The 144,179-nt window shown below is 43.3% G+C and overlaps 4 protein-coding genes across 8 annotated transcripts; 3 read left to right on the forward strand and 1 right to left on the reverse strand.

Annotated features, from left to right (window-relative positions):
* The first annotated feature begins 8,667 nt into the window (after positions 1-8,667).
* On the forward strand, positions 8,668-56,432 carry LOC311104090 (bromodomain-containing protein 4-like). Of its 5 annotated transcripts, XM_084145757.1 has the most exons (22): positions 8,668-8,738; positions 13,012-13,192; positions 36,870-37,302; positions 38,579-38,716; positions 39,075-39,210; positions 40,883-41,271; positions 41,577-41,975; positions 42,213-42,341; positions 42,931-43,209; positions 43,659-43,864; positions 44,611-44,990; positions 45,268-45,420; positions 45,684-45,901; positions 46,527-46,746; positions 47,113-47,579; positions 51,571-51,889; positions 52,182-52,288; positions 52,728-52,893; positions 54,090-54,217; positions 55,165-55,370; positions 55,761-56,031; positions 56,245-56,432. In XM_084145757.1, exons 3-22 carry the CDS (start codon positions 37,033-37,035, stop codon positions 56,311-56,313), a joined length of 4,650 nt encoding a protein of 1,549 aa, XP_084001883.1. In that variant the 5' UTR covers positions 8,668-8,738; positions 13,012-13,192; positions 36,870-37,032; the 3' UTR covers positions 56,314-56,432. The 5 variants fall into 5 exon arrangements, with proteins under 5 accessions (XP_084001883.1, XP_084001879.1, XP_084001881.1 ...); XM_084145753.1 differs by lacking the exons at positions 8,668-8,738; positions 13,012-13,192 and adding an exon at positions 23,894-24,592; XM_084145755.1 differs by lacking the exons at positions 8,668-8,738; positions 13,012-13,192 and adding an exon at positions 23,894-24,592 and having other exon boundaries at positions 52,734-52,893.
* Positions 56,433-69,661: 13,229 nt separating this feature from the next.
* Positions 69,662-73,524, forward strand: LOC311104118 (epoxide hydrolase 4). Its single transcript, XM_084145790.1, has 7 exons — positions 69,662-70,003; positions 70,619-70,704; positions 70,873-71,030; positions 71,433-71,561; positions 71,713-71,816; positions 72,160-72,308; positions 72,623-73,524. Exons 1-7 carry the CDS (start codon positions 69,758-69,760, stop codon positions 72,903-72,905), a joined length of 1,155 nt encoding a protein of 384 aa, XP_084001916.1. The 5' UTR covers positions 69,662-69,757; the 3' UTR covers positions 72,906-73,524.
* A 3,485-nt stretch (positions 73,525-77,009) lies between these two features.
* On the forward strand, positions 77,010-92,934 carry LOC311104105 (lysophosphatidic acid receptor 2-like). Its single transcript, XM_084145774.1, has 7 exons — positions 77,010-77,173; positions 84,666-84,972; positions 85,440-85,557; positions 85,761-85,912; positions 86,269-86,447; positions 86,768-87,030; positions 92,055-92,934. The coding sequence occupies exons 2-7, from the start codon at positions 84,671-84,673 to the stop codon at positions 92,145-92,147; spliced, it is 1,107 nt and encodes a 368-aa protein (XP_084001900.1). The 5' UTR covers positions 77,010-77,173; positions 84,666-84,670; the 3' UTR covers positions 92,148-92,934.
* Positions 92,935-100,633: 7,699 nt separating this feature from the next.
* On the reverse strand, positions 100,634-143,564 carry pbx4 (pre-B-cell leukemia transcription factor 4). Its single transcript, XM_084145772.1, has 9 exons — positions 143,211-143,564; positions 136,661-136,774; positions 134,706-134,779; positions 105,887-106,134; positions 105,517-105,707; positions 105,227-105,362; positions 104,498-104,654; positions 101,474-101,560; positions 100,634-101,259 (listed from the first exon to the last, which is right to left on the reverse strand). Exons 1-8 carry the CDS (start codon positions 143,381-143,383, stop codon positions 101,517-101,519), a joined length of 1,137 nt encoding a protein of 378 aa, XP_084001898.1. The 5' UTR covers positions 143,384-143,564; the 3' UTR covers positions 100,634-101,259; positions 101,474-101,516.
* Between the last annotated feature and the right edge of the window lie 615 nt (positions 143,565-144,179).

The following is a 144,179-nucleotide window of genomic DNA, read 5'->3' on the forward strand; positions in this document are numbered from 1 at the left end:
CATCCAGGTCCTGAGGCAGCAAAGCATCCCCAAACCATCACACCACCACCACCATGCTTGACCTTTGGTATGATGTTCTTACTGTGGAATGCAGAGTTTGGTTTTCGCCAGGCATAATGGGACCCATCTTTATCCTGACCCTCTGTGCAAGCCTCTGGCTCCGAGTACTTCACCACACCTACCACCTCCGATACTTCACCCTCATTCTCTTCCATTTCTCCTCATGTCTTCAGCTCACTTTGTTTACATTTCCTACCTGTCTTCTTTAACAAACCTTCTCCCTTTTCCCCTCCATTTTTAAACGACTCAAACTCACAGTCTTCCTCCCTCTCTCTCTTAGACCTCCTCTGCCTCTCCTTTTCCCTCCACTCCTCCTCCGTCATCCAAGCACACGTCTCCTTATTATAATACTGCTTTTCTCCTAACCAATATCTGCTTCTTGCCTTCTCAAAGGACTCGATTTTCCCCCTCGTTTCCCCTCCGGCGTCTATTCTATCCTCTGGACTTGTGTCGACATCTTGGCCTGCGTCTTCCATCGGAAAAAATGTGGTCCGCCACATAGTCCATTGGCCAACACTTCATACAATTTTCATGCTGCCTGCTGCTCAACGCTTCCAATCCCCCTCCAGCGCGAAGGGTGTAATTCAGCTAGCTAGCTTGTTCACAAAATATCCAATCAGTGACTAGAGTCCCATTTCTTTACGGTCTGTGTTATTCGGGATCCTTGGTACGTCCCATTTTATTTTATTTTTATTTTTTTTATTTCACCTTTATTTAACCAGGTAAGCCAGTTGAGAACAGGTTCTCATTTACAACTGTGACCTGGCCAAGATAAAGCAAAGTAGTGCAATAAAAAACAACACAGAGTTACATATGGGGTAAAAAACATAAAGTCAGAAATACAACAGAAAATATATATACAGTGTGTGCAAATGTAGCAAGTTATGGAGGTAAGGCAATAAATAGGCTATAGTGCAGAATAATTACAATAGTATTAACACTGGAATGCTAGATGTGCAAGAGATTATGTGCAAATATGAAAAGTCTGATAGGGAAATATGTACGAAAAATAGGGTATTTACAGGCTATTTACAGACAGACGATAAAAACACAACTGCACTACCACGCCATCTTGGATTATTATCATTTCAACTTCAATGGGGGGGGGATAGACAGCTATTGGTTGCAGACAGTTCCACATTGCCACCAATGCTGCTTTTCGACTGTGTAGTAGTGTATACACCCGTATGTTACACTAGAAATTTGTGTTTCCATAGATAGGGCTGACAGTGAGGATTTCTTCTGGTAGTTTATGACGAATCTATTCAAAAGTGAAACTACCCCCTTCCCTAAAGCAGGGTCTGCTAACCATCATACCTAAGCCTCACAAGGACCCTTTGCTTATTGATAATTGGTGACCGATCAAACTTCTGAATAATGATTATAAGGTACTCGCCTTATTAGTGAATCACAGTGTAGTTTTATGAAAGGGAGGCACATTTCCAACAACATTAAATTCGTGCTGGATATGGTTGAATATAATGAATTACTTCATGGTGACCCTAGGATTTTATAATTTAGATTTCCAAAAGGCCTTTGATACTGTAAGCCATAGTTTTATTTTTGATACCCCCCACTTTTAATTTGGAGATTTCTTTATTAAATCAATAACAACTCAATACAATGGAACAATATCCCTGGTTTATTGATGGCGCTGGCGGCGCCAGGTCGGCGGTTTCCTTCTCGCTCTTTCTACTCTCAGATCTGAATGCATATGGATGTCCGGTAAATTCTGAAATGCCCGGTAAATTCAAATCTTCCCGGTTATGTTGTCCGGTGCCAAATTTTCCTAACGGAAACCCTGGTATTTATGTAGGAGTGTGTGGCTGTGTAAACGCTATCTGTGTGTGTGACACTACATCGTGTGTGGGACTAATGTGTGTGTGTGTGTGTGTGTGTGTGTGTGTGTGTGTGTGTGTGTGTGTGTGTGTGTGTGTGTTGTAACTCCTGTCTCTTGTGTGCAGCGGAGAGGAAGCCTCCTCTGTTTAATATGAATGCCATGAGTGCCTTATACCATATAGCGTAGAATGAGAGCCCTACACTGCAGTCCAGCGACTGGTGTGTTATACAAATGTATGCACTCACTAACTGTAAGTCGCTCTGGATAAGAGCGTCTGCTAAATGACTAAAATGTAAAAATGTAAATGTACGTAATAGCTCTGTAAAACTTGCCAATGGTACATCACCTAGATTTGAAGTCAACAGAGGAGTGAGGCAAGGTTGCCCAATTAGTGAATTCCTCTACCTTTTGACAGCTCAGGTTTTACATCTACTAGTATCCCAGAATACCTTTACAGGTATTAAGATAGATGAAAGAATCAATACCTCTGTATAATCAAAACAGTTGATGTTAAAGTTCACAGTTAACTTTTGTTATGTACAGTTGAAGTCGGAAGTTTACATACACTTAGGTTGGAGTCATTAAAACTCGTTTTTCAACCACTCCACAAATTTGTTGTTAACAAACTATAGTTTTGGCAAGTCGGTTAGGACATCTACTTTGTGCATGACACAAGTAATTTTTCCAACAATTGTTTACTGACAGATTATTTCACTTATAATTCACTGTATCACAATTCCAGTGGGTCAGAAGTTTACATACACTAAGTTGACTGTGCCTTTAAACAGCTTGGAAATTTCCAGAAAATGATGTCATGGCTTCAGAAGCTTCTGATATGCTAATTTACATCATTTGAGTCAATTGGAGGTGTACCTGTGGATGCATTTCAAGGCCTACCTTCAAACTCAGTGCCTCTTTGCTTGACATCATGGGAAAATCAAAAGAAATCAGACAAGACCTCAGAAAATAATTGTAGACCTCCACAAGTCTGGTTCATCCTTGGGAGCGATTTCCAAACGCCTGAAGGTACCACGTTCATCTGTACAAACAATAATACGCAAGTATAAACACCATGGGACCACCCAGCCGTCATACCGCTCAGGAAGGAGACGCGTTCTGTCTCCTAGAGATGAACGTACTTTGGTTCGAAAAGTGCAAATCAATCCCAGAACAACAGCAAAGGACCTTGTGAAGATGCTGGAGGAAACAGGTATAAAATTATCTATATCCACAGTAAAACAAGTCCTATATCGACATACCCTGAAAGGCCGCTCAGCAAGGAATAAGCCACTGCTCCAAAACTGCCATAAAAAAGCCAGACTACGTTTTGCAACTGCACATAGGGACAAAGATCGTACTTTTTGGAGAAATGCCCTCTGGTCTGATGAAAAAAAATAGAACTGTTTGGCCATAATTGTGACGTTCTGGCTCCGGGACTCTTAGTTGTGAGCCAGGGTTGTCATTTTCTTTTGGGTGTATTTCTATGTGGGATCTAGTTGGTTCATTTCTATGTTTGGGTTTTATGTTGATTAGTCATATGACTCCCAATCGGAGGTAACGAGTGTCAGCTGTCGGCTCGTTATCTCTGATTGGGAGCCATATTTATACTGTGTGGTTTCACCTTGGTTTTGTGGGTTTTTGTTTCCTTGTGCTATGTTCAGTCGGTGTCATAGAGAACTTCACGTATCGTCTTTTGTTGTTTTTTCGTGGTCGCTTTGATAAATAAAGTCATCATGTTCACTCACAACGCTGCGCATTGGTCTCCTCCTTCAGACGATCGTGACAGAAAAACCCACCACAAAAGGACCAAGCAGCGCGTCCAGGAGCAAAGGGTCTGGACATGGGAGGAGGCGCCGGGTCAGGAGAGAACGTTGGTGGATGTCCTCCTCGGCTGGGGACATATTACCCAGGAGGAGGCCGTCCGGTACCGGAGGGCGATGAAGGGGGAGAACCTGGCAGGAGAGGAGCAACGGCATCGGCAGGGCCATCGTCGGAAGGACGGGAGGCAACCCCAAAAAGTTTTTGGGGGGGGCACATGGCTTGGGCGGCTGGGCAGCAGGAGGCTGCCACAGGGAGAAAAGGAGAGAAGGCTAACGGAGTACGGGAGCCATTGGCGAGTAGAGGGAGGGAAGTGTTTGTGGCACGGCGTGAAGGACTGATGTGTGTTGCCAGTCCGGTCCGGCCCGTTCCTGATCCTCGGTTGAGGCCAGTGGTGTGTGTTCCCGGTACGGACCGGCCTGTTCCTACTCCAAGCACCAGGTCCACGGTGTGTTACGCCAGCCCGACCCGGCCTGTTCCGGCCACTCGCACCAGGGATGCGGTGCGCGTCGCCAGCCCAGCCCGGCCTGTTCCTGCTCCACGCACCAGGGATAGGGTGCGCGTCGCCAGCCCGGCCCGGCCTGTTCCGGCCACTCGCACCAGGGATACGGTGCGCGTCGCCAGCCCAGCCCGGCCTGTTCCTACTCCACGCACCAGGGATACGGTGCGCTTCGCCAGCCCGGCCCGGCCTGTTCCGGCCTCTCGCACCAGGGATACGGTGCGCGTCGCCAGCCCAGCCCGGCCTGTTCCTGCTCTCCGCACTAGGCCTTATGTGCGTCCCCAGGGTCCAGCATGCCCTGTTGCTGCTCTCCGCACTAGGCCTTATGTGCGTCCCCAGGGCCAAGCATGCCCTGTTGCTGCTTCCCGCACTAGCCCTGAGATGCGTGTCCTCAGCCCGGTACCTCCAGTTCCGGCACCACGCATCAGGCCTACGGTGCGTCCCCAGGGCCAAGCATGCCCTGTTGCTTCTCCCCGCACTAGCCCTGAGATGCGTGTCCTCAGCCCGGTACCTCCAGTTCCGGCACCACGCACCAGGCCTACGGTGCGCCTCAGACGGCCAGAGTCTGCCGTCTGCCCAACGGGGCCTGAACTGTCCGTCTGCCCAACGCCGTCTGAACTGCCCGTCTGCCCAACGGCGCCTGAACTGCCCGTCTGCCCAACGCCGTCTGAACTGCCCGTCTGCCCAACGCCGTCTGAACTGTCCGTCTGCCCAACGCCGTCTGAACTGCCCGTCTGTACTGAGCCTGCAAAGCCGCCCGTCTGCCATGAGCCTTCAGAGCCGTCCGCCAGACCGGAGCCGCTAGAGCTCTCCGCCAGACAGGATCAGCCAGAGCCTTCCGCCAGACAGGATCAGCCAGAGCCTTCCGCCAGACAGGATCAGCCAGAGCCTTCCGCCAGACAGGATCAGCCAGAGCCTTCCGCCAGACAGGAGCAGCCAGAGCCTTCCGTCAGACCGGATCAGCCAGAGCCTTCCGCCAGACAGGAGCAGCCAGAGCCTTCCGCCAGACGGGATCAGCCAGAGCCTTCCGCCAGCCATGAGTGGCCAGATCCGTCAGCCAGCCATGAGCAGCCAGATCCGTCAGCCAGCCATGAGCAGCCAGATCCGTCAGCCAGCCATGAGCCGTCCAGCCAGGATCCGCCAGAGCCGTCCAGCCAGGATCCGCCAGAGCCGTCCAGCCAGGATCCGCCAGAGCCAGCCAGCCAGGATCCGCCATTTAGTCAGGTGCTGCCCCTTAGTCCAGTGCTGCCCCTTAGTCCAGTGCTGCCCCTTAGTCCGGTGCTGTCCCTTAGCCTGGTGCTGCCTCTTAGTCCGGTGCTGCCCATTAATCCAGGTGGGTTTAAGTGGAGGGTGGTCATTGGGAGGAGGTTAAGAAAGCGGGTAGTAACTATAGTGGGGTGGTGGTCAAGCCCGGAGCCGGAACCGCCTCCGGGGAGCAACACCCACCCAGCCCTCCCCTATTGTGGGGTTGTGAGGCGCGGTCGCAGTCCGCGCCTTTAGGGGGGGGTACTGTGACGTTCTGGCTCCGGGACTCTTAGTTGTGAGCCAGGGTTGTCATTTTCTTTTGGGTGTATTTCTATGTGGGATCTAGTTGGTTCATTTCTATGTTTGGGTTTTATGTTGATTAGTCATATGACTCCCAATCGGAGGTAACGAGTGTCAGCTGTCGGCTCGTTATCTCTGATTGGGAGCCATATTTATACTGTGTGGTTTCACCTTGGTTTTGTGGGTTTTTGTTTCCTTGTGCTATGTTCAGTCGGTGTCATAGAGAACTTCACGTATCGTCTTTTGTTGTTTTTTCGTGGTCGCTTTGATAAATAAAGTCATCATGTTCACTCACAACGCTGCGCATTGGTCTCCTCCTTCAGACGATCGTGACAATAATGACCATCGTTATGTTTGCACGGGGGTGGCAGCATCATGCTGTGGGGGTGCTTTGCTGCAGGAGGGACTGGTGCACTTCACAAAATAGATGGCATCATGAGGAAGGAAAATTATGTGGCTATATTGAAGCAACCTCTCAAGACATCAGTCAGGAAGTTAAAGCTTGGTCGCAAATGGGTCTTCCAAATGGACAATGACCCCAAGCATCCTTCCAAAGTTGTGGCAAATTGGCTTAAGGACAACAAAGTCAAGGTATTGGAGTGGCCATCACAAAGCCCTGACCTCAATCCTATAGAAAATGTGTGGGCAGAACTGAAAAACCGTGTGCGAGCAAGGAGGCCTACAAACCTGACTCCGTTACACCAGCTCTGTCAGGAGGAATGGGCCAAAATTCACCCAACTTATTGTGGAAGGCTACTTGAAAAGTTTGACACAAGTTAAATAATTTAAAGGCAATGCTACCAAATACTAATTGAGTGTATGTAAACTTCTGACCCACTGGGAATGTGATGAAAGAAATAAAAGCTGAAATAAATAATTCTCTCTACAATTATTCTGACATTTCACAATTTTAAAATAAAGTGGTGATCCTAACTGACCCAAGACAGGGAATTGTTACAAGGATTAAATGTCAGGAATTGTGAAAAACTGAGTTTAAATGTATTTGGCTAAGGTGTACAGTGCTATGAAAAAGTATTTGCCCCCTTTCTAATTTTCTCTACTTTTGCATATTTGTGATACTGAATGTTATCAGATCTTCAACCAAAACCTAATATTAGATAAAGGGAACATAAGTGAACAAATAACACAACAATTTCATATTTATTTCATAAACAAAGTAATGCAACACCCAATTCCCCTGTGTGAAAAAGTAATTGCCCCCTTACACTCAATAACTGGTTGTGCCACCTATAGCTGCAATAACTTCAACCAAATGCTTCCTGTAGTTGTTGATCAGTCTCTCAAGTCGCTTTGGAGGAATTTTGGCCCACTCTTCCATGCAGAACTGCTTTAACTCAGTGACGTGTGGGTTTTCAAGCATGAACTGCTCGTTTCAAGTCCTGCCACAACATCTCAATTGGGATTAGGTCTGGACTTTGACTAGGCCATTCCAAAACGTCCAATTTGTTGCTTTTTAGCATTTTTCATGTAGACATGACCCAGCTGCGCTTCAGCTTCAGCTCACAGACGGATGGTCTGACATTCTCCTGTAGAATTCTCTGATACAGAGCAGAATTCATGGTTCCTTCTATTATGGCAAGTCATCCAGGTCCTGAGGCAGCAAAGCATCCCCAAACCATCACACCACCACCACCATGCTTGACCTTTAGTATGATGTTCTTACTGTGGAATGCAGTGTTTGGTTTTCGCCAGGCATAATGGGACCCATCTTGTCAAAAAGTTGACTCAAGTTTGCCAAAAAGCACCTGGATGATCATCAAGACTATTGGAAGTACGTTCTATGGACAGATGATTCAAAAGTATAACTTTTTGGACGACATGGTTCCAGTAATGCCTGGCGAAAACCAAACTCTGCATTCCACAGTAAGAACATCATACCAAAGGCCAAGCATGGTGGTGGTGGTGTGATGGATTGGGGATGCTTTGCTGCCTCAGGACCTGGACGACTTGCCTTAATAGAAGGAACCATGAATTTTGCTCTGTATCAGAGAATTCTACAGGAGAATGTCAGACCATCCTTCTGTGAGCTGAAGCTGAAGCGCAGCTGGGTCATGCAGCAAGACAATGATCCAAAACACACAATCAAGTCTACATGAAAATTGCTAAAAAGTAACAAATTGGACATTTTGGAATGGCCTAGTCAAAGTCCAGACCTAATCCCAATTGAGATGTTGTGGCAGGACTTGAAACGAGCAGTTCATGCTTGAAAACCCACACGTCACTGAGTTAAAGCAGTTCTGCATGGAAGAGTGGGCCAAAATTCCTCCACAGTGACGTGAGAGACTGATCAACAACTACAGGAAGCATTTGGTTGGAGTTATTGCAGCTAAAGGTGGCACAACCAGTTATTGAGTGTAAGGGGGCAATTACTTTTTCACACAGGGGAATTGGGTGTTGCATAACTTTGTTTATGAAATAAATTAAATAAATATGTAATTGTTGTGTTATTTGTTCACTTATGTTCCCTTTATCTAATATTAGGTTTTGGTTGAAGATCTGATAACATTCAGTATCACAAATATGCAAAAGTAGAGAAAATTAGAAAGGGGGCAAATACTTTTTCATAGCACTGTATGTAAACTTCCGACTTCAACTGTAAATGCCAGCTCAAAAGAAGCAGTGGCCTGGCTTTGGCCACAGGTGAAAGCAGGTGCCCCTGTAGATGGAAACAGAAAAGTCTGAGCCTTTTGGGTAAACACTTGTATGTTGCTTTGCCATGTGGTATCAGGAACTTAAGTAGATAAACCACTGAAGAAGCTGATAATGTGTAGCGTGATTATTTTTGTTGTGATGCAGCGCATTGGATTGCGAAGACTAAAATTGATGCAACCTGTGTGCACGCGGCGTTACGTACTTCACGTTTTGTCTGCGCATGACGTCACCTACGACAAGAGGTGTTTGTTCTGGATCCTGGTAAAGAAAGATCCCGCGCACCTTGACAACCGAATAAACGAGGTAAAACGAATTTGTTTTTTTTACACCTTGTAAATGCACCCCTTTATAAAGTAGTGTATTTCACACGAAGCTCCTGCTTGAGCACAAATCTAAGGACTCCGTCGTTTTTGAGGTCGTCGTAGCGTGCGCCAACAGGGAGCGAGCCGTCGGGAGGCCTGCTACTGAGACACGGGAATTAAACAAGCTAACGTGAACTAATTCCTTTTCTAATATCTCTGACTAAGTTAACAAAAAACGTACCCTTCAGTGTTAACGTTATGACCTAGTCTTGTCCTGATTACATCACAACCTACTCAATTTGGATTTCCACGGGCCTCTCTTAACACCTTACAATAACGTTAACTAAGCTAACTGTATCAACTAGCTAACTATAATCACAGTATTAGCTAACCTGCTAAGATGCCCAGCTAGCTAGCTAGCTACCTTGCTATAGGTCGTTGACTTGGCTAGGCTAACAACATCAACAGTATTTTGACAACTAACTAATTAGTTAGCTAGCAAGTAAGCCAACTAACGTTACGTTTTAATGAGCTCAGCTTGTTGTGTTGGATGGGATGCGCGAGACTACGGAACCTTTTGGGAATACTGGGACAAATTATTTTACGTAACTAGCTTACATTCTAGAAGAGACGATACGCAAAAAACACATGCTTTTCAGTTTTTCTAACCATAGCTCGCTGGATTTGTAAGAAATCGTCACTTTTAGATGTTAACGAGGATGAACGTGTTTACTTCTCACATAGCTGGCCTGTCAAGTTGACAATGATGACAAGTGACGAGTCATACAACGCCATTTGCGTTCCCTCAACTGGATTTGAAGTAGGTAATATTTCGTAACTACGCCAAGGATCCACCACTGTAATGTTAATTTAGCTTGCTAGCTAACGTTAGCTTCTTCGGATTGGACTCTTTGTATACCTAACGAGACTTCGTTTTAACCGTGTTCTCTTGCTCGATTTGGCGAAACCGTGATATCTGTACTTATGTAGTTGCCACTAAAGTAATATAGTAACAAAACATTTGAAAAGGCGTTTGGGATTTAGAATAAGGACTTGACGCTGCTTGCTTGCAGTCGCCATTTTGTGTGGTCTGAAGAGAAGTGGAGAAACGTTGGCGTTTTATAGAACAGATGTAAGGAAACAAGCCGAATTGTCATATTCTGTTTGTCTGAAATCTCATCCATATAGTGAACCTTGTTGGTGTATTTCAAAGTACAGTATCTTAGCCTTGTTTTCCGTGACAATGAGCTTCGCTGCTGCCGTCGACCCTGTACTTTCGTTTTGACTGATTACTCTCGACTTTGTCAGTATCCTCTGATTAGGGTCAGAACAAGCATTTCACGTATTGATGTTGTCCAGGCCTTATATTTGTATCCTCAAGTACACACACACACAGCCCCACTTGATGGTATTTTGCCTACTCTATTTACCAGGACCCCCTCGGAACTGTCACCTCGTTTTCTCTGTTGCATAGCCTTTGACAGTCAAATTGCATTTACCACTATTGGTTAAGTTGAATTGCTTTTATGAAGCTTTTAGGTTAGTGTGTTTTTATATGTCCATCCATATCGATCTACACTGGTACCAAATGCATCCAGATTTGTGTCAAAAAGCAGTGGACATAGTGAGGGAGAATCCAATAAAATGTGCTTTTAACACAAGGGGGTTTGAAAGACAGGATGGGAGTCGAGTTTAGATGAAGAAAATGAGAATTTGGCTAACCCCTTTGATCAAGTCAAATGTGTGACCACTCCACTGTTCAGCCTATCAACGAAAGTAGGATGTAACAAATTATTTCCAGAAAAATGCATGCTAAATATTCACAATATTAGTAGAGCGAGAAAGTTAGGGCTATATTAATTTGGGATATAACAATTTGACAATTTTCCTTAACGTTTGCCAGCAACGGTTTGGGTCTCAAGGTGCGTGCCTTTCAAATGGTTAAGCATTGCACCTGTACCTCTATTACTGTACCTCGCAAAGTTTGCATTTCTTTCTCAGTTAACTTCTCAAATTACAGCACTTTGCTGCTGTCGCTTGCCTTTCGCTGCCATTTTCCGACTGTTAACGATGATGACTTAGTAATGGATCGTCGACTCCAAAATAATTGATGAATCGACTCCTACGATTCAGTATTTTTGGAACGGGGGAGACTGATTAGTTGCCGTACTTCCGAGAACACAAACACTTGCATCTTTCATAGCTAGCTAGCGAGGGACGTAGAAAGAGGAGAGGGGCACAGTATAGGCAGGTTGACCACCAGGCAGACAGTCAGAGCCGTGCACTAGTCCTGTCTATCGGCAATCAAAAACGGTATCTCGCATTGGAATGCTGTACCTTACAATTTTGTGGCTTGCAATGTCTCGAACCTTCAATAAAGAAGGGCCTAGCATCAATGAATTGGCTAGGCTATTGAGGTGAGCGAGATGCAACACTTCGCTCTCTTCTTGCCCTCCTCAAAAAAAATCTGTGGGTACTCTCTGTGGTTGAGTAACCATGGTAACTCCATCCTTGGCCTAGTTGTGGATATGACCTCTGAATGGAGGGGAGTGGTGGAGGATGGACATGGAGCGAACAATCAAATCCATACATTTTATTAGATCAACGAAAGCACTTAATTTTAACCTCTACCCGTTAATCATGATTCATTCATCAATAATGATTTACAGTCTTAAATATTACCGTCATGTTATGGTGAAACTTTACTAGATAAACTAGTTTAATATGAAACGGCTAATGACATTTCCTGAAATCGGCTCCTGGAACATTGACTGCATCTAGACTGTTGACTCGTTATGCCTCCCTTGCCATTCCGTAAAAGCCTTTCAGTGGCACCGTGCCCGGCATACACTACATGACCAGAAGTATGTGGACACCTGCACGTCGAATATCTCATTCAAAAATCATGGGCGTGAATATGGAGTTCCTCCCCCCTTTGCTGCTATAACAGCTTCCAGTCTTCCGGGAAGGCTTTCCACTAGATGTTGGAACATTGCTGCAGGGACTTGCTTCCATTCAGCCACAAGCATTAGTGAGGTCGGGCACTGATGTTGGGCGATTAGGCCTGGCTTGCAACCGGCGTTCCAATTTATGCCAAAGATGTTCGATGGGGTTAAGGTCAGGGCTCTGTGCAGGCCAGTCAAGTTCTTCCAAACCATTTCTGTATGGACCTCGCTTTGTGCATGGGGGCATTGGCATGCTGAAACAGGAAAGGGCCTTCCCCAAACTGTTGCCACAAAGTTGGAACCAAAGAATCGTCTTGAATGTAAATGTATGCTATAGCGTAAAGATGTTCCTTCACTGGAACTAAGGGGCCTAGCCCGAACCATGAAAAACAGCCCCAGACCACTATTCATCCTTCACCAAATTTTACAGTTGGCACTGCATTGAGGCAGGGAGCGTTCTCCTCAGGTAGCATTCTCATCACTCCAGAGAACGCGTTTCCACTGCTCCAGTGTCCAATGGCGGCGAGCTTTACACCACTCCAGCCAATGCTTGGCATTGCGCATGGTGATCTAAGGCTTGTGTGCGGCTGCTCGGCCATGGAAACCCATTTCATGACGCTCCTGACGAACAGTTATTGTGCTGACGTTGCTTCCGGAGGCAGTTTGGAACTTGGTAGTGAGTGTTGCAACCGAGGACAGGCGATTTTTATGTGCTACGCGCTTCACCACTCATGTGTCCTGTTCTGTGAGCTGTGAGCCTACCATTTCGTGGCTGAGCCGTTGTTGCTCCTAGACGTTTCCAATTCACAATAACAGCACTTACAGTTGACCGGGGCGGCTCTTGCAGGGCAGAAATTTGACGAACTGACTTGTGCCACGTTGAAAGTCACTGAGCTCTTCAGTAAGGCCATTTTACTGACAATGTTTGTTTATGGAGATTGCATGACTCCCCCTTGCACACCTTTCCTTGGTTTCTTCGGTGGCATTTCCTAAAAACAGCAGTCTGATTGCATCATGCGTGCCAAGCCAGGACCAGAGTGTGTAGCACTGGGCTGCATTCAGCATGAAACAACGTTTAGGGCCGTTGAGATTGGATGTAGGCGTAAATATTATTTACTAGAATAACACAGATGCCTCTTACATGTCAGGTGTGGATCATGTCAGCGCTACTGGTGACATTTCTATCTGCCGTGTACGTTGCACGACCCAGATTTGTCTAGACCCTAGGGTGTTTGTGAGTGCGTGTGTACTTGCTTTGTGTGTGTGTGAGAGAGTTTGCTTGCCTCTCGCTTGTGTTCTCATGGACTGTCCTCTCTGTCCTCTTCCCAGGTGTACTCTTCCTCGACAGCAGTGTGCTCTGTGATCTATTAGCTGGGCCTGGGCCAGCGTCTCTAAGGGGACTCTTCTCTGGATCGGGTGACGGGCCGGGCCACGCGGCAGCTCCCTTTGCTGAATGAGACCGGAGAGCATATGCACTCTCGTATAAGGACCTCCACACAGAGATACACATGTAAGTTTATCATCTAGCGTACTAGTATCTTTTCCTCTGCAACCCTGACTGATGGAAGAGTATAGCTTGCCTGGCCATGTCTGTAATGTGTGCTGGATCGTGTTCAGTAGGGAGAAAACGTTTTGAATTGAAGTGAAACAGGGACGCACTAGGCTAATACCTGAATTTGTCCAATAAAACCACTGATTGTAGTTTGTGCCCCGCTGAACAAGACCCAGCTCTGCAGCGGAGAGTTGCAGTGAGATACATCCATCTCATAACATGGCAGCCTGTGTATGTTTGGTTCTGTTTTGAGTTTCATAATGTTCTTGTTTAATGAGATGAGTGCCTGGCGCAAGGATATGAAAGGGCTTTGTTTTCCTGGTTTTGTCCTTCAGTTTACTACTTTATTTCTGCATCCCCTCTCCATCGCCTGGATTATACCCCATGCCCTTACACACACACTCATACTACGGTTTGGGCACGTAAACACACACCCAGAGCCAGCAGATTGGCTGGCTGTCCCCTCTCGCTCCTCGACCGGGTATCCCTGTTGGTTTTGGCTGCTCTGTTGCCCACATGATTAATGGCCTCTGAAGTCTGAAGGCGCTTCCTCCTCCTGGCCCACTCGTCTCCCGTGTGTGTGAGAGACGGTGTTTAATTCTTGTGTATTTGATTCCTCTTGCGTGAAATTTCTTCTGATTTCAAAAAGTTTTTTTTTTTTTTTTTTTTTTTTTACTCTGCGTTGTTGGAAAGTGCTCGTAGCAAGCATTTCACTGTAAAGTCTACTCCCGTTGTATTCGGTACATCAGACCATTTAACATTTGAATTGTGTGTGCCTCCGCTGCTCTCTTTGCCTCTCCTCCCTTCTGAGCCAACATCCACCCCCCCCCCTAATATTGCAGGCAGCCATATCCAGGCAGCCCCCTCCTCCCCTCTCTCACCCATGACTGAATGTTGCAGTCCTCAGTAGGGTTGGGCGATGTCAACCTTTGTCCTATCGTGATTATGTACCCATAAAACATTGTGATATACGATACTATTGCCCCTATTGGCCAACCCCCCCAAAAATGTATCGATTTTATGCAGCTGGACAAATCATGATGAAAGATAATGTTTTAGAAAGTCTGGCAAGTGCATGTAATGGCATATCTTTTCTAATATTCCTTGCTGTTAGAGGAGCAGAAATGTTTAAGTGTCTGTCTGTGTGGCACACACATGATGGAGCAGTGACCGTCTGAGGAACGGTCTGTCTTACCGTGGTAAACTAGGTTATAGGCCTACATCATGGGATGAATAGAAGCAGTCTTCAGGACTGGATAATTGTTTTATTTGCCTCATAAAACAATAGAAAAATAAATCATCTCTGGTCTGTCTCATAAAGCTCTGAATGAAAATAAGTAGCCTATGCTTAGGCTATGGAATTTCATTCTTGTTATTTTTGAAAGCCACAAGGACTTTAGGACAACACTTTCGTAGGCTAGAATATTTTGGAAATAAGCTACTGTTCATAACTTGAACTTGTCTTTAAGCTTTTATGATAGGCCAAGTAGGAGGATAGGTACTGGCCATTTGGTTTTCAACCTCTCATGCGAGGATTTTCTCGGCTCGCATAAATCATTTATATCTTAATCAAATAAAATCCCCATCAAAATCAGTCTGTTTAAGCAAGAGATATCCGGTTTTTTTTGTCTCAGTCCGTCGACTTTCTGCGGCTGTGGTGGACGGTAGCAGAGCTACAGCAGTGTTTGTTAGACCAGGAGACATCCCGGAAATCGCTCTTCTCCCGAAAAATGGCTGTAGTGTCCGAACGGTTTGGCCTAGAAAATATGTCCCCTCTATGGAAAGATGAGACTCTCAGGAACACGGTGTTCTCCGTTTTGCTCTACGACTCCCACAAGCGTCACTGGACTCGTCTGAAGTCTATACCGCCGATCTGCCAACTTCTGTCTGTCGTGTCCGAACAGTTTGGGCTACACGCTAATATGACCCCTCTATGGAAAGGTGAGACGCCCACGAACGTGTACATGCTCTAGGATGTCCACAAGACTCGTCTGAAGGTTGCCCAGTTCCATAAAAAAAGAATGGAAGTATATATGGAAGTAGTTAAGTAAATATGGGTAATAAAAATAATATTCTAAACTTATCACAGATATAGGACAGACACTTAAAAACAAACTTCCTTTTGATGTATTATGTTTTGTTATGCAATGCGTTTCTATGGACTTATAGCAGTATGGCCAAATTCAATGTTTAATCAAATAAGGGTGAATAAGCTTAAACATGTCATAAAATGTTTCTGTAGGCTATTGATATTGTTTGTTCTGTCATTATTAGTCCTCTGGCTACCTTACGTTTTTAGCATCTTCTGATGTGGTTTAAGCGCTGTTGTGGACTTGGAACATCCAATTAAGTTGTTTTTCTATTTATAAAAGTGTGATTTTGAGAGTGGAAACCTGTAAAAACAAAATGGAAAAAAACAGAATCAGGTGTATTTTATAGGGCCCTAATTGCCCATGCATCCAACGGAGAGAGACTATATTTTCTGTCTGGCATACATTTCTCTCTTGCGGAATTTGGGGGGAAAACGATAAGGCTTTATAACATATTTATTGAAATAGGCTATATAGCAAATAAGAATGGCAGGCCAGGTAGGGCCCATCGTCTTAGCTCTGCCCAGATTCGTCCCAAATGTCACCCTATTCCCTATATAGTGCGCTACTTGTCCCCAGGGCCCAAAGGAATAGGGTGCCATTTGGGACGTAGCCCCAGCCTCTCTGAATCGGTGAAGTTGGAGCTTTGTCACTCTGGCAGCTGCTGTATTGTCCCTGGGTAGGGGTGCATATGGCACGTGGACAGTCTGCGAGGAGGGGGGGGGGGGTGCTGCTAGGAGGACAGTGTCTGCAGTACAGAAGGGGTCCTAGGGGGCGTCTGAAATGGCACCCTAATCCCTAAAGTGCACTACTTTTGACTAGAACTCTATGGGCCCTGGTCAAAGTACTGCACTATATAGGAAATATAGGGTGCCATTTGAGACACACCTCTAGAATGGCTCCATGTGTGAAACCAGATCTGACACGTCTCTCACTGGTCGCTGCTAGACAACAGTATAGAAATCAGTGCTGTCTTCGCAGTGCTCTCATGGGGGTGGGGGCGGGGAATGGTATCTCACAGATATGGGGAAATAGTAATTGACTAGGCTAGTCCTTGGTTTGTGAACTCATTCTGTAGTGTGTGTGTGTGTGTGTGTATTAGACTTGAATGTGAGGGTTATGTGGGGTCAGTGGAGGAATCACAGAATCCAGACATTAAAACGGAATTCAGCAATATTGTATGAACTTAGTAGGAAATCCATTAATTTGCCGAAGATTATCATAAAACATGAACAAAATGCATCAGTGATTCATATTTTCCTTCAACTTTCTGAAGAGGCAAATGCACAGGAATGCCCATCTGTGTGTGCGCGCGTTTGTCTACCACTTTATGTAGCCTTTAGCAATGATGGTAAATGGAAAGGTTCCCAAAAACCTTCTAAATTAAATGTTAACTACAAAGTAGCCTATGCTTACCTGGCAGAAGGTTATCATGATTATTTGCATAAATCCAGTGGCCATTTGTTTTGCAAACTCTGCAATCACATGAGCGCTACAGAAACTGCTAACCAAACAACGGTCTCTAGTAGGGCTGGTAATTGCCAGGGACCTCACGATATGATATTATGCAATTCTCATGATTCTGTATTGAGGTTCGATACTGTGATTTTTGTGATTCGATGTTCCAAACATATTGCTCACCATATGTCTGCTGCAGAGGGACAAGAGAGAGCCATGAGAAAACGAGTTTTGATCAGTCAGGGAAATGAATTGGCTCCCTATTTAAAAAGAATATGGAGAACAAGCTACCCGGACTATTTGCACTGCCCCCCCCCCCCACCCCCACCCCATCTTTTTACGCTGCTGCTGCTACTCTGTTAATTATTTATGCATAGGCACTTTAACTCTACCCACATGTACATATTACTTCAACTACCTCAGCTAGCCGGTGCCCCCGCACATTGACTCTGCACCGGTACCCCCCTGTATATATATAAATAGCCTACTGTTATTTTATTTTACTTCTGCTCTTTTTTTCTCAACACTTTTGTTGTTTTATTTTACTTTTTTATAAAAAAATAAATGCATTGTTGGTTAAGGGCTGTAAGTAAGCATTTCACTGTAATGTCTGCACCTGTTGTATTCGGCGCATGTGGCCAATAAAATTTGATTTGATGAACGAAAAATACTGGAGTTTTGGTGCAAGTAATATTGCGATATTGTCAAAACGATACGATATATCGTCAAATAATATCCTGGTAAGTGTGTATGTGTGAACAACAGGGTGTTTTAAAGTCCCCATGCAGTCTTTGTAAAACTTTTTTTTTAATCATCACTATGTCTAATAAATCACTATTTAATTAATGAAAATAACTTAAATATATTTTTTGTCATTTATGTCCCTGAGTCTAGGGCAGGGTCATATGGCCAAAAACAACATACAGTGAGGGAAAAAGTATTTGATCCCCTGCGTGATTTTGTAAGTTTGCCCACTGACAACAAAATGATCAGTCTATAATTTTTATGGTAGGTTTATTTCAACAGTGAGAGACAGAATAACAACAAAAAAATCCAGAAAAACGCATGGCAAAAATGTTATAAATTGATTTGCATTTTAATAAGGGAAATAAGTATTTGACCCCTCTGCAAAACATTACTTAGTACTTGGTGGCAAAACCCTTGTTGGCAATCGCAGAGGTCAGAAGTTTCTTGTAGTTGGCCACCAGGTTTGCACACATCTCAGGAGGGATTTTGTCCCACTCCTCTTTACAGATCTTCTCCAAGTCATTAAGGTTTCAATGCTGACGTTTGGCAACTCGAATCTTCAGCTCCCTCCACAGATTTTCTATGGGATTAAGGTCTGGAGACTGGCTAGGCCACTCCAGGACCATAATGTGCTTCTTCTTGAGCAACTCCTTTGTTGCCTTGGCCATGTGTTTTGGGTCATTGTCATGCTGGAATACCCATCCACAACCCATTTTCAATGCCCTGGCTGAGGGAAGGAGGTTCTCACCCAAGATTTGATGGTACATGGCCCCGTCCATCGTCCCTTTGATGCGGTGAAGTTGTCCTGTCCCCTTAGCAGAAAACCACCCCCAAAACATAATGTTTCCACCTCCATGTTTGACGGTGGGGATGGTGTTCTTGGGGTCATAGGCAGCATTCCTCCTCCTCCAAACACGGCGAGTTGAGTTGATGCCAAAGAGCTCCATTTTGGTCTCATCTGACCACAACACTTTCACCCAGTTCTCCTCTGAATCATTCAGATGTTCATTGGCAGACTTCAGATGGCCCTGTATATGTGCTTTCTTGAGCAGGGGGACCTTGCGGGCGCTGCAGGATTTCAGTCCTTCACGGTGTAGTGTGTTACCAATTGTTTTTTTGGTGACTATGGTCCCAGCGGATCATTGACAAGATCATCCCTTGTAGTTCTTGGCTGATTCTTCACCGTTCTCATGATCATTGCAACTCCATGAGGTGAGATCTTGCATGGAGCCCCAGGCTGAGGGAGGTTGACAGTACTATTGTGTTTCTTCCATTTGCAAATAATCGCACTGTTGTCACCTTCTCACCAAGCTGCTTGGCAATGGTCTTTAGCCCATTCCAGCCTTGTGTAGGTCTAAAATCTTGTCCCTGACATCTTTGGAGAGCTCTTTGGTCTTGGCCATGGTGGAGAGTTTGGAATCTGATTGATTGCTTCTGTGGACAGGTGTCTTTTATACAGGTAACAAACTGATATTAGGAGCACTCCCTTTAAGAGTGTGCTCCTAATCTCAGCTCGTTACCTGTATAAAAGACACCTGGGAGTCAGAAATCTTTCTGATTGAGAGGGGGTCAAATACTTATTTCCCTCATTAAAATGCAAATCAATTTAACATTTTTGCCATGCGTTTTTCTGGATTTTTTTGTTGTTATTCTGTCTCTCACTGTTCAAATAAACATACCATTAAAATTATAGACTGATCATTTCTTTGTCAGTGGGCAAATGTACAAAATCAGCAGGGGATCAAATACTTTTTTCCCCTCACTGTATGTATGCATGTATGTACAGATGAAATCGGAAGTTTACATACACTTAGGTTGGAGTCATTTAAAACTCGTTTTTCAACCACTCCACACATTTCATGTTAACAAACTATAGTTTTGGCAATCTAATTCTGCTCTGCATGCATTATTTGGTGTTTCTCGTTGTACACGGAGGATATCGGCATGCAGTCTCAATTTTGTGTTTGTCATTCTCCCTCTGAGTGCGTCTCTCTGCCTCTTTGTTTCTTTACCTTGGTCTCTCTCTCTCTTGCTCTCTCTCTGAGTAAAATTTACAGTGCATTCGGAAAGTATTCAGACCCCTTGACTTTTTCCACATTTTGTTATGTTACAGCCTTATTCTAAAATTAATTAATCTACACACAATACCCTATAATGACAAAGTGAAAACAGGTTTTTAGAAATGTTAGGACATTTATTAAAACTAAAAAACAGATAGCATAGTGTCTGAATACTTATGTAAATAAGCTATGAGACTCGAAATTGAGCTCAGGTGCATCCTGTTTCCATTGATCATCCTTGAGATGTTCCTACAACTTGATTGGAGTCCACCTGTGGTAAATTCAATTGATTGGACATGATTTGGAAAGGCACACAGCTGACTATATAAGGTCCAATAGTTGACAGTGCATGTCAGAGCAAAAACCAAGCCATGAGGTCAAAGGGATTGTCCGTGGAGCTCCGAGACAGGATTGTGTCGAGGCACAGATCTGGGGAGGGGTATCTGTAGAGAAGAATGGGAGATACTCCCCAAATACAGGTGTGCCGAGCTTGTGGGGTCATACCCAAGAAGACTTGAGGCTGTAATCGCTGCCAAAAGTGCTTAAACAAAGTACTGAGTAATAAAGGGTCTGAATACTTATGTAAATGTGATATTTCTGTGTTTTATTTTGAATTAATTGAAGAAATAACGTTTTTTGCTTTGTCATTATGGGGTATTGTGTGTAGATTGATGAGGGGGGGAAAACAATTACATCCATTTTAGAATAAGGCTGTAATGTAACAAAGTGGAAAAAGTCAAGGTCTGAATACTTTCCGAATGCGCTGTACAGGCACACTAATAATTCAATATTAAACTGATTATGGCAGAAGGCTGAGTATGGCATTAGTCATGTAAACACCTTACTCGGCTTATCTTAATCGGCATAAGGTCAAAATTGAAGTAAGCATACGCCGATTAAAACACCTGGTTTTCTATGGTGGATAGTAGATTGACAGGCTCATAGGAAAGCAAATGACTATTGCTGTAAAGAGAAGACAATGAAAATACACTAATCTGTCCTTTTAGTTATGAAAATTCTCGACTTAATTGAGCGAACAACAGTAGGCCTATAACCTATCTTATTGGCACCAGTGGAGAGCATCGCGAGTGGCGCAGTGGTCTAAGGCACTGCATTGCAGTGCTAGCTGTGCCACTAGAGATCCTGGTTCGAATCCAGGCTCTGTCGTAGCCGGCCGTGACCGGGAGACCCATGGGGCGGCGCACAATTGGCCCAGCGTCGTCCAGGGTAGGGGAGGGAATGGCAGGCAGGGATGTTGCAACGCCAGGGTTGTGGGTTCGATTCCCGCGCGGGGCCAGTATGAAAAAAATATATATAATATGTATGCACTCACTAACTGTAAGTCGCTCTGGATAAGAGCGTCTGCTAAATGACTAAAATGTAAATGTAAATATCCCCGGTGATTGCGCACAGCGCATATTCACTCTCATTGTTGGGTCAGTGCCACTTAAGTTTGTTTTTGGACAATTTCCTCCTCCAGTTTAGATGGACGTCATATTTTATTGGTCTCTGCCATTCTCGTAGGCCTGTTATATGGACAACGTCATTTTTATTGATCTGTTTGTCAGTGTCAGCACAGTACCCTGTAATTTGTCGTATTAAAAAATATTCTGCTAATGTCTCCACTCACAAAGTTTAGTGGAATTGCATGAAATGTGTTTTTCCCACGCAAAGAAAGATGAAATGTTTCTGATATAGCCCAGGCCTCTACCTTATCTGCGCTCAGCCATTCATTGAGCTGTCTTTTTTGCGAACAGTGATTTAGTTAAATTATTAGCCTAAATTATGACTATCTACTCATCACATTACAAATAGTAGGCTATCTTACATAAGTCTGCAAATGCGATGATTCATGGAATGCTTTATTATAAAGGTGCATTTTTATGGTGAAAATGTGCTTCCCCGAACTTGAAACGCATGCTCTGCCCATGCATACACAGGCTAGTGATTTTGCTGTTCTTTACTTGCCTTGTTGGCTGAGGAAAAGTAAACGTGGACAGTTATTCTAACGTCTTCAAAGTGCAAGGAAAGGACACGTCATTGCATCCTCAACTTGAATGTTCTGTTAAGATTAATTCCTGTAATCTAAATGTGATTTCTGTCATTCTGAGCACAGTGGGTGGACGCCTTAGTCAGGTTACGCACCCAATGCATATGGGTCCGGTGTATTTCTCAAATGTCCAGTAAATTAAAAATGCTGCCGGTCAAATGTCTGACGCCACATTTTCATAACTGGAACCCTGGTACTATGTACCCTTGTCACGAGAATTTCTATCTCTAATTAATCAAAGTTAATGTTCTGAATAATTCCCAGAGTGTGTAAATTATCTGGTTTAATCATGAATTAAACAAAGGTCCGTAACCAGCAAGAATGATCTGTATTTTTATTCATGGAGAGCTCTGGCGCCAAAAAATACATACACAGCCTTTATACCCCCTGACACACAAAGGCACTTTGCTCCACCCACCTTTAAACAGCTCCTCAGTCCCCTTCATCCTGGAATGCTTTCTCAGCAGTTTCTAACTCCTCCCCCTCTGTTAGTGGGTTGACACTACATTATAACTCTAACACCGTTCACACATTTATACTGTATTTGGGGTGAAATCCTTTAGTCATTATTCTTAAAATACAAATTAATCTATCAACCCTCAGACACCCCGGTCTTAATTACAGCACAGCAGGCTTCTCTCTCTCTCTCTCTCTCGGGCGCAATCGATCTCTCAGGACATGGGTGATCTCTCTCTTCTTCTGCTCTGTCACTCTTTCTGTCATGCCTTCCCTTTTTTTTTCTCTCTCTCTCTCTCTCTCTCTCTCCAGTTGTATGTGATGTGGTCTCCCTCTCTTGGCTTCATCATGTTATTTGGTAGACAGTATGTGCGAGGGACGCTCCACACACTGATTAATGTCATTGTAATGAGTCATGATGAGGTGAATCACTGTTTCTGGAGACAGATGGCTGGCTGATTTTAGAGGGGGGGGGGGGGGGGAATTAACTGTCTTCTGGGGAACACTGTAGCTGTGTGTGTCACACTCTCCCACACACACACAGCCTTGAGTGAAATGACTACTTGTTTACAAGTGTTTTATTATGCTCGTAAAGCAAGGGATGCCTTTCTGTTAACTTGTGTGGGAATTCCATGATTCCACAGTATATTGTTGGGCAGTATGTTTGAATATCCAGTCTCATGCCAAATTTCTCCCCCGTGTCTAAGTTGATATCAGTTTGTTGTGGGAGATGAATATCCACTGTTTCCCGTATGATTTCTTTCAGCCAACGGCTCCGTCTCTGACCAATTCTTTTTAGAGGCCTTCCTAGTGGCCGCAGAGACAAAATGTTGGTTGTTTTAAAGCTAATTTGATGAAATTCTACACATTTTGCCATGGTTTACGCCTTGTTCTTATGCTATCCGAGTGACTCAAACATAACAAAATCAATGGGGGCCCCATGCCATTTTGAGAATTTCAAATTCTCCCTGACTGTCTAGTTTTTTGTATTTAGGTGATTGTTAGTTCTCAAAGGTTATCTTATTAAAAAAATATATAGCTCCGTTGTCTTTTCTACATACTGTAAATCTTGTTTACACTGAAAATGTTTACCAACCTGGAAATGTTCATTAACAATAAAGCAGCGGCGGCCCGCTGGCCTTGTGAAGAAGGAATGGATAGCTTGGTCCTCCCCCTCTTATTGCACTGTCTTGTATATTATCTCTCTTTCCCTCTCTCTCTCTCTCTCGTGGTTTCTCTCCTTTCTCTCTCTGCGTTGACAAAAGCCTGGCCGGTGTGGATGCTTTTGTATTGGCCTAGTCTAGACGTGCTGTGTGTGTGTGTGTGTGCAGCAGCGTGGTGGGGAGACAGGGAAGGATGTAGGGGGAGAGAGAGAGAGGGAGGGAAGGATAGAGGGAGCGAGAGCAGTAGATAAGGTAGCCTTTGGTTTGGTGGGGGTAGGCAGGCGTTGGTTCACAAGATCAGCCCGAAAGGAGAACAGCAAGTGGGGGAGGGGCAGGGTGAAATGGAAGGAGGAAAGGAGGGGGTGGGGTGCCAAAGGTGTAGAGGGAGAGAGCTTCTGAGTGTAATTTTTACTGTTAATATTTATTTATTTCACTTTTGTTTACTATCTACTTCACTTGCTTTGACAATATTAACATACGTTTCCCATGCCAATAAAGCCCTTAAATTGAAATTGAATTGAGAGAGAGAGGGAGGGACCTCAAGCTATTGATGGGGAAATGCGAAAGGGAGGGGTGGAGTGAGAGTGTAGGAAGAGGGAGGGGTAACAAGCTGTGGGCAGAGACTAGTGCTCAATGAGGAAGCGGAACAGCAGAGCCATTTTCACCGTTGAATAACCACCGCACGCCGCTTGCTGTGTGTTTGAGAGAGAGGGAGAGAGAGAAGAGCTTTGAGTGAGAGGAAAGAAGAAGCTCTCCTCCTGGATTCATTTTTTTACCGGAGCTCCCTCCTTCCTTTCTCTCTCTTGCTGCTTGTGTGTGTGAGTGGGGGAGGCCCGGGGTGGACACACACAATGGGGCGAGGAGCCTGTGGTTACTGGGCTGATTTGCTGCTGCTGAGAGGGGGAGGGGGTAGAGCGAAGGAGACCGGCACACACAGCTAACTCAGCCAGCCGGCTCCAGCCAGGCCTTCACAGGCACAATCTTACCCCGCTCCCTGGCTCTTTTTCATTTTTTCATTTTTTTTTTCAAGGAATACCCCTCACTTAAACCTGGATCTATGGATTAATCATGTGTGTGGATTATTGTGGATGGATTTTGTGAAACGGATCTAGATTGGAACCTTGAACAGAACCGATCTCTCTCTTCCTGTGTTTGTGGGGAAAGGAGAGAAAGGGAGCCAAACTTCTCCTTTTTTCTTTTTTTTTGCTTTGTGTTGAGGGAAGCTTCTAGATGGATTACAAGATGCATGCCAAGTCTAACGATCTGCTGGATTTTCAGACTCTGGATGCCCTCTTGGAAAAAATGGCACATTATTCTTCTGTCTCTGTGAAAAGGTAATGTTTGGCCGATACCGATAAAAATAAAATACAAATAGGCTTCCCTCATGTTTCCCATTCAAGGGAGACTTTCTCATAATACTAGGCTACATCCGTTGTGTTAAATACACACTGAACAAAAATATAAACGCAACATTACTGAGTTACAGTTCATATGAGGAAATCAGTCGATTGAAATCAATTCATTAGGCCCTAAACTATTGATTTGACATGACTGGGAACACATATATGCATCTGTTGGTCACATATCTTTAAATAAAATGAGCCTCAGGATCTCGTCACGGTATTTCTGTGCATTCAAATTGCCATTGATAAAATGCTATTGTGTTTGTTGTCCGTAGCTTATGCCTGCCCATACCATAACCCCACCGCCACCATGGGGCACTTTGTTCACAACTTTGACATCCGCAAACCACTCGCCCACATGACGCCATACACGTGGTCTGCGGTTGTGAGGCCGGTTGGACGAATTCTCTAAAACAACATTATGGTAGAGAAATGAATGTTCAATTCTCTGGCAACAGCTCTGGTGGACATTCCTGCAGTCAGCATGCCAATTGCACACTCCCTCAAAATTGCACAATTTAGAGTGGCCTTTTATTGTCCCCAGCACAAGCTACAGAGAAAGAGGGTGTTGTGGTTGTTGTGGCAGCAGGGCCATAAAAAAAAGTGTCCTGATTCCTGGAGGTGTAGAGGTTGGGCCCCCTCTTCAAGTAAAAAAGAGGGAGAGATCAGACATGACGCATGCCTCTGACTCAGTTGGGCCCCCTCTTCAAGTAAAAAAAAAATAAACAAAGTTTGTTTGTGTTCCATTGAGGTAGATGCAGAAAGTAAACCGCATTGGGGGTCGATTTCCGCAACAACTAAGAGCATTGAAGCGCAAGGCTCAACTAATCCGCTGTTTTGGTGCCCTGGCTACCACGCTGTGCAAATACTGTGTGAGAGCGACGTTTTGAATCTTGCTCATCTCAATAGCCTAGCCTATTCATTGATGATAGGTCCTGCTTTACTAATGTTGTGAGACATTGCAAGGCAAGAAATTGCGACATGCAGCATTCTATTGCGAGATACAGCTTTTGATTGCCGATGGAGTCAGAACCGTGCACTAGACCTATCTATCGGCCTCGTGGCTGACCTGCTTATACTGTGCCCCTCCCCTCTTTCTCCGTCCCTCGCTGTGAAAGATGCGAATGTTTGTGTTCTTGGAAGTACGGCAACTAATCAGTCTCCTTTGTTCCAAAAGTACAGAATCTTAGGATTTTTACACTCAAATGATGGTCGACACTATTCTCCACCACTGTCATCGTTGTTAAGTCGGAAAAAAATGGCAGGGAAAGGCAAGCGACAGCAGTGAAGTCCCGTTTGGCAATACTGTGAGAAGTTAAACGAGAACAAAATGGCAACTTTGCAAGATGGAATTGAGGTACAGTAATGGTAGTACAGGTGCAGTGCTTAACTATCTGAAAGGGACGCACCGTAAGACCCAAACCGTTGCTGGCAGCAGCGCAGCTGCATTGGGCTCCCGGGTGGCGCAGTGGTCTAAGGCACTGCATCTCAGTGCTTTAGGCGTCACTACAGACCCCCTGATTCGATTCCAGACTGTATCACAACTGGCCGTGATTGGGAGTCCCATAGGGCGGCGCACAATTGGCCCAGCGTTGTCCAGGTTTGGCCGGTGTAGGCCGTCATTGTAAATAAGAATTTGTTCTTAACTGACTTGCCTAGTTAAATAAAGGAAAAGTAAAATAAATAAAAGTGTGAATTCACAAGGAATTTTTAAACGTTGAAAATGTTTCTGTTTGGTCACATCCCTAGTCACAAGCATGTCTCTTACTTACTGCACTGGTGTGTAGTGGGATCTTCTGGCCTAGGTTCCTGTTGGCTGCAGCTACCTCCCCTCCCCAGGAAAACATGAATGATTTTTTACTTTCTAGATGGAATAGATTAGCCTGGTAGATGCAGTACATCTATTTTGTAACCTAACATGATGTGTGTGTGTGTGTGTGTGTGTCCCAAATGGCACCCTATTCCCTGTGGCTCTGGTCAAAAGGTAGTGCACTATATAGGGAATAGGGTGCCATTTAGAACACGTTTTTTCCCCCCTGGTTTTCAAGTGACAGTCACTGGCAGAACCTGATTTCCTAGCTATGACTAGGCCCCTCGGTAACCAGAGCCACTTCCTCCCCTCTCTCCCAACATTCCTTGGCAGTCTGTGGTGATCTATGTCCAGGTCAAAGGTCAACTGTTATTTCAGAGCCCAGAGCAGTGGGGGTGTGGTAAGACACACACACACACACACACCGGTAGGCAGGAAGTCAGCCAGCGGTAGCGTTTATATTCACCTCTTGTTGGAATCTGCGTCTGCTGAGTGGTATTTACAAAGTGCATCAGGGTAGGAGACAGTGCTGATCTCGGATCAGGTTCCCCCGTTCATATAATCAAAAACGGATCCTAGATCAGCACAGCAGCACTCCGACTCTTGAGACTCTTTGTAAATACGGGCCCTGGTGTGTTAAGTAGACTGTAAAAATGTGTTGCCCTTTGGACCGCGGCAGGAAATAATGTGTCATAGCGATTTTAAGTTTTAATGCCGTTTACTTTTGAAGTGTGGTTGTGTAATGCACCAAGGCAGAGCCTTTACATGTCTATTGTCTGTTGGACTACCAGTGTGAACAGGTTCGTCTTGACAATTGAAACCAAACCTGTGTTACTGTCACTTATCAGGCCATAGATGTGAAGTAGGAAGTTGAGAATGGGCCCAAACTGATTAGGGAACACGTCTCAAATGGTACCCTATTCCCTATAGTGAGCTACTTTTGAACTGGTCAGAAGTAGTGCACTACATAAGGAATATGGTGCCATTTGGGATGCTGCCTAGCTAAATTAACATCTCTTCAAACATGGGAAACTGCAGGAAAACCTGGTGAAAACCAACAGGACTAGTGTGGCCTCTCTTTGCCTGAGCTAATCGTGTTTGCTCTGTGTCATCTTATCTGGTCAAATAGGTTCAGTCAGCAGTTAGTTGAGGTTTTAAATAATTGCACTAAACTAGACCCAATAGTGGAGCAATAGCACAGAGAAATGTACTTTGAACTGTATGTGTGTGTGTGTGTCTGGACTTACTGATCGTTGCTACCTGGCTGTTGTGAACCATCTGGTGGTGCTGTGTGTGTGTGTGTACGTTGGCAGGCTCCTGGTCCCAGAAAGCACTGCATCCCGGCCCAGCTGGAGCATCAGCCTGGTGTTGTGGCTAGCTAGAACCTACTTAACGAACAGCCTCTGTCCCCATAGAGGGAGCCCTCCCGTCTGTACCTGCCACAGACGCCTCCCCCATCCTCTGTCCTCCTTCTGTGTCTGTCGGAGCTGGGTGGTGTTCTTCCGTTTAAAACGGCGAGGGACCTGTCCCGGATTTGTCCATTATGTCCAATGAGAAAACACACATTTTCATTGCGAACACATGCAACACATATTTTTTAAATGTTTTCCATTGTGTGCCCCAATGAACACGACCCTGTTGTTCTTTGCGGAGGGCCTGTCAGTTCCTTCCTTAGTCGTCGTCCTCCTGTCTGCTGCTACTGCTGCTCGGTCCCATTGTCTGTCCCTTTCGACCTCTTCTGTGCTGCAGCCTCAGTTGACCACACACAAACACACACACACACACACTGTACAACACACACACTGTCTTTACAATCCACATGTATTGTCAGGAGGAGCCCCAGCTTCTCCCTCCTTTTAAAGTTGCATGGCACCAAAGCCACCACTCTGCCCAATCTGCGGTCTCTAGCTGCTCTCTCTTAATGCCAGGTAGTTATTAGGCCTCTATTCTCTTAAATGAATGGCTATCCAAAATAAATCAATACAGTTGAGAATAGCGATACTGGCACAAGAACCCAGTATAGGGCCCTATAGAATCTGCTTTGCTAAATGTATTGAGCATTATTTAGCCCAAGATAATTGTAAGACATGATTTAAAATGCATCAGTGATTAGTATTGTCTTCCAACTTTCTGAAGAGGCAACGTCAAACCCCTGTCTGTGTGCGCGCGTTTGTCTACCACTTTGTGTAGCTGTTAGCAATGATACTAATGTAATGACAACCATCTTCTACTAGATGGAAATGTTTCCCAAAAACGTTCTCAATTAAATGTTAACTACAAAGTAGTCATGGTTGTATACATCAATCCAGTAGTCGTTTTGATTTGCAAACTCAATCACATGAGCACTACAAAAAAATTGCTAACCAAACAACAGTCTCTGGCTGGTGTGCAGGAAGAACAAAACGGAATTTGTGGGAAAACTACGTAATCATGCAAAAGTATAAACCGGTTTTATGGAGCCCTACCAGTAAATTCCGCTAGAGAGTTATGTAGATTTTTATCTCTGAATGCAGCCCTCTATTTGGTCATCAGTAGCAGCTCTGCGCTGTATCATGTCTTGCATTATATTCAGGAAGTCAGTATAAGAAACGTTCAATTAACTGTTTTGGGTTTTGGGCGGTGCTTTGACCCGTGTGGGAAGGAAGGCAGGTAGCAGACAAGTTTCAAATTCCTCTCTCCTGTTGTCATCCCATACAGAGGTCAGTCAGGGTGTGGGTGTGTTTCTCCTCCAGGGTGGCCTAGGCAGCGATCATGTGTTTGGTTAAGTGCTTCCTTCTCAGAAAGGTGACTCATCAGGAATGTGGTTAGTCGAGCGAGATCTGTACACTGTTGTGTGCGTGACTGGACAGAGTTCTAAACTAAAACCCCTCATGATCAATACTTTGTGTTTGGGCACATTGCTACACATTGCTGTGTCTTTGTACTCTGTCTCCAACACACTGTCCTTGTGATGTAGTAGCCTGGGGGAGGGGGAAGGAAGATAAGAGAGGCAAGAGGAGGGATGGGAACACTGGGTTCCACCAGCAGCCAGATGATGCCAAACGTACCCCACACACACACACACACACACACAAAACCTCCCACATCCTGAAACACTCCAGAGAACAGAGACTTCCAAGGAATGGGATAGTCTACGTATTACCAGGGACCCGCATAAACCATTACAGCAACAGTCACACAGGCCCCTGCCAAAACCCCAGTGACGGCTAACCTCTAACCCACCTCTGATCTCTCTCACACACACAGGGTTGGGGTCAATTTCAGTTCCAGTCAATTCAGAAAGTAAACCGAATTCCAATGAAAAAAGGGTATATTTATCAAGGGCCAGGGGGGAGGCCCGGAGGAGGGAAGTACCGCCCTTTGGACTCAGATTTTTGAACACCTGTAACTGCCATTTCCTCCAATCTAGATAAAAGAAAATCATTGTATATATTTTATAGATTTTTTTTTAACATAGTGGCACATTCTTTGGGGAGAACCCTGAATCCAGAGCTCAGAACAGGGCTGATTTATCTTCCTGTAACGCACCCAGCCACAGACCACATCTAGTTGAATGTAATTGAATGTGGGATGATGATGATGACACTGAGGGGGTTTTGTGTGGTTATGTTTTGGGGCATGGTGGTAGAGCTGGGATGATAAACTGAAAATTAGACACCGACATCGCCTTCCTCTTACCAAAGCTTGTAGCATACATCTGTCATTTTAGGTGGTTTTGCTTCCCAACGTTCCTGTAGATTTGTTCTAAAACCATTATTTGGTCAACAGTAATAGCCTATGCATTATGTTGATTCCTGCTATGAAAGTGTCAGCCTGTCCTTATTTTCGCTGTAGGCTGCTGTGCGAGTGAGCCACTCTCACCTCTTTCCCCCACTGTGTGCACGGAGGAGGGAGAGATGCATTGTGGAGATAAATACAGTTTTCAATGCAACTACTGTTCTAGTTATAGCGAAAAGTGTCATAGCTTTCTGTGAGTATATCGTTTATTTCTCCCCTCTTAATATTGAGTTCATGGCACCACGTTACAACCGGAGTAGGCTGTAGTAGCCTATGGTTTTGATGTGCCTGCAGAGCGCGCCATTCACACTGAATAAGCCTACCAAGTAGCCTAGGCCCGGCGTGGGAAGGTTTTCAGTACATTAGCCTACATTTACTGATACGTTAAGCAATTAGCCTGCATGGCCGTCTAGCAACAATATCATAGCTAGCAGTCTAGCAAAGTGTTTTGAGTTCCCACTTCCTCAGGTTGTGAATAATATAGCCTCGGTCAATATGCACAAAGATGTCTGCAAATTCTCTGAAGAGGCAAAAATAGTACTGATAATTCTGGATCCTATTTAGACAGGTTGCACATCAACATATCAATAATGTATTTGTTAGATATGTTAGATGAAATACCTTACTTTTTGAATCATAGGCTACCATCTCAGTTGTCTTACGTTAATTTGCTCTAACTGTTGCGTTCCCATGGAAAACCAGGTTTTGGTTATGTCTGTGTTGTCTTGTTGTGGGTAAAATGTCACATGCTGAGTAGAACGGGGAAGTCCAAAAACATGTAGGAAACCACAGTACTCTATCAGCAAACTGCACATACTGAACTGATGGCCTGTACAGAATTCTATTTTGTGTGGTTGGCTATGACATAGCCAATACAGTGCATTCGGAAAGTATTCAGATTTTTTCCACATTATGTTACGTTTCAGCCTTATTCTAAAATGGTTTAAATTGCTTTTTTCACTCATCAATCTACACAATACTCCATAATGACAAAGCAAAAACATGTTTATTGAAATGTTAGAACATTTATTTTAACTGAAATATCACATTTACATAAGTATTCAGACCCTTTACTCAGTACTTTGTTGAAGCACCTTTGGTAGCGATTACAGCCTTGAGTCTTCTTGGATATGACACTACAAGCTTGGCACACCTGTATTTGGGGAGTTTCTCCATTCTTCTCTGCAGATCCTCTCAAGCTCTGTCAGGTTGGATGGGGAGCGTTGCTGCACAGCTATTTTCAGGTCTCTCCAGAGATGTTCGATCAGGTTCAAGTCCGGGCTCTGGCTGGGCCACTCAAGGACATTCAGAGACTTGTCCTGAAGTCACTCCTGCATTGTCTTGGCTGTGTGCTTAGGGTCGTGGTCCTGTTGGAAGGTGAACCTTCGCCCCAGTCTGAGGTCCTGAGCGCTCTGGAGCAGGTTTTCATCAAGGATCTCTCTGAACTTTGCTCCGTTCATCTTTCCCTCCGACCCTGACTAGTCTCCTAGTCCCTGCCGCTGAAAAACATCCCCACAGCATGATGCTGCCACCACCATGCTTCACCGTAGGGATGGTGCCAGGTTTCTTCCAGACGTGACGCTTGGCATTCAGGCCAAAGTGTTCAGTCTTGGTTTCATCAGACCAGAGAATCTTCTTTCCCATGGTCTTGAGAGTCCTTTAGGTGCCTTTTGGCAAACTCCAACTGGGCTGTCACGTGCATTTTACTGAAGAGTGGCTTCCGTCTGGCCACTCTACCATAAAGGCCTGATTGGTGGAGTGCTGCAGAGATGGTTGTCCTTCTGGAAGGTTCTCCCATCTCCACAGAGGCACTGGAGCTCTGTCAGAGTGACCATTGGGTTCTTGGTCACCTCCCTGACCAAGGCCCTTCTCCCCCGATTGCTCAGTTTGGCCAGGCGGCCAGCTCTAGGAAGAGTCTTGGTGGTTCCAAACTTCTTCCATTTAAGAATGGGTGGAGGCCACTGTGTTCTTGGGGACCTTCAATGCTGCAGAAATGTTTTGGTACCCTTCCCCAGATCTGTGCCTCGACACAATCCTGTCTCGGAGCTCTACGGACAATTCCTTCGACCTCATGGCTTGGTTTTTGCTCTGACATGCACTGTCAACTGTGGGACCTTATATAGACGGATGTGTGCCTTTCCTAAATCATGTCCAATCAATTGAATTTACAACAGGTGGACTCCAATCAAGTTGTAGAAACATCTCAAGGATGATCACTGGAAACCGGATGCACCTGAGCTCAATTTAGAGTCTCATAGCAAATGGTCTGAATACTTATGTAAATAAGGTATTTCTGTTTTTATTTTTTTATACATTTAAAAAATAACTGATTTCGCTTTGTCATTATGGGGTAGTGTGTGTAGATTGAAGATTTTATATTTATTTAATCAATTTTAGAATAAGGCTGTAACGTGACAAAATGTGGAAAAAGACTGAACAACTGGTGTCCCGCCACGCGCGAAGCTGGGCCCAGCAGTGTGCAGTTTGACTAGGCTACTGATATTATTGCCTGGGATTGTTCGACATGCAAAATTACTGTTAGATCAATGACTGTCAACGCACTTATATGCAGTTCGAAGCTGAAGGAGAGGACGCATCAATTGTTACAAAATATTAGATATTTTGGGAATGTAGAAAATGTAATATGAGCAATGAAAAAGTGAACTGGCGATTTGTAATGTTTGAATCGATTTTCAAACCGATGCATGCTACATTTGGATCGGTTTGGGGTCCGCGCACCGATTCATTTGGATCTTAAACATTAGAATTGGTAGCTTACGCATATTGATGATTTGTTACATTCATAGCCTTTAGGAGTTTAGCAGCTGTAGCCATGTCACGCAGTCTAACTCAGTCCAACCTCTGAAACACGTGTCACCCACAGTCACTTCTATATCTCTCTCTCTCTATATATATATATATATATATACATGCAGTTGAAGTCTGAAGTTTACATACACTTAGGTTGGAGTCATTAAAACTTGTTTTTCAACCACTCTAGTTAACAAACTATAGTTTGGCAAGTCGGTTAGGACATCTACTTTGTGCATGACAAAAGTAATTTTTCCAACAATTGTTTACAGACAGATTATTTCACTTATAATTCACTGTATCACAATTCCAGTGGGTCAGAAGTTTACATACACCAAGTTGACTGTGCCTTTAAACAGCTTGGAAAATTCCAGAAAATTATGTCATGGCTTTAGAAGCTTCTGATAGGCTAATTGACATAATTTGAGTCGATTGGAGGTGTACCTGTGGATGTATTTCAAGGCCTACCTTCAAACTCAGTGCCTCTTTGCTTGACATCATGGGAAAATCTAAAGAAATCAGCCAAGACCTCAGAAGGAAAATTGTAGACCTCCACAAGTCTGGTTCTTCCTTGGGAGCTATTTCCAAACGCCTGAAGGTACCACGTTCATCTGTACAAACTATAGTACGCAAGTATAAACACCATGGGACCACGCAGCCGTCATACTGCTCAGGAAGGAGATGCGTTCTGTCTCCTAGAGATGAACGTACCTTGTTTTGCGAAAAGTGCAAATCAATCCCAGATCAAGAGCAAAGGACCTTGTGAAGATGCTGGAGGAAACAGGTACAAAAGTAACTATATCCACAGTAAAACAAGTCCTATATCGACATAACCTGAAAGGCCGCTCAGCCAGGAAGAAGCCAATGCTCCAAAACCGCCATAAAAAAGCCAGACTACGGTTTGCAACTGCACATGGGGACAAAGATCGTACTTTTTGGAGAAATGTCCTCTGGTCTGATGAAACAAAAATAGAACTGTTTGGCCATAATGACCATTGTTATGTTTGGAGGAAAAAGGGGGTTGCTTGCAAGCCGAAGAACACCATCCCAACCGCGAAGCACGGGACTGGCAGCATCATGCTGTCGGGGTGCTTTGCTGCAGGGACGGGTGCACTTCACAAAATAGATGGCATCATAAGGAAGGAAAATTATGTGAATATATTGAAGCAACATCTCAAGACATCAGTCAGGAAGTTAAAGCTTGGTCACAAATGGGTCTTCCAAATGAACAAAGACCCCAAGCATACTTCCAAAGTTGTGGCAAATTGGCTTAAGGACAACAAAGTCAAGGTATTGCAGTGGCCATCACAAAGCCCTGACCTCAATCCTATAGAAAATGTGTGGGCAGAACTAAAAAGGCGTGTGCGAGCAAGATGGCCTACAAACCTGACTCAGTTACACCAGCTCTGTCAGGAGGAATGGGCCAAAATTCACCCAACCTATTGTGGGAAGCTTGTGGAAGGCTACCCGAAACGTTTGACCCAAGTTAAACAATTTAAAGGCAATGCTACCAAATACTAATTGAGTGTATGTAAACTTCTGACCCACTGGGAATGTGATTAAATAAATAAAAGCTGAAATAAATCATTCTCTCCACTATTATTCTGACATTTCACAGTCTTAAATAAAGTGGTGATCCTAACTGACCTAAGACAGGGACTTTTTACTATAATTAAATGTCAGTAATTGTGGAAAACTGAGTTTAAATGTATTTGGCTACGGTGTATATAACCTTCCAACTTCAACTGTTTGTATGTGTGTATATATATTTATACAGTGGGGAGAACAAGTATTTGATACACTGCCGATTTTGCAGGTTTTCCTACTTACAAAGCATGTAGAGGTCTGTAATTGTTATTATAGGTACACTTCAAAAATCCAGAAAATCACATTGTATGATTTTTAAGTAATTAATTTGCATTTTATTGCATGACATAAGTATTTGATCACCTACCAACCAGTAAGAATTCCGGCTCTCACAGACCTGTTAGTTTTTCTTTAAGAAGCCCTCCTGTTCTCCACTCATTAACTGTATTAACTGCACCTGTTTGAACTCGTTACCTGTATAAAAGACACCTGTCCACACACTCAATCAAACAGACTCCGACCTCTCCACAATGGCCAAGACCAGAGAGCTGTGTAAGGACATCGGGGATAAAATTGTAGACCTGCACAAGGCTGGGATGGGCTACAGGACAATGGGCAAGCAGCTTGGTGAGAAGGCAACAACTGTTGGCGCAATTATTAGAAAATGGAAGAAGTTCAAGATGACGGTCAATCACCCTCGGTCTGGGGCTCCATGCAAGATCTCACCTCGTGGGGCATCAATGATCATGAGGAAGGTGAGGGATCAGCCCAGAACTACACGGCAGGGCCTGGTCAATGACCTGAAGAGAGCTGGGACCACAGTCTCAAAGAAAACCATTAGTAACACACTACGCCGTCATGGATTAAAATCCTGCAGCGCACGCAAGGTCTCCCTGCTCAAGCCAGCGCATGTCCAGGCCCGTCTGAAGTTTGCCAACGACCATCTGGAGGAGGAATGGGAGAAGGTCATGTGGTCTGATGAGACAAAAATATAGCTTTTTGGTCTAAACTCCACTCGCTGTGTTTGGAGGAAGAAGAAGGATGAGTACAACCCCAAGAACACCATCCCAACCGTGAAGCAATGAGGTGGAAACATCATTCTTTGGGGATGCTTTTCTGCAAAGGGGACAGGACGACTGCACCGTATTGAGGGGAGGATGGATGGGGCCATGTATCGCGAGATCTTGGCCAACAACCTCCTTCCCTCAGTAAGACCATTGAAGATGGGTCGTGGCTGGGTCTTGCAGCATGACAACGACCCGAAACACACAGCCAGGGCAACTAAGGAGTGGCTCCGTAAGAAGCATCTCAAGGTCCTGGAGTGGCCTAGCCAGTCTCCAGACCTGAACCCAATAGAAAATCTTTGGAGGGAGCTGAAAGTCCGTATTGCCCATCGACAGCCCTGAAGGATCTGGAGAAGGTCTGTATGGAGGAGTGGGCCAAAATCCCTGCTGCAGTGTGTGCAAACCTGGTCAAGACCTACAGGAAAAGTATGATCTCTGTAATTGCAAACAAAGGTTTCTGTACCAAATATTAAGTTCTGCTTTTCTGATGTATCGAATACTTATGTCATGCAATAAAATGCAAATTAATTACTTAAAAATCATACAATGTGATTTTCTGGATTTTTGTTTTAGATTCCGTCTCTCACAGTTGAAGTGTACCTATGATAAAAATTACAGACCTCTACATGCTTTGTAAGTAGGAAAACCTGCAAAATCGGCAGTGTATCAAATACTTGTTCTCCCCACTGTATATAACAATACTAAAATCAAATGATAGCATTATTTATTTTTAATTTTTTTTTACACTTTATTTATTTTACTATGTCTGTCTTTGTTGTACATGTTTTAGGGCCAAACTGATGGCAGTTGTGAAAAAAAGATAGTTGGAAGAGTTACAGAGTTAATTGAAAATGGCGTTGTTGATTTAGATGCTTTTTTTCATTATTAGGCTATTTTCTCTTGAACCATAGTCTATCCACTAGAAGCTCATGGACAATATGGACACAGATAGAACAATTTATAGAATATATGAAAAAGTTATTCAAGTATAAATTACCAAAGTTACCATAGCTTGCCATATTACCTGTTACTTACCAAAATTACTGAAGATTCTGGTAACATCGGTAAATTAGCGGGAGTTTTGCAACCCAATGTCTGACAGAGATGCTAATGACTGTGTTTGTCTGTGTCCCCCCCCCCCCCCCCCCTCTTCTCCTAGAGAGCCTAGTGAGGAGTGCAATGGAATCAGCGGTGCTCTCTCAGTGGAGTCATCCGCGCCGCCATCGAGACTGAACTGGTGTCCCGCGGCCACCGCCGCCCCTGCCCCAACCCTCACCCCTGCTCCGGCCCCTGTGCCCGCGCCCCCAGTCACCTCCACAAGAATGGGGGACGGCCTGGACGCAACTACGGTGCAGATGTCTTCGTCAGGGAGCAGTAGCAGCAGCCACGGGGGGCAGCCCCAGTCCTCCACCTACGTACCCACCGTGCCAGAGTTTAACCCACCGCCCCCGGAGTACATCAACCCGTCGCGGCCCAAGCGGCAGACCAACCAGCTGCAGTACCTGCTGAAGGCGGTGCTGAAGACCCTGTGGAAGCACCACTTCTCCTGGCCCTTCCAGGCACCCGTCGACGCCGTCAAACTCAACCTGCCGGTGAGTGTTGTGTTCATGTCTGGTTGGCTGGCTGGCTTTCTGGTCAGCTGGCTGTGGTGTCACTATATGGACTAGAAAAGGAGAAACATATAACCTGAGAATAGTATTTGTAAGTTGAATTCATTTAAAAGGTATTTAGAAGTTGATTTCATTAAATAGTCTTTAGAGCAGGTTTGGGTTGGAGTGTACCTACAGGACGGTAATTCTCCAGGAACAGGGTTGGAGAACCCTGCTTTAGACCTCTATCCTGACTAGCCCATCCACATCGCTCTGACCAAGTGCCACATTAGTGTTTCTTCTCCACAGTGAGTCTGGATTTGCTTTTCTCCCTGGCATTTTATAAATGCGAACACGTTCTGACCGTTCTGATTGGTCCCAGATACAGATGGGTTGGGCCAGAGCTGTCATTGTCTTTGATACTCGGATTAGTTAGAGACGATCCAATTGTTTATGAATTTGTTTTGTACAACGCCCCTCATTTTGACTTCCGCACAAACAACTTCTAAGATGGCAGTTTCAAGCTGAATGTATGTAGCGATCTACAGAGGAGCGGAATTAAATTCAGCGTGAGTCATCAGGCAAACAGACCTCTGCTTCCGCAAAGGAATTTCATTTCTAAAGACTATTTTATAAAATTAAAATAAAATCTAATTTTATTTATCATATGCTTTGTAAACAAAAGGTGTAGCCTAATGCATGAAAAGCCCAGGAGGCCGGCCGTTTCTGAGATACTGGAATCGGCGCGCCTGGCACTGATGATCATACCACACTCAAAGTCGCTTAGGTCACTCGTTTTTTGCCCAATCTAACATTCGATCAAACAGTAACTGAATGTCTCAATGCCTGTCTGCCTGCTTTATATAGCAAGCCACGGCCACATGACTCACTGTCTGTAGGAGCTAACCATTTTCATGAACGGGGTGGTATACCTAATAAACTGGCCACGGAATGTAGGTAGAGGCAACGTGACTAGGCAACAGGATAGATAATAGACAGTAGCAGCAGTGTGTTCTCGCTGTATAGACAGAACAGTCTATACTATTTCCAGTATAGTGCTGGTTTTCCCTTTTCTAGTTCACACCCTTACAACTCTGCACCCCAAATAGCTTTTTTTACAAGGAGTGTTGAGTTGCAAACACCAATTATTGATTCTACTAGTGTTTCTATGTGGGCCATGCCACCCAAGCATCCAACATGCACACTTGGCATATTCCTCTGTCTGTCTGTGACTGTCTTGTTTTAGTTTAATTATACTTTTTTAAAATATGTTTTCCAGGACTACTACAAGATTATTAAAGTTCCTATGGATATGGGAACAATCAAGAAGCGACTTGAGAACAGCTACTACTGGAACGCGCAAGAATGTATTCAAGACTTCAACACCATGTTCACCAACTGCTACATCTACAACAAGGTATGGATGCAATAATGCATTGTGGCTGTCAACCACCACCTATAAATATAATCTATAGAAAGGGCTTTGGAACAGCTTACCCTGGCAATTTGAATGAGGTGGTCCATGCTATAGATTCTATTTTCTATGACCACCACACCCCATATAGTTACTATCAGAGCCGTATATTTAGAGTTCGGACAACCTTTTAGAATGGACGATGTTTTAGAATGGATGCTTTTTCTTAGGTAGTGCTAGATAAATGTATGTCTAGGTCCTAGGTATTGCTAGGTCTGTGTATGACTAGGTCCTAGGTATGTCTAGGCTTTGGTTTCTGGTACTGTATTAACGTGGGGTGTCTGTCTCTCAATGCCTGCAGCCTGGAGATGACATAGTGTTAATGGCTGAGCAGCTGGAGAAGATGTTTCTCCAGAAGATCACTGAGATGCCCCAGGACGAGACGGAGATCGCTGTCATGACCGGCAAGGGACGAGGCCGGGGCCGACGGGAAGGAGGTAGGGTACAGCACACACACAGGCACACCCCTGGCCTGGGGTTTCCAATACCCTTTTCACACTACTGAACTGTACTGTGCTGGCCAGGTTGCGCGTCCAACATAGTTGCTGGAACTTTGCTCGAAAGGATAATGTGAAAGGGAAGTATCCGAGCCAGCACAGTACGTTTCAGGTTGGCATGAGTGTGAAAATGATACAAGTCTTTTGTTTCATGTGTTTTGAGTGAGTTACCTGTCAATTAATCCCATAAGGGATGGGTCGCCAACTGGCACCAAAATATAGTTAAATTAATTCAGTTTAGATTTGGGCGGTATCCACATTTTTATACCGTCAATATATAAATAATATTTTATTATTTTTACAGACAAAACAATTTAGCCAACAGGGATCTTTAGGGCCGTATAAAAACCCTTAATTTTTTTGCCTGATTCCGTTTTATTTGTTCCCAAATTCCGTTTTCTCAGGTTTCCCTTTCCCACATTTTTTGTTTAGTTTTTCACTCTCAAATTCACACTTTTTCAATAGAAAAACAACTCATTTGTATTTTCTAAGTCCACATTAAAGGGAATTGTCCAAATTGTTCTACTTCATATTCATTATCCCCAGCACCAACCCAACATCAACATACAATATGTGAAAATGGTGCGTTTCTATGTTTTGTAGTAAAAAAGATAGAGGAAGATAAGTGTTTCCAATGACATCATCAACCAATAAGTAGACAATGCCTACTCATACACCGATGTCATTGGAAACACTTATGTTCCTCTATCTTTTTTACTACAAAACATAGAAACTCATTGTTTTCATGTTGATGTTGGGGTGGTGCTGGAGATGATGAATATGAAGTTGAAATAATTTTTGTATTTTCTTTAATCACATCAGGAGACCACTTGAGGTCTGGAAAATATTTGAGGAATTTACATTTTTGGGTGTAGTAACCCTTTGACTCCAGCAAGCAAGAGGCTGTTTTTAGCTGTTTTTTTTAGCGCAGATGTGATGGTAGATTTACCCACTGGATTGATGCAAATAATCATGATGTCATTCTTCCAGGTAAGCATAGGCTACCTTGTAGTTAACATTTAATTTAGAAGGTTTTTGGGAAAGCCTTTCCATCTACCAGAAAGCTTTTTATTAGCATCATGCTAAAGGCTGCACAAAGTGGTATACGCTCGCACCATACATACACAGATGGGGAATTCACCTTGCCTCTTCAGAAAGTTGCAGGAAATACGAATCACTGATGCATTCTGTTAATGTGTTATGGTAAACTTGGGCTAATTACTACATTTAATACATTTTAGTTGATTCCCTACTAAGTTCAATGCATTTTAAAATTTTGTTTTAATGTCTGGATTCCGTGATTCCGTCCGCATTCTCCGTATTGCAGATTTTATAGGGCCCTAGATCTTGATCCAAGAGGGGATTGAATGTTTCTTCTGTAACCAAGAAACTTGATCATGACATCTAGCCACTTAGCTAGCAATTTAGAAAACCAAATGCATAGCTGGAGCCCTGAGCTGGATATAATTTATTTGACACATCTTAGATTTCTTATAGTTATACTTAACTTATAGTTATAAGCAGTGGTGTAGCACGCACCCCTGCAACCTAATTCAATTTCATTCATTCGTGCATTGTTCTGTCTCTCTGTGCGTCTCTCACACCCTCCCAGGTCTGAACTTGAAGCCAGGCCCGACTATGGATTCTCCGTCCACCACCCCCCAGACGCGGGGCTTCTCCAGCCACTCCCCGGGCCCCCAGACCAGAGGACCACCAGTGCAGCAACAGACCCAGGACCAGGGGCCCCCATCTCTACCTCCTCAGCCCCTCATACAGGCCCTGCCCACCCGCGTGCCCCCAACGCTACCTGTCCACACCCATGCCCACGCGCCACAGCTGGGGCCCCCCTACTCACTGGGCCCGTCGGACCTGCCTCTCCCGGCCCCTCCCAAGCTCCCTATTATGACCTCTGTGCCTCCTCCCCCCACCCAGACCACCCTGCCCCCCACGTCCATCCAGAGCACCGCCCCCATAATGCAGAACCCCGTGCCCATGGCCAAAGTGAGTAGGATGGAGGATTTGGCATGCATGGGGAGGGTGCTGGGTATATTGCTTGCAGAACTGGGTCATGTTCATTATAGCGCAAAATGAGAATGGCTTTGCATTTTTAGGGCTACTCCATTGGTTCCATTGCGCCAGGGAAGCTCAATTAATCGCAGTTCAGAATGCTTTTGACAAAAGTACACTGTGTATTACCTTAAGCGTAATCTAAAACGATCACATTCTCCTCTCATACTCTGCCTCTTCTCTGTCCTTCTCCCCGTGCCCCTCATTTCTCTATCCCCATCTTCCCTTCCTCCTTCCAGCAGAGAAAGAGCCAGAAGAGGAAAGCAGACACAACCACCCCCACGGCCAACGACCAGCTGAGCGAGTCCTCTCCGGCCGAGTCCAAGTCGGGGAAGACGCTGCCGCGGCGAGAAAGCGCCAGGCCCAGCAAGCTTCTCAAGGAGGCTCCAGACTCCCAGCACCACCTGGGCCTCGGGATAGGTCTCGGTCTAGGGGGACCCGTAGGACCAGGTTTAGGGTCTCATAGCCCCAAGCAGCAGGAGCAACTACGGTACTGCTCCAGCTTGGTCCGAGACATGTTACATAAGAAGCACGCTGCCTACGCCTGGCCTTTCTACAAGCCAGTGGACGTGGACATGCTGGGGCTGCACGACTACCACGACATCATCAAACACCCCATGGACCTCGCCACCGTCAAGGTGGGTTTGAATGGAACACTATTATGGCTGTGTCCCAAATTGCACCCTTTTTCCTATATAGTACACTACTTTTGACCAGGGCCCATAGGGCTCTGGTCGAAAGTAGTGCACTATGTTGGGTAAGGGTTGGAAAGAAAGCCTGAAGGAGTGTAGCTCTCTAAGAGATGACCTTGTCCTCTCTAAAAGGATTCCGACATTGTGACGTGGTTTTGTTTACATGTTGTGATGTGTTTTTAGGTGAAGCTGGACAACAGGCAGTACAGAGACGCCCAGGAGTTTGCTGCCGACGTGCGGTTAATGTTTTCCAACTGCTACAAGTACAACCCACCCGACCACGAGGTGGTGGCTATGGCACGCAAACTACAGGTAATAACACTTCTAACACTGTAATTAACACCGTCATAATTCAATTACTTTCATTTTCCAGAAGGAACTTAAGTTGTGGCAAGTCGGATAAGATAAAGAGATATATATATATATATATATATATATATATAGTAAATATATATATAGTAAATATATAAACGGCAACATGCACGCATGACAGATACACATGCAAGGTATATACTAGATAAATGTAAGTCACAAAAATCTATTTCATAACAAATGCCCACATGAGCTTAGGCCTTTTCATGTACCTGTTTGCTGAGCTATTTGCTGTGTTTGTTTTACTGGTGCAGCAGATGTGTTTGAAATCTGGGTGGTTCAGTAGGGAGAATACGTTTTGAAACTGAGTGAAATTCATATGTACTAACAGTTCTTGAACTTTTCCAAAATCAGAACACCGATGTTTGCTTTTCCATTGCAACTAGTTTTGCTAAGGTGCGCCCTATTGAACACCACCAAGTTCTGTTCTCTATCCAGACTCTGACACTGACTGTGTTCTCTCTCCCTCCCTCCCTCCCTCCCTCTCTCTCTCTCTCTCTCTCTCTCTCTCGCTCGCTCTCTCCAACAGGACGTGTTTGAGATGCGCTTCGCCAAGATGCCAGACGAGCCCGAGGAGACCTTGGCTTCGACTCCTGCCCCCGCGCTGCTCCAGTCCTCCGCCCCCATCATCAAGTCCCAGCCGCCGCCCATCCTAAATCCAGCCTCTTCCATTCTAGGTCCAGCCTCCTCGGTCAAACGCCCTGCTTCCTCCTCGGACAGCTCCAGTGATTCGTCATCGGAGTCGGAATCCTCCACCAACGACTTGGAGGAGGAGAGAGCCCAGAGACTGGCCGAGCTACAGGAACAGGTGAGGAAAGACCGAAGGAAGTAGAATATTTTGGGAGATATTGTTTTTATTGATCCTTTCTGAGAATTAGATCTCTTTTACAAGTGAGATCTGAGTATTATATTTTTTAAAAACAAGGCTACAGCAAAACAACAACATTGAATGCAAATAGGATGGGATTTTTTCACCTGATTTGAGGGATTCTCTGATGACATCTCTATTTATCATACATTATATGATATACAGAACCCCCTCATAACTATCATCTTCCTGATTTTTCTATGTTGGCACTAATGGCATCAATTTGTGATACATTTGATGGATAAATAAAGTTGTTTCAAATCGAATTGAATCCTTGAGTGTGGATGAGGGATACTGTGTCATTTCTGACCCCATGGGATATTTCGTGACTTCCAGTCAATGCCTATCCATTGTTTTTGACCGTTTAATTTCCTTTCTGTCTGTTTCAGCTCAAAGCTGTCCACGAGCAGCTGGCGGCCCTCTCGCAGCCACAGGCCAGCAAACCAAAGAGGAAAGAGAAGGAGAAGAAGAAAGACAAAAGGAAAGGAGCGGTGGAGGAGATCCCGGAGCCGGCCATCCAGTTCCCCAAGAAGACCAAGAACAACACCAGCAGCAGCAGCAAGGAGCTGCTGCCCAAGAAGACCAAGAAACCCAGGTAGCAACAATAATAGCCCTTTCACACTACTGAGCCAAGCTACAAGGCAGGACCAAGGAATAAGCCAGCTAACTTGCCAAAATATTTTTTTTTGATGTTTTTTTTATGAGCTTGAAATGGGCATGGTCGAATTGATAAAAACCCCGAAAACAAATATTTAAATGTAGCTTTTTTAATTAACCAGAAAATAAAAAGTTATTTCCGGTTGCTTATTAAAGTTAACTGGCTAACTCATTGATCCTGCTTTGTAGTATACCCATCTGTACTGCACTGGACTTGTTCTCCATCAGTCAGCGCACGGTACAATACACAGCTATGGGAATTTCTGTCTTAGGTGGGGCGTTAGTACAGAAGTCAGGACCTGTGACATTTACACAGGATTTGCTGAGCGCATGGATTGTATTGACACATTATAAACATTGCTGACTTCAAAGCACTGATTGTCTTTGTCAAATTACTTAATGAAGCTGTTTTGTTGTTAATCCTCTAAGCCATTTCTAAGCTTCTAATGTCTAATTTCCACAGCCAGTGTGTAAACATGATTTGTGTTCTCCCTCTGCATTTCACAGAGCTGTTGTGTTACTCTGGCTACATTCCAATGTCCCATATACTAGCATACTACTTAGAATTCACTACTTCATTCTAAGTAGTATGCTTGTACGGACATTGGAATAGAGACAAAGGTTGAAATTGTATTCCAGTTGAAATAGTACTGATGGTTTATATGTTCTGCTCTGATCTTGCAGTAAGAAGGAGGGAGGTGCGGTGAAGAACAACCGCTCTGCAGCCGTGGGCCCTCAGGCAGCGCTGCAGCCCCCAACTCTGCAGCCCGTGTCGGGCTTGAGGGAGGGCCAGGAGGAGGGCCCGGCTGCAGCCGGAGCCCCCGGGGAGAAGGGGAAACCCATGTCGTACGAGGAGAAGAGGCAGCTGAGTCTGGACATCAACAAGCTGCCCGGTGACAAGCTGGGTCGTGTGGTCCACATCATCCAGTCCAGAGAGCCCTCGCTGAAGAACTCCAACCCCGACGAGATCGAGATCGACTTTGAGACGCTCAAGCCGTCCACGCTGAGGGAGCTGGAGAGATACGTGTCGTCGTGCCTCCGCAAGAACAAGAAGAAGGTTCCTGGTGAGTCTCATCATGAATGTCTTTGCCTCCCCCTGTGGCCAAACAGAAACTCCCTGAGCACCTACAAATAATTTGTAATTTAATTATGTTACATAATTAATTCAAATCAATCCCAAAATTACAGTTACAAAACATGAATAACAAGAAGAGGTATTGATACGTTTTCCACAGCTTTCCTCTAGCTCCTAGGTCACTCTTTTTAAAAATAGTTTTGCTTTAAAACTTTGTCTGAGCAATGCAGTGTGTTATGTTGACCTAACATGTTCGTGGAAGATAGGTTGTCTTGAGAAGATGTCGAGTCACGTGCTGCCCTCTCCTATAGTGGCAGAGAAGACCATGGAGGCCATGACGGCCGCCAAGACCAAGGCCAGCTCCTCCTCTGACTCGGACAGCAGCGACTCCAGCTCCTCAGACAGTGATGAGGAGAAGGGTAGGGACACGCCCTTCTTATTTCACTCCTCAAATGTTGTTTGAAGCCTTTTTAATATCTTCTTTGGTTTGAAGCATAACATTGAGGTATTTCACATGTGCCTCATGTTATCTACCTCATGCATATATCATGGTCAATACTTGAATATTTGACAATCTTGTGGCTGTGGTCAACAGATTTTTCTCACGTATTCAGAATTGATAGAAGAAAGCTTCATTTAAATTTTAATTCAGGATCTCCTTCTCTCTCCCTTCTCTTGTCAGGAATAGCTCCTAAACAGAAGAAAGGCCACGGGACCAACGAAGGGAAGAAGACCCATCTCCACCATGCCATGTCTGGAGCTGGTCCCCTCCCCCAGGGCCACCCTCACCCCCAGGCCCACCCTCACCCCCAGGCTCCTGTCCTGCAGCCCAGCATCCACCTGAAGCACCAGCAGCACCATAACCCTTCCCCCGCCACCTACATAGCCCCTCCTCCCCCAGTAAGATTGATTGAATTTATTAGATAATTAAAAGTAGTAGGCTGCTCTAGCCGGAGACAACATATTTTACATTTTAGTTTAGATAGCTAGGTGAGACAACCACATATCACAGTCATTTTCCCTCAGCAAAGTCAGTGCTAGTTGGAAAAGATAAGTTTAAGATACTTAATATTACATACATGATAAATTATCCAGGATAAAAACACAAAGCTCGAATGCTTATATCCTATGTGGTCCTAAAGATATGATAGCATTTTATTGTCAGTTTTCATAAAAGCTCATTACAGGACATAAAAACAATAGACTATATATTCCCACGGGGGGCCAGTATGGAAAAAAAATGTATGCACTCACTAACTGTAAGTCGCTCTGGATAAGAGCGTCTGCTAAATGACTAAAAATGTAAAAAAAATAATACAAAACATATATAGCAAGCATTTCGCTACACCTGCTATAATATCTGCTAAATATGTGTATGCGACCAATAACATTTGATTTGATAGGGATGGGGACTGTACAGCGGGACTATACAGCTGATTAAAAAAGCATTTGTTCACATCACAGATCAGGAATCACTGAAAAGTGCAGCAGTGAAGTTCAGTGTATGATTGTGTGTAATGTCTAGGTAACGGTCACGGCGTTGGAGTCCTCCCAGCTGCTGGAGAACACGTTTGATTCGCTGCCCCACTTCGGCCAGCAGCCCCTCATGCACCTGTCCCAGCACCACCACTCCTCGTCGCCTGCCGTGCCCCCCCACCTCAACGCTCACTCCGCAGCAGGGCCTGTGTCCCCAGAGACGCACCCCTTTCTCAACCAGCACCCCATCCTCCCCAACCCTAACCCAGGTAAGTCCCGACCTCTTCAAGCCACACCTGCCTGAGGTCAGATAGTCTTTTGTATTTTTTTCTAATACTTGAGCTGTGGTTGATTGAGCTTGCCTGGCGTAATGGGACCAATGGAATAGTCCATAATGTGCCAACCCCACCCATCTGGTGTACTGGGCAGGCTCAATCGGACGCAAGCAAAGTATTTGAAAGAAAACAAACACTATTTGAACCCAGTCCTGCAATAAATCGGTCTTGCGTTATCCGGCTTCCTAAAAGTTGATTCTATGCATTTATTGATTAGCTAGGCAGTTCAATGTGATGTTTCCATCCTGACTCTGCTAACCACATTTTCTCATTGTTTCCCTTCCTCTTCTTCACCTGTAGCTTTGCACAACGCCTTGCCCCAGCAGCCGTCTCGACCCAGCCACAGGGCAGCAGCTCTACCTCCCAAACCCCCCCAGCAGCAGCAACCAGCGCCCCAGCCCCAGCCAACCCTACAACAACAACAACAACAACAGCTCCAGCCACAAGCCCCTCCACCCCAGCATCACCTCCCGCCCCACATCCTCCACCCCGCCCCCCCCCAGACCCTGCAGCAGCGGCCCCTGTCCCCCCCCACCCTCACCCCTCAGGGCCTGCTGTCCTCCCAGCCCCCTCAGATGCTCCTGGAGGACGACGAGGAGGTGATTCCGCCCTTACCCCTCAGCCAGGTGCATCTCTACCTGCAGCAGCTCCAGCAGGGACAGAGCCAGGGACGACCTGGCCAACAACCACACAATCCCCAGCAGGTCATGCAGTCTCTCCAGGTTCGCCAACAACAGAACCAGGCTCCCCTCCTGCAGTCTGTACAGGTCTGTATTGTGCATATGTTGAGTGTGTAATATATTTATTTTAGGGCTGTCCCCGACAAAAAAAAAGATATTGCTCGACCGAGAGTCGTCCTGTTCTTTAGACCAATCAATTGGTCGGAATATTTAAACGTATTTTTCCATATATAGGCAGACACACCCTAGTGTTTGAATACAATAACTACATATGCACTGAGCTTGTCTGATGCACACTGTTTGATTGAAATAAAACACACAAATAACTAAAGAAAGAGCGCGATGGTCACACTGTGTTTAAAAAAGACAGCGAGTGCCTGTGTGACTGGCGCACGTTGTCTCGCTCTCCTCCCTACTGCAGCGAAAGACAGCACAGCAAGTGATTATTGCGTTGTCCGTGCTGAAGCTGCAACATAATTTCAGCCATTTAGTTTCTTGTTTCTGACTGAAACGTTCTGTTAATGAAATCCCTAATTTGTTTAGGAAAAACATTCCCTATTCCCTCAACCCTTGCTCTCTTTACGTGAAACATGTAAGCATTGCATGCATGTGACCAATGGGGCCTGACCTATAGCCTATCCTAATCGCATCAATGAATTGGTTATAACAAACTCCGAACAGTAATGTCGACAACCAAATGGATGCGGAGGACGTGAAAAAGAAACTTGAAACGGGCAAATGTTTACTGGTTGCTCAGGAGGGAAAGGGGAAGTCAGATCTGTGGAAGACATTTGACTTAGCTGTGGAAACTACTGGAGATCAAGAAAAAGGAGGGTATAGGAGCAAGCATTGTGTGAGTATTATGTGTGCCAAACAGTTGCTGTTAGATTACAATATTATTTTTTCTGACCATTTGGAGCAGTGTAAACAACACTAAATAAGTGTACCAGAGAGTCTGTTCTAATGGAGAAAAAAAAGATGAATAAAGCAGACTTAAAAACAATTGCATGCATTCGTGAATTGCAATTTATTTATTGTTTAGGCTAATTATTCAAAGCTCCCTTTGTTATTTAATTTTAAAACTAAAATGCTTGATTGCATTTCAAAGAATGAATGTCTCGTATGCTGTGTGATGCCATAAACAAATAAACGATTGATTGATACAGTAGACTAAATATTGAAATATAGGCCTAAGTAAGTTACGGTATTAAGACTAAACAGGACACGCTCTTAGGCCTACAGCTCGATGGTGGTTATACAAGGCTCCTATACAAAGCCTACTAATGATAACGACATTACTTATTATTATAATGATGATCATAATACTAATTGTAATAATAACAACAAGTAGATCAAGAAAAAGGAGGGTATAGGAGCGAGAGCTGCGTGCATATTATGTGTGACAAACAGGTGCTGTTAGATTACAATATGATTTTTCTGCCTGTTTGGAACAGTGTAAACAACACTAAATAATAAGTAATACCAGTTTGTTCTAACAAATAAAAATTGTAAAGCCTTTATTACAGGATAGCAAAGATGAAAATCAGCCAAATCTGTGAAGTTGCTTTATCAGGACATTTTGCCATTGCATGAGGCTTGGTGCTCACGGAATCAGTAGGCTATTAAACAAACACTTAAACAGGCAACAGAAGCAAGATCTGTTTTTATTTCTGTAGATATATATATATATATATATATATATATATATATATATATATATATATATATATATATATATATATATATATATATATATATATATATATATATATATATTTCTACCCCCAAGCCATAAGACTCCTGAACATCTAATCAAATGGCTACCTGGACTATATGCATTGTCCCTCCCCCCCCTTTTTACGCTGCTGCTACTCTATTATCTATGCATAGTCACTTTACCTCTACCCACATGTACATATTACCTCAATTACCTCGACTAACCTGTGCCACCGCACATTGACTCTGTACCGGTACCCCCTGTATATAGCCTCGCTACTGTTATTTTACTGCTGCTCTTTAATTATTAGTTGTTTTTATAATTTTGTCTTAAAACTGCATTGTTGGTTAAGGGCTTGGAAGTAAGCATTTCACTGTAAGGTTGTATTCGGCACATGTGACAAATAACATTTGATTTGATTATAGACCTAATTAAGTTGGGGTTTGCTATCTCCTCAATTTTCTTAGACAATTATGCTAAGCCCTATTCGCATGGGACTAGTATTACTAGACAACATTGGTTACGTAATTATTACTCCAGAATGCCCGTTAATCCAGAGGACAATTCGGACGGTATTAGTTTTTTTCCGAACTGCCCCCTGTAATCCTTTTATCTTTTATAAATTGACAGTTATGACGGAAGCCTGGAGGTTTTTTTTCTAGGCGTCAAGTCCAGGCGATAACAGGGCTACACTGATAACTTGAGCTTGGTTCCCAACATTCTAAACCATACCTCACCATCTTTGATATAGTGTCGCCATAATATTTCAATTGAGGAAGTGTGATCATAATCATTAGGATGTTTTAGCGATCCGCAGTAGACTTCCTAAATGCCCCCCAGCCTTCAGATGTGAGCTAAACAGTGCACTTGAGATGCATTTTAAGGCTATGGATGCGAAAGTGAACTTATCATTTCCAAACGTTTAGGTCAGTTGTATGCTGCTTTGCAATCTATTAACAGCAAGGGTTACATTTAAGTGGTCATAATATTTTTTACTGATGCATTTGGTAATATTCAATTCATTCGCACAACATATGAACAAAGGCATTCACTGTGAAAGTTGATACATGTTAGGCCCTTCATATATAGGCTATTTGCAACACTTCGTTCAATTTATCAAATCAGTTATTATTTTCTTGCTCCAACCGTGAGCGACACCGGTCAAACTCAGACATTTTTCTCAAAACACAGGGATGTCGATTCGCAGGGACTAGTATTATCAGAGGACCTTGGCGTTTGCCAAAAAACTAGGTTATTCTGGCAGGAATTGTTTAAAAAAATATTAAAACATAGTCTACCTGCAGTGAAGCAGCTCAACATTTACATGACATTCAGTCATCTAACCGTCTCCATCCAGAGCGACCCACAGGAGCAACCAGGGTCAAGCGCCCCGCCCAAGGGCACGTCAACAGATCGCCCACCAAGTCAAAACGGGGACCCGAACCAGCGACCCATCGGCCACCGTCCCAAGCTCCTAACCGCCAGGCCACCAATCATCCAACATCCTCCCACAGCTCCCAGAGAGCTGCCCATCAACCATCCGAGACCCCTCCCCCCTCCCAAAAAAACAAACACAACAAAAACCTTATTTTACTCTCCTGCCATGTACAAATTACTGACATGGAAGATTCGGACGGGACTAAAATTACAGATGTGGTGTTTTGTGCTTGTGCACATAATTACATTACCTGACCACCCCCAGTAAAACGAGTCCCGTCTGAATAGGGCTTAAGGCAAGGGCTGTTTCCTCGTCTCTGCTGCTGCTGCTTTGTTCTCAATCCCAATATGCTGGTTCATTTTGCTATTATGTACATGGCAATATAGGGAAAGGCGCCAATTCTACGGCGCACTGAAGATTGTTTCAGAACCGCAGACAGTGACCATATCCAACGTGGGAGAAAGCGCATTTGTTATAAAATAATATTAGATTTAGATTGCACCTTTTTATTTTTACATAATATAACCATATCCAATTTCAGTATCACATGTCTTAGTGATGGACTGGGCCATCCCTGGGGTTGCCGCAATGGATTAGTCCACTGAGACAGGTCCGACTCAGACAGGTGTCTTGTGCACCATTAAAAAAAAATAAAAAATTGCGACTGCTCGACTAAACAAAATCTGTCGACCAACAGCCTATCAACCGGTCGACTAAATGGGGTCATTTGTTTATTTGGATCCCCATTTAGCTTTTGCAGAAGCAGCAGCTACTCTTCTTTGGGTCCACATAATGTGTATATAATATTTGTGTTGTTTATGTTGAGTGTGTAATGTACATTATTTAGTTCTTAAACAGAATCACTGTGTGTCTTAGTAAAATTTGACCTCTGGGACTAAAGTGATCCTATCCTCCTATCCTAGGTGCAGCCCTCCCAGCCCCCTCTTCAGCCGCCCCAGCTCTCGGTCCAGCCCCCCCAGGCCCAGTCCAAGCCCACCCCCCCCTCGCGCCACCCCCAGCAGATCCTCCCCCCGCACCAGGTAGCCCGCCACCTGCAGCAGCATGCCCAAATGGGTTTCCCCTCCCAGGGGCCGGTGGTGCAGCAGACGGGTCAGTCAGACAGGCAGGCCGCTGCAGGGCAACACAAGGGGTCCATGCAGTCCTCCACCAAAGCACAGCACATCATCCAGCAACAGCAACATCCCTCCCCTCGACAGATCAAGGCTGATCCATACAACAGCGGTGAGACTCAAGTGTTGATTGGTTGATTTAAATTGGTAGATTGATTGGAAGACTGTAGTGTTCACACCCCTATCCATACAGTCAGTCAGTGGTTGGTGTTCCAGATCGTCTTTTCTTCAGTCACACTGCGCACATCAGATCTCAACACATAGCAATCTATACAGTGTGACTGCAAAAGAGACAACCTGGAATGTCACGTCGTGAGTTTCGGTATGTTAGGACACTGTGCTGTAGGATTTGAATCAGACTAAATGGTGATTCTAATCATTCCCCCTCTCTGTTCTGGCTACAGGGCACCTAAGGGAGAACCCCTCCCCCATCATGATGCATTCCCCCCACCTCCCCCAGTATCCCCCTATAACGCACCAGTCTCCACCACACAACCTGCAGCCCAAGAAAGTGAGTAGTGTCTGTCTCTATTTCTGTCAGTTGAATCTGGATCTGTTTTGCAAACGTGGATTCAAATAATATTTTGTTTTCTCTCAAATACTATCGCTTCGCTGGATTGTTTGAGCTTGCCTGGCACAATGGGGTTAATTGACTAGTCCTAACAAGAAGTGTGCCCCAGGCAGGCTCAATCAAAAGCTAAAGGTATTTAAAACGAAAACAAATACAATTTGAATCCCTGGTTGTGCCGTGTGAAGTTCGATAGAGCCTCTGTGTGTGTGAGGAATGTACGTGTTAACCTGCATTTCTTCTATGTGCTTGTTGAAGGGACAGCAAGCATTTAAGCCACAACCCTGAGTCTGTTTTTCAATGGGTGTATATCATTCATCGAAACGACCGTTGAACATCTTCCAGAATGTGCCTTTAACCCCTGTCCGGCTGTGTGTTGAAGGAGCAGCGTGCACCCCCGGCCCTGGTAGGCTTGAAAGAAGAGAAGCTGCCTCCCTCTCCAGTGATGAGAGGAGGAGGAGAGCCCTTCAGCTCAGCCATGAGACAAGACCCTCACAAACACCCAGACAGCCACAGCAAGCCCTCGCTACCCGGCCACGCACAGCAGAGTGAGTACACTGGTATGTGTTTTTTTTGTTTAACTATCCCTGTGGGTAACATAAGTCCTCACAAGGATAGTAAAACAAGAGAAGTTGTGACATTTTGCCGGTCCCCACAAGGATTTTATTTTTTTAGTTTGGGGTTATGGTTAGGTAAAGATTTAGGGTTAGGGAAAATAGGATTTTGGATGGGAATCAATTATTTGGTCCCCACAAGGATAGCAATACAAAACTGTGTGTGTTAGGGCTGGGCGGTGTACCGTATTTGACTATATACCGGTATTGATGCACGGACCGGTTTGGGTTTTTACTTGACCTTCTATAACGGTATTTCAATGTTTGGTTTGTTAAATGTGATACGCCACTCCGCCGTGTGTAACGTCCTCTTTTCTAGTTTACGCCGCTGCTTGAGTCGTTGCTCTCCCTCTCTCACCAAGCCCTTCCCCCTGTCATTCAGGTAGCGCAGTTGTTGCTCGACCACGAGACCACTTGAGTCTGCATAGTCAATGGAGCAGATGCTTTCCACTTTGGTTTCTACTCTCACAATAACTCCTTGGCATTTTCATTCGTTGTCATGTCAAACAACACTGTATTCAAAATGCCTACTATTATATTCTAACTATGGAATTAGAATAATCATTATATTTCCATGATTCCAACAGTTCAAAGTGTTTTGCTCTAAATCGCAAGTCAATATTTGGTTAAAAACAAGGCCTAGGTTGTTTGCCCATATAGTGTAGCCCGACGTGGCAGTTTGGAAATGGATGAATATGCCCCCCAAAAAAATGGTTGAAGTTTGATTGAACAGTATAAAACAATCAGAATGGAGAAAGACCCAGTAAAAACACTTAGAATATGTGTTGCCTCCCTAGGGTTCACACACTACTCATAAAGCAAATGTATAACTTTTATTATTAAAAAACATAAAATACTGTCAATTTCTTTTTTTATACTGTGATATGATATTTTGGCCCCAGCTCTAGTCTGTGTGTTTTATTTAGGGGTGTACTATGCGTGTGTGTGTGTGTGTGTGTGTGTGTACTGTGTGTGGAAGAACAATATTGGGGAATAGTGCTCATATGCAGACACACACGTTCCATAAGAATAAACGGGATTGTGTGTGGCGTTATGTTTACAGCAAATGCGTGCATATGTCTATCTTTTTGACATGTTCTGTATTCCTTGTATGCGTTAACGTGCTTCAGCTGTGAAGACGACGGACAGCTCTCGGCCGGTCATCCGTTCCTCAGAGCCCAGCGGTCCTCCCTCCTCCTCCCTGCCAGACAAGGACAAGTTCAAACAGGAGCCCAAAACGCCTGTCGCCCCCAAAAAGGTACAGGTGGTTGAAAGACAGGGCAGCACGTTGCCATACACACACACCTTATTATAAACATATGGGGCGGCAGGTAGCCTAGTGGTTAAGAGCGTTGGGCCAGTAACCGAAAGGTCACTGGTTCCAATCCCCGAGGCAACTAGGTGAAAAATCTGTCGACATGCCCTTGAGCAAGGCACTTAACCCTAATTGCTCATGTAAGTCGCTCAGGATAAGAGTGTCTGCTAAATGACTAAAATGTGAATGTAATACACTGAGTATACAAAACATTAAGCTCTTATCCTTGTCCAGGCAATGATCCGTTATTGATGTCACTTGTTAAATCCACTTCAATCAGTGTAGATGAAGGGGAGGAGACAGGTTAGAATGATTTTTAAGACTTGAGACAATTGTGACATGGATTGTGTATGTGTGCCATTCAGAGGGTGAATGGGCAAGACAAAATATTTAAGTGCCTTTGAACGGGGTATGGTAGTAGGCGCCAGGCACACCGGTTTGTGACAAGAACTGTGACGCTGCTGGGATTTTCATGCTCAACCGTTTCCCGTGTGTATCAAGAATGGTCCACCACCCAAAGGACATCTAACCAACTTGACACAACTGTGGGAAGCATTGGAGTCAACATGGGCCAGCATCCCCGTGGAATGCTTTCGACACCTTGTGGAGTCCATTCCCCAACGAATTGAGGCTGTTCTGAGGGCAAAAGGGGATACAACTCAATATTAGAAAGGTGTTCCTAATGTTTTGTACACTCAGTATATTATCTCTAATTATGAGAATACCATTAGACCCAAACTATTGAAATTAGTGGCTATGTGATGAGTCGACCCCTTGTTCAGTCATGATCAAATACTAACGTATCTGCTCTTCCTCCATCCCCTCCCTCCCTCGCTGTCATCTGTCTGTCTGTCGCCATCCGTTTATCTTTCCATCTATCCGTCGGACAGGATGTGAAACTGAAGAACATGGGTTCGTGGGCCAGCCTGGCCCAGAAGTCCACGTCGGCGCCCTTGTCTGCAGTGAAGTCGTCTAGCGACAGCTTCGAGCAGTTCCGCCGGGCCGCCCGGGAGAAAGAGGAGAGAGAGAAGGCTCTTAAGGCCCAGGCAGAGCAGGCTGAGAGGGACAAACTGCGCCGGGAGCAGGAGAAACTACGGTGAGGATTACAGTTGGGTTCTTCAAAAACGCTGACGTTTTTCAACCCTGAATGAAATGTTTATTTGTATATTTCAACATCGATGTTTGACAATGCATTTTCTGTGTGTGTGAGTGAACCAAATTTGTCAAATGAGGTTTCGCTTTGCTGTTCTATGAGTCTTGCGGGTCTGGGATTGTCGAGAGAAAGAACATACCACGTTAGCTACCAAGCCTTTGCGAAACATTCCTTTTCTATGTCTCTCTGTCTCTCTCTGTCTCTCTCCTTCTCTCTCTGTCTGAATGAACAGAATTTGTCAAATTGAAGCACTTTGCTGTTCTATGAGTAAGTCTTGGTCGTCGAGAACGTTGTCTACAATGCCTTTGGGAAACTCACTCCTCTCTCTCTCAGGGGTCGTGACAGGGATGATGAGGATATCCTTGAGCCTCAGCAGCAGCAGTCGAGGAGGGTTCATGAGGAGCCTCGAAGCAGACGGCTGGAGCAGCAGCAACACATCCAGACCCCCCATCCTCAGCAGCAACCCCAGGCACCAGCCCCCCAGGCCCAGCCCGCTGCCCTCCCCCATCCCCCACAGGCCCCCACACCGCCCCAGCCCTCAGCCCAGGACCAGCAGAGGGAGCTAGCGCGACGCCGCGAGCAGGAGAGGAGGAGGAGAGAGGCGGTGAGGACTATTGCATGTCCTTAATTGTCCTATCTCATGTATTGCATTTTATAAAACTTTTTACACATCCATGTCTTTCTCTTTGGGAATTGACAGAAGGAGAGAAGCACAAAAGCAGTGTCCTTAATGAGTTTACGTTATGATCAGTGTCTATGCCATGTTCAGTCTCTCAGCTCTTCTGACACCTCAATCTCTTTCCTCTCCCCTCTACAGATGGCGGCGACCATCGACATGAATTTCCAAAGCGACCTGATGGCTATCTTTGAGGAGAACTTGTTCTGATGACGAGAGAACCCCCAGAAACTTAAAACTGCAAAAAGAACACATAACGGAATAATGAATATGGAATGGAACATTTCTTATGAAATGGAATCTTCTGTTTGACATCACAGATGGTGGGGGGGGGGGGGGGGGGTTAATGAACCAAGATGCAGGACGTGAATTAAACAATTCCCCCCCCCCCCCCTCTCCAGAGCATGGCAGAGAGGGTTATCTTCAGCTGGACTGGCCCAGACTGGCGAGATGCTACTGGGCTGTTAGCTGCTCTGCTATGCAGCCTCTTTGGAAGTAAGATGCGACATTGAAGGAGTGACATAAACAGGATATTTTCAACCGCGTTTGGTGTCGTTTCTCTGGGGATTTGACCCTTGTTGAGGGAAAGGACTCCTGGTGGTCATGTAATGTCACACCTGTTTGATACTTTCACATGGGACAGAGCGAAGGAGAACAATCTTGTAAATGGAGTTAAAGAAGATAATGGAAACACAGTAACAGTGAAATGCTCTGAGAAACAAAGTACTGATGTGTTCAAATGGACTGCCAGACAGACGTCTGTCTGATAAGAGAGGCAGAATAAGTCTTTTTATGTGATCTGTTTTTTGTTTTGTTAGAGAAAGATCACATGCAAGGAAATGGTGGGGACAGGTGTGTGTATTGGGGGTGAGGGACTTCAACTTCTGACGTGTATTCTTTCTCAGGAGAGGAGGTACAGTACAGCTTTGCCTTCGGCCTCACTCCTGTCCATTGTCCACACACGCGCGCACACACACACACACACACACACACACACACACACACACACACACAGACAGACAGTACATTAGATAGGCCTATCTCTCCCTGCCTGGGCATATGAACAAATCAGTAACAACAAAGGATGGGACAGTCTGCCGGCAGTGGGAGGGAGAAAGCAGAATGAAGTGCAGATTTGTTTCCATTATGTTATGATCTACTGTAAAGAGGTATTTTCTTATTCTATGGTTACTGTTTATTTGGTTTGTTTTTTTAAAATATTTTTATTTTTACCCCTCCCTCCCCTCACCAACACACTTCCCCCACCGTCTATGCCAAACAACCATTGCCTTTTTAATGCTGAACTCCTCCCACTTCTCCTTTCCAAAAAACGCTTCTTTGTTCATATGTGTTTTTTGTTAATAATATATAAATAGATTTTTTTCCTTGTCCTGTTCACCCCTCTTCACACAAAGCGTTTAGGTAGTTTTTTAAGAGGATAAAACCTAATATATGCATTATTCCAACAAGTGTTAATTAAAGAACCATTTGAAGTTTTCATATTTCCTTCGTCATCTGGAGCAAAAAATTCTGATCACTACGAGAGGCAGAGGCTTAGTCCCAAATGCACCTGATTCCCTACATAGTGCACTAGTTTAGTAGTGCACTATAAAGGGAATAGGATGCCATTTGGGATGAAGCCAGAGTCCAGCTGTTTCTAGAGCTATGTCTTGGTTGGTTTGAATGGGAGTTCACCATCACTGTAACACCTTATAGTGTATTATTAAGCTTAGAGACAGCTTGGAAAGTGTTCATTCATTAATGGCATTTTCCTCTTTGCAGCTGATTCACATCAAATATTGAACCAGAGAATCAGTAACTATTACTGAACTGTTTGATTTATAAACTGTTGATTCCTCCCTGTTCCTTGCTCGTATATTGGCCTGGAATTTGCATAGTTAAAATAAAATAAATTTAAAAGGATATGTTACATTATCCACACTAGCATACTACTACTTACAATGAAGCAATGTATTGGACATGCAATATAAGTGGTGTGCTGGTATGGTTATTTGAACATATCCAAAGTGTTCTAATCTGGTAGTGAGTCCGCAACTCTACTTTATGTAATTTAGGGACAAGGAATGGGGTGAGAGGCAAACCTCAAAACAGAAGTTCTAACAGCAACTTTATTGGGCTCTTAAAAGAACAGATGAGACACTTCTTAAAGATTTTAGTTCCAGGATGCATCCAAAATGCTCCCTATATAGTGCATTACTTTTGACCAGGGCACATGGGGTACTGTAGTGTACTATATAGGAAATAGGGTGCCATTTGGGATGTAACTCCACCCTCCAGACTTTACTAATGCAGAGAGCAGAGACAAAAAAGAGCTCCACCTCCTGGCTAGTCTGTGCATGAGTCTTGTTATCATTATGACTACAATTAATCAGAGGGCAACTCTTTTTAGCCGTACAAAAATACGACAAATAAATAAATGACAAAAATAAAACGTTCTAGAAGAAAACCCTACAAAAACAGCTCTGATTTCTATAATTTTTCTTGTTCGATTCTTGTGGATACATGTGAGTTCTAATTCTGTTGTTGGAGTTGGCGAGGGGGTCACAGGTCGAGGGTCACGACGAGTTGACCTCTAACCCGGTCCTCTGAGTTTTCTCTTATGGTGTGTTTCTCCAGTGCCTGTATTGTTCTATGATACTAGTTGGCATATATTACACTTGGGGTGTATACAGTATGTACGGGTGGGAAGGGACTGGGAGGTGTAATATTTGATGGGGAGGGAGATTAAGGATAAGCTTGTGTAAAAAGTCAAAGGAAAAGTCAGCATTTTCTATTTTCCATTTAACGATATTCAGGTTTAAATCTAGTTTTAGCTGGACTTCTGTGGGATGAGTGTACACTTGACTCAACTACTTTCAAATTTTCATTCAATCAGTACAGTTTTAAGTAGACATGTCTCTGTGCCGCGCCACGTTAGCATTTGTGTGTGTCAGAACGTTTGTGTGGATGAGTGTATGTATGATTTTAGTATGTGGCACAGGGACGCATGTGCCCCATTGTAGAAAAGCATTTTAAATGGGGATGAAGATGAATATAGAAAATGCCTCAAGAGAATGAGTTTCTTTGCTAAAGTCAGTCATCATTTTGTCCACCATATATGAATAGCCTATATATAATTTTGTTTTGTTAGACAAGTTATGAAAAGGTTAAATACTTTTTCATTCCTTTTAAGCCTTTGATTAATTCCTTATTTTTATCCCCATGGTAACTGATGGACGTTAAGTGCCATAGATATGGATTCTTCTTCAGAATGTGCTCAGCAGAGAGTTTGCTTTTATTCAGGTATTTTATTTTGTGTTACGTTTTTGGTATTTTGTTTTTTGGGGGGTTTTGTGTAACATTTTCCTCGATTTATTGTTTGGTATGTGAGTGGTCTGTCGAGGTCAATGATTCAATCTGTTATGATCATGGAGTAAACTCATCTCTTTTATAGAAAATAAAAAAGAAACAAAATGTTGGTCTTCCTCTTTTTCATTACATTATGGTAATAAGGGCTCTGGACTGGTTTCCTTAGTGAAGTCCTACATTTGGTTCCATGATGTCGGGGATGGACTATTTATGGACTAGAGTACAGTGTACAGTACTGGTGCAATCTATATCTGTAAAACTAGCTCATACTTTCTTAGGGATACTAACTTTTTTTCCTTTTGAGGGAAAGAGATTGGAGGAATAGTGAAGCTTCCCATTTGTAGCACACAGTGCCTTGTTGCAAACAGGATGCATATTTTGGAATATTTTTATTCTGTACAAGCTTGCTTCCTTTTCGCCCTGTCAATTAGGTTAGTATTGTGGACTAACTACAATGTTGATCCATCCTCAGTTTTCTATCGCAGCCATTAAAGTCACCATTGGCCTCATGGTGAAATTCCTGAGTGGTTTCCTTCCTCTTCGGCAACTGCGCTAGGAAGGACACCTGTATCTTTGTAGTGACTGGGTCTAGTGATACCCTTCTAAAGTGTAATAACTTCAACATGCTCAAAGGGATATTCTATGTTTTTTGTGGGGGGTTTTTACCAATAGGTGAGCTTCTTTGCGAGGCATTGGAAAACCTCCCTGGTCTTTGTGGTTGAATCTGTTTCAAATTCACTGCTCGACTGAGGGACCTCACAGAAAATGGTATGTGTATAGAGAGGAGGTAGTCGTAAAAAAAAATCATGTTAAACACTATTGCATACAGAGTGATTCCATGCAACTTATTATGTGACTGGTTAAGCACATTTTTACTCCTGAACTTATTTAGGTTTGCCATCAGAAAGGGGCTGAATACTTATTGACTCAAGATATTTCAGCTTTTCGTTTTTTTATTTAAATTTCAAAAAACACAATTCCACTTTGACATTATGAGGTATTGTGTGTAGGCCAGTGACACAAATTCTCAATTTAATCCATTTTAAATTCAGGCTGTAACAAAATGTGTAAAAAGTGAAGGGGTCTGAATACTTTATGAATGCACTGTGCGTTCAGAAAGTATTCAGACCCCTTCACTTTTTACACATTTTGTTACAGCCTGAATTTAAAATGGATTAAATTGAGAATTTTCCTCATCAATCTACAAACAATGCTTCATATTGACGAAGCGAAAACAGGTTTTTAGGAATGTTTGCAAATTTATTCAAAATAACAAACAGAAATACCTTAGTATTCAGACCCTTTGCTATGAGACTTGAAATTGAGCTCAGATATGGGGAAGTCTACCAAAACATTTCTGCAGCATAGAAGGTCCCCAGGAACAAAGTGGCCTCCATCATTCTTAAATGGAAAAAGTTTGGAACCACCAAGAATCTTCCTAGAGCTGGCCGCCCAGCCAAACTGAGCAATCGGGGGGGAAGGGCCTTGGTCAGGGAGGTGACCAAGAACCTGATGGTCACTCTGACAGAGCTCCAGAGTTCCTCTGTGGCGATGAGAGAACCTTCCAGAAGGACAACCATCTCTGAAGCACTCCATCAATCAGGCCTTTATGGTAGAGTGGGCAGACGGAAGCCACTCCTCAGTAAAAGGCACATGACAGCCCTCTTTGAGTTTGCCAAAAGGTACATAGACTCTCAAACCATGAGAGACAAGATTCTCTGGTCTGATGAAACCAAGATTGAACTCTTTGGCCTGAATGCCAAGTTTCTGGAGGAAACCTGGCACCATTCTACGGTGAAGCATGGTGGTGGCAGCATCATGCTTTGGGGATGTTTTTCAGCGGCAGGGATTGGGAGACTAGTCAGGATCGAGGGAAAGATGAATGGAGCAAAATACAGAGAGATCCTTGATGAAAACCTGCTCCAGAGTGCTCAGGACCTCCGACTGGGGCGAAGGACAACGACCCTAAGCACACAGCCAAGACAACGCAGGAGTGGCTTCGGGACAAGTCTCTGAATGTCCTTGAGTGGCCCAGCCAGAGCCCGGTCTTGAACCCGATCAAACATCTCTGGAGAGACCTGAAAATAGCTGTGCAGCGACGCTCCCCATCCAACCTGACCGAGACTGAGAGGATCTGCAGAGAAGAATGGGAGAAACTCCCCAAATGCAGTTGTGCCAAGCTTGTAGCGTCATACCCAAGAAGACTCAAGGTTGTAATCGCTGCCAAAGGTGTTTCAACAAAGTACTGAGTAAAGGGTCTGAATACTTATGTAAATGTGATATTTCATTATTATATATTGCTTCTAATTTGCTAACATTTCTAAAAACCTGTTTTCGCTTGATCATTATGGGGTATTGTGTGTAGATTGATGAGAAAAACAACAATTGAATCCATTTTAGAATAAGACTGTAACGTAATAAAATGTGGAACAAGTGAAGGGGTCTGACTACTTTTCAAATGCACTGTATGTAAACATATCCAGGGCTCGAATTGAGGGGAATGTTGGGGTATGCCAATACCCCTTTCTAAAGAAAAGGGCAAAAAGCATACCCCTTGTTAGTTTAAGATTTAAAAGGGAAAAATGTATCCAGATTAAATTACATAGTGGTCTACACTGAGTGTTCAAAACATTAGGAACCCCTGCTCTTTCCACGACAGACTGACCAGGTGAATCCAGGTGAAGGATGTTGTCCCTTATTGTTGTCACCTCTTAAATCCACTTCAATCAGTGTAGATGAAGGGGAGGAGACAGGTTAAAGAAGGATTCTTAAGCATTGAGACATGAATTGTGTTCGTCTGCCATTCAGTGGGTGAATGGGTAAGACAAAATATTGAAGTGATTTGAACGGGGTATGGTGTAGTAGGTGCCAAGCACACCGGTTTAAATGTGTGTCAAGAACTGCAACTCTGCTGGGTTTTTCATGCTCAACAGGTTCCCGTGTGTATCAAGAATGGTCCACCACCCATAGGACATCCAGCCAATTTGATACCACTGTGGGAAGCATTGTAGTCAACATGAGCCAGCATCCCTGTGGAACGCTTGACACCTTGTAGAGTCCATGCCTAGAAGAATTGAGTCAGTTCTGAGGGCAAAAGGGGGTGAAACTCAATATTAGGAAGGTGTTCCTAATGTTTTGTACACTCAGTGGATAATGACGCTTAACTCCTCGATGCTTTAGGCTAGAAACAAGCTGTGAATTTCACAAGAAAGATGTGATTCGGATGATGCCAGCAGAGATGAGTCCAGGTAAGAGAATTCCATCCAAAACCTAGACTTGATCTGAAAACAACAGTTGGTTGGAGGCACCCCTCAAAGATTGAATAATTTGAGCACTTTGCAGTTGAGTGGGCCAAAATGCCAGTCAAAATGTGAAGCAAGCTCAGTGATGGCTACAATAACCATGGATTGATGAGGAATTGAAGAACTGTATGGTTGAAAGAGATGGGGCAAAATGAGTGGCTAATAAGTCTGGCTGCACATCTGACTGGCTGACTTACTGCAAATTGAGAAATTATGTGACTAAACACAACAAAAAGAAGAAACTGTATTATTAAGCCAAGATCAATTATATAAAGAATGATGGGGTACTTTAAATGAAATTATGGGCAGAAAGACAAATTCAACTCCATCTTTCATCGGCTCAGATGGCTTATTCATCACAAAACCATTTGATGTTGCCAATTATTTTAATGATCACTTCATTGGCAAAGTGGGAAAACATAGGCAAGAAATGCCAACTAACAGTGAGCCATTCTCATGTATTTAAAAAAAACTAATGATGAAAGAAAAGCATTGTAAATTTGAGGTTTGTGTGGGAGAGGTGGAAAAATGACTTAACGATCAATAATGACAAACCTCCTGGCATTGATAACTTAGATGGAAAGCTACTGAGGATGGTAGCTGACTATAGCCACTCCTATCTGTCATATCTTTAATCTGAGCCTAGAGGAAAGTCTTTGTCCTCAGGCCTTGAGGGAAGCCAAAGTCATTCCATTACCCAAGAGTGGTAAAGCGGCCTTCACTGATTCTAACAGCAGACCTATCAGCTTGCTGCCAACTCTAAGCAAACTGTTGGAAAAAATGGTGTTTGACCAAATACAATGCTATTTCTCTGTAAACAAATGAACAACAGACTTTCAGCATGCTTGTAGAGAAGGGCATTCAACATGTACTGCACTGACACAAATGACTGATGATTGGTTGAAATAAATTGATAATAAGAAGATTGTGGGGGCTGTACTGTTAGATTTCAGTGCAGCCTTTGATATTATTGACCATAACCTGTTGTTGAGAAAACATATGTGTTGTGGCTTTTCAACCTCTGCCATTTCATGGATTCAGAGCTATCTATCTAATATAACTCAGAGGGTTTTCTTTAATGGAAGCTTCTCTAATGTTAAACATGTAAAGTGTGGTGTACCGCAGGGCAGCTCTCTAGGCCCTCTACTCTTTTCTATTTTTAACAATGACCTGCCACTGGCATTAAACAAAGCATGTGTGTCCAGGTATGCTGATGATTCAACCATATACGCATCAGCAGCCACAGCTAATGAAGTCACTGAAACCCTTAACAAAGAGTTGCAGTCTGTTTTGGAATGGGTGGCCAGGAATAAACTGGTCCTGTATAGGGCTGTTACTGTGACCGTATTACCGGCGGTCACGAGTCATGACGACAGTCAAATTCCACATGACCATTTAGTCACGGTAATTAGGCTTCTCCAAGCTCTGATGCTGCTGATGGTCATTAGTAGCCTACCAAACTTGCTAACTGCCTGGTACTCAGCACTCTATTGTCCCCCTAATTACTCTGACATCAATGCAAATATAATCGAAAATCTAATAATATACTTAATGAGAGCCCATGAGCTCATGTTGCGCAACATTTCTATAGGCTATACAATTGCGAGAGTTTTGATGGCCTCTATTAAAAAGAGGAGGATCCCATCAGCTTTCTATAGGCTAGGCCTACCATATTTATTTCTCAACTTTCCTAATATTAAGCACATTGCTTCTCTTTACAACAGGAGTATAGCCTACCTTGCTAGCATGAAAATGAACCATGGGATAAGCGTCCTCCATTTGCTATTTAAGTGCATAGATGACATGTATTTTTCCCCCCTGTTTCGAGACAGGTGCATGATAATGGTCCATTCTAAATCAAAACAAATTTCACACATATATAATTTAGTATATGTAAAGACAAGATTGGGTGACAATATTAGCCTATCACTTGTGAATGATGCCCAGCTTGTGTGCAGTAAGGCAGGAAACACCACATGCCTTTTTCCCCCGACTTTTTCAAATCATAGTCGCACACCTCATGTAGCCTAGCCCATAGACCTATATGTTTTGATAAGGTTTGTAAGTGGCCAAATAACTTATTTAAATTAGGCACATTAATCCACTTTACAACAGGTGTAGAGCCTAACTGGCATACATACGCAGCGAATGAGTTTCAAGTTTGGGGAAGATAGTTTACACCATTAATAGGAGTTTGCAATGAGATCGATCACACCGACAAACTCATTGCATTTTGGTACACCAGAAGTACATTAATTTCCAATAGAACGCTGCATTTGCCTTGCAGCATTGCTTTGCAGAGGCAGTTGCAGTGAGTTCTGTGTGGTGCATACGTTGGATTTATCAAATGTATGCATCAAATTGTATACATAGACGGCTTAACAAACAGTAGCAGAAGGTGAATGTTGAACTTTTGTTGCACACATATCCAGATGATGCTGCGTACCATTTTATGCAATGACGCTGTAGGTGTGATCGAAGCGTTTTGACTTGCTGCGGGTTTTACCATCTGTTTGTCCCCTGTGGATACTAGCTATTCCGCTCCAGAGTCAAGTGTTTGATTACTTACAGAATATGGTCCCATGTTGCTCCAGTCTATGCACATACAGTGCATTGGGAAAGTATTCAGACCCCATGACTTTTTCCACATTTTGTTACGTTACAGCCTTATTCTAAAATTGATTAAATTGTTGTTGTTTTTCTCATCAATCTACACACAATACCCCATTATGACAAAGAAAAAACTGAAATATTACATTTACATAAGTATTCAGACCCTTCACTCAGTACTTTGTTGAAGCACCTTTGGCAGTGATTAAAGCCTCAAGTCTTCTTGGGTATGACGCTACAAGCTTGGCACACCAGTATTTGTAGAGTTTCTCCCATTCTTCTCTGCCGATCCTCTCAAGCTCTGTCAGGTTGGATGGGGAGCGTCGCTGCACAGCTATTTTCAGGTCTCCAGAGACGTTAGATCGGGTTCAAGTCCGGGCTCTGGCTGGGCCACTCAAGGACATTCAGAGACTTGTCCCGAAGTCACTCCTGCATTGTCTTGGCTGTGTGCTTAGGGTCGTTGTCCTGTTGGAAGGTGAACCTTCACCCCAGTCTGAGGTCCTGAGCGCTCTGGAGAAGGTTTTCATCAAGGATCTCTCGGTACTTTGCTCCGTTCATCTTTCAAATATAAATTTGCTGTCTTCTAAATAAACGTTTTTTGCTTAGTCATTATGGGGTATTGATGAGATTTTTGTTTATTTAATCCATTTTAGAAAAGGCTGTAACGTAACAAAATGTGGAAAAAGGGAAGGGGTCTGAATACTTTCCGAATGGACTGTATATACCCACAGAGTTTCTAAACCCAGAGGCGCAATATAGCAAGACTTCCAGGAACGCTTGCCAAACAGACCAGGCCCGGGTTTGGGGTTTGATAAGTCAATGAGAGAAGTTAAAAATGATTCCGTGGTTGTACATTTTCTCGAAATCTAAAGGCACAACCTAGATTCGAGCCAATGTCTTAAGAAGTTTAACATATTTTTACTCCAACCTTGTGAAAGTGACAAACTGACATGATCACTTAGTACTGACCGAAAGGTTGCGTGTTTGAATGTCATCACGGACAACTTTAGCATTTTAGCAACTACTTGCTGCTTTTTAGCTACTTTGCAACTACTTAGCTAGAATCTTAGCTAACCCTTCCCCTAACCGTAACCCTTTAACCTAACTCCTAACCCTAACCCCTAGAGCTAGCTAATATTAGCATTAGCAACCTAGCTAACGTTAGCCACAACAAATTGGAATTCGTAACATATTGTACAAATTGCAATTTGTAACATATCATACAAATTGTCATTTGTATACGAAATGGATGATGGACATCTATAATTTAATACATAAAGTGCTTTCAGAAAGTATTCACACACCATGACTTTTTCCACATTTTGTGTTACAGCTTAGATTTTTTGGTCACTGGCCTACATACCATACCCCATAATGTCAAAGTTGAATAATGTTTTTCGAAATTTTTACAAATTTATAAAAAATAGAAAACTGACATACAGTTGAAGTCGGAAGTTTACATACACCTTAGCCAAATATATTTAAACTCAGTTTTTCACAATTCCTGACATTTAATCCTAGTAAAAATGCCCTGTCTTAGGTCAGTTAGGATCACCACTTTATTTTAAGAACGTGAAATGTCAGAATAGTAGAGAGAATGATTTATTTCAGCTTTTATTTCTTTCATCACATTCGCAGTGGGTCAGAAGTTTACATACACTCAATTAGTATTTGGTAGCATTGCCTTTAAATTGTTTATCTTGGGTCAAATGTTTCAGGTAGCCTTCCAAAAGCTTCCCACAATAAGTTGGGTGAATTTTGGCCCATTCCTCCTGACAGAGCTGGTGTAACTGAGTCAGGTTTGTAGGCCACCTTGCTTGCACACGCTTTTTCAGTTCTGCCCACAAATGTTCTATAGGATTGAAGTCAGGTCTTTGTGATGGCCACTCCAATACCTTGACTTTGTTGTCCTTAAGCCATTTTGCCACAACTTTGGAAGTATGCTTGAGGTCATTGTCCATTTGGAAGACCCATTTGCGACCAAGCTTTAACTTCCTGACTGATGTCTTGAGATGTTGCTTCAATATATCCACATAATTTTCCTTCCTCATGATGCCATCTATTTTGTGAAGTGCACCAGTCCCTCCTGCAGCAAAGCACCCCCACAGCATGATGCTGCCACCCCTGTGCTTCACGGTTGGGATGGTGTTCTTTGGCTTGCAAGTCACCCCCTTTTTCCTCCAAACATAACGATGGTCATTATGGCCAAACAGTTCTATTTTTGTTTCATCAGACCAGAGGTATTTTCTCCAAAAAGTACGATCTTTGTCCCCATGTGCAGTTGCAAACCGTTGTCTGGGTTTTTCTTATGGTGATTTTGGAGCAGTGGCTTCTTCCTTGCTGAGCGGCCTTTTAGGTTATGTCGATATAGGACTCGTTTTACTGTGGATTTAGATACTTCTGTACCTGTTTCCTCCAGCATCTTCACAAGGTCATTTGCTGTTGTTCTGGGATTGATTTGCACTTTTCGCACCAAAGTACGTTCATCTCTAGGAGACAGAATGCGTCTCCTTCCTGAGAGGTATGACGGCTGCGTGGTCCCATGGTGTTTATACTTGCGTACTATTGTTTGTACAGATGAACGTGGTACCTTCAGGCGTTTGGAAATTGCTCCCAAGGATGAACCAGACTTGTGGAGGTCTACAATTTTTTTCTGAGGTCTTGGCTGATTTCTTTTGATTTTCCCATGATGTCAAGCAAAGAGGCACTTAGTTTGAAGGTAAGCCTTGAAATACATCCACAGGTACACCTCCAATTGACTCAAATTATGTCAATTAGCCTATCAGAAGCTTCTAAAGCCATGACATAATTTTCTGGAATTTTCCAAGCTGTTTAAAGGCACAGTCAACTTAGTGTATGTAAACTTCTGATCCACTGGAATTGTGATACAGTGAATTATAAGTGAAACAATCTGTCTGTAAACAATTGTTGGAAAACTTACTTGTGTAATGTTCAAAGTAGATGTCCTAACCGACTTGCCAAAACTATAGTTTGTTAACAAGAAATTTGTGGAGTGGTTGAAAAACTAGTTTTAATGACTCCAACCTAAGTGTATGTAAACGTCCGACTTCAACTGTAGGTTAGTATTGTGGAGTAACTACAATGTTGTTGATCCATCCTCAGTTTTCTCCTATCACAGCCATTAAACTGTAACTGTTTTAAAGTCACCATTGGCCTCCTGGTGAAATCCCTGAGTTGTTTCATTCCTCTCCAGCAACTGTATTAGGAAGGACGCCTGTATCTTTGTAGTGACTGGGTGTATTGATACACCATCCATAGTGTAATTAATAACTTCACCATGCTCAAAGGGATATTCAATGTCTGCTTTTTTTTTGTACCCAACTACCAATAGATGCCCTTCTTTGCGAGGCATTGGAAAACCTTCCTGGTCTTTGGTTGAATCTGTGTTAGAAATTCACTGCTTGACTGAGCGACCTTACAGATAATTGTATGTGTGGGGTACAGAGATGAAGTAGTCATTCAAAAATCATGTTAAACTCTATTATTGCACACAGAGTGAGTCCATGCAACTTATTATGTGACTTGTTAAGCACATTTTTACTCCTGAACTTATTTAGGCTTGCCATAACAAAGGGATTGAAAACGTATTGACTGCAGACAATTCAACCTTTTCGTTTTTAATTAATTTCTAAAAACATATTTCCACTTTGACATTATAGGGTATTGTGTGTCACCCAAAATCCCAATTTAACCCATTTTAAATTCAGGCTGTAACACAACAGATATGGAAAAAGTGAATGGGTGTGAATAATTTCTGAAGGCACTGTAATCGTTTTTCTTTAGTGTATTACACAAAGCTGAGATTGACTTTGAAGTCCAAAGTGTAGGAATACAGGTGAAATCAGTCATTGACACAGACATGGTGGCGTAGCAGGAAGATCGTAATGCTGTGAACCAATAGGTTGTGAGTTCAAATCCCAGGTGAGGACATGTTGAATAATAATGACTGTGTAAATAAACATACACAATGTAATCATATGTGTAAGTGTGTCAAATATCCTATGTAAGTGGAAAACACTGTGGCTATTTCGTGATGTTCTGGGGACGTCCTAATGACTTTGCAGGGCATCATGTGAGAATTTTAATCAACATGTGAAACTTCTTGTGAAATATTCCTAAATCACATGTGCAAAACATGGGGACATTTCACATGTGACATCATGTGATTTTCCACCTGTGAAATGTTTTTTTCCCCCCTAAGTGTATTGAAATGAATCGGGAAAGGTAAAACATTTCCAGTATGCCACATTGAAGAAGCAGACGCGCCACTGGGCATTTCCCAACAGACACACAGCAGACGCACTCACAGCCAGCTAAAACTTGCGGTCCAAACTAGAATAAGGAGGCGAGCAATGAGCAATTCCGTGATCGTGGACGTTCTACTGGTTCCGACCAGATTGTGTCTGTGGTTTCAGTCTGTGCTGTACTGGTTTCTGGTGTATGGCACGGCTGGAATCACAGCCGTACTGGTTCTTACCCGGATCGCATGGCGGGCACTGAAAGACCCGTACGGGACCTTCCAATGGACTGTCCGCACGAAGCAGCCCGCCTGTCTGCGTGATCCCACTCTGGGCAAACACAGCTACTTTTGGGGCAGGGTAAGAATGGATAGGAGTGAGAGAGAAACACCGCTATTGTCAGCATAAAATGTGCTACTTTTATATTTTATTGCAGTGTCAACAATTGGTGAGTACTTTCTGATTTCCCTAAAACGTATGGAAATCAAATCTGTTTGTGTGGGATAGCAGGGGAAATAAAATATAAATGGGTATTTCAAGTGAAATACAACATTACGCTATCTGTTTATCTGACTGGAGAATTGCTCAGCTGACTAAACTGTGCAAGAGTTGAGGGGTTGTACCTAATTTTAGTTTGACCACCCACTCCACCTCCCTGGTTACATCCCAAATGGCACCCCACACACGACTTTTGACCAGGCCCCATTGCACAACTTTTGACCAGAGCTCAATGGGCCCTGGTGAAAAGTAGTACACTATCTAGGGAATAGAGTGCCATTTGGATCTAGGGAATAGTGCCATTTGGGATACACACGCGTTTCAACCTTTATCTAGCTCTGCTCTACTCTAATATTAGAAGCTGGAGGACAGACAAATATGTAAAAAGAACAGGGTAGTTCTGCCAAACACTTTCACATTTCCAGAGTTAAATCCCCCCCTCCTCTCCTCCCATCTCCCTCTCCCTTTTTATCACAGAGCTCTGGTTTGAGGTTCCATTATGTAACCAAGGGAGACAGCAGGAAGCCTCTAATGCTCTTCCTTCATGGATTCCCAGAAAATTGGTGACGTCCACACACTCCACTTTTATTACCGCATTATCACATAACATGTCATATTGTACATGACAGTGACACGTCTTACTTACAACGCATTATAATTATATCATAATACAAATATACCTGCCAACTTTAAGTAATGTTTCATCCTATCTCCCGACATCTCGGTCTCAGGTACTCGTGGCGCTACCAGCTGTGTGGGTTTAGTGGGCAGTACCACACGGTGGCGCTGGACCTGCGTGGCTGTGGCGACTCTGACGCACCCTCCCAGCTAGAGGACTACTCTCTGGAGAAACTCTGTTACGACATCAGGGACGCCATTGATGAACTCGGTACACTACGTGTTAGTGCCTCGGTATACCATATGGGCTATTTAACTACTGGCCCTCGAGGGCTTAAGTTCTGCTGGTCTATCCTTCTAATCAGGGAACTGGGACACCCGATGTGTGTGGTCTCTCTGCCCAAGCAATGAACTATCAGCTAGAAAAGAAAACCAGCAGTATTTGAGGGCTGAAGGCCAGTAGTTTAATTTCCCTGATATACAGTAGGCTATGTATGTATACTTCACTGTCTACTGTATATGACAGACGGAACAATTAGTAGTAAATAGCCTACATTGCTAGGAGAAATGGTGCTATAGAACTAAAAGGAGTTCAATGGCCCTCAAAGGTTCTATATAGAGCCACAAAGCACCCTTATTCTTTAGCAGTTTATTGTTTCTTCTGGGACTTCAGGCCACACCAGTTGTGTGTTGGTGGGCCATGACTGGGGTGGTATGCTGGCCTGGCACTTCACGCTGGAGAGGCCTGACATGGTGCAGCGACTGGTCATCATGAACGCACCGCACCCTGCCTCCTGGCTAGGTAATGATGAGTGTGTACCTGTATGTGTGTGTTTCTATTACTTCCCCTTATGGGTACTGAACTGTACCCTACCATTTTCCAGAGAATAGAAGTATATTGGAAATGTCCTAGCTGGCTATGTAATAATGTGATCTCTAATTTTTCCACCTAGATGCAGTGTTGAGGAGACCCTATGAGCTCCTGCGCTGTGGTCATGCCTGCTTCTTCCAGCTCCCTCTACTGCCAGAGTTCACTCTATCACTGGAGGACTTCAAGGTAGTGTCTATGACACTCACACAAGCATAGAGGCACTTTCTCTTCTTGAATATGACTCATATATGTACATTCATACACACTATCGAAGTTTGCCTGGCGCAATGGAACCAATGGGATGGGCAGGTTTTGTACTTTTGGGACTATCTGCCTCTCCAGGCATGTTCGGTCAAACGTTCAAAGTATTTGAAAGAAACCGAATACTATTTGAACCCATGCCCTGTCCTCCCATAGAATTGCATATAAAACTAATTTATACGGGCTGTTTGAGTCCTCCACCCTGTTTTTTCATGATTACCGGTCATGGTACCATGGTTCTCCTCCTCTCCTGTGTTCCCTTGTCCAGTTGGTGCGTAGTCTGCTGTGTGGAGGTCGTGGTGGCATCAGGAACCGTGCCCGCAGGCTGACTGAAGCTCAGCTCGAGGGATATCTCTACCACCTGTCCCAACCTGGTGGGCTGACCGCACCCCTCAACTACTACCGCTCACTACTCAGGTCAGAAGGATAGCTGCCCGCCTCAATATCCTTTATGATAAAATGTGGACTATCAAATAACAAGGAGTTAATTTGATTTGTGGTCTTGTATGTAGAATTCAGTTTTTTCCACCAACATACAGTATCTGGCACTGAATCACCACCTTGGTGATTTTGTTCATGCAAACACCACAAAAAATCCAAATATACAAAAGATGGACAGGGAAATATAGAAAGAAAATAGCATACCGGTACTGTTTGTTTGGACCAGGAAAAACTACATAAGATCAATATGTTTTATAGAACCTTTTATAGTACATTTAATATGATTCCAGTAACGCCCTTTACAAGCACCAGGAGGTGGAGGTTCCGTGCCTGCTGATCTGGGGCGAGGCTGACAGCATCCTGGTGGAGGGGATGTCTGGGGGCACCAGGCCCTACGCCCGGGGGTCCGTCACCCTGCACACCATCCCTGGGTGCAGCCACTGGGTACAGCAGGACCAGCCAGAGACGGTCAACCGGCTGCTGTGGGAGTTTCTTCTGGATAGGGAAAAGGACGTGGAGCGCTGCTCCGCACGGAGAGGTGCAGGCTGGGCCATCAAGTGGACCAGAGAGTAAATGGATGGTGGTCCTGACCTGCTGGGAATCAGGATTGGGGCCAATTCCAGCCAATTCAGAAAGTAAACCCAATTCCAAATGTTCCTAATTGAAAAGCATTTAAGGGAATTTGAATTTTTATTTATTCCTGAAATGACTGGAATTGAAATAGAATTGACCTCAACCCTGCTGGGAATCACCACTATAACCGTTTCACACTACTGTGCCGAGCGGAGCTGGCCTGGTTACGCATCCACCATTGTTGCTGGAACCGTGCTAGAAAAGACCATGTAAAAAGAAAATATCTAAGCCAGCACAGTATGGTTTGGGTCAGGAGGATAGTGTGAAAAAGGTATTGCGGTTTTGTCTTTTTTCTGTAGCTACAATTGTAATGTGTTGTATTTCTGCCATCTCTATTATTCTCACTGACTTCAGCCAGTTCCTATTGATACAGTGGCCCTGTCTATCAACCTATTGCCATCATAACTGTATCACGTTACCATAACGATGCGGCCGTGTAACCAAAGCAAACCCAGTCACTGGCTGGACATTAAGACTCCTGGCTACAGACACAATGCCCCCGTCCTGCATCAACTGTCTACATTTCCAAACCCATGGAAATAAATTAGATTCAATCATATCGATTGGTTTCCAATTCTGTTGATTACTTTTGTCTGCCATGTATTTTTCCTGGTTTGATCCAGTCCATAGTGTTGAAGGATGATGGGTGTCAAAGCATCCCTGCCGGATTCTATGCATCTTTGCGGTCTGTAATCCACCTATGTGTGATCTACCTTACCTACCTCCATCTATATTCTACCTGTAATATACCTATGTTTAAAACATTCACACTTAAATCATATCAGCAATCTCCTTCCTCTGATTGGTAAACACTGGACGTATAGAGGAAAACACACACCTGTAGGTAACCAACAACGGCCAGCTGTTGGGAGTGTTGCATCACAAAGGCTAGTTTTAATGATGATGATAATAAGCCATCTGTTATTGGGTCACTAAACTGATGGGAGGTCACATGGGGTTATCCAGGAACACACTGGGACCAGAAATTGGCCCAGGCATTTACACACCGGCACATTTTTTACGCAAAAAAACCCCAATTTAGACAGGCCCACTGGTTAAAGACTGACCAGCTTATTTGTCCAAACTGCCCTATGGACAGTCAATTTCTCGGGGTATCTGGCTGTTCTTAAACAATGTGGAACCCCAAACCACATATACAGTCGTGGTCAAAAGTTTTGAGAATGACACAAGTATTGGACTTCACAAAGTTCTCTGCTTCAGTGTTATGAGATATTTTTGTCAGATGTTACTATGGTATACTGAAGTATAATTACAAGCATTCCATAAGTGTCAAAGGCTTTTATTGACAATTACATTACGTTTATGCAAAGAGTCAATATTTGCAGTGTTGACCCTTCTTTTTCAAGACCTCTGCAATCCACCCTGGCATGCTGTCAATTAACTTCTGGGCCACATCCTGACTGATGGCAGCCCATTCTTGCATAATCAATGCTTGGAGTTTGTCAGAATTTTTGGGGTTTTGTTTGTCCACCCGCCTCTTGAGGATCGACCACAAGTTCTCAATGGGATTGAGGTCTGGGGAGTTTCCTGGCAATGGACCCAAAATGTTGATGTTTTGTTCCCCGAGCCACTTAGTTATTACTTTTGCCTTATGGCAAGGTGCTCCATCATGCTGGAAAAGCCATTGGTCGTCACCAACCTGTTCTTGGATGGTTGGGACCTTTTGCAGAATATCAGTCTGTCACTGATATTTTTCCTGGAGAGAAGTGGCTTCTTTGCTGCCCTTCTTGACACCAGGCCATCCTCCAAAAGTATTTGCCGAACTGTGCGTGCAGATGCACTCACACCTGCCTGCTGCCATTCCTGAGCAAGCTCTGCACTGGTGGTGCCGCGATCCCACAGCTGAATCAACTTTAGGAGACGGTCCTGGCGCTTGCTGGACTTTCTTGGGCGCCCTGATGCCTTCTTCACAACAATTGAACCTCTCTCCTTGAAGTTCTTGATGATCCGATAAATGTTTGATTTAGGTGCAATCTTACTAGCAGCAATATCCTTGCCTGTGAAACCCTTTTTGTGCAAAGCAATGATGACGGCATGTGTTTCTTTGCAGGTAACCATGGTTAACAGAGGAAGAACAATGATTTCAAGCACCACCCTCCTTTTAAAGCTTCCAGTCTGTTATTCTAACTCAATCAGCATGACAGAGTGATCTCCAGCCTTGTCCTCGTCAACACTCTCACCTGTGTTAACGAGAGAATCACTGACATGATGGCAGCTGGTCCTTTTGTGGCAGAGCTGAAATGCAGTGGAAATGTTTTTGGGGGATTAAGTTCATTTTCATGGCAAAGAGGGACTTTGCAATTAATTGCAATTCATCTGATCACTCTTCATGACATTCTGGAGTGTATGCAAATTGCCATAATCAAAACTGAGGCAGCAGACTATGTGAAAATTAGTATTTGTGTCATTCTCAAAACTTTTGACCACGACTGTAGAATACTAAAATTAAGTGCAATCCAAACCTAGGTGTTCATCCATTCTCAAGTTGACAATTTTTAACCGTAGGATCAGAGACAAAATGAACACTTTAATAGAGAATGTAGTGGCTACAATGAGTAAAGCAGGTTAAGAAAAAATGTTGTATTAGTAACAAATAAATTAATGATTAAACAGATGAATGTCTAAAAATATAAATGTTATAATAATGAATTCAGAATGTAATATTATTTAGAAATAATAAATATGGCATAATCATTATTTACTGTCAATCACAAAGAAATAACGTTCATTGAGTTGGACGTCCCACCTGCTATTCAGCCAACAGGGAAGAGGAGGGGTGTGGCTCGTGCCATCATTCAACAACCATCAAACTAGGTAGAAGGGGCTGAAAACCACTGAGGTATAATAAGAACCACTGAGGTATAATACAAAGATTATGGATATACTGACAAGATACATGTTTCTCCGCCCTAAACAACGGGAGTTCTTTTCCACAAAGCTGCACGGCGGGCTGTCTAGCTCCTGCCTATCCTTTCTTTGGATTGGTGGATACATGCAATTATGAATTTTCGATTAGGGTTGTTGACGTGGGCAGAATGTATTCAGTGAAGAGAGACGTTTTGCTGACTAGCCTCATAACATGAATATGCATAGCCATATCAAGACAACTCCGATATGAAGTGTTTTTTTTTCTGAAAGTTGCCGGGATATCACGTGTCCTACTTATATCAGTACACTAGTAACAACTAAAGCATTACAAAACTTCTATTCGATAAAATCTCACGTAGCAAATAAGCCATTCATTTTTTTGTTGACCAAATTCGACACTCATTGACCTCCATACAAAAACTCCACCTGCTGGAGGGAGGCAGATTTTCCGCCGAGTTGGGCCTCTCTCTTCCTCTTTGCGTATAATAAGAACGATAAGAACCGGAGACTGAGTCCAAGATATCCGACCAATTCATGGACCGTCTATATCCGGGTTGCATCCGGTTTATATTGACCAACATCACATTGGCTCTAGCACTCAATGCGCACAGGGAGCAGCGACAACATCATCAGACTTTGGATGGATATAAAATGTCAAAGGTGCAATATGCAGAAATCGCTCTGCCATTTCCTGGTTGCAAAAATTATAATAAATCGCCTAATTTCAGTTTATGTGACAAAACAAGCCGTGTAGAGAATCATTGTACCATCTAAACCGCTGTGAAATATATTTGAACTAACCAACATTTATTGTATAGGTTTTTGAAGCTGGTGTACAACATCGAAAGTAAAAGATGCAAAAATGAAACTTAATGGAAAGCATAGAAATAGCGCATATAGGACAGATCTACAGATTTTTAGACTTGCTTTCAAGCGAATTACAGATCTATAACTCCCACTTCTATGTAAATTTGGTCAGGCGCCCAAAAAGTTACATATTGCAGCTTTAATAACTTCGGCTGTAGGTGATGGAATTATATCAGTGACAAATATTTGAATAATTCAATGGATGTTTTGTGCACAAAGATAATGACTAAAGTGTCTTATTAGGAATTTGACTTGTCTTTCTGGGCTGGGCGTCAGTTAAACTGCAGTACCGAAGCAAAACTGTAGGAGCAGTCAAAACCGTGCTTCTAGACCGGAACCCTGGCCCCTTGGGGTGAAAAGGTACATTTACCTGTTGGAAGTGTTCAAAATATAAGTTACATTTCGGGTTATAGTGGAGGGAAACGTTGGATAAACGTTGTACTAAAACAGCGGTAAGCTACCATATGTTTATTATTATAGGCCTACGCATTATTATTCTTGGTTGTAATATGTGGGTTTCGGTAATTCAATTACACAAACTCACGTCAGGTCCACCGTTGATCAATTTGTGTGTAGTCAGATATGACAATCACAGTAGCCTACTTTTAGTCCCTGTATTTATTCTGAAAAAGTCTACACTTGTTTTGTCATGAGAGTTAAAACAACGAAAACAAAGCTGAAACTTCTTAATTGACCTAGGCGTCATTCCGTAAACCTTTCCGATTTTGTTCTAGTTCTACTGTACCTTCAGTCTTTGTTTTACTGAACCTTGTACCTTTGTTTTATTCCCTCTGTAAAATCCGGTGTAAACAATGTCACGTAGATCTTTTTTTGTTTTTTTCAAGGAAATGTAAAGTTTAACTATCAAGTTTGGTGTCTTGGTCTTGCACAATGCACAAGTTTAACAGGATATCTGTCATTGTCATTTTGCAGCAGTGCGAGGCGCGATAAAATAGTTGTCTGCTGGTTCACACGAATTATTATAATACAGTTCAGCAACCTGGTGTCAGAGCATTTCGTATTATTCTGTACGTAAAGCCGAGTACTATATTTAGTATATGTTACATTTCTTATGGTATGTATTAATTTGTGGATGCCCATCACCCATTTTGTATGATTAGTTACTAATTACCGTTTGTATTATATGTTATGAATTTGCAAAATGTACAATATGCTACGATTCTAGCTAGGTGACTAGGTGGCTAACATTGGCTGACTCGCTATCATTAGCTAGGCTAGGCATTAGAGTTATAGTTAAATTTGGGAGTTAGGTTAAATGGTAAAGGTTAAGGTTAGGGTTAGGTGAAGGGTTAGCTAAAATGGTTAGGGTTAGGGGAAGGGTTAGCTAACATGCCAAAGTAGCTAAAAAGTAGTAAGTAGTTGAAAAGTTCCCAAAATGCTAAAGTTGTCTGTGATGAGATTCAAACTCGCAACCTTTGGGTTGCTAGAAGTTCGCTTTATACCCATCCACCCAGACAAACCACCCTCCTTTCGTTTTTGCCTTAACTTAAGTAATCGTCTGTCTTACGTAACCATTCCAAACCTAACATATCATACTAAATGGAGTATCTCGGATTTACGTCCAGAATAATACGAAATGCTCTGAGACCAGGTTGAGTTCACACGCTCAACCTGCACTCTGCTGGTTTACACATGCCTTTTTGTGGCAGAAACCGTCACATTATAGGCTTAAAGTGGTAGAGTCAGTGGAAGCAGCTACTGTCAGTAAGCCTATATCACATCTGGCACAAGGTGTCTAGTATAGTAGTGCCCCGTGTTGCCAACTTAGCGACTTTGTCGCTATATTTAGCGAGTATTCAGACCCCTCTAGCTACACATTTTCAAAAAAGCGACTAGCGACAAATCTAGCGACTTTTTCTGGTGTTATTGGAGACTGACGTGAAGCACGTATCGTTCTTACTCTTCTCAACGAGCAGCGGGTGCTGCTGTGCAAAAAATCGGTAACGGAAGTGGCTACAATAGGAAATCATAGTAGTCACAAACCACAGTTGGGTCACCTGTTACTGTCCTCCCTTCCACTGGCATACTCTTATGTTCAGCTGATAACTGTTTCCTTTCTGTCGTCTGGTGGACAAAGCAAGAGTTAAAAGTCTGGACATAAGAAGTCTGAACCGGGCTTCATTTGGCCCAAACATTAATCTCGTACCCAGACACTTCCTCCAAGTGCGGGAAGAGTCTGGTGGACCAAATCATCACACTTGGCCTTCTTTAGCCAATACAGAGCATAGGCATTGGCTTAATCGACCAACCAATCATCTCCCACACAACCTTTCCCTTAACCCTCACTGTACGTTAGCGCACCACGAGCACAGAGCCACGCCTCGCACTCGTGTGATTCACTAAAATTAAGTGATGACAAATACTTTGCTCAGATGGTCACTCCCACTAGCGCCAACTTTGAGTGGTTGATACCCCAGGCTTATATGCGCTGTGCGCAATAGCCTGGGGACAAGGTTAGCAAAGCATCAACGTCGATGATTGGTTCCGATTTGGGCCGGTCCGGACGGAAGTTTGGACAGCACAGTAAAGAAAATAACAGAACAGTACAGTAGAGCACAGCAGTTTAGTAGGAACCCCACTAGCCACTGCACATTTACATTTTAGTTATTTAGCAGACGCTCTTATCCAGAGCGACTTACAGTTAGTGAGTGCATACATTATTTTTAATTTTTTTTTCATACCCCCGTGGGAATCGAACCCACAACCCTGGCGTTGCAAACGCCATGCTCTACCAACTGAGCTACATCTCTGCCAGCCATTCCCTCCCCTACCCTGGACCACTTGTGTGCTGCCCCATGGGTCTCCCGGTAGTGGCCAGCTACAACAGAGCCTGGATATGAACCAGGATCTCTAATAATAATATGCCATTTAGCAGACACTTTTATCCAAAGCGACTTACAGTCGTGCGTGCATAAATTTTTGTGTATGGGTGGTCCCGGGGATCGAACCCACTACCTTGGCGTTACAAGCGCCGTGCTCTACCAGCTGAGCTACAGAGGATCTCTAGTGGCACAGCTAGCACTGCAATGCAGTGCTTTAGACCACTGCGCTACTCGGGAGCAGCTACTACTCTTCCTGAGGTCCACATAAAACATACAAAAACATACAAATACATGACAAAGTACAGAACAGTTATAAACAAGAACAACATAAGATATTGCATGAATTTCTAAATATAAAATAAGAGTTATATATTGGAAAGACACCCAGAGACAACAAAAATATAATTTACACACTATTCCTATATTCATATTCTTATATACAGTATAGTTAAATTATATATTTAGAAAGAGGATAGGCATTGTGACATATGTTTTTTAAAAAGCTAAACTTACTTTTTGCCTGACTAACCTCTTGTGGCAGAGCATTCCACAATGACATTGCTCTATACATAACTGAGTGACACATTCATTCTGTTTTTGGTTTAGGTACCGTGAAGATACAAGTGGTTAGGCATTTTCAACACACAAATGTTTCTTAAAAAGACTAGAAGAGAAGTAGTACATTTCTCCTCAACCCTCAACCATGAAAGACTATCATGCATGTTGTTGATGTTAGTTCTGTGTGTGCAGTTAAGGGCAAGGCGAGCTGCTTTATTTTGAGCCAGCTGTAGCTTTGCTAGGTCTTTCTTTGCTACACAGTAGAGTACTGTACAGTAAAGAAAAGTGTAGTTCAGTACAGTCCTGTACTGTACAGTAGACTACTGAACTCCACTATCCTACAAAGTAGAGCACACTAAACAATGTACTGAACTCTACTGTACTATACTGTTCTGTGCTGTACTGTACTCTGCTGTACTTTGATGTCCAAACTTGTGAAACATAGACGTCTATGATTGGTTCAGATTTGGTCTGGTCAGGACCAACCAAATTTGGTCTTGTTTGATGGCAGAGCTCATAAAAAATAATAGCCAATGTGTAGAATAATACCCAAATATGCAAAGGAGGATATTACATATTGATACCTTTTGTGTACCTATTTAGGATACATTACCATGAAGATGTCGTGGAAATTCTTACACAGGGACACTCAAAGTCAATCTTAAATGAATCATTGTTTATTGTCAGCGTGCTGGAGAGGTTGCAACAAACTTAATGCACCATAGTGAACGTCTGTCAGGAGCTCTAACGGGGCAGTCCCGTTAGTTCCCTTATATACTGGCAAGTCATATTTGCATGATTTAGCTTATTCATCATTCATAATTAATGTTTGCTTCATTCATGTGACAGACCAATACCTCACGAGGCTTCTTCTCTAAGCTGAGTCCTTGAAACTGAGATATCTTTCTCTAAACAAGGTTCTGGGTGTACTGCCAAATTGCAGATACTGATAGTGAGGATTCGTTCAATCAGTCACTTGCATGAACACAGAAATTGGTTTATAGAAAAGCACAAACATAGAACAATGAAATTGGTAAATAGAAAAGCACAAACATAAACATTTTCATCACAAAGAGAATGACATTCATATCCATAATTATGCATTTCTGTGTAGTATAGATCAGGAGATCCATGATGAAATTCCATTACCACAATTCTGTGACTGGGTATAAATCCACGTCACTTACTGTAGTTCAATAATCAAAATATATATTTTCTAACTCAATGTGTCATGTCATAGCTGACACCCCATTCTTTTTGTAGACATCTTTGAATCTTAATTCGGAGCAGATATTTTAACAGTTTTTGGAAAATGTGGTTACAAAAAACGGAGGGAGATTTTACAGAAATTCTGTTACCAGACTTTGCAGTTCTTCCAGTAAATGTGTTTTCAAAAAACATTCAGTGTAAATTGTACATAGTAGACCATTTGCATAGAGTTGTATGGTTTGTTAAACTTTGAAATAAATGTTTTCTGTTTGGCATACATTTGAAGTGGAATTGCCCGTGTGCCTCCAGTTAACTAACTACACTTCCTCCCCAGTTACGCTTACACACAGGTGTTTGGAGCACGCTAGATGGCTAATTAGCACAGGTGGTTGCCTTTGTCTTCCGTAAACAAGCGCTGTAACATGGATAAATGGCTGTGTGGGAAGCAGGGGCGGTGTGTTCAATAGTGCGATATGGGCGACGCACTGCCAAACGGGAAAAGGAAGGGATTTTTTTTCTAATCAATTATATCACGGCAACAGTAGTTATCAGTGTTGTAATCTAGACGTCTGGTGTGATCTGCCACTAATCTGTCCAATCAGGCTAAAGTCGTGCTTCAAATGGCCACCCCCCCTTTTGGGGCGATTTCAGTCAGGTTGAAAATCGCCCAGAAGTCTGTCATAGACTCCCATGTAAAATCTATTTTTTTCAAATATCAGAGCTTTCAATACAATCTCTATGGGTGTCTGAGGGCTTGCACTTACGCGCTTTCGTCATACGTAACATAACCATGAACGTAACTAAGAAAAGAGCGGGTACCCTCATCAATCAATTCACTATTACTGTCAAAATGGCAGTGCAACTCGATTGTCTCTTTGAAAGAAGTTCCTTTTTGTCGGCGAACAAATCAAGATAAATTGGCAACGAAACAATTAGGACCTCCCAGACCAAATTTAATAATTCAACAGGTTTCTACTAAAGACGGAAAGTCCTACACCCGAGGATTTTCCAAAAATTGGTACGAACGAAAAAATAACATTGCCACTCAACTGGATGAGGGATACAGGCTAGCTGTCCGCCGCCACAACGATGAGGTTAGTGTTGATAATCACAAGTTTACTGGAGAACTGAGACCAAGTAGAGACTTTGGACAGGGTGGATATGGTATAATAAAGGCAGTTTATTCAGAGGTAAAGATATCTGGAATCGCGTGCACGGACCCGTTCGTCAAACTCTTAGGGAGCTATACATTAAGCCCCATTACTTACCATATCAGATAAGAGAAATTGCTGCAGCTACATATATTTTACATCCTGGCCCTACATAGTTCACTATTTGCATCACTTACCAAAATATTACATGTGGTCATATATGCTTGGAAAGTGGAGATGCCATAGAACGTCAAAAAAGTAAACATTGCTGGAGACACATTGCCGTTTTGGAGAAGACATCGCGTTTGCTAGCGAAGAGATTTGTTGTGGCAAATGAACTTGGGCTGGGAATTGCCAGGAACCTCACGATAAGATATATGCATTGCGAGTCTCATGATTCTATACGTATTGCGATTCGATACTGTGATTTTATTGCGCACCATATGTCTGTTGCAGAGGGATCAGAAAGCCATGAGAACGAGTTTTGATCAGTCATGGAAATAAAAGTGCTGAAAACAAATTGGCTCCCAATGTGAAAAGATTGAGAACAAGCTATGAAGGAACAATAATGGTGTTTTGGTGCAGGTACAGCCAACTAGCGCTAAAATATTGCGATATTGTCAATACAGTATATCGTAAAGTATCACTATGTAACTCGATTTCTTTCACCCCAATCCCTCAAATTAACGGTAAATAACTGAATTGTTTGCCCCACATTTAGCTAAGATGATTAGCTAGCCAGCTAAAATGTTTTATTTAGTTAGCAGTCGCATCTACAATAGTTTACTGTCAATAACATGTCTCCAAAAATGACGTGGTGTCTCCAATTGTGTTGACATTTTACAATTGCGATGCGCATCCATGAGTATCCACTTTCTGTAGCTCAGCTGGTAGAGCACGGCGCTTGTAACGCCAAGGTAGTGGGTTCGATCCCCGGGACCACCCATACACAAAAATGTATGCACGCATGACTGTAAGTCGCTTTGGATAAAAGCGTCTGCTAAATGGCATATTATTATTATTATTATTATTATTATTATTATTATCTGAAGAGAGCCCCGAAACATTGTGTGCAGACATTTTATGCAATAAATGAAGTAGGTTGAATCTAGTAGTTCTGATCTTCTGATTGGTCCTGATGAGTTGGGCGAGGTCCCCTCCAGGCTACTGTCACTGTTGCATTGGCTCTGAGTCGGGTTCTCTGTCTTCAAATGTTCAGCCTAAGAGAGGGGATTTTTGTGTGTGTGTGTGTGTGTTTAACAGTGATGATGTGTGTGTGTGTGTGTGTGTGTGTGTGTTTAACAGTGATGATGTGTGTGTGTGTGTGTTTGTGTGTGTGTGTGTGTGTGTCCTCAGAGCAAGAACTCGTGAGTTGGAAGAACTGAGAGGCCTATGGCGTGGGTGTTGTCCTTGGCCACCTGCTGACAAGGCTGACAAGATAGGACCCTTTTGTCCATTGTTATTGGATAGGAACAGAACTTATAACCAGCTCCTGACCTAAATAGATCTTAGCACAACATTTTACTCAACATATCATATTCCATATTCACTATAACAAATATATTTACTACGACATTAGCAAGAACCGCCACATCCTCAGCCGGCTAATCCAGTGTGTGAAGTTTTGCGGAGTGTTTGAGTTAGCTTTGCGAGGCAAAGATGAAACTGAGGGCTCCACCAACCCTGGTAAGCCAACACTTTTGAGATCAGTCAATAAATGCTTCTGGTATTGACTTATATGCTGCCCCTGTCTTCATGTTGTTGCTGGACATATCTTTTTTAAAATGTGTGTAGGTCACCTAAATCATCAGAAAAATTGCCCCCCCTGAGAATTTTTTCAGGAGCCGCCACTGGTGGGAAGACTAACCCTAACGTAACCCTATAAAGGTGTGTAGTAATATAACCGTAAAAAATATATATATTATTATGAAAGATACGTTTCCACAACCGTACCGCAAGCGATGCGTGTTAACGTATAGAGCAAGCGTCGGGGGTCTTAACAAAAGTCCCCCGGATACCTTGATCAATAGGCGGTAAAGGTAGTTAGCGTCTATGAATGGGCTAAGTAGTGCCATACAGAGAAGAGACCTTCGTTTGACTTGACTTATTCCTTTTAGCTCCTAGCGGAGGGCCTCATACCTACTTTTACCGAATTCCATTCCATTATGTCTCTTTGTCTCCAGCCGCCATGGAGAGCGGTGGCAGGGGGAACGCGTGCGACTACAGCCACAACGTCACCTTCTTCTACGAGTACGTAGGTAAGGACATCGGCAGAGACTGGCGTGTCAGGGACTGTGTGGTAGTGGTCCTGGGCCTGACCATCTGCCTCATCATGATCCTGTCCAACATAATGGTGATGGCGGCCATCTTGATCAACCGACGCTTCCACTTCCCCATCTACTTCCTGCTAGCCAACATGGCCGCCGCGGACCTGTTCGCCGGCTTGGCCTACACCAACCTCGTGCTCAACACAGGGCCCTGGACCATCAGGTAGTGCGGACATTAGGCTAGAGACGGGTCAGTAACCGGAGGGTCACTGGTTTGAATCAGTATCCTAGATACCTGCCGTTGTGCCCTTAAGCAAACTTAACCCTCAACTGCTCCACGGGCCCTACACTGTGGCTGACCCTGTCTTCCAACTTCTCAGTAGGTGTTTGTAATGTATGTGTGTCTTGAGTGGGTTTGGATAAATGGCGGCAGGTAGCTTAGTGGTTAAGGCGGCAGGTAGCTTAGTGGTTAAGAGCGTTGTGCCAGTAACCGAAAGGTCGCTGGTTCTAATCCCCGAGCCGACTAGGTGAAAAATCTGTCGATGTGCCCTTGAGCAAGGCACTTAACCCTAATCGCTCCTGTAAGTCGCTCTGGGTAAGAGCGTCTGCTAAATGACTAATTTATTTAATTTATATAAAGGACATACTCATCTCTGTGACAGTTGACAACAGAGGAATCTTCTTCTTCAGGCTTTCCAAGCAGCAATGGTTCATTAGGAATGCTCTGGTGGACATGAGCCTGACGGCATCTGTGGCCAACCTGCTGGCTGTGGCGGTGGAGCGTCACCAGACCATAATTACCATGCAGGTAAAAATACTAACTACTCTAACAGACTGCAAAGCCTTTTCCTTTGGCTTTGAATTAGTCTGGCTGTTCTTTTTAGTATCTTATGACGTGTTTGTACACATTTTTATCATTCTATTCTAATTTTTATTATTTTATTATGTACATTGATTTGCTGTCTCTGTATGTACTGTGTTATATGTTTATTTTTTATTATGATTATGCAGCTGCACAGCAAGATGACCAACCGGCGTGTGGTGCTGCTGATTGTATGCATCTGGGCAATGGCTATCATCATGGGGCTGGTGCCCTCCATGGGGTGGAACTGTGAGTGCCAGCTTAGCGACTGCTCAATCATCGCCCCGCTCTACAGCCGCAGGTAACCGTCTAGGATCAGGTTCCCCTTGTCCATATAATGTTATTTATTTGGCAAAGCTGATCCTAAATCAGCAGTCCTACTCTGAGATGCTTGATACATATGACCCCTGGTCGAGAGTGAGCTGGCAAATGGACTGGAGGGTTGTTGGCGTCCAAGTATCCTAGATGCCATCTCCTGCCGTTGTGCCCTAGATCAAGGCACTTATCTTGCCTATCTGCTCCAAGGACGCTGCTGCACTGTGGCTGGCTGACCTTGGCGTTCAACGTTTGTCTCTGTGTCTCAGGATGTTGGGTTAAAAGCAAAAGACAAATGATCATAATCTACAAAGAAAAAGGACAAAGTATTTTCTTCTCCAGGTATATGATCTTCTGGGCATCTCTCAACCTGCTCACCTTTTCTGTCATGGTGGCTGTGTACGCACGCATCTATGTCTACGTGAGACGTAAGGGTAAACGGATGTCTCAGCACACCTCCCACCATCTGAGGCACAACGAGACTGTCGTCAACCTCATGAAGACTATCTCTATTATACTGGGTGAGTGAGTGTGATCTGCAACTGGCCTGGAATGTACACTTCCAAGAGGATGTGATGCTAATGAAACTAATACTGTTTAACACTCGTGCCATTTTATCTTACTGGTTCTATTCTCAAATCATTTCCATTCCACGTACATCCCTACTTACAACTTAATCATTGCTAAAATATACATGATCTTTGCAACTCTCTAAAACATACAGACTATTTTTAAGGTAAGGTAGTGGTGAACATAATTGTTTGTTTTAATTGACAAGTTATTGGCATGGTTATGGCATATCCCCTCATCTTTTCCTCCTTGGCTTCCCTCCTCTCCCTAGGTGTGTTTGTCTTCTGTTGGACACCGGGCCTGATGACTCTGTTGCTGGATGGGATCATGGGTAAAGACAGCCATGCCTTGACCTATGAGAAGTACTGTCTGATCCTGGCTGAGTGTAACTCCCTGGTTAACCCAATTATCTACTCCTTCCGGGACGAGGAGATGAGGAGGACCTTTAAGTGTATCCTGTGCTGCCTGTGTAGGAGGAGATCTGGCCACCAGGGAGAGCAGTCACCCATTGAGTTCAACACACTGCAACCAGAGGTAGGTTACCACAGAAAGATTAAGGGTCAGCTCTTTCAACAAAAACAATCCTGCGATTCCTGGCATCCTATCTCCTTACCTCCTTCTCAACTGTATTGAAGGAAAGGTCCAAGGTCCCTCTCTTTGGACCTTCTTGTCTAATGGGTTTTGAGAACGAGGTGATAGGGTGCAAAGAATCAAGGAAAGATTGAGATAGAACCCCATTACGATGCTATAGGCTCTAACTTTTTTAACGGTGTATGGGTTGAAATCATGCTTTTCTTTGTGTTCTCCAACATCTACAAATGTATTACTCTTGCTTTTACTTCACAACGGTTTACCACTCTTGCTCACATGACACTTTTCCTCTTTTGTTTCTGTTCTTCAGTGTGTTTCACCTAGATTTTCATTTCTTACAATGATTCAAAAGCTGGTGCTTTATTTTTGCAACAATAAAAAACAACTGGTGAGGGGTGACCGAGAATGTTTCTTTACCCCAAGCTGCTCTGGCTTGAACTTTGACTGGCGGCAAGAAGCCTGGCGGGTAGGAGCGTTTGGCCAGTAACCGAAGGGTTGCTGGATCGAATCCCCGAGCTGACAAGGTACAAATCTGTCGTTCTGCCCCTGAGCAAGGCAGTTAACCCACCGTTCCCCGGGCGCCGTGGATGTCGATTAAGGCAGCCCCCCGCACCGCTCTGATTCAGAGGGGTTGGGTTAAATGCGGAAGACACATTTCAGTTGAATGCCTTCAGTTGTACAACTGACTAGGTATCACCTTTGACTGACTGACACATATTCCAACTCCTGACTAGGTACCTTTCCTATTTATTTATTTTTATTCCAATGGAATATTTGATGGGAATATCTGCTTAGTTGGTGGATGTGGTGCTATGCTTGTAACCGCTCTCTCTGCGACTATGTCCACAAATTTTTTTTAAATACTTTTCCTTAGGGAGAACAAACTTTAGACTGAGAGACTACATACACTGTAATGTCTACACCTATTGTATTCGGCACATGTGGTAAATAAAATTTGATTTGATTTGATACAGCAAAACCATTGTGTAATTTTCTTCTCCAGAATGCATTGGTTTGGATTGTTTAAGGGGCTCTGTTGAGACAAAATAGATTTGTCTGCCATCATTACATGATTTCTGAAAGAAAACACATTTGAGAGCTTTGTTTTCCAAATGTTTTGTTGTTTGTATAGACTAACAATAATTTTAATATAATGAAATGGTGACTCTATAAATTCCTCCCTTATCTCATGCTTCTCCCTTTAGACTTTAACCTAACACTTGCCACTGTCACAGCGTGCCACTATCTTTGTGAGCAATTACTATTTATGATATTGAGTAATATTGTGTCTGCCTCTACGTGGAGATACAGTGCCTTCAGAAATTATCAACAACAACAAAAGATATACAGTGTGTGTATGTATGTATGTATATATATACAAAATTATTCATAACCCTTGACTTGTTCCACATTGTGTTTAAAGTCTGAATTCAAAATATATTAAATGTTTTTTCTCATCCATACACCATAATGACAAAGTGAAAACATGTTTTTAGAAATTTTAGCAAAGTTATTGAAAATGAAATATCTCATTTACCTACGTTTTCACAACCCCCCTTTGCCATGACACTCCAAATTGAGCTCCGGTGCATCCAATTTCCTTTGGTCATCCTTGAGATGTCACTACAACTTGGAGTCCACCTATCGCCAATTCAGTTGTTTGGTCAAGCTTTAGAAAAACACACCTGTCTGTCTATATAAGGTCCCACAGTTGACAGTGCTTGTCAGAGCAGAAACTATACCACGATGTCCAAGGAACTGTCTGTAGATCTCTGAGATAGAATTGTGATGAGGCATATATATGGGGAAGGGTATTGAAAGTTTCCAAGAGCACAGTGGTCTCAATCATTTGGAAATTGAACAAATATGGATCTACCCAGACTCTGCCTAGAGCTGGCCGTCCGACCAAACTGAGCAACCAGGCAAGAAGGACCTTGGCTAGGGAGGTGACCATGAACCCAAAGACCACTCTGACAGAACTACAGAGTTTGTTGGCTGAGGTGGGAGAACCTGCCAGAAGGACAACCATCTCTACAGCACTTCACCTATCAGGGATTTATGGAAGAGTGGTCAGATGGAAGCCACTCCTGAGAAAAAGGCACAACAGCACGCCTGGAGTTTGCAAAAAGACACGTGAATGACTGAGATAAGGAAAAAGATGATCAGGTCTGATGAGACAAATTTAACTAATTGGCCTGAATGCAAAGCTCTATGTCTGGAGAAAACCAGGCACAGCTCATCACCCGTCTAACACCGTCCCTACCGTGAAGCATGTTGGTGGCAGCATCACGCTATGGGGATGCTTTGCAGGTAAGGATAGAGTGCACAATGGAGCCAAATACAGGCAACTCCTTGATGAGAACCTGCTTCAGAGTGCAAACGACCTTAGACTGGGGCGAAGATTTACATTCCAACAGGACTATGACCCCAAGCATACAGCCAAAGCAATGCTGGAATGGCTTCAGAACAAGAATGTGAAAGTCCTTGAGTGGCCCAGACTTGAATCCCATTCAATCTGTGTAAAGACTTAAATTGCTGTTCACCGTCGCTCCACATCTATACTGAACAAAAATGTAAACGTGTTGGTCCAATATTACATGAGCTGAAATAAAATATCCTAGAAATTTCCATATGCATAAAAAGCGTATTTCTCTCAAATGTTGTGCACACATTTGTTTACGTCCCTGTTAGTGAGCATTTCTTTTTTGCCAAGATAATCTATCCACCTGACACGTGTGGCATATCAAGAAGCTGATTAAACGGCATGCTCATTACACAGGTGCACCTTATCCTGCGGGGGACAAAAGGCACTCTAAAATGTGCAGTGTCAGACAACACAATACCACAGATGTCTCAAGTTTTGAGGGATCGTGCAATTGGAATGCCAACTGCAGGAATGTCCACAAGAGCGGTTGCCAGAGAATTGAATGTTAATTTATCTTCCATAAGCTGCCTCCGACATCGTTTTTAGAGAATTTGGCAGTATGTCCAACCGGCCTCACAACCGCAGACCACGTGTATGTCGTCATGTGGGTGAGCGGTTTGCTGATGTCAACGCTGTGAACAGGCATACGCTACGGCCAACAAACACAATTGTATTTTGTCGATGGCAATTTGAATGCACAGCAATACCGTGACAAGATCCTGAGGCCCATTGTCGTGCCATTCATCCGCTGCATCACCTCTGGTTTCAGTATGATAATGTACGGCCCCATGTCGCAAGGTCCTGTACACAATTCCTGGAAGCTGAAAATGTCCCAGTTCTTCCATGGCCTGCATACTCACCAGACATGTCACCCATTGAGCGTGTTTGGGATGCTCACAGCGTGTTCCCGCCAATATCCAGCAACTTTGCACAGCCATTGAAGAGAAGTGGGACAACATTCCACAATCAACAGCCTGATCAACTCTATGCGAAGGAGATGTCTTGCTACATTAGGCAAAAGGTGGTCACACCAGATACTAACGAATTCATTTCAATTGACTGATTTCCTTATATGAACTGTAACTCAGTAAAATCGTTAATTGTTGCATGTTGCGTTTATATTTTTGTTAAGTATAACTTTCCAGAGCTTGAGAGAATTTGCAAGGAAAATGGGAGAAAATCCCCAAATCTAGATGTGCGAAGCTGATACCCAAGACGTCTCAAAGCTGCAATTGCCGCCAAAGGTGCTTCTACAAAGTTTTGACTTTTGTAAATGAGATTTCATTTTCAATACATTTGCTAAAATTTCTAAAAACCTGTTTTCCCTCTGGAGTATATCAACTTTCCCACAGTAAAGTTTATGAAATACTGTTCCATTATGCAGAATTTAAATTATGGCCTTTTAACTTGCAGGGATGGGCACTCTCGAATGTCTTGATTATAGGCTACCCCGACTTTCGCGTACCTATTTCTATCATGTTAAATATTAACCACTACCAGTAGACCTAATAACAACAGATATTCAACTGCCAATTTACTGTTAGTTCCCTTCAGGTGGTATAGCCTACATTATCATTACATTTCATTGTTTCATTTACTTTCCTCTGTAAATGCTGTCACGGCCATGTGGTTGTTGCTGAGGATCCTTAGTAACGGTTGATAATATATATATTTTTAAAGACGTAGACTAATTAAATCGCTATGGAGTGGAGCGCAGACCAAGCCATAAGTTTGAACCCGACGCATGGCGCAATAAGCTACTAGGCTGTGTCATCACACAGTTCCATGGTTAGTGCAGGCAATAGATATGAGGGTATCGCCTACTATTGTACACTAATCTCTCTATTATGATTCGATGTACACTAATCTTCCAACATTACCATGGGTTACATTTTCAGAATGAATCAAACCACTTTTCTTTCTTTCGTGTGTAACGGCTCTCCAAACCTGTTTTTTATGATTCATAAATGCTTTCCTAACCCTAAATAATAGTATTTTGAAATCGACCAATTGATGCGGAAACAGAGCAATATGCATATACTGTATTTAGATGGGTTTCTTTCATTGATCCCTAATATTCTGAACCCGTTCTCTCAATATATTCCAAAATTCTAACTAGATTGGTACACTATATTTAAAGGGATGGCATAAGATAAATGTACTGAAAACCCTATTGAATGAAAACTCCACAAGAAAATCTGTTGGCCAGCAAGTGGGAGGGTTTTCAGCGGTTAAATTATTTATTCAGTGCGCGCAAGGGAACCACACCTGCAAAGCCCGTTACGCACCTTCATAAGGTAAGTGAGTACCATCTACTGAGAAGTGTGTAAGAAAAGCATAATTTCCTAAGTCGGAATCGGGCCCTTTGTAATTATGGGGTATCCTGTGTAGATGGGCGACATTTTGGGGGGATTGAATTCAGGCTGTAATAACAAAATGTGGAATAAGTCAAGGAGTATGAATACTTTCTGAAGGCATAGCGTACTATACGATTGATGATATTGTTCAACAATAAAGCTGATAGTGTCTCTGCTCCCCACAGGTAGATAATGGTTGTGAAGTAAAATCAGACGATAAAGCCAACTTTACTGCCCAGCTGATAAAGACAGAGTGGGGACAAGCCTCTTCACCCTGACGGCTGGATTAAATCAGGAGTCATAGAGACACCATGGACATAAGATCTACAGCCGCTCATGAACTCGCTGAAGCGGTACAGATTGCACAATAGAAATGTAAAGGTAATTTCCGATTTACATAGTAAACGCTGCATGTGAATGCAGTCTCTGCTAATGTGGGGACATTGCCTTTAAATTACTGTTACGCTGAACTTCCACGATACAGATTGAATAAAGTCCTTAGTGGGGTTGAAACAGGACAATGGACAAGCACTGGGACAATATGGTTATTTATAACACCATACATACTTTCATGAGTAACAAACAGGGTCGCATAAATTTGGCCACACTGTAGTGTTGTCACGATACCAGCATTTTGACATCGATACCAGGTTTACTATCACGATACTGAAACAATACCGTTGCAAGAAAAGTGACAGAATAACCACTGGCCTTTTATTTTTTAAAACATTGAACAATATGTTGATAACTTGTACAACATCTAAAATAATATATTCTATATTCAATTTCTTTCAAAAAATAAAACACCATATTAATAACCACCTAGAGTTGGGGGTTAAATGTGTGTGTGTGTATATCTATGTGAGATTTCTTATATCTCCTAGATATGACACACTTCAAAACCTTATTCTTTATTATAAAACATTTGACTGTCTTTTTTGCCATTTATGAATGTGTTATTCAATGCGTTTCTATGGACTATAGTACTAAAGGCCAAATTCAATATGTTATCACATTTTTATTGACTTAAGAATTAAATAACAGAAGAATATCTCTTCTAAAATGTAATTTGATACATACAGTATCCGGGTTAATTTGATCATCTATGACCATAATATTGGGTAAAATGACATTCATTAGACCTATGATTCATTTTTCATCACTGCTAAATAATTTAATAGTTTAGTTCCAAAACAACATGTCTGAAGCTTCTATACTGCAATAGTCTACACCCCTCAAACTCAACCCTGGACTTCGAAGCCATTTTCAGATAGAACAGAAAACCAGCATTCTCCAGACCTCGTATGGTAAGAGTTGAATACCCCTGGTCTACGCAGTACACAACATACAGTGGGGAAAAAAAGTATTTAGTCAGCCACCAATTGTGCAAGTTCTCCCACTTAAAAAGATGAGAGGCCTGTAATTTTCATCATAGGATTTTTTTCTCTCCAGAAAATCACATTGTAGGATTTTTAATGAATTTATTTGCAATTTATGCTGGAAAATAAGTATTTGGTCAATAACAAAAGTTTCTCAATACTTTGTTATATACCCTTTGTTGGCAATGACACAGGTCAAACGTTTTCTGTAAGTCTTCACAAGGTTTTCACACACTGTTGCTGGTATTTTGGCCCATTCCTCCATGCAGATCTCCTCTAGAGCAGTGATGTTTTGGGGCTGTCGCTGGGCAACACAGACTTTCAACTCCCTCCAAAGATTTTCTATGGGGTTGAGATCTGGAGACTGGCTAGGCCACTCCAGGACCTTGAAATGCTTCTTACGAAGCCACTCCTTCGTTGCCCGGGTGGTGTGTTTGGGATCATTGTCATGCTGAAAGACCCAGCCACGTTTCATCTTCAATACCCTTGCTGATGGAAGGAGGTTTTCACTCAAAATCTCACGATACATGGCCCCATTCATTCTTTCCTTTACACGGATCAGTCGTCCTGGTCCCTTTGCAGAAAAACAGCCCCAAAGCATGATGTTTCCACCCCCATGCTTCACAGTAGGTATGGTGTTCTTTGGATGCAACTCAGCATTCGTTGTCCTCCAAACACGACGAGTTGAGTTTTTACCAAAAAGTTCTATTTTGGTTTCATCTGACCATATGACATTCTCCCAATCCTCTTCTGGATCATCCAAATGCACTCTAGCAAACTTCAGACGGGCCTGGACATGTACTGGCTTAAGCAGGGGGACACGTCTGGCACTGCAGGATTTGAGTCCCTGGCGGCGTAGTGTGTTACTGATGGTAGGCTTTGTTACTTTGGTCCCAGCTCTCTGCAGGTCATTCAATAGGTCCCCCCGTGTGGTTCTGGGATTTTTGCTCACCGTTCTTGTGATCATTTTGACCCCATGGGGTGAGATCTTGCATGGAGCCCCAGATCGAGGGAGATTATCAGTGGTCTTGTATGTCTTCCATTTCCTAATAATTGCTCCCACAGTTGATTTCTTCAAACCAAGCTGCTTACCTATTGCAGATTCAGTCTTCCCAGCCTGGTGCAAGTCTACAATTTTGTTTCTGGTGTCCTTTGACAGCTCTTTGATCTTGGCCATAGTGGACTATTTGAGGTTGTGGACAGGTGTCTTTTATACTGATAACAAGTTCAAACAGGTGCCATTAATACAGGTAACGAGTGGAGGACAGAGGAGCCTCTTAAAGAAGAAGTTACAGGTCTGTGAGAGCCAGAAATCTTGCTTGTTTGTAGGTGACCAAATGCTTATTTTCCACCATGATTTGCGAATGAATTCATTGGAGATCCTACAATGTGATTTTCTGGAAAAAAAACTCAATTTGTCTGTCATAGTTGACGTGTACCTATGATGAGAATTACAGGCCTCGTCTTTTTGAGTGGGAGAACTTGCACAATTGGTGGCTGACTAAATACAATTTTCCCCCACTGTAGAAATACAATGGATTTTACATAGCATACTACGATTCCCAGAGTGCATTTTAACTCCCAGGGTGAAATGCTCCGCCCAGGGCTGCTGGCTGATGCTAGCAAGCCCAGACAAACACAAAGTAGTCTAAATATATTGCTTTCATAGCTAAGTTATGAGTGCATTTCAAATTACTTTTCGGTTGTAATCAGATTATAATGCTCACATGAATGTCATGCTGAATATATGTTTGTCATTGTCACTCAAATCATTCCAATTTAGTTGCTAGTAGAATAACGTTACAATGCAAATGTTGTGTGTAAAATAGTTTGTCGTTTTGGAACTAAACCTCCCTTGCACTGCACTGCTTTGTAGCACCTTTTGCTTAGTTGTTTCGGTTGGCTGGCCCTCATCTGCTCTGTACGCAAAGTATTCCCATAGTTCGTCTCCCGAGTGGCGCAGCAGTCTAAGGCACTGCATCGCAGTGCTAGCTGTGCCACTAGAGATCCTGGTTCGAATCCAGGCTCTGTCATAGCCAGCCGCGACCGGGAGACCCATGGGGCGGCGCACAATTGGCCCAGCGTCGTCCAGGGTAGGGGAGGGAATGGCCGGCAGGGATGTAGCTCAGTTGGTAGAGCATGGCGTTTGCAACGGCAGGGTTGTGGGTTCGATTCCCACGGGGGGCCAGTATGAAAAAATAAATTTTAAAAATAATAATGTATGCACTCACTAACTGTAAGTCGCTCTGGATAAGAGCGTCTGCTAAATGACTAAAATGTAAATGTGTACATCTTTGGATGCTTGTTTGTACGTGTACAGTAGGTTTTGTTTCTCTAGATGTGTTACACTAGCTAACAGTGGGATATTCAGAAACATTCAAACTGTCTAGGGAAAGACTACCTCCATGTGCCATAGTTCAATTCTGTGATGCATAAAGAGCCATTATAAAATACTAGCATGGGGATATAGGGACGCCTGGAATTTAAACTGTATCACTCTTTTACTATTTACTTCAAATGAAACTAGTTAAACTGCGTGATATTCGATCACGCGTGCGTACAGGTGGTCCCGGGAATCAAACCCACAATCCTGGCATTACAAGCAGCTCTACCTTTACCAATTTACGTTCTCCTGCAGGTCTTGTAGGCGGTTACAGGCTATTATACTTTGGACTTAATTTGAGTGTTGAATACAGAATTAGGTAAAATACCATCAAATTGTCATTATTTTATTTGTTTAAATGTATTGATGTAGTGACTAATCATTAAAAAAACAAAAATAATAATGAAAAGCACAATTTTATTAGTTTTTTTCTTCTAATAAGGAACACTACAACTTTATTTTTACTCGTTCTAGAACAATTCTAAAGTTGAGGTATAAAAGGAATTCATACAGACTCACAGGTCTGGAAACAGTGGGGTTTTATATACAAGAGAAACTGAGAGAGGTAGAGAGAGAAAAGAGGGGGGTATTTAAAATACTGGACGAAGAAGAGGGAGCGATATACAAAGATACTAACAAAACAAAAGTGACACATTAAAGGGTTTAACGTATCGTTTGATTTGGTGCTGTGGAATTCTATGGCCGCAGGTAGAATCTTAGAATTCGAATATTTTATGGTAGAATCAATCCTACAGTAGGTTGACTCAGTATTGGCTCAACCTGTATAGGAGTAGAGTGCAGGATTTGGGGTTGGTAGCACCATCCTTGCATTGAACTGTACCATTACTACAAAATACTGGGAGAATTCAAATTCACCAATGATAGGTAACCATATTAATGGCGTCAATCAAGACAAAATGGCTGAAATTGAATGGATAAGGGAAATCAAGGGATTTCTAAAATGTGTGAGAAAGAGACGTTTTTCCCCCAGCTGTTGCGGTAAGGGCTGATTATATGCTAGCAAGATGGCCAACAATAGCTCTAGCATTAATTCAGGGATTATTGCTAGACTGCGGTTTCACAAATTCTCATGTTCTAATTGGAATTCACACAGCACCAAACAAAACTACAATAACCTTAACCCCCACACTGCATCCCCAATTAACAAATTAAAAAATATGCAAATAATCATTCAACTAACAAATTAACTTGACCCCTACCTCAGGAGAACACTAAAGACCAAACAACCAGGCAACTCACCCAAAAGGAAAAGCAAAAATAAAGCAGAGGGTTTATAAAAAGAGAAAAAAAAAACATTCCACAATCTGTACAGTGACATCCATTTACGACTGGTAGAAAAAGACAAAGGAAGAGGGGACTAATTTGGTGTAGTAGTGGTAGCATTATTTGTAAGATATAGTAAGCCATATGAAATGTTTAGAATATAAGTTACAGTAAACAAGGACACTAATTTGGGTAATACAATATAAGTTCTCTGTAACGATGTCTGTATTTAACAAAACCCCATTTTACATTTCAAATGTCTGTATATCTGTTTAATATATAGTTTGTCCTTTCTTTATCAAAATGCCCAGTACTCTTAACAGTTGATGTATGATTATAAAAATAAAAAAAAGATCTGAATAAAAACTACAAAGGAAATGAAATCGGAGTCAAGTCAGTTTCTCTAAAGACTACCTTGTTTATCGTAATAAAACCAGTGCTGCCTTTTTGGTAACAGTTATTAAGAACAGAGTAAAGCCCTTGCTGATTGGCCAAATCATAGAGCTAACCAATAGGACCCATTTTCACCAGCGGATTGTGAGATTGAGTAAAGGGAGAAAACAACATGCCTTCCCATGGAACAGGTGCTCTCTACGGCAACGATGGTCTGTCTCCACGACAACAATACAATCAATTCTTAAGCACTGGGTGACGGACATAACAACCCCCCCCCAAATAACCCCAAACTAAAATGACATGAGGCCAGACAACACCATAAAAAGACTAGTACAAATACAATTCCCTCTACCCCAAAACGGAATACTTTTTATTCACCAACTTTTCTGTGTGAAATATAATCATCATAATTATATTATTGATAATTGGTATTTTTGGTACGATGCAAAGTTTGTAGTGTGGCCTGTGAGCTAAACAGATTATGAGTAGATGCTAGTTGTCAAGCCCTGTCTGGACTGGGGACTTCACCAGAGTCCTGCACAACGTGGCAAAACGGTTTGCAACCAAAAACACGTGTTCCTATTGGATAAGTTCAGGTGGTAGCATCTCCCCGTATCACTCAGTTCAAAAACAAGCATTTCTTGTTGGACAAATTCAGGTAAGTCCCCTGTTTCAGCCAGTTTGGTTCCTAATGAATACAGCCCAGCCTTACCCCGTAAGACTGGGCCATATAAAAAACAACAACATTTTAGTCCTTTTTTAGCAGACGCTCTTATCCAGAGCGACTTACAGTTAGTGAGTGCATACATTTTTCATACTGGCCCCCCGTGGGAAACAAACCCTGGTGTTGCAAGTGCCATGCTCTACCAACTGAGCTACAGGGGACTATATTCATTAAGCCATCCCGATTGAGACATCTAAGAACTCTGTACATACAGCATAATGCATCTACTCCTTTTTGGTCTGTGTCTTTGAGAAAACAAAAGTGAAGAAGCTAAATAACTGGAATATTTAAATGAGAACTATCTCTGAACACCTAAAAAGCCTACATGCATTGGAAGACGGTCACAATTATTTATAAACATTTTCATGTCACATTTTCCCCCCTCTCTGCCCGCAAACGTATTTCATTCCACCCGTTTCACCCAACACCACTTTCAGGGTCTATCATCAAACTTTATTTGGTGGCTGGTGCATTTCTTTGTGAAACAGCATTAGAAAAAAAGGCTACAATCAACTAAAAAGGAGTTGACAGACAGAGGAAAGTAACGTCTACAAAGAGTCTATAGCTTTTGATGACTAACCGAAGGGGGACGCAATAGAAACGACCTTTGGAGGACTAAAGAGGATCGCTCATTTCCCCTCTCCCTTCATCTTCAGTCCTGTCCTCAAGCCTACTGTACGCTCAACTCCCCAGAACTACGGTCACCAGGTAGATGCACCTGTAAAAAGGTGCAAAAGTTTGTGCTTGACAGATCTGTGTCCACGTTCCATACAAGGGGTTGTAAATCATATCTGCATATCTGACCTATAAAGCACTCACTTAAAAATCCCTCCCCCCCCCAAACTGAAAGCATCAGCAATACTAAAAGAAAGAAGAAACAACGGTGGTGTCTTTGTGTTACTAGTTGCCAGGGGTTGGTTCTCAGCGGAACAGTGGGGGTGACAACTATCAGGTTGGGGGAGAGAGGACATCACTTTGGTACAAGCTTGGTGAGCAGAGCACGTCTTGTGATCCGTATCGCCACAGTGCCTGGCGTTCGTGTGTGTGTGTGACCGCTATCACACACGTCAACACCAGAACCTCACAAGGGATAGGTAATGGACAGGCTGGGAACACTGTGTGGTGTTGACATGAGCATATACAGTGAGGGAAAAAAGTATTTTATCCCCTGCTGATTTTGTAAGTTTGCCCACTGACAAAGACATGATCAGTCTATAATTTTAATGGTAGGTTTATTTGAACAGTGAGAGACAGAATAACAACAACAAAATCTAGAAAAACGCATGTCAAAAATGTTATAAATTGATTTGCATTTTAATGAGGGAAATAAGTATTTGACCCCTCTGCAAAACATGATTTAGTACTTGGTGGCAAAACCCTTGTTGGCAATCACAGAGGTCAGACGTTTCTTGTAGTTGGACACCAGGTTTGCACACATCTCAGGAGGGATTTTGTCCCACTACTCTTTGCAGATCTTCTCCAAGTCATTAAGGTTTCGAGCCTGACGTTTGGCAACTCAAACCTTCAGCTCCCTCCACAGATTTTCTATGGGATTAAGGTCTGGAGAATGTGCTTCTTCTTGAGCCACTCCTTTGTTGCCTTGGCCGTGTGTTTTGGGTCATTGTCATGCTGGAATACCCATCCACGACCCATTTTCAATACCCTGGTTGAGGGAAGGAGGTTCTCACCCAAGATTTGACGGTACATGGCCCCGTCCATCATCCCTTTGACGCGGTGAAGTTGTCCTGTCCCCTTAGCAGAAAAACACCCCAAAAGCATAATGTTTCCACCTCCATGTTTGACGTGGGGATGGTGTTCTTGGGGTCATAGGCAGCATTCCTCCTCCTCCAAACACGGCGCGTTGAGTTGATGCCAAAGAGCTCGATTTTGGTCTCATCAGACCACAACACTTTCACCCAGTTCTCCTCTGAATCATTCAGATGTTCATTGGCAAACTTCAGATGGGCCTGTATATGTGCTTTCTTGAGCAGGGGGACCTTGTGGGCGCTGCAGGATTTCAGTACTTCACGACGTAGTGTGTTACCAATTGTTTTCTTGGTGACTATGGTCCCAGCTGCCTTGAGATCATTGACAAGAACCTCCTGTGTAGTTCTGGGCTGATTCCTCACCGTTCTCATGATCATTGCAACTCCACGAGGTGAGCTCTTGCATGGAGCCCCAGGCCGAGGGAGATTGACAGGTCTTTTGTGTTTCTTCCATTTGCGAATAATCGCACCAACTGTTGTCACCTTCTCACCAAGCTGCTTGGCGATGGTCTTGTAGCCCATTCCAGCCTTGTGTAGGTCTACAATCTTGTCCCTGACATCCTTGGAGAGCTCTTTGGTCTTGGCCATGGTGGAGAGTTTGGAATCTGATTGATTGATTGCTTCTGTGGACAGGTGTCTTTTATACAGGTAACAAGCTGAGATTAGGAGCACTCCCTTTAATCTCAGCTCGTTACATGTATAAAAAAGACACCTGGGAGCCAGAAATCTTTCTGATTGAGAGGGGGTCAAATACTTATTTCCCTCATTAAAATGCAAATCAATGTATAACATTTTTGCCATGCGTTTTTCTGGATTTTTTTGTTGTTATTCTGTCTCTCACTGTTCAAATAAACCTACCATTAAAATTATAGACCGATCATTTCTTTGTCAGTGGGCAAACGTACAAAATCAGCAGGGGATCAAATACTTTTTTCCCCTCACTGTACACAGGTAATGTACAGACATCATCAGTGATCATCACCTGCCCTACACAGCTAGGTTGGTTGGGTTACTAGTTCCTCAAAGATCCTGGAGGTGGCGAGGGGTTATGATGTCATGATCAGGTAGGTGCCAGTCAGTCTCCTCTCCTCAAATTCGATATGAAGACAAAGGAGCCTCCAGAATTTCTGTAGGGTGTAAGGAAGGGAAATGTCTTCTGTTCAGTTGTCCATCTTAACGGTCCACAGAAGTGTGTGTGTGTGTTTGAGAGTGTGTACAGCGCCTGAAATGAGCTGCCCAGTCTGGACCGGTAGTGGAGAGGCAGGCAGGAAGGAGGATGGGGGAGTAGGTGGGTAGTGGTCAGAGCAGACCCCAAAAGAAAGAGGGGTCTCTGGGGTGGAGGAAGAGGAGGGGGGGTGGGGTGTCTCAGTTGGAGGTGTCAGATTGGACGCTGCCAGGGGGGCCTGGTGGAGCGGTGACGGAGGAGGGGTGGGTGGTGTCCTGCCAGCTGTTGCTAATCTAGAAGGAGAGAACCAGGAGCGAAAAACAAAGATGTCAATTTGGGCAGCTAGTTTTGTTTCACTTTTTAATATAGGTGTGTTGTGACCCTTGTAAAATGCACTAAATACATCTGCCTGGACTACAAATACTTTGTTAATAGGCATGCATTTCTTTCGGTCTAAATAAAAGGAGGGATACAAAAAGAAAAGACAATAAAGGAGGTTTGACTCACGTGGAGGCGGTGTGGGGTGTAGAGGGCGCTAGCGGTCAGCTCCTCATAGCCTGCCGTCAGGTGTGTAGCACGGTGCAGGGTATCCACCTGGAGGGAGACAAGACAGGCGCCATCAGCTATGAGATGCATGCACATACGCGCGCACACGGACCCACTCAAGTACGCATACTCACACAAACACAGGTGGTAATATAAGGAACTTTAAAGCTTCCACAAACCTCTGCTGTATCTGTCAATGCAAAAGCAGCATGTATCTTGGTTTGGACTACTAGCTAACCTCTGCTCACTTCTCTGTACCCTATCTGCCTCTCTGGTATCACAGTTCTAACATTAAAAGCCTATATCTATTGTTCCTGTATTATTCATTGTTCATCGCACAATTTGTTGTATTCACAGTCATCACTGATTGAATGCAGAAACTGCTGCCTACCGTCCGGTTAGTCAATTGCATTCGTGTCCTCTCTCCTCGCCTCCTTATCAAAACCTATTGGATGAGAAAGCCAGCGGTCCCTCCCCTCGGACATTCTCCTCCAATAGGTTTTGAGGATGCGAGGGGAGCGGACACGAGGAGGAGTCAAGGAAATGCAACTGAGGATTTTCCCCCTCAGTCTCTCTGACACTGACCGTCCAGGCTAGCCTCAGGCTGTTTACAGCAGAAATCTGTGGATCCTCTTCAACAACAACACTGTGCACTTCCACAGGTTTACAAACAGCACAGTGATGAGGTGGAGGGCAACAGCAGCAGAGTAATGAGGAGTAGAGGGGGCCTTAGGCTTCCATGGTCACAGGATGGAGAGAGATGGCTATGGGCTGTGTGCGTCCCAAATGGCACCCTATCCCTCATAAGTAGTGCACTATGTAGGGAATAGGGTGCCATTTGGAGAAGCAAACATGGACATATAGAGATGAAATTGATGGATAAATAACTGGGGGAGGGTGGTAGGGTAGGTACACCAAAGGCTTAACTGAAACACAAGGTTATGTGGAGGGGGCTGGAGAGAGGGGAGGAGGACCTAAATGCACCATGAGGTGTGTTTCTCTGCTAAGTGGAACAGGGACAAGTGGAACAGGGACAGGTGCCACAGGGCATCTTGGGGTGGGTGTTTATGGATCAGGGGTGATTCTAGGGCAGGGGTGGAGGAGAGAGAGAGAGAGACATCATAGCTAGTAGGTGCTAGGAGGAGCTGATGTCTAGGGATGTTTGGGTCACTGGTTTTGGGGTGGGAAAGTCCCGGAAACCTCCCCAAAATGCCCTGGATATTCAGAAATCTTGTTTGAACAAATTCCAGGTTGAAGGATTGCCTTCATTATTCCTTCCTGATTCCAGAAATTCTCCAAACAGGATTTCGTGAAAACCAGGACATTTTGTGAACATTACAGGAATTTTGCAACCCTATAGGGACTGGGTTGGGGTTGGAGGGGGTTGTGGTTGGGGCATTGAGGCAGGCTTTCCTAGAGGTCCTCATGGCCTACCTGGGGCTGCAGAGAAGGGGCGATGTTGAGGACGGCCTCCCCGGCCCCGTTGAGGTTCGAGGGGCGCAGGCCGAGGTAGGCAGCAGCTGCAGCGTCGCCTGCATGAGACAAGCTGTATGACCCCGACGACCCTGCAGGCAACACACGCTGTGTCAGCCAATCAGGCACCGCAGTGTGCCAGGGGTCAGAGATCACAGCTCAACCAGGAAGTTAAAGTACACTGGCTTTTGAAAAGAAACAGTCATACCCGCGCTCACAACCCGTTGGCTAGTGTTGAAAACATGAGGATCGTGGACCACAGTCAGAGTATTTAGAATGGGGTGAGCAATGAATTAGTCCCTCGTGACACAGCCTTCTGGGTGCCAAGATTATCCAATACATGTGCAGATGAATCCTCAATTTCCACCATCCTCACGTTGTTGTGAATGACACTTAGGAAGTATGAGGCTAGCGCAGGAGAATATGAATGGCCAAACTATAGGCCAACTGCAACTTTCTCGTTGGAAACTGACCAAAATCAAGGCGACACAAATATGTCTTACTACATGAAACGCCGGTCAACGTTTCAGTTACACTGTAACAAGTGAACATCAAAGTGGAATTCAGACATTTTCTGTTGGCAAGTCTTGAGTCCTAGTGCTGATGCTCGACAATCCACCAGCGAGCTGTAATCTTACTGCAGGAGAGGCAGACCATAGAAATAGAATCCAGATAATAATTGAATAAATGGAATAGATTATATTTCTATGAGGTAGACATACAGTACGGCTCACAATGATTTAAATGGTACATCACCTACCTGCTCCTGTCTGCTTCCTGAGCAAATAGGGGTAGCTGGTACATACGTGTGTGTGTGTGTGTGTGTGTGTGTGTATACAGTACACTAATGTGTGTGGGTATACTGTCCACTAATGTAAAGGTGTGCTGGCCACTACATAAAGACAGACAGCCAACAGGGACTGTGGGAGTTTGCAGTAGCGGTAGGCTAAATAAATAAGAAATAAATCATGTTAAAATGATGACATCAAAAGAGGAAGTGATGAAATTGAACAGAAACCATTCAGAAAGAAAAAAAGACATTGGTTAGTGAATTGGATTTATGTTGAGATGGGGGATAACGGCCATTTCCTACTAAGAGTTATTGCTTACGGCAATAGCCCAGCATCTAAGATGCTGCTGAGTCAAGCTACATTTACCCCTGAAAATGACCACTTTCTACAAAAATAAAGCAACTTTAAACAAGGAGATTATCAATCTGGTCCAAAATAAGAATAAAAAACCATCCTCTATAGAAAACCTGTGAGCGCAGTAACATCACAGAAAACAAGCAGAAGAACAAGTCCGATGGAGAGCAGACAGACAGAGGCAGACAGACAGACAGTCCTCATTCTGTGTATGTGGTTCTACACTTCTGCTAGTGTGTATGAACTACAGTGTGTGTGTGTGTGTGTGTAATAGCATGGGCATCAGCTGATTGGTGTGAGGAGGCAGGGTGATTGAGATATGGATGGAGGGGTGAGGTCAGGGGTGGTTGGTAGGGGCACACGGTACCTGATTTGGGCGTCGCCGGAGAGTTAGCCTGGCTAGCCTGCGCCGACACGCTGGCAGCATCCACCGCTGTTTTAACTGCGTAGAGGTTCGCTTCCTCCTGGAACTTACCAATGTTCTTCTTGTACCGTATTCTCTTGTTGCCGAACCAATTAGAAACCTGAGGGGGAGACGGACAGACAGTGTATTAGTCAGTGTTTCCCCTAGATTTCTTTCCAGGGTTGCATTCATCAGTGCACGCTGTAGCAAAAGGTTTCCCAATGGAAAACGAAAACAAGCGTTTCTTACTAGAAAATATCAGGTAGTCCGTTTCAGTACATTTTCAGTCACCTGACACTTTAAATTGAAACCAAATCAAGCAAAATTAGGCAGGGGAACAGACCCCCCACCTATACAAATCAAATAAAATTTTATTTGCCACATGCGCCGAATACAACAGGCAGTGCAAATAGTCCGGGTAGCCATGATTAGCTGTTCAGGAGTCTTATGGCTTGGGGGTAGAAGCTGTTAAGAAGCCTTTTGGACCTAGACTTGGCGCTCTGGTACCGCTTGCCGTGCTGTAGCAGAGAGAACAGTCTATGACTAGGGTGGCTGGAGTCTTTGACAATTTTTAGGGCCTTCCTCTGACAACGCCTGGTATAGAGGTCCTGGATGGCAGGAAAAGCTGGTTTCAGTACTGGTAAGTCCACTGGCAGAAGAAGTGTGTGGTGCAGTACGGTGCAGACTCAGTACCTGTGAGACGGTGATGGCACACTTCTTGGCCAGCTCTTCTTTGGCCTCCTCACTGGGGTAGGGGTTGGAGAGATGGGAGTAGAAGTACTCGTTCAGCACCTCTGTAGCCTGCTTGTTGAAGTTTCGCCTCTTACGCCTGACAGAGATTGATACAACAGACACACACAAAGTCAGTCACACGATATTCATCTCGGAAACAATTTTAAAAAGCACTGCAGATTACAAATTAAATGACTGCAAAACACAAACACGACCCCCCTCCCCCCACACACACACAGAGACAGACAGACCTGGCGTCGAGGAATCTGGAGCGTAGGATCATGACGGCCTCGCAGGTGCTTTGTTTGAGCTGCATCTGGATGGAGCTGAACTTGCGGTGGATGATGGCCACCATGCGCTCGATCTCCTTGGGAGAGATGGGCCGTGTGCGACTCTGCTCCCTCAGCAGGTTCATCACGTGGTTGGTGAACTCACTGCATGCCTGGGGTCGGGGGTCGGGGGAAGAGAAGGGGAGGATGAGATGGGACTATCAACACAAATTTGAAACTTAAATTCAGTTCCGTTATAAAAAAATAACGTCTCAGGAAAACACTCATCTTTGAAGGTGAGAGAGAGAAATGTGTGTGTGCTTCACTGCCTCTCTCTCTCTCTCTCTCCTACCTGTTCGTATTTCTCCAGCTCAGAGTGGTAGATCTGTCTGATCTGGGCCAGCTTGGCTCTGTAGTCCGAGTGTTCGATGCCACCGTCGGCGCCGGGCGACCCTCCTGCTGCTGCTGCGGCTGCCGCCGCTGCAGCTGAGCCCCCGCCCTTCTCCGGCCCAGACACGCCCTCGGCCAGCAGCATGTTGTCCAGACGCATGATCTGGGGGTCTGGGGGGTCCTCATCCTGAATGCCTCGGATACTCAGCACTGGAGAGGCGAAAAGAGAGAGAATCAATATATCAATCAATCAGGCATTAAGGATAAGGGAACACCATGTCTCAATTGCAACGTCAGCCTCATTCAGATTCACCCCTTTATCCTAGACACTTAACTTGACGTAGATCTGAAGGAGTTGGATAGGTGTAGGCAATAGGGTCGTAACACCCTCAGAGAGGCCCGGTAGAATGTTTGCCATACTGCTTAGGCTACAGGCTTCTCCTATCCGATTTCCTTCAGATCTTTAGAAGTGCCTCGGCTAGGGGTTGTTTCTGGACTGGGGCCTTAGTTTTGAATTTGAATGTACTGAGAAAAAAGTATGATTATTCAGAGTTCCAGCGGGTGCAAAGGAAGGGAGGACAGTAGGACACTTGATCAATGCTAAAACCTCAAGGAGAAGTGCCGAGCTGTCAAAACAACCCTGCCGACTCTCTCCCCTGAGTCACCTGGCAATGAGTTCCAAAAGACACCCTAAAAGTAGCGCACTATAAAGGGGATAGGGTGCCATTTGGGACTTCACTGAATTCTTCAGTGAATTCTAAATTAGCAGTACCCTATTCCAACACCAGGAGGCAGTGTGGTACCTCGGTCGGTGGCAGGCTGCCAGTACAGAGCAGAGAGAGGCAGGCAGGCAGGCAGCAGCAACATGAGGCATGGGCAGAGTAATGGGAGTGCATGTGCCGTCACTACAAGCTCGGCTGGCCATAAGTACAGCTTTCAGCCGCTCCACTATTCCACTGTATTAAACCCAGGACCTCTGTCAGCACCCAGCCATGCACTCATCTCTCTCTCACAGATAGACACCCACACACAGAGGCACAGATGCACATATGGAGGCACACAGTACACACTCAGATGCAAAACACACACAGGTGCAAAATACACACACAGGTGCAAACAGACGCGCACACACACTGCCTTCAATGCTCACAGACTTCTATACACAAACACACACTTTTGACTCACAGCCTTTGTTTTAACACTATCATGCCGTACTGTACATTGTCCTTTCAAGCAACTATGGTAGATGTGCAACCTAACCAGGCTAGCACAGTACATCTTGGCTTGGTTCAGTAGAGTGAAAGGGGTATAGGAGACGTGTAGCCAAGACCAAGTGTTGGTCCCATGTTTCATGAGCTGAAATAAAAGATACCAGCTTATTTCTCTCAAACGTTGTGCAGAAATGTGTTTACATGCCTTTTAGTGAGCATTTCTCCTTTGCCAAGATAATCTATCCACCTGACAGGTGTGGCATATCAAGAAACTGATTAAACAGCATGATCATTACCACAGGTGCACCTTGTGCTGGGGACAATAAAAGGCAACTTTAAAATGTGCAGTTTTGTCACACAACACAATGCCACAGAGGTTTCATGTTGAGGGAGCATGCAATTGGCATGCTAACTGCAGGAATGTCCACCAGAGCTGTTGCCAGAGAATTGAATGTTCATTTCTCTACCATAAGCCGCCTTCAATGTTGTTTTGTCCCGTGTAGCTCAGTTGGTAGAGTAGGGCGCTTGCAACGCCAGGGTTGTGGGTTCGATTCCCATGGGGGGCCAGTATGAAAAAAATGTATGCACTCACTAACTGCTAAAATGACTAAAATGTAGATAATTTGGTAGTACACCCAACCGGCCTCACAACCGCAGACCACGTGTAACCACACCAGCCCAGGACCTCCACATCCGGCTTCTTCACCTGCAGGATCATCTGAGACCAGCCACCCGGACAGCTGATGAAACGGAGGAGTATTTCTGTCTGTAATAAAGCCCTTTTGTGGGTAAAAACTACATTGGTCTGGCTGGGCTTGGCTCCCCAGTGGGTGGGCCTATGCCCTCCCAGGCCCATCCATGGCTGCACCCCTGCCCATTCTTGTGAAATCCATAGATTATGGCCTAATGAATTTATTTCAATTGACTGATTTCCTTATATGAACTGTAAGTCAGTAAAATCGGTGAAACTGTTGCGTTTATATATTTGTTCAGTATATAATGTGTGTGTATGTCGAAGGTGTTGGGTACAGCAGGAGACATTTCCCTCTTGCATGGATTAATAAAGTATTTTTGTTAAAGCCATAACTAGCAGATGTCAGAGCCCTGTTCTGTTCAGCTTACAGTTCTGGAACAGAGGAAAAACAGGAGATAATTCTATTTGTACCTGCTTTGTTCTCTCTGGGTTAACACAGACATGGGAGAGAGTTATTCTGAACAGTAAATGCATAATCTGGGATATTTCCTGCAGCTCAATGTTAATGATATAGGCCTATCCATTGATTCTTGAAAAGTATACACAACCAACCGGCAGTGCTGCTGTTGGACTAGAACACAAACTCTGGATTGTGGCTTTAACATGTAGTTACTGGACACTTGAGATTCCAGGATGTTTCCACAATAAAGTCAGTATCCTTCCTGTTAGTGTACTATTTTAAAGTGCATCCTAACAATTCTGCCCACTCTCTCCCCCTCCGTCCCCACATCCCCTAAACAATGGTCTCTCTTCTCTTAACTTCTATACAACTTTCCCTCCTTTTCTAAACTTTTTTCTCCCCAGCTGTTGCCCTCTTGTTCCCTCTTGCTTTCTCCACTTAGATCCTCTCTCTTTCTCTCAGTTCTCTCAGACACTTTCCTTCTCTCTGTTGCTCCCCCTCTCATCCATGCTCACTGCTCAGGAATGCAGCAGACCCAGCCGACTGAACTAACGACCCCGATTGGCCCATCCCTCTCTCCACTCACAAAGCTATACTTTAGTACTTCTAGGCTAGGCAGAGAGAAAGTGCTTTTACGACGTGTATGCAAACTATGCACCTACTTGCTACGTTTTATAGAGTTTGGTGTGTGCTTGTCTGAGTAGATGGTGTTTTAATAGTGTTAGAGAATTAGCCTATCCTGTGTGTCTGTGCTCTCCAGTAAGTGTGTAGCTTCCAGAGTGTGTGTGTGTTGGTGCGTGTGTGTAGAAGTAAGTGTGAGCTGTCCTGTTCCAGACTAACCATTTCCAGATCCAGCAGAGGCAGCAGACAGTGCAATACACTAGAGGCACAGAATATTCATCAGACATCGGCTCAAAACTTGAAATAGTATTTGTTACCTACCAAATACTTTAGCTGCGCTTGATTGAGCTTGTCTAGACCAACAACGTCAATGGAATAGTCCCAAAAGTACAAACCCCACCCATCTAGCACTCCAGGCTATTTCCTTTTGGTCAGTTGTTGTGATACATGTATGCAGTGGTCATAGAAGGAGTAGCCAACTGACCTACAGCCCAAGAGGTCAACCATGCCTCTACGGGTCTTTCCCCTCCATCCTGCCCCACCTCTCTTGCTGACACACCCCCTCCTAACCCCCCCGCCAGTCCTCATTATTACAGCCCCCAGCTGTTGCCCCTAATGACCGCAGATTCCACTAATTACTCCAATTATTAAGCTGTGATTTCTGACAACCACACACACGTCTATTAGGGCTTATGCACTCAGTACTGAGCAGTCGTAATGCATTTTCCAATAAAGCAATAGGGAACTGGTGTTTGCGGTCACAATACAATTATTCAGTAAAAACCACACAATAGCACCCTAGGGTTAGGTAGGTTGTGTGGCATTGAGAAAGGCAGCGAGAGGAGAGAAGAAGAGGGTAGGAGAGCTACAGTCATACTATGAAATATTCAGGCTCTCCAGCTGGGGTTTCCACTGCATACATAATCCTGAAACTCATTTCTGCCTCACAGCCAATATCGCTATGCTGTGTAGTAGACACACCTCATTTCTGCACACAGGCTATATCCCAATTGTGCGTTGTAGGCCTAGTTGGTAGAGCAGGTTGGTAGGTCCCTCAAACTCAACTCTGGACATCAAAGCCAGTTCCACTGCATTTTTTCATTGTTCCTCTCTAATGAGAGACTGATTTAGACCAGGGACACCAGGTGTGTGTATTTAATTATCAGGTAGAACAAAAAACCTTGTAGGGTAAGAGTTGAGTACCCCTGCCTAGGCCTACATGTGTGGCAGGGTGAGGTTGACGCCTACCCTTACAGAGCAGCAGTGTCTTCAGTACATTATGGGGAGATGCATGTACCCCGAACACATTCACGCCATCATCCATCCCTCAGCTCATGGCACACACACACTTTTTACCCCTTGTCTGTCTCTCTTCTCTCGCTCTGTCCTGCATCCCCTTTTCACTCTGACCCCCCCGTTCTCCATTTCAGTCGAGATCTCCATGTGAGCTGCAATCCCTCATTCTGTCAGCCCCCCACCTCTCCTCCTCCTCCTCCTCCTCTCCTTCCTCCCTCCCCTCCTCCTCTCCCTGTAGACAGACAGGATTAGCATTTTAATTGCATCAGCCCCCTTGGGTATTCTCAGCCTTTCACTGGGGGAGAGAACGAGGGAGAGAGAGGGGAAGAGGGAAAAAAGGTAAGGAGAGGGAGGGTAGCCTAGAAGGAGAACCAAGGAGAATTGGAAAAAACAAGGGAGTCATAGGTGACATAAAAGCAGAGAGAGAGAGGCAGAGGAATAAATAAAATGGCAAGAGGGAACAGCAGAATGATAGGAATGAAAACGCTTCAGAAATGCTCCTACTACTATACTATACTATACCATACCTGGCCATAAATAAATATAGAAGAAAATAATGGTTGAACAGAAAGGAGGTTCCAAGCTACACATAACCTTTACACAAGAAGGAACTACATACGAGTCAAGGCTTGACATTCAGGCGAATTCGCTGCCAGTACCAAGTGAAAGTCACTGGCCCAAATGAAATAATTACTCTCAATGCCAACTCACAGAGAAGAGAAGGATGTGCAGTAAACTCTTTGTGAAATAAATTCACTATCAGCAAAGTTCCCAGTCTATGACATGGTTGATGATATAAAATATCACATTTATAAAACAAAATATCAAATATTTTCAACCTAGGTCTATGATACCCATAGAATTCTATAATGAGTACTCTGTAATTCGAAATTTGATGATGAAAGCAGCCTAGTGAGCATTCTGTTGCATCAAAAAGGAGGAGTGTAAAGTGACTCTGGGCCTGGGGAGGAAACTGAAGACTGTTACTGAACCCACAGGTTGAATTAGGATCCCCATGCTACAGCGGGAGTCGTCTGAGTGCAGTCTGGAGTACTAGTACTACTCCAGGGGTATCCTCTTCCATTTTCCCTCCTCCATTTGGTACAAATTGTAACATAGCCCTGGTGTAACAGAGGTGGTGAACCACGCTCAGATGATGACTAACCTTGCCTGTGACCTGAAGACATCAACGCTTTAGCTCAACAGGCTAACACAGTCTTGAGACCCAGGTTCGAAACCCAGTCGGTCACGTGCACTGGCAAACAAGTACAACTGTACAAAAGGTGATGCTAGTGGTTCACAAGTAAGTAGGGAAGTGAAGGCATCATAACATCTTTAGCTACACAAGTTGCCAATTTGGACTCTACATTCACTCCAACAAACAGGCCTATTTGGGGGCAAAAGGAGTGGCTAATAAGTCTGGCTGCACATCTGACTGGTTGACTTACTGCAAATTGAGAAATTATGTGACTAAACTCAACAAAAAGAAGAAGAAACTGTATTATGAAGCCAAGCTCAATGATCTAAAGAATGATGGAAAAAACCTTTGGAGTACTTTAAATGACATTATGGGCAGAAAGACAAATTCAACTCCATCTTTCATCACAAAACCATTTGATGTTGCCAATTATTTGAATGATTACTTCATTGGAAAAGTGGGCAAACCTAGGCAGGAAATGCCATTATCGATCAATAATGACAAACCTCCTGGCATTGACAACTTAGATGGCAAGCTACTGAGGATGGTAGCTGACTATAGCCACTCCTATCTGTCATATCTTTAATCTGAGCCTAGAGGAAAGTCTTCGTCCTCAGGCCTGGAGGGAAGCCAAAGTAATTCCGCTAAAGCGGCCTTTACTGGTTTTAACAGCAGACCTATAAGCTTGCTGCCAGCTCTTAGCAAACTGTTGGAAAAAATGGTGTTTGACCAAATACAATGCTATTTCTCTGTAAACAAATTAACAACAGACTTTCAGCATGCTTATAGGGAAGGGCACTCAACATGTAGTGCACTGACACAAATGACTGATGATTGGTTGAAAGAAATTGATAATAAGAAGATTGTGGGAGCTGTACTGTTAGATTTCAGTGCAGCCTTTGATATTATTGACCATAACTTGTTGTTGAAAAAACATGTGTTATGGCTTTTCAACCTCTGCCATATTGTGGATTCAGAGCTATCTATCTAATAGAACTCAGAGGGTTTTCTTTAATGGAAGCTTCTCTAATGTGAAACATGTAAAGTGTGGTGTACCACAGGGCAGCTCTCCAGGCCCTCTACTCTTTTCTATTTTTACCAATGACCTGCCACTGGAATTAAACAACGCATGTGTGTCCATGTATGCTGATGATTCAACCATATACGCATCAGCAACCACAGCTAATGAAGTCACTGAAACCCTTAACAAAGAGTTGCAGTCTGTTTTGGAATGGATGGCCACTAATAAACTGGTCCTAAACAGCTCTAAAACTAAGAGCATTGTTTTTGGTACAAATCATTCCCTAAGTTCTAGACCTCAGCTGAATCTGGTAATGAATGGTGTGGCTATTGAACAAGTTGAGGAAACTAAATTACTTGGCGTTACCTTAGATTGTAAACTATCATGTTCAAAACATATCTGTAGCTCAGCTGGTAGAGCACGGCGCTTGTAACGCCAAGGTAGTGGGTTCGATCCCCGGGACCACCCATACACAAAAATGTATGCACGCATGACTAAGTCGCTTTGGATAAAAGCGTCTGCTAAATGGCATATTATTATTATTATTATTATTATTATTCAATGGTTGTAAAGGATGGGGAGAGGTATGTCTGTAAAATAAAGAGACGCTCTGCTTTTTTGACACCACACTCCAAAAAGCAAGTTCTGCAGGCTCTAGTTTTGTCTACCGGGGCGGCAGGTAGCTTAGTGGGTAAGAGCTTTGTGCCAGTATCCAAAAGGTCGCTGGTTCTAATCCCTGAGCCGACTAGGTGAAAAATCTGTCGATGTGCCCTTAAGCAAGGCACTTAACCCTAATTGCTCATGTAAGTCGCTCTGGATAAGAGCGTCTGCTAAATGACTAAAATGTCAAATGTAAATGTCTAATCTTGATGATTGTACAGTCGTGTGGTCCAGTGCTGCAAGGAAAGACCTAGTTAAGCTGCAGCTGGCCCAAAACAGAGCGACACGTCTTGCTCTTCATTGTAATCAGAGGGCTGATATAAATACAATGCATGCCAGTCCCTCTTGGCTAAGAGTTGAGGAGAGACTGTTTCTTATAAAAAGAAGTGATGCAATGTGTTGAAAATACCAAATTGTTTGCATAGTCAACTTACACACAGCTCTGACACACACTTACCCCACCAGACATGCCACCAGGGGTCTTTTCACAGTTCCCAAATCCAGAACAAATTCAAGAAAGCATACAGTATTATAGAGCCATTATTGCATGGAACTCCGTTCCATCGCATATTGCTCAAATAAACAGCAAACCTGGTTTCAAAAAACAGATAAAGCAACACCTCACAGCACAACGCCTCTCCCCTAATTGACCTAGACAGTTTGTGTGTATGTATTGATATGTAGGCTGTGTGTGCCTTTAAAAATGATTTATGTAGTTCTGTCCTTGAGCTGTTCTTGTCTATTAATGTTTATGTCATGTTTCATGTTTTGTGTGGACCCCAGGAAGAGTAGCAGCTGATTTTGCAACAGCTAATGGGGATCCTAATAAAATACCAAAATTCAACTGCACATTTTAGTTTTGGGTGGATCTCCTTAGTCTATTGAGTGGTACGTTTTAGAGAGTGGCAGTAGTATGCTGTGGATGTGTCAGATCCTGCTTTAAGCAGCACAGGCTAAGCAGCTTCTGCGGTTGTGTTGGTCCTCTTTACTTTAGGTACACACACGAATGCACACAGGGACACACAAAAATGGGCAGATACACATCACACACGCAAAAACAAACAAACGGTCACACAAATGGTCAGTGTGCTTCCTTCCTGAGTGAGGGAGTGGTGAGCGGTCAGTGTCAACACGGTGTGATGAGGGGTGTGAATGGGAGATGTCCCACCCTGGGCAAACACACAATTAAGCATGAATCAACCCTTCATTAACTAGAGACGACAACTATGGAGACCAGAGCAAATCAGGGACAAAAGGCTTCAATCAGGTCTACGCCTATATGGTTCAACAAACACCTGTTCTCAGGTGCTCTATATGAGCCTATACCGTCCAACACATTCATAATAAGCATCCACTGGACGAGTGGATGGTAGAGATAGAGGAGCAGCAGGCATGAGATGAAGTGAGGAGGAGTGAGAGGCAGGAGGGTACATGTATCCCTTAAAGTGGCAGTTGTCCCTTTATCCCTCCTTCCTGCCTTAACACTCTCCCAGTCTTCCCTCTCTCTCCTAGTGCTGTCATGATAGCAGAATTCTTATCACGATACTCAATACAAAAACGATACCACGCCAAAAAAAAGCTTATTCGCCAAAATCACAGAATGGCACTTGATCCAGACAGAAACTCAGCTACTGCTCTGTTCAATCGTTGCACATCTTTTGAGTTCAATAACATTGCATTTAAATTTTGATGTCAACATTTTTCAGAGACAGCCAAGTATGTATTCATGAATAAACTATACAATTACTTTGTTTTTACCAATCTAACTACATAACAGTAACAATTTATTTGAATGGTAAATCACTATTGATGAACTGGGTAAATCAAGACGTAGCCTAGGCAGCCAATTCACAATAAAGGTGAATGCATATTCAATAGGATTGTGTGCATGCATTGAGTTGAGCTTGTTTTCACAGATTTCATGTGACTATAGATTTCAAACAATCTGCTTCCCTTCCATGTGGGACTTATTTTATTGTACTGATCAACAACATTTGCATAGAAGTAGCAATCTCTTCTTTTATAAAAGTTTGCACTGTCTCTTTAAACCCAGTAATGATGTCATTCATGACGAGTCACACGCCCACACAGTCAGTTGAGGTCTTGAGGAAGAGACATGACAGGCGAAGGGGGAAAGTATCTTTGGACATCATTGAGAGACAATTAAGTGAATTAAAGTTTCGGTGACAATCAGCATATTTTGCGTTATGTTTGTATATTATCACCAACAAAGTACTAGGGTAGTGAATTCATGTTAGCTTTATCTGTAAACTAGCAAGGAATGTTATCCTACAAAGCTGGAAGCTACCAGTATCTTCTTGCATTAGAAAGTGTTCTAGCATGTATGGACATTGTTTTGCAAACAGTAATTAACCGTTTCAAAATGTCTACATGCTCTGTTGCATAATTCAAGTGTGTTAACTTCTGTGCTGCATGAGTGGGGAGCTAACATGTTGCAGTCCAGACTCCCAGTGATCTAGCGAATGAGTAAGTAGAGCAGGCAAGAGGCAGGAATGGTGCGCTCGCGCTACAAGGAAGCAACGGCTGAGCTGATAAGACAGACTTGATCCTCTCAATCAGTATGTGTGTGAGACACATTTGACAGAAGTAACGAAAGTAACAAATTCTAGTATTGAACCATTTTTCATGTTCTAGTATCAAAAAAGTATGACCTTTCAGTATACCGTACAACACATCTCTCCCTTTCCCCCTCTGCCTTCATCCTTCCTTCTCCATGTCTTCCAACTCTCTCTATCCTTCTCCCTCTCAAATCAAATGTCACATGTGCCTCATACAACAGACCCTTAAAAATAAAAAATACGTTGTTGGTTAAGTCATACACATATATATATATAAATAACTTAACCAACATATTTGTTTGTATATCATAAAAAGTTACACTAAAATAACAATAACAAGGCTATATAAAAAGGGGTACTGGTTAGTGGAGGTAATATGTACATGTAGGCTCCCAGTCTTCCCTCTCTCCTTCTCCTTTCCTTCTCTCATCAGCCCAGCTGCCTGCTCTCCCGTGCTCGTTAGCGTCGCCTCTTAAGGAGCTCCTAAAGACTTTGAAAAATGAACGCTCATTTCAGAGGTTGTCAATTTGCACTGTTATGCAAATGTGGTGGCAATTAAGCAATAGATCAGAGGAGCAGCGGCCATTCATAACGAACCAACGAGCACCATGACAGAGTCAGATGTTACCCGGGAGAGAGCTGGAGAAGCTAAGCCTGCATGGTGGTTGTCTGTCTGATTACACTAGCACTAACTCTGTTTAATCACACACACAGATTCAGTGGTTATATTACATAGTATTATAGCACAGATCTAGGGTACTGGTAAGTAGGTACTACAATGTACTATATGTTTAAGCAATCTCTAATTAGTTAAGCTACTCACAAACATAGCCTGCTTGAAACAAACTATACAGCCTGTAGAGCTGTAGGTTCCCCAAGTGGTTTTATTTGGCCCTCCAAGTTATCTGCGCAAAAAAAGATTTGATGAATTTTCATTGTTGGACAAAAATAATGTAAAAACACCAGGAAATCAGCTCCAAGCGATTTTAATTTTGGAAATCTGTTCCTAAGTACCCCCATGCATAATAGAGAGACACATGATCGTATACAAAATGTAAGCATTACAAATTATGTTTTAGTCCAATTATATCTGTTTGGGCTTCTTGCGGTCAATTTGCAGTCTACAAATGATTGGTAATTATGTTCCCGGCCTCCCGACCATCCGCTCAGTGAAAAAATAATTGGCCCGTGGCTGAATCTAGTTGATGATCCCTGCTGCAGAACGAGTTTTGTTTATGGGCATTCTTGTATGAGTGTTGTGTTTACACCTTTGTGGGAGACTGCCAGATTAGCGTAGATTAACCAAGAGGCTGTATCCAACGCCTAAATCCAAGGTGTCACCAATCTAAACTTCCTCTCTGGAGAACACAGCAGATCCACAGGCTTACCAGGAGAAGGGGTCCTTAATACCGCCAATAACACACAACACACTGCCTAATGCTCGGCAGTCTCCGTGGCACACACACACACACACAAAGGAAGGCGCAAGCCACAAAGTATGCCAGTGTGTGGTCTATTAAGACATGTTGCTATGAGTTAAAGATAATTATATTAAGTGAGTGATGGCCTTTTTTCAGTTTTTATGTCTGTAACAGGGCCCATAGGGGCTCTGATCAAAAGTAGTGTACTCTAAAAGGAATGGGGTGCCATTTTGGACACGAAATACACAAAACATACTGTCTGGGACTCCGGTTGGTGTGGAGGAGTTCTACAAGCTCTTAGCCTGGTCCCAGATCTGTTTGTGTCATCTTGCCAACTATTTTTTATTTTTATTTATTATTTATTTTTATTTTTAGTCATTTAGCAGACGCTCTTATCCAGAGCGACTTACAGGAGCAATTAGGGTTAAGTGCCTTGCTCAAGGGCACATCGACAGATTTTTTCACCTAGTCGGCTCGGGGATTAGAACCAGCGACCTTTCGGTTACTGGCACAACGCTCTTACCCACTAAGCTACCTGCCGCCAACTCCTATGGTCATTGTCTGCAAGACAGCACCAATATATCTGGGACCAGGCTAGAAGGTTCCCTCCCATCAATTGTAATTCATCCTTAATTAGTGGTGATTAGGGCACTGGGAGCTCTGACAATCCAACCGCCCCGCCACTGCCACCATTAATGCAATCCAGCTGAGGCCACATTTACATGTCTTTAATTAAGAGGACTGACAGTGGCTGCCTTTACAACAAGCTCCCCACTGACCGGGAGAGAGGGAGAGGAGAGACAAGCTGAGGAGTATTGGTTAAGAGCACTGGAACACAGGCATGGCTCCCCATGTAGGATAGATCCGACCTCATGGACTGTCATCCCTTGCATATATGAATTTGAGAGTAGATAGGCCTACATTTCTCCAGCGGTATCACTCAGCTTTATAGCAAACCAAGTGGCGGGCTGCCTCGTGTTTCAAATTGAGGAGAAGGCCTTTAAAGCATGAAACACACAGAGAATCTCACTGCCAATAAACTGCTGATAGGTACTTTCTTGTTTTTGCTAGAACAATAGCGGTACCTGCTTCGTGCTGATCCGGTAGCGACGAACCTACCGATTCTACTTGTAGAATCATAATGCTCAGCAGTGGCCAACAACTTGACTTTGGGCCAATCCAAGAGCACAAACCCCCACATGGGGAGACAAAAAAAAAAGAGGGCATTTTCTCTGTGCATCCATGATGTGCCAGTCACACATCATTTGCAAAGTAGGCTATGGGATGGTAGCTAGCTAAGTGCACAGACGTAATGCACACAACACTAAATACTTCCTCCAAACTAGCTAACCACTGTAGCTAGTAGTGACATAATTAAATCACAACAGATTAGCTAGTTTCCATGTAACAGCTGCCTGTGTTAGCTGCCGAGTTAGTGCAGTGTCCTTAGCTAGCTATGTTGTGCTAGCTAGTGAATATGCTAACGTTAGCTAGCTAGCTAAACATTTGGCTATGGGCTGGCACTGGCAGTATGGAGAGTGAATTAAATTGTTTCTTCGTCATCTTGCTAGGTAATTATCTAGCTGTGGCCATCTGGCTAGTATCAAGAAGGGCTTTCTACCCAATAGCAACATTAGCGTAGATAGCTTGGAATCTATACCATAAACAATACGCACGGATATGCATTAATATACAACGCAACTGCCACCTTCTGGTTTGGAGTACTTTAACAAGGCTGGGTGGCTGAGGACTTCAAGGTCTTTGCTGTGTGAACACGAAAGAGATTGACTGCCGACACTGTTTCGAGGTGCCAAGTACTGTCGGCAGGCAAACGTTTGACAATGCTACCGGTACGTCAGAGCTTTAAAAACGTCCAATGCAGCATTTATCTCAATCAAATAATTTCTGGGTAACAATTAAATACCTTACTTTGATTGTTTTCAATTAAAATTGTAAAAAAGAAACAGAAATAGCTTCTTAGCAAAGAGCAATTTCTCAAGCAAGAATTTTGTTAGGACTGTCTGGGAGTGGTCTGAGTGGGGGAGGGGAAAACTGAAAATTAGCTGTTATTGGCAGAGAGGTTTGGAACTATTAACTAATTTACCGCCTGGTGATGTCACAAGGCAGGCCAAAACTCCATCCCACCAAAACAGCCTGAAATTTCAGGTGGTCTTTTCAAATAGCTCTTACACTCAAAGGGCATTACCATTTTCACAATAAGGCTGTGACGGTAATTTAATAACTGTAACTGACGGTTATGGATGAAGACAGTCATGAAAATAAAATAACTGTCAAAACAGTTTAAAATAGACCTACATTCATTTTAGGATTTTTCTCATGTTTGAACTTTATTTTCATGTAAACTTTACCTAATAGCGGGAGTGTTTACTAATGATTATAAGCAATTGTTTTGCTAACTTAGTGTGTCTATTAAACGTTCTACATCTCCTCTTTCCAACTGTCCTTAGATGCTCGAGCAGCTAATCTGCTAGATGTGCAGGGTTGTAGAGTGCTATAGTCCAAGGCACTTCAGTCAAAAATATTTTGATGTGTGGACTTTCTTTTATAAAATGCACGTTTTCATTGTTCGCTAGTAAATAAATAAAAGCGGTCTTTTAAAAAAGGTTGGATGTGTGATTATTCAACAGCAGTAGACAAGGTTGTTCTGGCTCTGAGGCCTATAATGTGTCAAATGGACAATGCGCCAATGCTCTCCAACCTGGTATAATTTGATACGAAATCTTTTCTTAATTTAGTCTAATCAACGCTGATCAGGCCCGGTCCTGGTCGATATGCCGCACTAGGCAAGACCCAAAATAGTTTCGACTTACCAGGTGAAAGCTATGATCCTTTATTGATGTCACTTGTTAAATGCACTTCAAATCAGAGTAGATGAAGGGGAGGAGACAGGTTAAAGAAGGATTTTTAAGCCTTGAGACAATTGAAGACATGGATTGTGTGCCATTCAGAGGGTGAATGGGCAAGACAAAAAATGTAAGTGCCTTTGAACGGGGTATGGTAGTATGTGCCAGGCGCACCGGTTTGGGTCAAGAACTGCAATGCTGCTGGGTTTTTATGCTCAACAGTTTCCCGTGTGTATCAAGAAATGGTCCATCACCCAAAGGACATCCAACCAACTTGACAACTGTGGGAAGCATTGGAGTCAACATGGGCCAGCATCACTGTGGAATGCTTTCGACACCTTGTAGAGTCCATGCCCCAACGAATTGAGGCTGTTCTGAGGGCAAAAGTGGGGGGTGCAACTCAATATTAATAAGGTGTTCCTAATGTTTGGTATACTCAGTGTATATAAAAACAGGAAAAATCACATTTGACTGCACTGGGCCTTTAATGACCGACAGCAGTAGAGTCCAATCCAAAGCCCTCACAAATCTGACTCCCGTTTGATTTAATAGGCTGACTGTGTCCGTGAAGCAGCTCCATGCTCATTGTAAAGCAACTGCAGCAACACGTTGGCTCCATCCCAAATGGCACCTTATTTCCTATATACAGTGTATACGGTAAGTATTCAGACCCCTTGACCTCTTCCACATTTTGTTACGTTACAGCCTTATTCTAAAATGGATTAAATAGATTATTTTTCCAGATCAATCTACACACAATACACCATAAATGACAAAGCAAAAAAAGATGTAAAAATATAAAAAAATAGCTAATGTATTACAAATAAAACACTGAAAGATAACTTTTACATAAGTATTCAGACCCTTTACTCAGTACTTTGTTGAAGCACCTTTGGCAGCGATTACAGCCTCAAGTATGATGCTACAAGCTTGGCACACCTGTATTTGGGGAGTTTCTCCCATTCTCTGCAGATCCTCTCAAGCTCTGTCAGGGATTGTGCCAGTTGGAATCTAGACGTGACCCTTGGCATTCAGGCCAGAGTTAAATCTTGGTTTCATCAGACCAGATAATCTTGTTTCTCATGGTCTGAGAGTCCTTTAGGTGCCTTTTGCCAAACTCCAAGCGGGCTGTCATGTGCCTTTTACTGAGGAGTGGCTACTGTCTGGCCATGCTACCATAAAGGCCTGATTGTTAGAGTACTGCAGAGATGGCTGTCCTTCTGAAAGTTTCTCCCATCTCCACAGAGGAACTCTGGAGCTCTGTCAGAGTGACCATCGGGTTCTTGGTCACCTCCCTGACCAGCTCTAGGAAGGGTCTTGGTGGTTACAAACTTCTTCCATTTAAGAATGGAGGAGGCCACTGTGTCCTTGGGGACCTTCAATGCTGCAGAAATTTTTTGGTACCCTTCCCCAGATCTGTGCCTCGACACAATTCTGTCTCGGAACTCTACCGACAATTCTTTCGACCTCATGGCTTGGTTTTTGCTCTGACATGCACTGTCAACTGTGGTACCTTATATAGACAGGTGTGTGCCTTTCCAAATCATGTCCAATCAATTGAATTTACCACAGGTGGACTCCAATCAAGTTGTAGAAACATCTCAAGGAAGATCAATGGAAACAGGATGCACCCGAGCTCAATTTTGAGTCTCATAGCAAAGGGTCTGAATACTTATGCAAATAAGAGATTTTATATATATATATATATATATATATATATATATATATATATATATACACACACACACACTTGCAAAAAAAAGGCTGTAACGTAACAAAATGTGTAAAAGGGAAGGGGTCTGAATACTTTCCGAATGCACTGTAGTGCACTACTTTCGACTAGGGCCCATTTCGGACACAGCAGTTGTGTTTTGAATCACAATAGCATCAGGACGAGAGCCTTTAATTCCTGGAGGAATAAAATAACAAGGGGGTTTGGTAACCACACCACAGACAGACGAGTCAGCCCACCTACTGTTAGGCCCAACCAAGCCTGGGGTTGATCCTCCCTCCCCGGTTGGAGGGCTTGTTTGGGGAGGAGGGCGTGGATTGGGTGTCTGTCAGGTCCAGGGGTCTGTGTGATATTAGCCGTCTGCCAATCTGGCGTGGGGGAATGGACACAGTAATTACTACTGCTCTTACTGCCTCATCAATCTCCATCGCTCCTTCCCTCTCTCCGCCCACCCCCCCCCCCCCCCCCCCTCGCTCTTTTTCATTCTCTTCATTCCATGAAGGAGAGGGAACAAACAGATTGAGTGACAGAGAGAGCATCACAACAGTCAGAGATGTGGTGCACTACAAACGGAATGAAATCATCTAGTGTGTGTAAGTGACTATATACCAGCGTGAATGTAAATGCATCAATGCAATAAAATAAAAATGTTCCTTAGTCAGTAGAGAGTATAAGTCAGTCAAGGAGCTGTGTATATGAGTATCTGTGTTATTCCCATTTGTCTATGTAGTTAGTAGCGTTGTCACGATACCAGAATGTTGACTTCGATACAGATACCAGGTTTAGTATCACAATACTCGATACAGAAAGGATACTCAATACCAAAAGGATACCACGGCAAATAGAATGTGTATTAGCTTAAGTCACAGAATAACCACTGTGCTTTATTTTTGAAATCATTGATCAATATATTTCATTAAAAAATAAAACACCATACTAAATAACAGAAGAATATCTTTACATGTTCCTTATGCAAAACCATGAAACTCTGAGCATACAAAAGAATTGTACAATTACATCTAAAAACTGTTTTAAAATGTAATTTGATACATATAATCAGGGTTAATATGTGCTCATCTATGGACATATTAGGTAAAATGACAGACCTTTGATTCATTACAGATAAATAATTGTATGTATTAAATTAATAGTTTAGTTCCAAAACATAAAACACTTTGAAGCTCATTTCTTAAGCTTCTATATTGCAATAGTCTACACACCATAGAAATACAAATTGATTTTACACCGCATACTACGAATTCCAGAGTGCATTTCAACTCCCAGGGTACAATGCTCCGCCCAGGGCTTCTGGCTGGCTAGTGGCTACTGCTAGCAAGCCCAGACAAACAAAGTAGTCTAAATATATTGCTGTCAAAGCTAAGTTATGAGAGCATTTCACATTACATTTGGGTTGTAATCATATTAGCCAACAGCTCGCAGATACAGTGTGGGTAGGCTGTGCGGGTAGGTTAGTCTACATTATGTAAAATGTATGCACTCACTAACTGTAAGTCGCTCTGGATAAGAGCGTCTGCTAAATGACTAAAATGTTAAATGTACATGAGATTATTATGGATAAGAGCGAGAATGTTTATTTGTCAAACGGCAGTCAAACATTGATCATTATGTCACCAGAATAAGATCCTGGATATCTATCGGAAAGGCGCATCAAGATCACCGTGCACTTTCACCACCCTGTGAAGTTCATAATAACTTATTTAATCTGTAGCCTAAAAAACTGCATGTTTTCCCATGTCGTAGTGGGAGGACCACACACCATATCACGACTCAAAGTTTACTTTGATATGATGGTTATTATATCAACATTTGTGCATAAAGGCGTTTCCAACGCCCTTTCTCGCATAATTAATTATAGACACAAAGAGCCCACCATGTCGAACAAACATGATCTGTTGACATTTATGAAATTTGACCAAAACTTCCTGTTTCCGTCACAGCTGTCGTGATTTTTTAAATTAACGTTATGACTTTACTCACATAAAAACTGTGGATGGAAACGTGGTTACTGTCATTCAAATTATTCACATTTTGTTGCTAGTAGAATAAAGTTACAATGCAAATGTCGTTTTGCAACTAAACCTCCCTTGCACTGCTTTGTAACACCTTTCACATAGTTGTTTCGATGGGCTGGCCCTCGTAATTTTCTCTGTAAGCAAAGTATCCCCATAGTTAGCTTCTGGAGCCAGTTTTGTCAAGTTGCGGGCGTGGAGGTATGATGTTTTCGTAATAAGAAGCCGTCTGAATTTTCTCTCCTCTCTCACTTGCTTCTCAAAAGTGCCTTGCACTTTGTCAGCTGCATGCATGCGCAAGCACAAGTAGCATGGCTAGCTTACTACTTGAGAAGATTCAGAAAAATTACTTGACAGTCTCGATCCTCTCATTCCGTATAGGACTTAAGACATTTGACAGAAGTACTAAAAGTAACAAATTATAGTACCGAACCATGTTCTAGTATCGAAAAAGTACAGAAGTTTCAGTATACCGTGCAACACTAGTAGTTAGCCTGCTTAGGTTCAGTTGTAAAGGGTATCAAAGGGTATCATTTGGCCCCGTGTAGCTCAGTTGGTAGAGCATGGCATTTGCAACGCCAGGATTGTGGGTTCGATTCCCACGGGGGGCCAGTATGAAAAATGTTTGCACTCACTAACTGTAAGTCGCTCTGGATAAGAGCGTCTGCTAAATGACTAAAATGTAAAATGTAAATTTACAAACCAAGTTCAGAATAATTTTGTGTTCTACATTCAGTTAACCAGCTTCATCCCAGTTGTCCTAATGCGTTGGTATGTGTTTCTCTTTTGTCCCAAGTGGCATTCTGTACAAGGCCTATGGGAATTTCCCTCTACCCAAACCTTGGGCTCGGCCTGATTTTCAGCCAACAGACGCCGAAGGCTTTAACCTCGTAAAAAAATAAAAAACATTAAAAGTCTGAGGTTTCTCCATCAACTCGTTAAGTTTTACAGCTAGGTTCAAGTGAAGCTCTTTGAAAATGAATAATAATTAAAAGGGCTTAATTAGCCCTGTGATTCACTGGATGGCAGGGCTGATGGCTCAAGTCTGGTCAGACCTACAGCAGAGCCAGGACCAATGCTATAGGCCTACACCTTTGTGTGTCTGGAATTGTACCCTATATAGACCTAGTGCACTACTTTTGACCAGGGTAGGTCAAAAGGGTGCCTTTTCGGACACAAGTGTTTCTCAACCTTTTCTGTACTTGACCCGGCAAGATAGGGGTTTTGCTCCTTGTTGAACATTTTACAATAAATCTTGGCCTAACTTTTGAAAGCCGACTAAAATCAATCAGTGTCAAGGAGCGATCAGCATCATCCCAGGTAACAGTAGCAGTCCACAGACTGGAGGCTGACAAACACTGATCTAGAACAGTCAAGGATGTTTACAGTTAAAGACATTCCATATTTAACCATGGTGTCCTGTATGGTTCAGTTGGTAAAGCATGGTGCTTGCAACGCCAGGATTGTGGGTTCGATTCCAGGGCCACCCATACTTAAAATGTTTGCACACATTACTAAGTCACTTTATATAAAATCAGCTGCTAAAATGGCATACATTATATTATTGATTGTCATAGCCTAGTTCTAGACAACAACAACTAGGCTAACTTCAGGAAAGAATTAAAGCTAAAGTTACAGCTTATTGCCTTTCTTTTCAATAAAAAACCAATAAAAGCAAACAGCTTCATCTGGAGGCTGAAAAACAACACGGTTGTTGCTTTTAAGTGGGTTGAAGTCGATTCCAAAACCCCGGCTTGCACCTCGGCATAAATATTTCAATAAACAGGCCTAAAACAGACGTGCTTGAGGTTTACATGTTCCGTCATTAGTTTTTACGGCTTAGATCTTTAAATATTCTACAACGCTGGCTCAAAACATAACACTGGTTCAGTCAGACCTCTATGCTGGCTCATTCAGTAGAGTACGGTGCTCGAAACACCAAGGGACATGGGCTCGACTCCAGCTGACCCATACGTAAAATGTATGCACGCATGACTGTGTCTCTTTGGATGAAAGCCTATGCTAAATGGCATGTAATTAACCAGGAAAAATAATGCCGAGAGAGAGGATGGAGGAATGAAATGTGTACCAGTATCATGTCGAGAGACAAAAGGCAGGAGAGCAGAATCCCCGCAAGCAAACTAGGGTTAAAAAGTAACAGCAGTAACTTTTGGCAAAACTTTCCCTGTTGCACCAGCAGCTATTTTTACTGCCAATGCCCAAGAGACAGAGAAAGAAGGAACAGAACGTCAAACCCGAGTGGAAGCAAAGGAATTGTCTCTTCAACTTTGATCAATTCCTAATTTCTCCGTCTCTCCTCCTCATGGCTTTTAATTTGTTTCAGAATGATTCAACAAAAGAAAAACGTTCACACGGATGAAGGTCATGTTTAATGTGAGGGAAAGAAAGAGAGGGGGATAGAGAGAGACAGAGACGAGAGGCGGGGGAAGAGAAAAATAGAAAAATAACAGAGGGAAGAGAGAAAGAGGAGAGACTGTAGTGGTGAAGGGGGGAGAGGAGCAAGGGGTGGGGGTGGGGGGGCTGGCATTTTGAGCAGAACATTTCCTTAACAATGAAAACAATCTACCCAACTGCAGCCCTCAGAGGAATTCACCTCCCCTCCCCCACCCCACTCCCTCTCTACCCCCCACCATTACCATATCAATGCCCGGAGTTCAGAGCAAGTCTTCTCTTTCAAGAATGGGACCAAGGCGAAGGGAGAGAGGGAGGGAGGGAAGGAGGGGGAGAGGACAAGACTGAAACAGCAGGAGTAGACCAGAGCACTGAGTTTGCTTTTATCCCTGCTGTTCAGTGTGTGTGTGTGTGTGTGTGTGTGTATGCCTGTGTGTAAAGACTGCAGAAAACCTAGTAGAGATACTAGAGGACTACTGATTGGGGCCTTCCATAGGCTGCAGCAGAGAGCGAGCAAGAAACAGGCCTACGCCTTCACTATGGTGAAACACTAAAACAGTAAAGAAATACGCTAAGGAAAAATAAAGAACAGGTCAGAATCAGCCCAACACAATTTAGGCTTGGGCGGTATACCGTATACCAGGGTATTTGGAAATAGACAGGGCTTAGACTGCTTAAAAATCCTTCTTTAGCCTGTCTCCTCTCCATCTACGCTTAACAGCCTGACAGTATTTTTCAAACTATTTCTTAAACGTTTATTTCGTAGCTACTTTAAGTAAAAAGCTGCAGTCAACTTGTGCTATACGTTAGGAGATTAAGAAGATTGCGTTCATTTCATAAATGTTTCATTATGAAACTTACCGGTAGTACCCAGTCACGTGGCGCTTGTTTACAAGCAAGGCCGGCCCACTTATTAGGCAGGATTAGGTGGCCACCTTTGACGGCAGATTTACGAGGGCGGCATTTTCTGAGCTAAACTGACCAAGATGCACCACATACAACCTCACATAATTCTGCCACAAAACAATTAACATTTCTCTCAACCAGAGGCATAAGGGCTTTTTAGGTGAGCGTTGATGCCGCCCTGTGATACGCTGGGACGCAATAATATTTTTGCTTGTCCATTCCCAGCGCATCTCTCCAGGGTGCTGTTGGAGAGACACATCGCTCCACCAACGTTCGGTCCCAAAAAAAGGATCTAGCACAAATCACGTAGCAGATATAGGATATGGTAGAAAGAGTATGTGGCCTTTTCTTTAGCCTACAGACTGGAGATAAAATGAACACCAATGTAATGAGATGGACACTTTTTACATTTCTCAGATCAAATAGCCTAACCTAAATGGCGCCAAATCAAATAAAAAAAATGCACTGTCATGTTACAAACATATAATCAAAAACAGGACAGGTCTAAGTAAAATGGACAATATGGAATGGACAATCACAACTGTTTTCTAGAAGTTTCACCACATTGTCATGATCAGTGGTTTCAAGCTGATCATAGCGAAATAATAAAACACTTCCGCATTTTTCGCTATGTAAACGCATTGCAAATAGGCTCACGATAACTCCTGATAAAGCTGGGTAGCTGATATTCAGAGCTTAAAAACAGACAAATTGATTAGTCACAGGAATCAGGACTAATAAAGCCAATGCAACGGCCTGTTTTACAAACAGTGGGCCTCCCACATTGTTGGGCATTCATAAAATTCCATTGCTGGCCGACATGGTAGGCTACATCCCAGTAAGCACAGGCCGACGGCTTTTTTTGGTTCAGTCCAGATTTTCACATACACAGACATTGGTTTTTGGTCCGGTTCGGACCAAATCTGAACCAATCATAGATGTCTATGTTTGGTTCAGATTTTGTCCTGTCTGGACCAGCCTTGATTTGGCCCAAACATAGACGTCTATAAATTACGTATTTTCAACTTTCATTCAGAACGGAAAATGAACCTGATTTCAACGTCTGGAAAAGCTGTATTAAACATATGGAAAATACATATTTTCACCTTTCATTGAGAATCTAAATTGAACCCAACTTCAATGTCTAGAAAAAACGTATTTTAGATGTCATTCTGCTCACTGGGACTACTCTAGTTTTGCGGGGTCAGCATTTTTTTAGTCTCACATCAGAACGGAAAGGACCGGCCCTGTTTACAAGCACACAACGATGAGACCGAAGCCTTATGAGTCACTCACTGTTCTGCACCACACGCCAGGTAATGTAGTTAAAGTATGGAATTCACAACTAAATGTTTGCCAGCTAGATCTCTTACAACCATTAAGTTAACTGTCTAAAATGTGCTAAATGCTCTGCAGTTGTGCATTTGGTTTGCTAATTTAGTAGTTAGTTAGTTAGTTAGTTAGTTATCTAGCTAAGTGGTTAGCTTCTAGACAAAAACAAACTTCGCTTGGTAACAGCAGAGAATCCCCTCCTGGATCAAGAGCCTTGCTGTCTAATATTTGTTTTGTGCGTGCAGCAAACTGTGAGTAGCACTTTTGAGTTACTTGTAGAACTTTATGCGCTGGGATGTCTGTCCTGAAAATAGTTTAGGTCAGAGACTGTATAAAATGTTTGCAATGCGCTCGTTAGCATTTTGTTAGCATCCTCTTTGGGTTTGACATGTACTTGTTAGCGTTGCTAACCTTCAGATTACAAAGGCTCCCCTTGTGTTCAGTGCCGGTATTACCGAATATCCTGGTATGGCACAAGGTCGGTATGAAGGCGTGACAATCTGGATACCGCCCAAGCCTAATGTAATTGAAGTATCCATATAATCTAACCACTTCTGGACAAATTGGAACACACTAAACAAACATGAAGACCCATATATCCAAAATGGAGATGTATGGATAAAACGCTTCTCCAATCTTTTTGGCCCTATAACAAAGAACAAACAGCAAAAACATATAAATGATCAATAAAAAATCTTAGAATCAGCTATTAAAGACAACCAGAACCCACTGGATTCTCCAATTACATTGAATGAACTACAGCACAAAATACAAACACTTCAACCCAAAAAGGCCAGTGGTATTGATGGGATCCTAAATGAAATGATAAAATATACAGACCAAATTCCAATTGAAAATGGCCTGCATACTCACCAGGCATGTCACCCATTGAGCATGTTTGGATGCTCTGGATCGACGTGTGTTCCAGTTCCCGCCAACATCCAGCAACTTCGCACAGCCATTGAGGCGTGGGACAACATTCCACAATCAACAGCCTGATCCATGCCCCTACCAATTTTTTTTTTATATATATATTTTTTTAAGGTATCTGTGACCAACAGATGCATATCTGTATTCCCAGTTACGGGAAATCCATAGAATAAGGCCTAATTTATTTATTTAAAATCGACTGTTTTCCTTATATGAACTGTAACTCAGTAAAATCTTTGAAATTGTTGCATTTATATATTTTCTTCAGTGTATTTAATGTAATAACCATGGCAAACCTAAAGGTAACATCCAAACCAAACTGATATAATCTATAGCTCCCATTTGCACTCTATGCCTCCATTCCATGCACACACACATTTGCAGGCCTCTCTCCACTAGAAGGCTTAATGTGAAAAATCTAAGTGAATGGCATTAGGATAAATAAGGCCGATGGTTGCCTGGGCAACAGGCTATCCCACCCCTTCAAGCCTACCCTTTACTCTGGTCCTATCAGGAGAGAGCAATAATGCACTACTGACAGGTCGCAACAAGTGCAGCAGCACTTTCAAACTGTATTGCAAAAGGAGAGAGAAAAGGAGGGAGAGAGACAAAGGGGAGAAGAGAGGAGGGAGAGAAGGGGAGAGGAGGGAGAGAGAAGGGGAGAGTAGAGGATGGGGAAGAAATTAAAGGCAGGGAGAGAATCCATGAAATGGAGAGGTAAAAGAGTGGAGAAAGGAGGAGGGCAGGTAGCTCTAAAGCCCAGCCTCTCTCCTCCTACACTAGCCACCATAACCATCAATCTGCCATCCATTCATCCATCCCGCCACTCCTGAGCTGGCCTTCTCCTTTGAACCATGCCAGAGAGAGCTGCCCGCTAGCTAGCTAGCTGACTGGAATAGCTAATAAGATAGGAACTGAGAACCTTTCAATGAGAGCCATTGCTGGTCTGGAAAAGCTACACTACATGACCAAAAGTATGTGGACACCTGCTCGTCGAACATCTCATTCCAAAAATGTGGGCATTAATATGGAGTTGGTCCCCCCTTTGCTGCTATAACAGCCTCCACTGTTCTGGGAAGGCTTTCCTCAAGATGTTGCGAGGACTTGCTTCCATTTAGCCACAAGATAATTAGTGAGGTCGGGCACTGACATTGGGCGATTAGGCCTGGCTCGCAGTCGGCGTTCCAATTCATCCCAAAGGTGTTCGATGGAGTTGAGGTCAGGGCTGTGCAGGCCAGTCAAGTTCTTCCACACCGATCTGGACAAACCATTTCTTTATGGAGCTCGCTTTGTTCACGGGGGCATTGTCATGCTAAAACAGCGCTGCTCACTCTTGGATTGCGTCCTACCTGACAGGTCGCGCCTACCAGGTGGCGTGGCGAGAATCTGTCTCCGCACCACGTGCTCTCACCACTGGTGTCCCCCAGGGCTCAGTTCTAGGCCCTCTCCTATTCTCTCTATACACCAAGTCACTTGGCTCTGTCATATCCTCACATGGTCTCTCCTATCATTGCTACGCAGACGACACACAATTAATTTTCTCCTTTCCCCCTTCTGATAACCAGGTGGCGAATCGCATCTCTGCATGTCTGGCAGACATATCAGTGTAGATGTCGGATCACCACCTCATGCTGAACCTCGGCAAGACGGAGCTGCTCTTCCTCCCGGGGAAGGACTGCCCGCTCCATGATCTCGCCATCACGGTTGACAACTCCATTGTGTCCTCCTCCCAGAGTGCAAAGAACCTTGGCATGACCCTGGACAACACCCTGTCGTTATCCGCTAACATCAAAGCGGTGACCCGATCCTGCAGGTTCATGCTCTACAACATTCGCAGAGTACGACCCTACCTTACACAGAAAACGGCACAGGTCCTAATCCAGGCACTTGTCATCTCCCATCTGGATTACTGCAACTCGCTGTTGGCTGGGCTCCCTGCCTGTGCCATTAAACCCCTATAACTTATCCAGAACACTGCAGCCCGTTTGGTGTTCAACCTTCCCAAGTTCTCTCATGTCAACCCGCTCCTCTGCACACTCCACTGGCTTCCAGTTGAGGCTCGCATCTACTACAAGACCATGGTGCTTGCCTAGGGAGCTGTGAGGGGAACGGCACCTCCTTACCTTCAGGCTCTGATCAGACCCTACACCCAAATGAGGGCACTACGTTCATCCACCTCTGGCCTGCTGGCTCCCCTACCTCTGCGGAAGCACAGTTCCCGCTCAGCCCAGTCAAAGCTATTCGCTGCTCTGGCACCCCAATGGTGGAACAAGCTCCACCACGACAGCGGAGTCACTGACCACCTTCCGGAGACACTTGAAACCCTACCTCTTTAAGGAATACCTGGAATAGTATAAAGTAATCCTTCTACCCCCCCCCCCCTCCCCCATAAAAACAAAAAAGAAAAGTGGTTGTCCCACTGGCTATCATAAGTTGAATGCACCAATTTGTAAGTCGCTCTGGCTAAATGATGTAAATGTAAACAGGAAAGGGCCTTCCCCAAACTGTTGCCATAAAGTTGAAAGCACAGAATCATCTAGAATCTCATTGTATGCTGTAGCGTTAATATTTTCCTTCACTGGAACTAAGGGGCCTAGCACGAACCATGTAAACAGACCCAGACCATTATTTATCATCCACCAAACTTTACAGTTGGCACTATGCATTGAGGCAGGTAGCGTTCTCCTGGCCAAACCCAGATTGGTCCGTCGGACTGCCAGATGGTGAAATGTGATTCATCACTCCAGAGAACGCGTTTCAACTGCTCCAGAGTCCAATGGTGGTGAGCTTTACACCACTCCAGCCGACGCTTGGCATTGCACATGGTGATCTTAGGCTTGCGTGCGGCTGCTCGGCCATTGAAACCCATTTCATGAAGCTCCATACGAACAATTATTGTGCTGATGTTGCTTCCAAAGGCAGTTTGGAACTCGGTAGTGAGTGTTGCAACCGAGGACAGACAATTTTTGTGAGCTTGTGTGGCCTACCACTTTATGGCTGAGCCGTTGTTGCTCCTTGATGTTTCCACTTCACAATAACAGCACTTACTGCTGACCAGGGCAGAAATTTGAAGAACTGTTGGAAAGGTGGCATCCTATGACGGTGCCATGTTGAAAGTCACTGAGCTCTTCAGTAAGGCCATTCTACTGCCAATGTTTGACTATGGAGATTGCATGGCTGTGTGCTCAATTTTATACACCTGTCAGCAACAGGTGTGGCTGAAATAGCCGAATCCACAACTTCAAAGGGGTGTCCACATACATACATATATATATATACACACATACACATATATATATACACATACATATATATATATATATATATATATACACATACATATATATATATATATATATATATATATATATATATATATATATATATATATATATATATATATATATATATATATATATATACACATACATACATACATATATATATATATATATATATATATATATATATATATATAGTGGGGGAAAAAAGTATTTAGTCAGCCACCAATTGTGCAAGTTCTCCCACTTAAAAAGATGAGAGAGGCCTGTAATTTTCATCATAGGTACACGTCAACTAAAAAATACAGAAAATCACATTGAATTAATGAATTTGCAAATTATGGTGGAAAATAAGTATTTGGTCAATAACAAAAATGTCTCAATACTTTATTATATACCCTTTGTTGGCAATGACACAGGTCAAACGTTTTCTGTAGGTCTTCACAAGGTTTTCACACACTGTTGCTGGTATTTTGGCCCATTCCTCCATGCAGATCTCCTCCAAAGCAGTGATGTTTTGGGGCTGTCGCTGGGCAACACAGACTTTCAACTCCCTCCAAAGATTTTCTATGGGGTTGAGATCTGGAGACTGGCTAGGCCACTCCAGGACCTTGAAATGCTTCTTACGAAGCCACTCCTTCGTTGCCTGGGCGGTGTGTTTGGGATCATTGTCATGCTGAAAGACCCAGCCACGTTTCATCTTCAATGCCCTTGCTGATGGAAGGAGGTTTTCACTCAAAATCTCACGATACATGGCCCCATTCATTATTTCCTTTACACAGATCAGTCGTCCTGGTCCCTTTGCAGAAAAACAGCCTCAAAGCATGATGTTTCCACCCCCATGCTTCACAGTAGGTATAGTGTTCTTTGGATGCAACTCAGCATTCTTTCGAGGGAGATTATCAGTGGTCTTGTATGTCTTCCATTTCCTAATAATTGCTCCCACAGTTGATTTCTTCAAACCAAGCTGCTTACCTATTGCAGATTCAGTCTTCCCAGCCTGGTGCAGGTCTACAATTTTGTTTTTGGTGTCCTTTGACAGCTCTTTGGTCTTGGCCATTGTGGAGTTTGGAGTGTGACTGTTTGAGGTTGTGGACAGGTGTCTTTTATACTGATAACAAGTTCAAACAGGTGCCATTAATACAGGTAACGAGTGGAGGACAGAGGAGCCTCTTAAAGAAGAAGTTACAGGTCTGTGAGAGCCAGAAATCTTGCTTGTTTGTAGGTGACCAAATACTTATTTTCCACCATAATTAGCAAATAAATTCATTAAAAATCCTACAATGTGATTTTCTGGAGAAAAAAAATCTCAATTTGTCTGTCATAGTTGACGTGTACCTATGATGAAAATTACAGGCCTCTCATCTTTTTAAGTGGGAGAACTTGCACAATTGGTGGCTGACTAAATACTTTTTTTCCCCACTGTATATATCTATAGTACATTTGCAGATCCTTTCCCTGCGCTTTAAACCACTGAAATTGCTCACAGACACGGAAAGTGTAGTCCAAATTGATAATACTAGCTCGCGTAACAAAAACTGATTCCAGCAGTTTAAGATCAGCGTAACAAAAACAACCACCTACTTTCCTTTCGAACCTCAGCTACCAAATCAACCAATGAGATCAATACCCAGTCAATAGTGTTATCTGAGGTGTCAATAGGTAATAAACCAGGTGCCAGTGGAGCCATTAACGAACCAATAGAGGCACCCATAAGGACTATATGTATGAAACAACCTGAACATACTGGTGCAGAGTACTGGTCTGTATCCCAAATGGCACCCTCTTCCCTATATAGTGCACTTCTTTTGACCAGGGCCCATAGGACCCAGTGAATGAGTGCTCTTGTTCAGATTGTGCACTTGTTCATCTCCCTTCATGGATTTAAAAGGAAAGGACTGGTATAAGAGATACGGTGGAAACTCTCCAGCTCATGCTTACACCAATCCAATGCTTTGAAATGTGTGGGGAGGAGTTAGTTAAGATACAATTGTATTGTCTGTTTTCACAGAAATGTGGGTTTGCGTTCTAAAACAATTCCTATTGAGTGCACACTTCAGTAAAAAGGTAGCTTACTGGGATTCAGACAGACTGGGATGAGAGCTGAGAACAAAAAGAGAAGTGGAGACTCACCTGTCTTCTCTTTGATCTCACACAGAACGCTGAAGAGGGCGGGCTTCATTCTGTGACAGTTCAGGGCATGTTTCCTGCCGGCGAGAAAGGAGAGAGTGAGTTGGAGATAAGATTAAGACAAGCAGGCATATATTCTAGTTATTTCATAGCATGTGCTGCTCCATAGCAAAGCGAACTAGATTTGATTTGATGAGGTTCGTCCATCCAGCATTGATCTAGTAGCGCAAGGTTCTGTATTAGTGGAAAAAATATAATATCAATAAATATAAAAGCCAATATAAATAAAGGAGAACGTAGTACTGGCTCAAGACAATTGTTGTATCATCACAGGAATTAAAACAAAGAAATTATACCACAATGGCTAGATTTTTACATCTGGGTTACAAGCTCTGATATTAATGAATGACAGATATAGGTCTAGGATACACTTACAGTTTCACATCTTGGTCCCCCATAGCACTGTAATAAAGTTCCCTCCCAAGACATGTTACGTTCGTACACTCACAGCAATTTTGGGGGAAAGCATACTCTGCTGAACACCCACTCAACTTTTATTTATATTATAAACTCTCAATTATAATAAAAAATTATGTAAAAACAAACTAATGGGCCAGGCTTCATCACTGCTTAGTACTAGCTGTACACCAGTGGTAGTCAAGGCCTTATTACTAACGGCAGCCCTGGGGCCCCGACCTCCAGGGGTCACCTCCAACCAAATTATTATTAACTAACTAAAACGTAGTTACGGATCCAAAACTGCTCTGATAGCATATGAACACGGCATAAGCCATGGCAGAATGTGTAGAATAGCAGGAAATGTGCTTTAAAACTGCAAAATTCTCTAAACCTCATGGCAAAATGTGTAAAATAGCAGGATTACCACTGGTAATCAGTGCCCGTCAGTATGAAAATGTATGCACTCACTAACTGTAAGTCGCTCTGGATAAGAGTCATTGGAAAGCTCACGAGCTGCATGCGACTCTCAGGAACTTAAATGGCGGCTCGTGAAAATACATTTTTAGTAAGGGGTCCTTGCCCAGGGGCTCATAATGGGGGCGTTGACATTGAAGTTTGAAAACCCCTGAGACACCACACACACACACACAGAAACATGACTCACATATCCCTCATTGCTCTGATCTGTGCAGCTTCAGTAAAGAGCTTAATATTGAGGCCTTCCAGAGTCCCTAGAGCTGTGGTCCTCAACTGAAGGAAACCTTTATGCAATTCTTTGCATCTACGCCTATTTATAAACCACAAAACATTTCATTTTCAAACTTAGGTGTGTTCAGAAAATATGAAATCCATTGGGAGATAATGTGCTGAAATACACTACAGCTAAAACGTACATTCATGAATTTGATGGATAACAAAAAATTGACAAAATAATACAGGTAAAAGTAATACTACCCAGAAAGGGGAGGTTGACAAAGGTAAAAAGGTGTTCAACTGATCAGCTGTTTTGAAACATTCCTGACACAGTCATCAGAGAGAGAATGAAACAACCATGATACAACAGATGAATAACACCTAACCTCAACTCCAGTTGTGTCCATGTAGTAGGCTATATCATATTGGGAAATGCGTGAGTATTTATATGCTGACAATAAGTGTAATTGATGTGTCTGCCGATAACGAGGGGATCGTTCGTTACATTACTCGTTCGAGTGAGTGCATAATTGTGTCCACCTGTGTGTCAGTCTTAATTACATGTTTTATTTAACCTTTATTCCCACAGGTTTGTCTCACTGAGCTAAAATGTTATTTTGCAAGAGAGCTGTTCAGGTAAACCCCAATTTTTTTTAAATCACTGCTGGATTTGAGTGGGAGAGGGGCCATGGAGGGAGGTGGGGGGTCAGGGGGGTATGAGCAGGAGCAGGGGGAGGTGTGGTGCTCGTGCTCACATGGGGCATGCGGTCGGTCCTGTGGGTCCTGTAGACCTGTACACTACTGACCTGTGCTGGAAGTTGAGCGGCAGGCCACCCCCTGCCGTGCCCCCCCCAGCTCCCCCTCCCTCTGCGGGGTCATCTGATCCACCCCAGTGCGCCGGCGACTCCTCTGGCCAGCATCTGGACATGGGGTAACAGGGGGAGAGGGTGAGGGGCGGGCAGGACAGGTAGAGTGGTAGCGCACTAGTAGGGCACTGTTGTTGCTGTTGTCGTCGCTGTCTCCTCATCTGTTATCTCCGCTGCCACCCAAATAGTAAAACATTAGCCATCCTACCACACTAGGTTAGACCTGTACGTAGTGCACTAGCAGGGCACTGTGTTGTCCCTCCATCTCATCTGTCCTTTCCTGCCACCCCCCTCCAGGTCCGTATAAGGGTATGTATGCAAGGGGCCCCACAGGTGACATGCATGGCCTAGGCAGGCTACATTTGATGGCGTGTGTCTGTGTATGTAGAAATATGCCAAACCAAAGTGGCAGTCACCTCATTTGGCCCTCTCGTTTCAAGTGATAGGAGAGCATTTAGTCCAAAATCAAAGGCTAAAATGTAAATCATAGAATTAATTAGGCCTTTATCAGACCATCTAAATCATGGACTAGGGCTAATCCATGATGGGCTATATCATATCCAAGTCGAAAATCAACCATCCATTGACTCTTTCTCCACCCTGCTGCTGTATGGAAATAAGTAATTGACTGTGTCATCCCTGGCAAGTTTTCAAATGTATACTGTGTGTATATGTATTTTGTTAAACTTTAAAATAAAATTCTATCAATCTAGCCTAAATCTGCTGAGAGAAACTACTAGTGGATAATTTCACTGATCGAGAGCATCACAGGTCTTCAGATCTGCATATACACCTAATTAGGGTTGACGCGATACTCAGAGGTATCATTGCAAGGAAACAAAACATGAAAATGTATGCACTCACTAACTAAGTCGCTCTGGATAAGAGCGTCTGCTAAATGACTAGAATGTAAAATGCAATGAAGCAGACTACATTTCCTGAGGGAAACAGTCCTAATGTTGGAAACAAAACAGCATTGTCACCCAGAATCACATTTCTTTTCCAAGCTATAGCACAAAATATTTTACAAGCAGTAGATCTTTTTAAAAAGGACCAAAGAGTTCAGTCTGCTTTGTGTTTTCCTTTTTGCCAAGGAAAATCTGGTATCGTAGTTTCGCGATACTGGTATCGTGACCACCCTACACATAATAATAGGCCTTAACTGCTGCCTAAGAGTTTCCAACTCCATCCTCCGATGAGAAGGCCGAACACATGTAAACAACAGGATGTACTAAGGAGTAGGAGTGGTGGTGTAGTAGAACTTCTTTAGAAGTGCCAGAGACGCATGCTCGGTCTAGCCTACGGCAAACATATTAAGTGCCTTCTTCCCAGACTCATTGAATCCCTTCTCAGAAAAATGTTGCCTATGTTTAATTGTTACAAAAAGTGGGCTTTATGTTTGAATGCATAGTCAGAGTAATGGTGGTGTAACTCTATTATTAGTATCAGAGATGCCCTGATGTGGATTGGCCTCTATTCATGCTCCGAAAAATGCTTGGCAAGTCATAAAAAAAAGAATGAACTGCTCAACTTTGAACATCGCCCAGACACTGAGTATAAATCTAAAGCACAACAGCCATCTAAAAACACACACACAACCACATCATGCACAGCACCATAGACATTGAGAGTAAGAAAGAAGTCTTCAACATTGTAAACACACAAACATTATTTTGGGCCTAATTTATTTATTGAACACGTATTCCAGTTAGTTAATTATGTCTTCAAAGTTATATCCTTAACAGTAAAGGCAATATCCTTGAGTTCAGAGTCATCATAAGCAGCGCTTGTAGCGTCCAGCATCCCCCCCCCACACAAATCTCATTAATAGAAACTCGATTTTTGGACAGCTGCACTCCCGTACACATTATAGGAGAATTGATTGCACCCCGTGCAAAATGAAAAGGATGCACACCACCAGGAAGGGAGGGAGTGAATTAATTAAGAGAACCAGGTGGTCAAATGTGCGGTGGAAAATCACTAGCTAATGACACATCACACACACTGGCCACAGTCTTGCATTGGGACAGCCGCGTCTTTTGTTCACAATTCTGATGCTCCTTCCCCCGACTTCAGTGGACCTACAACGCCTCGGAGCCACATGAATATGGGTAATTTGCTTTTGTCATGCACACACACACACACCAAGAGTCAAGATATGCAAACAGATATATAACGCCTACATTAACAAGTGAAGTGAGAGACTTACAATTTTAATGATTGCTCTGTCAAAACACAAGTGACTGATTAACATGTCCTATACCTACACCATGCTATTATATGACACATCAACATGGTTATGGAAATATCAGATATGGCGATACGAATCATTTTTACAAGCCCACACAAGTGAAGTCCTTCCAACATTTTAACTAACGACCATTTGAATTTCCAAAGCTCATCACCAACAGCGACGGCTCAATTAAAGGCAGCCTGATTATCTATGCTAATGACAATGTAGTGTATTTACATGCGTCCAAACTGGCACCCTATTCCTTATTTATTTATATATACACACAAAACATAGCTAGAGGGGGCTTATCATTGTGGCCCAAGTGGCACAAAATAATCAAAGGTCTGACTGCACGGAGATGCTTGGGAAAAATGGTTACAACGGGGGACCAGAGTGTTTGTGTCTCAGGTGAAGAGGGTGGATCTGATCTCCATCACCTAGGACTTGACATAGATTCAATAGATTAATCAAATCTGTGTGCTGTTTTCGATGGATGGGTCCTGGCGTCTTGGGGCCCTAGGGATCCGGAGGGACGGGGGTGGGATGCCGATCACTGGGATAACGGCTCAACTTGGGATGGGGAGGGGCTTTAGTGGGGGAATTAGTGGAGTACAATTGTAGGGTTTCTTAGTAGCAATGCAAATATCATGGTACAACTACAGTGGGGAGAACAAGTATTTGATACACTGCCGATTTTGCAGGTTTTCCTACTTACAAAGCATGTAGAGGTCTGTACTTTTTATCATAGGTACACTTCAACTGTGAGAGACGGAATCTAAAACAAAAATCCAGAAAATCACATTGTATGATTTATAAGTAATTAATTTGCATGACATAAGTATTTGATCACCTACCAACCAGTAAGAATTCCGGCTCTCACAGACCTGTTAGTTTTTCTTTAAGAAGCCCTCCTGTTCTCCACTCATTACCTGTATTAACTGCACCTGTTTGAACTCGTTACCTGTATAAAAGACACCTGTCCACACACTCAATAAAACAGACTTCAACCTCTCCACAATGGCCAAGACCAGAGAGCTGTGTAAGGACATCAGAGATAAAACTGTAGACCTGCACAAGGCTGGGATGGGCTACAGGACAATAGGCAAGCAGCTTGGTGAGAAGGCAACAACTGTTGGCGCAATTATTAGAAAATGGAAGAAGTTCAAGATGACGGTCAATCACCCTCGGTCTGGGGCTCCATGCAAAATCTCACCTCGTGGGGCATCAATGATCATGAGGAAGGTGAGGGATCAGCCCAGAACTACACGGCAGGACCTGGTCAATGACCTGAAGAGAGCTGGGACCACAGTCTCAAAGAAAACCATTAGTAACACACTACGCCGTCATGGATTAAAATCCTGCAGTGCACGCAAGGTCCCCCTGCTCAAGCCAGCGCATGTCATGGCCCGTCTGAAGTTTGCCAATGACCATCTGGATGATCCAGAGGAGGAATGGGAGAAGGTCATGTGGTCTGATGAGACAAAAATAGAGCTTTTTGGTCTAAACTCCACTCGTCGTGTTTGGAGGAAGAAGCAGGATGAGTACAACCCCAAGAACACCATCCCAACCGTGAAGCATGGAGGTGGAAACATCATTCTTTGGGGATGCTTTTCTGCAAAGGGGACAGGACGACTGCACCATATTGAGGGGAGGATGGATGGGGCCATGTATCGCGAGATCTTGGCCAACAACCTCCTTCCCTCAGTAAGAGCATTGAAGATGGGTCGTGGCTGGGTCTTCCAGCATGACAACAACCTGAAACACACAGCCAGGGCAACTAAGCAGTGGCTCCGTAAGAAGCATCTCAAGGTCCTGGAGTGGCCTAGCCAGTCTCTAGACCTGAACCCAATAGAGGGAGCTGAAAGTCCGTATTGCCCAGCGACAGCCCCGAAACCTGAAGGATCTGGAGAAGGTCTGTATGGAGGAGTGGGCCAAAATCCCTGCTGCAGTGTGTGCAAACCTGGTCAAGACCTACAGGAAACGTATGATCTCTGTAATTGCAAACAAAGGTTTCTGTACCAAATATTAAGTTCTGCTTTTCTGATGTATCAAATATTTATGTCATGCAATAAAATGCAAATGAATTACTTAAAAATCATACAATGTGATTTTCTGGATTTTCGTCTCTCACAGTTGAAGTGTATCTATGATAAAAATTACAGACCTCTACATGCTTTGTAAGTAGGAAAACCTGCAAAATCGGCATTGTATCAAATACTTGTTCTCCCCACTGTGTGTGTGTGTGTGTGTGTGTATATATATATATATATATATATATATATATATATATATAGTGCACTACGTCAAAAGTAGTGCACTATATAGGGAATATGGTAACATAAGAGTTAAGGTTAGGTAAGAGTTAAGGTTAGGTAAGGGTTATGGGATCTCAGATAGCACTAACATGTCATTTATCTAGCGGGGCTCACAATTTGGCAGGCCTGCGGTGGGACCAAATGGTTTGATTGAGCTTGCATGTGTTCACAGTGACGTAGACATAATTATTTTCACTAAATTAACGCTAAATGTAATTGAAAGAGGAAAACAGTGACATTGCATAACGTTCATCCACTTTGTATGAAAAAGATGGTGGTCTGCCGCACACTATCATCACTTGGAGGTAGGTTTAGTAATAGTAGACAGTACAATGTGCCGAGATGAACTCTGCTGCAAAGTGTTAGTATTTAAACAAGTTGAAATATGTTTTTACAAGTGTATACTACAAATGTATATATATTCCATGCAGTAGTGTCGTATGGCATGAGCATTTGACAGCCAAAAACTTGTTTAAACTTAACACGTTGGGGAAAACTTCAGGTTTCATGTGGTTGTGTCCACTCTTCAAGAGATCGAGCTGAACCGACTAGGTATCATAGATCTGAATGTTACATTTTACATAATCCGGGTAACATTGTTTGCCCTGGCTTTCCAACAACCTAGGAACTAATCTGATGGGCTATTTGCATATAATGGTACGTCAAAACATGAAATCAGGCACAGATGCCACTATGTGTGACAACCACAACGCAATGAGAGATAATCTAATCTTGAGCTGTAAAATACTTTAATAATCCATCAAAAATAATTTCACAAATGCAAAATATACACTTACTGTACACTGCTTTAACCGGTTTTAACAGTTGCAGCCGACAGTATTTTTCAGTGATAACGTTTGTGTGGCGTCTGTCTTCCGTTTACACACAGGTGTTCGGGAGACGCTGATAGCCAATTAGCACTGGTAGTCGAATGTCTTCCGCCTGTTTCCGTAAAACAAGCATTTTAACATGGAAATATGGCCACGTGTGAACCCTAAAGCCCTATAAAAAAGGGGTGTAGTAATTCAACCTTTTTTGTTGTTGAAATTATTTATCGCTGATATGAAAGATACGTTGCTTATGTTTCCAAAACTGTACCACAAGCGATGCATGTTAACGTTTAGCGTAAGCGGCGGGCTCTTAACGCAACTCACAGAAGATACTATTGTCACTAGGCGTTAAAGGTGGTTAGAGTCTATGAATGGGCAAAGCCAGGGGTGTCAAACTCATTTTTCCCAGGGGCCGCATTTCGGTCTTCAACAAGGTCTGGGGAGCTGCAATGAAAATGTGTTGTATTTCCTTGCCTTCAAAATTTGCTAAAAAAATTGTCCTCTATCCATCCTTTTAGGAATTTGATACTACCTGACTGTTTAGCTTTCATTTTTGTGATTTTTTAGCGAGCTGGACACAATCAGGAAACTATGAATGTAGGTATATTATCATTTCTAGTTTCGATTTGGTTTTAGTCATTTTAAAGTATTTTGACTTATTTTTGTGTGGGGGGAAAACTAACTGATTTTACACAAAAATAACAACGATCCGGCCCCTGGGCTAGGCTATAGCATACAGCAATATTCTGTGTGCTAGGCTATAGCATACAGCAATATTCTGTGTGTATGTGTCAGAAGCCTGTTTATTTCATTCGTGTAGCCCACCATTAAATTATTAGTCAGATAATAGAATCCTATGTTGTTGACAAACCACAAGTGACTGAATAAAACAGCGTGCATCACATCAAACATATCCACAATTGTACTTTACCAGGCAACGAACAAGCGACAGTATGAAAAAAAAAGTATGCACTCACTAACTGTAAGTCGCTCTGGATAAGAGCGTCTGCTAAATAACTAAAATGTAAATGTAGAACACAAAAAGACAGCATGAACAAAAACATATATTGTCTCATCTTCGCTCCATATTTCCCTCGCAGCACGTTTCTTACCTGGCCTGCGCCTCGTCCAGGCTTTCGTCTGTGATGGCCATGATCTGTTGTAGAATATCCCCAATGTCTTGTTGCGGTTGACCGAGCTGTTTCCTAACCGAGTCGCCAACGTCGCCTTGCGATAACCCGCCGAGTCCGGCGAGACCCGCCAGCATTCGCGTCTGATCATCCATAGCTACTTTCAAAGAAACCTCGCTTCTTTTCTCACAATCGAATACACACAATTAGCCAGATAGCTAGCTAACAATGAAACCCCCAGCGCAAATCATACGCCACTGGCTGATAGTAATTAATTACAGCCAGCTACTTAACCTAAAAATTAAAATTCCAAAGCAGTTCCACATTCATAAACGATTTGTGCTGCTCGCCGATGTCAATAACCACGGTAAGCTAGCGAATAAATGCTACTAGCTAAGCAACTGGCAAGCTAGCTGTGTAGCCCTAAGAAACATACAGGGAAAAAAAGCAACGGACACATGCACTAAATAGGGAACTGGCAGACAGCGCCTCACGCTAAAACAATAAGAAAAGCGTTCTGTCCGGCGAATAAAATATGCATTCAAAATAATGCAAAAATAAAGACAAAACAAAATGTGCAAACACCTTGTTAGCTAGATGCATACATCAAGAATCACACTTGCAGTGGTTCAAAGTGGCTTATCAAAACAGAGCATTATTTTCCCAGACTGGAAAAAGCTGCGCGAGGACCAGTGTGCATCGTTCACAGAACACCAGCTCGCGCTAGCTAGTGTGGCTAATTACCAAATTAGCTAGCTAAGTAGCCAGTTAGCTTGGTACTTCAAGTGCAGAAAACAAACTCGTAAAGAAAACAGCTAAAATACTATAATTTGAACGCAACAACACTAGCTATGCAAATAACAGGCAAAATATGTGTAACAATACTAGCGCAAGTAACTAACGGTAGCTAGCTAAGTTAATTAAAAGAAGTGGCTAACGATGTTAGCGAGG

Source organism: Coregonus lavaretus (genome assembly GCF_964263955.1).
Source record: "Coregonus lavaretus genome assembly, chromosome: 28".
NCBI classification, from domain to species: Eukaryota; Metazoa; Chordata; class Actinopteri; order Salmoniformes; family Salmonidae; genus Coregonus; species Coregonus lavaretus.

Coding starts and splice junctions, on each gene's coding strand:
- pbx4 (XM_084145772.1), bottom strand. CDS start 143,383: ATGGATGATCAGACGCGAATGCTGGCGGGTCTCGCCGGACTCGGCGGG. Junction 136,775..143,210: donor CTGGACGAGGCGCAGGCCAG/GTAAGAAACGTG, acceptor CCCCATGTCCAG/ATGCTGGCCAGAGGAGTCGC. Junction 105,708..105,886: donor AGCTGGAGAAATACGAACAG/GTAGGAGAGAGA, acceptor CCCCGACCCCAG/GCATGCAGTGAGTTCACCAA.
- LOC311104118 (XM_084145790.1), top strand. CDS start 69,758: ATGAGCAATTCCGTGATCGTGGACGTTCTACTGGTTCCGACCAGATTG. Junction 71,562..71,712: donor GCACCCTGCCTCCTGGCTAG/GTAATGATGAGT, acceptor TTTTCCACCTAG/ATGCAGTGTTGAGGAGACCC. Junction 71,817..72,159: donor TATCACTGGAGGACTTCAAG/GTAGTGTCTATG, acceptor TCCCTTGTCCAG/TTGGTGCGTAGTCTGCTGTG.
- LOC311104105 (XM_084145774.1), top strand. CDS start 84,671: ATGGAGAGCGGTGGCAGGGGGAACGCGTGCGACTACAGCCACAACGTC. Junction 84,973..85,439: donor ACAGGGCCCTGGACCATCAG/GTAGTGCGGACA, acceptor CTTCTTCTTCAG/GCTTTCCAAGCAGCAATGGT. Junction 86,448..86,767: donor GACTATCTCTATTATACTGG/GTGAGTGAGTGT, acceptor TCCTCTCCCTAG/GTGTGTTTGTCTTCTGTTGG.
- LOC311104090 (XM_084145753.1), top strand. CDS start 24,489: ATGGATTACAAGATGCATGCCAAGTCTAACGATCTGCTGGATTTTCAG. Junction 42,342..42,930: donor CTATGGCACGCAAACTACAG/GTAATAACACTT, acceptor TCTCTCCAACAG/GACGTGTTTGAGATGCGCTT. Junction 55,371..55,760: donor CGGGAGCAGGAGAAACTACG/GTGAGGATTACA, acceptor TCTCTCTCTCAG/GGGTCGTGACAGGGATGATG.